At 41.3% G+C, this 133,824-nt stretch overlaps 4 protein-coding genes across 6 annotated transcripts in view; 1 reads left to right on the top strand and 3 right to left on the bottom strand.

Annotated features, from left to right (window-relative positions):
* LOC133618416 (elongation factor 2b) overlaps positions 1 to 2,752 on the top strand; it is a 45,753-nt gene extending 43,001 nt beyond the window's left edge. The window contains exon 14 of the mRNA XM_061978750.2: positions 2,196 to 2,752. Coding sequence (XP_061834734.1) covers positions 2,196 to 2,389 — 194 coding nt within the window. The 3' untranslated portion in view covers positions 2,390 to 2,752. The remainder of the gene's footprint in view (positions 1 to 2,195) is intronic.
* Positions 2,753 to 12,389: 9,637 nt separating this feature from the next.
* Positions 12,390 to 37,170, bottom strand: LOC133618417 (BTB/POZ domain-containing protein 2-like). The gene is made up of 9 exons (XM_061978751.1): positions 36,579 to 37,170; positions 36,403 to 36,522; positions 28,766 to 28,922; positions 20,022 to 20,127; positions 19,750 to 19,947; positions 19,484 to 19,676; positions 19,319 to 19,406; positions 19,100 to 19,246; positions 12,390 to 13,214 (listed from the first exon to the last, which is right to left on the bottom strand). The coding sequence occupies exons 1-9, from the start codon at positions 37,094 to 37,096 to the stop codon at positions 13,053 to 13,055; spliced, it is 1,689 nt and encodes a 562-aa protein (XP_061834735.1). The 5' UTR covers positions 37,097 to 37,170; the 3' UTR covers positions 12,390 to 13,052.
* A 9,463-nt stretch (positions 37,171 to 46,633) lies between these two features.
* LOC133618419 (AP-2 complex subunit mu-A-like) lies at positions 46,634 to 90,756 on the bottom strand. The gene is made up of 13 exons (XM_061978754.1): positions 90,615 to 90,756; positions 84,778 to 84,899; positions 68,259 to 68,524; positions 68,084 to 68,166; positions 66,315 to 66,320; positions 66,051 to 66,186; positions 63,573 to 63,717; positions 63,352 to 63,369; positions 57,510 to 57,629; positions 57,302 to 57,437; positions 54,606 to 54,703; positions 54,384 to 54,495; positions 46,634 to 47,445 (listed from the first exon to the last, which is right to left on the bottom strand). The coding sequence occupies exons 2-13, from the start codon at positions 84,849 to 84,851 to the stop codon at positions 47,311 to 47,313; spliced, it is 1,329 nt and encodes a 442-aa protein (XP_061834738.1). The 5' UTR covers positions 84,852 to 84,899; positions 90,615 to 90,756; the 3' UTR covers positions 46,634 to 47,310.
* Positions 90,757 to 109,570: 18,814 nt separating this feature from the next.
* rgs20 (regulator of G protein signaling 20) overlaps positions 109,571 to 133,824 on the bottom strand; it is a 57,683-nt gene continuing 33,429 nt past the window's right edge. Inside the window, exons 2-5 of one of the 3 annotated variants that reach the window (XM_061978768.2) lie at positions 125,660 to 125,826; positions 119,204 to 119,278; positions 118,908 to 119,142; positions 109,571 to 110,123 (exon numbers count right to left, since the gene is read on the bottom strand). In XM_061978768.2, the coding sequence (XP_061834752.1) occupies positions 109,935 to 110,123; positions 118,908 to 119,142; positions 119,204 to 119,278; positions 125,660 to 125,826 (666 nt within the window). In that variant the 3' untranslated portion in view covers positions 109,571 to 109,934. The remainder of the gene's footprint in view (positions 110,124 to 118,907; positions 119,143 to 119,203; positions 119,279 to 125,659; positions 125,827 to 133,824) is intronic. The other 2 variants (XM_061978767.2, XM_061978769.2) reach the window with 2 other exon arrangements.

Genomic DNA, 133,824 nt, shown 5'->3' with positions numbered 1-133,824 from the left:
TCGTTCATCTAAAAGCGTATTAGAAAGTGTTCAGTAACAAGTGTGTCTGTATCGTTCATCCAAAAGCGTATTAGAAAGTGTTCAGTAACAAGCGTGTCTGCATCGTTCATCTAACAGCGTATTAGAAAGTGTTCAGTAACAAGTGTGTCTGCATCGTTCATCTAAAAGCGTATTAGAAAGTGTTCAGTAACAAGTGTGTCTGTATCGTTCATCTAAAAGCGTATTAGAAAGTGTTCAGTAACAAGTGTGTCTGCATCGTTCATCTAACAGCGTATTAGAAAGTGCTCAGTAACAAGCGTGTCTGCATCGTTCATCTAACAGCGTATTAGAAAGTGCTCAGTAACAAGCGTGTCTGCATCGTTCATCTAACAGCGTATTAGAAAGTGTTCAGTAACAAGTGTGTCTGTATCGTTCATCTAAAAGCGTATTAGAAAGTGTTCAGTAACAAGTGTGTCTGTATCGTTCATCTAAAAGCGTATTAGAAAGTGTTCAGTAACAAGCGTGTCTGCATCGTTCATCTAACAGCGTATTAGAAAGTGCTCAGTAACAAGCGTGTCTGCATCGTTCATCTAAAAGCGTATTAGAAAGTGCTCAGTAACAAGCGTGTCTGCATCGTTCATCTAACAGCGTATTAGAAAGTGCTCAGTAACAAGCGTGTCTGCATCGTTCATCTAACAGCGTATTAGAAAGTGCTCAGTAACAAGCGTGTCTGCATCGTTCATCTAACAGCGTATTAGAAAGTGTTCAGTAACAAGTGTGTCTGTATCGTTCATCTAACAGCGTATTAGAAAGTGTTCAGTAACAAGTGTGTCTGTATCGTTCATCTAAAAGCGTATTAGAAAGTGTTCAGTAACAAGCGTGTCTGCATCGTTCATCTAACAGCGTATTAGAAAGTGCTCAGTAACAAGCGTGTCTGCATCGTTCGTCTAACAGCGTCATGGGATTAATTTCATAAATCATTGTGACCACTGGGTGTCGCCCAAAAAAACTACCGTATTTTCCGCACCATAAGGCGCCCTGGGTTATAAGCCGCGCCTTCAATGAACGGCATATTTCAAAACTTTGTCCACCTATAAGCCGCCCCGTGTTGTAAGCCGCATCTAACTGCGCTAAAGGAATGTCAAAAAAACAGTCGAATAGGTCAGTCAAACTTTAATAATATATTAAAAACCAGCGTGATGTGGGCGCGCATGGAGTCGTATATCAACATGGACGGAGCTGCGTGAAAAAAGCCACCCGGCCTCTTCGCGTAAACTTAAACTTACCTTAACCACTCGCTCATCTTTTCTTCATCCATCCCTTCGAGTTAGCTTTTATGATGACGCCGGCTGGAAAGGTCTCTTTTGGCAAGGTCTTCCTTTTGAATATCACCATGGGTGGAAGTTTCTGGCCATTAGCATGGCAAGCTAGAACCACAGTGAAGGATGACTTCTCATTCCCTGTGGTGCGAATATTCACCGTACGTGCTCCCGTTGTATCCACAGTGCGGTTCACAGGAATATCAAAAGTCAGTGGAACCTCGTCCATGTTGATAATGTTCTCTGGCCGGATCTTTTTTTCGGCTATCTTGTTTTTACAATATGCACGGAAAGTAGCCAGCTTTTCTTGAAAGTCTTTAGGCAGTTGCTGTGAAATAGTAGTCCGTGTGCGGATGGAGAGATTGCGTCTTTTCATGAACCGGAAACCTGTCGCTTAGTAGGAGCCATTTTGTGGTCTTTACAGATGTAAACACACAAAGGAAATGAAACGTAATATCCGCGCGCTTCTTCTTCTTCTACCGGGGCGGGTGGTTGCTTACAGTAGAAGAAGAAGCGCTTCCTGTTCTATGGGGGCGGGTGCTTACCTTGGCGGTTGCTTGCGTAGAAGAAGAAGCACTTCCTCTTCTACGGGGAAAAAAGATGACGGCTGTTTACCGTAGTTGCGAGACCGAAACTTTATGAAAATGAATCTTAATATTAATCCATATATAAAGCGCACCGGGTTATAAGCCGCACTGTCAGCTTTTGAGTAAATTTGTGGTTTTTAGGTGCGCCTTATAGTGCGGAAAATACGGTAGTTCTAATAAAATACCCCTCATTTTTCTATTTTTTTTTCTTGTTTTTGAACACTGACTTTTTGCAGTGTACTCTTGTAAAAAAATGTAAAAGGCTTTTTTTTTTTATGTCATCATTTAGTGATGGACTGTTTTCTTCCAGGGTTCACTGCAGACCTGCGCAGCAACACGGGAGGCCAGGCCTTTCCTCAGTGCGTGTTTGACCACTGGCAAGTCCTCCAGGGGGACCCCAAAGACCCCGCCAGCAAAGCCTTCCAGGTCGTCGCCGACATCAGAAAGCGCAAAGGTCTCAAGGAGGGCATCCCCGCTTTGGACAACTACTTGGACAAATTGTAAATTTTAGGTATGTCCAACTCTTTAGCACTAAATCTTAACCTCGTGGGCACTTTAATAATCTTTGCACAAACGGTTCAATCCAAAGGCATAAAAGCTTCAATGTGTTGTTGGCTTTTTTCGGGGGCGATGATGCTTCCTTTCATTTCACACAGCAGCACACCAAGTGCCTAAGCCAAAGTGCTGGGACTATTTCTTTGATTGTTCATCTTTTATGTCACGACACTGCTGCAATAATAAGAATATATGACCGAGTTATTGCAAGTTTGTTTCATTAAGAAGTCAATAAAAAAAACCTATAAAGTGTCTTTTACTTTGTTTGTGTCTTCTACTGGCAGCACACTGCAAAAACGTATTTCTAAGTAAGATGAAATATGTCAAATAAGGGTGATATTTGCTTATTTTCTGTCTGATAAGATCATTCTTCTCACTAAGCAGATTTTATGTTAGAGTGTTTTACTTGTTTTAAGTGTTTTGGTCCTAAATGATCTCAGTAAGATATTACAGCTTGTTGCTGAGATTTGATGACCTCAGTGTTTCCCACACATTCATTTATTTGTGGCGGCCCGCCACGAAAGAATTACGTCCGCCACAAATGGATTTTTCGGCTTTTGACTCGCTCGACCGCTCATAAAAGCAATGGGACTGTCTGTGAATGTACCTTGTAGTTACAACTCCGGTGCAGTAGGTGGCGGTAGCCTACTATGCATTGAAACTCCGCCAATAGCACTTAATTCACCTGGTGGGCCAGAAGAAGAAGAAGAAGAAGAGGGACGGACGGGATCAAAATACGAGGGTAATATAGGTTATAGGTAGATAGGTTATAGCTGCATCGCTCGCGGCTCGTCATATATTTAACGTTAATCCGCGATTTCACTGAGCGTTTCACTGACGGTGAGCAGCCTGACGCTGCTTCATGCACGTAGTAACAGTCACGTGTTTTCATACCGACGAGCTAACGTGTCCAGGTTATAACCCTGTTGTCAATAAACACACGTGTACTGAAGCTAAATTGTCCACTGTCCACTGCAGCATGTGAACGCAATGAAAAGAATCAAATCTGAGCCAAGCAGCTGTTAAAATGTTGTCCAGGTTAATGTTTTGGCCATTAAAGGCCCTTCATTTCAAGATTTCAACTGTGATCGGGCTTTAAACAGGTGGCTGACCTGTTCAGATGAGTGTAACTGCTACTGGTCAAATAATGTGAAATAGCATTTAATTTGACATGTATGCAATGCCATTTAAATGTAATTATAGATAATAATAATAATTAAAGCTGCAAGCAGCATTGGTCGGGCCCGCGTATTTGGCAGGTGCTAGTCCTAAGTGTCCCAAGACTTTTGTCTAGTGTACCTACCTTGTCTGCATTGTGTGGGCACGTTGGTGCTTCCTGCTTTTAAGCAGCCATCTTAAAAAAAACAGCAGCGCAGCAGCATCAGCGCAGCGGGTCTTTGAAGGGTCATAAAATCAAAACCGGAGCAGGTATTAAAACTCTGTTCTGTTATTTTATACACAAGGGTTTAATCTCTCTCCTGTGTTAGTTTGAAGCCTAAACGACAAACGCGCTCGGAGGAGATAGTTTTTGAAGGAAGGTGACCGGTTTTTACAAAAAATTTGTTTTGAAGGGGGAATAGCAAACTTCCTGTTGATTTTTGCTGGGGGTTGTCAATTTATGAAATGTAGGTCTAAGTGAGACCTACATAGAGGTTTTTGTTTCATGTCTCTCCGACCTTCCCAGTGGGAGTTACAGGCAGTTTTGTCAGTTTTTTCATCCGAGGAGCAGTTTTTTGTGCGTTTCATTAAAAAATTGCGCTAGAGCACAATTTTGAGATTTGGGGTTAGGTTTTTTTTTATTAGATCACAATTTTTGCCAGTCCTGATGTGTGTGTTCAGTTCGGTGAGTTTTGAAGCATGTTAAGGGGGTCAAATTACAGCTCAAAAAGTCAAAAGTGACTGTTTTTAGTACTTTTTTGTCTTGAAGGGGGAATTGCCAACTTCCTGTTGATTTTTGCCCGAGAATATACTACTATGAAATCTAGGTCTAAGTCACACCTACATAAAGGTTTTTGTTTTATGTCTTTCCGACCTTCCTAGTGGGAGTTACAGGCAGTCTAGTTTGTTTTTTTCGTAGGGGGCGCTAGAGCGCAATTTTGAGTTTTGTGGTTCGGTTTTTTTTTAAAAGGCAATTTTCGCAGGTCCTGATGTGTGGGTCAAATATGGTGAGTTTTGAAGCATGTTAAGTGGGTGAAATTACAGTTTAAAGTGGCGGCGGAAGAATAACGAATAATAAAACCTTACAAATTCAATAGGTCCTTATGTCCCATTGCATAAGGACTCCCTTTGGGAGTCCTTATGCAATGGGCCATGCGGGCCCTAATAAATACTGTGTAGTGTTGTAAATAGTCAATGGGAAGGATTTTAGTAAGATATAAGCCATGAGCACTACACAGCCAGAAAAAAACCTAGGCAGGACAAGTAAAAATATTGGGGCAAGTAGATTTGAGAAGTCGGGCAAGTAGAAAAAAAGCTTAACGTTGAACCCTGCATGTGTTGAGCTGCTGGTTAGACGGCACTGTACATAGAGCGCTTCTGCTCGTTAGTAATAAATTCTAATGTTGGATGTTCACTCCTTCACACAGATGAGTATAGAAAAATATTTTCAACGGCCGAAAAGGGCTTGACTTGGAGAGGAGGTAGGCCTACAGTCCGGACCACAGGTGCGACCTGTTCAGCAGCAGCAGGAGGAGGAGGTTGACTAATTGTGGCAGGACACCTCTGCCTCTGTTTCCCTTCATGTTGCTGGTAAATAATATGGTTGTAGTAGTAGGCTAAAGTTAAATTATTTAGTATGCACTAATTAAAGGGGCAGAGCTTTAAGAGACATTTTAGCTTTTATATTTTATAAGATATATTTTTTGTAAGAACCACAATTAATAAATGTATTTCAGTGAATCACTAATTGTTCAAATCTGTATATAAATATGTACATAAAGTGTTGTAATTATATTCCAACTCCGCGTTCTTCTTGGTCATCGCCGCTGCCGCCGCCACCCCCCGCCCACACCACCACAAATAGATGCCTGTCCTGTGGGAAACACTGGACCTATATTGAGTAAAACATGCTTGAAACTAGAATATCAAGTGTTGCAAAGCTGTGTCATCAACACTCACAAATATAAAACTACTTTTTTAAAGTAATCATTTCTGACTTCAAGCATGAAAAAAAAAAATCATGATGCCGAGCGCATATCATGTGAAGATAATGGCACTAGCATTTACTTCATTTAAGAATATTTTTCAACATATTGAGCAAAAAGGTCTTTTTTTCTACCAAGAAAAGTGCACTTTATTAGTGAGAATATACTTATTTTAAGGTATTTTTGGGTTTATTGAGGTTAGCTAATTTGACTTGTTTGAATTTTCTTGTTCTATTGGCAGATAATTTTGCTTAGTTCAAATAAAATACCCCTCATTTTGTTTTTGTTTTTTCCTTAGGCATAGTGCCATTATGTCAAGATAATGTCACTAGCATTTACTTCATTTAAGAATATTTTTCAACATATTGAGCAAAAATGTCTAATTTTTTTCTACCAAGAAAAGTGCACTTGTTATTAGTGAGAATATACTTATTTTAAGCTATTTTTGGGTTCATTAAGGTTAGCTAATTAGGGACCGCAATGTCCCTTTGGGACAGAGGACCCTATTGTATTTCGTCCGTTTTATTATTATTATTCCGCCGCCTCTTTGAGCTGTAATTTGACCCCCTTAACATGCTTCAAAACTCACCATATTTGACACACACATCAGGACTGGCAAAAATTGCCATCTAATAGAAAAAACAAACCCCAAAACTCAAAATTGCACTCTAGCGCCTCCTAGGAAAAAACAGAGAAAACGGCTTGTAACATCCGGTAGGAATGTGGTAGAGACATGAAACAAAAATATCTATGTAGGTCTGACTTAGACCTAGATTTCATACATTGACATCCTTCAGCAAAGATCAACAGGAAGTTGGCAATTCCCCCTTCAAAACACAATTTTAGTAAAAACAGTCACTTTTGCCTCTTTGAGCTGTAATCTGACCACCTTAACATGCTTCAAAACTCACCAAACTGGACACACACATCAGGACTGGCAAAAATTGCGATCTAATAAAAAAAAAATAAATAAAAAAAAAACTCAAAATTGCGCTCTAGAGCCCCCTAGGAAGAAAACACAGACAACTGCTCCTAGGAAGAAAACTCAGACAAAACTGCCTGTAACTTCCAGTAGGAATAGAGACATGAAACACAAACCTATATGTAGGTCTCACTTAGACCTACATTTCATATACTGACCACCCCCAGCAAAAATCAACAGGAAGTTTGCAATTCCCCCTTCAAAACAAAAGTTTTGTAAAAACCGGTCACCTTTTTTCAAACATTATCTCCTCTGAGCGCGTTTGTCGTGTCGGCTTCAAACTAGCACAGGAGAGAGATTGAACCCTTCTGATTAAAAGTTGACCAAAGAGTTTTAATTACTTCTCCGGTTTGGATTTTATGTGCCGTCAAAGTCGGTCCCGTCCATCGCTGCTTGCAGCTTTATTTTTACTTGTTTTGGAAAGCTGAATTTTCTTGTTCTATTGGCAGATAATTTTGCTTAGTTCAAATAAAATACCCCTCATTTTTGTATTTTTTTTCTTGTTTTTGAACAGACTTTTTTGCAGTGTACTCTTGTAAAAAATGTGAAAGGCATTTAAAACTACTTTTTTAAAGTAATAATTTCTTACTTCAAGCATGAAAAAAAAATCATTATGTCAAGATAATGGCTTTACTTCATTTAAGAATATTTTTCAACGTATTGAGCAAAAAGGTCTTTTTTTTTCTACCAAGAAAAGTGCACTTTATTAGTGAGAATATACTTATTTTAAAGGTATTTTTGGGTTCATTGAGGTTAGCTAATTTGACTTGTTTGAATTTTCTTGTTCTATTGGCAGATAATTTTGCTTAGTTCAAATAAAATACCCCTCATTTTGTATTTTTTTTCTCCCTTAGGCATAGTGCCATTATGTCAAGATAATGGCACTAGCATTTACTTCATTTAAGAATATTTTTCAACATATTGAGCAAAAATGTCTAATTTTTTTCTACCAAGAAAAGTGCACTTGTTATTAGTGAGAATATACTTATTTTAAGCTATTTTTGGGTTCATTAAGGTTAGCTAATTAGGGACCGCAATGTCCCTTTGGGACAGAGGACCCTATTGTATTTCGTCCGTTTTATTATTATTATTCCGCCGCCTCTTTGAGCTGTAATTTGACCCCCTTAACATGCTTCAAAACTCACCATATTTGACACACACATCAGGACTGGCAAAAATTGCCATCTAATAAAAAAAAAACAACCCCAAAACTCAAAATTGCGCTCTAGCGCCTCCTAGGAAAAAACAGAGAAAACTGCTTGTAACATCCGGTAGGAATGTGGTAGAGACATGAAACAAAAATATCTATGTAGGTCTGACTTAGACCTAGATTTCATACATTGACATCCTTCAGCAAAGATCAACAGGAAGTTGGCAATTCCCCCTTCAAAACACAATTTTAGTAAAAACAGTCACTTTTGCCTCTTTGAGCTGTAATTTGACCCCCTTAACATGCTTCAAAACTCACCAAACTGGACACACACATCAGGACCGGCAAAAATTGCGATCTAATGATAAAAAAAACAAAAACAAAACTGCGCTCTAGAGCCCCCTAGGAAGAAAACACAGACACAACTGCTCCTAGGAAGAAAACTCAGACAAAACTGCCTGTAACTTCCAGTAGGAATGTCTTAGAGACATGAAACAAAAACATCTATGTAGGTCTCACTTAGACCTACATTTCATATACTGACCACCCCCAGCAAAAATCAACAGGAAGTTTGCAATTCCCCCTTCAAAACAAAAGTTTTGTAAAAACCGGTCACCTTTTTTCAAACATTATCTCCTCTGAGCGCGTTTGTCGTGTCGGCTTCAAACTAGCACAGGAGAGAGATTGAACCCTTCTGATTAAAAGTTGACCAAAGAGTTTTAATTACTTCTCCGGTTTGGATTTTATGTGCCGTCAAAGTCGGTCCCGTCCATCGCTGCTTGCAGCTTTAATTTTACTTGTTTTGGAAAGCTGAATTTTCTTGTTCTATTGGCAGATAATTTTGCTTAGTTCAAATAAAATACCCCTCATTTTTGTATTTTTTTTCTTGTTTTTGAACACTGACTTTTTGCAGTGTACTCTGGTAAAAAAAATGTGAAAGGCATTTAAAACTACTTTTTTAAAGTAATAATTTCTTACTTCAAGCATGAAAAAAAAATCATTAAATCAAGATAATGGATTTACTTCATTTAAGAATATTTTTCAACATATTGAGCAAAAAGTTCCCTTTTTTTCTACCAAGAAAAGTGTTATTAGTGAGAATATACTTATTTTAAAGTATTTTTGGGTTCATTGAAGTTAGCTAATTTTACTTGTTTTGGAAAGCTGAATTTTCCTGTTCTATTGGCAGATAATTTTGCTTAGTTCAAATAAAATACCCCTCATTTTTGTATTTTTTTTCTTGTTTTTGAACACTGATTTTTTGCAGTGTACTCTTATAAAAAAAATGTGAAAGGCATTTAAAACTACTTTTTTAAAGTAATAATTTATTACTTCAAGCATGAAAAAAAAAATCATTATGTCAAGATAATGGCTTTACTTCATTTAAGAATATTTTTCAACGTATTGAGCAAAAAGGTCTCTTTTTTTCTACCAAGAAAAGTGTTATTAGTGAGAATATACTTATTTTAAGCTATTTTTGGGTTCATTGACGTTAGCTAATTTGACTTGTTTTGGAAAGCTGAATTTTCTTGTTCTATTGGCAGATAATTTTGCTTAGTTCAAATAAAATACCCCTCATTTTTGTATTTTTTTCTTATTTTTGAACACTGACTTTTTGCAGTGTACTCTTGTAAAAAATGTGAAAGGCATTTAAAACTACTTTTTTAAAGTAATAATTTCTTACTTCAAGCATGAAAAAAAAAATCATTAAGTCAAGATAATGGCTTTACTTCATTTAAGAATATTTTTCAACGTATTGAGCAAAAAGGTCTCTTTTTTTTCTACCAAGAAAAGTGTTATTAGTGAGAATATACTTATTTTAAAGTATTTTTGGGTTCATTGAGGTTAGCTAATTTGACTTGTTTTGGAAAGCTGAATTTTCTTGTTCTATTGGCAGATAATTTTGCTTAGTTCAAGTAAAATACCCCTCATTTTTGTATTTTTTTTCTTGTTTTTGAACACTGACTTTTTGCAGTGTACTCTTGTAAAAAATGTGAAAGGCATTTAAAACTACTTTTTTAAAGTAATAATTTCTTACTTCAAGCATGAAAAAAAAAATCATTATGTCAAGATAATGGCTTTACTTCATTTAAGAATATTTTTCAACGTATTGAGCAAAAAGTTCTCTTTTTTTTCTACCAAGAAAAGTGTTATTAGTGAGAATATACTTATTTTAAAGTATTTTGGGGTTCATTGAAGTTAGCTAATTTGACTTGTTTTGGAAAGCTGAATTTTCTTGTTCTATTGGCAGATAATTTTGCTTAGTTCAAGTAAAATACCCCTCATTTTTGTATTTTTTTCCCCTTGTTTTTGAACACTGATTTTTTGCAGTGTACTCTGGTAAAAAAAATGTGAAAGGCATTTAAAACTACTTTTTTAAAGTAATAATTTCTTACTTCAAGCATGAAAAAAAAATCATTATGTCAAGATAATGGCTTTACTTCATTTAAGAATATTTTTGAACATATTGAGCAAAAAGTTATCTTTTTTTTCTACCAAGAAAAGTGCACTTGTTATTAGTGAGAATATACTTATTTTAAGCTATTTTTGGGTTCATTGAGGTTAGCTAATTTGACTTGTTTGAATTTTCTTGTTCTATTGGCAGATAATTTTGCTTAGTTCAAATAAAATACCCCTCATTTTTGTATTTTTTTCCTTGTTTTTGAACACTGACTTTTTGCAGTGTACTCTTGTAAAAAATGTGAAAGGCATTTAAAACTACTTTTTTAAAGTAATAATTTCTTACTTCAAGCATGAAAAAAAAAATCATTAAGTCAAGATAATGGATTTACTTCATTTAAGAATATTTTTCAACGTATTGAGCAAAAAGGTCTCTTTTTTTCTACCAAGAAAAGTGTTATTAGTGAGAATATACTTATTTTAAAGTATTTTTGGGTTCATTGAAGTTAGCTAATTTTACTTGTTTTGGAAAGCTAAATTTTCTTGTTCTATTGGCAGATAATTTTGCTTAGTTCAAATAAAATACCCCTCATTTTTGTATTTTTTTTCTTGTTTTTGAACACTGACTTTTTGCAGTGTACTCTTGTAAAAAATGTGAAATGCATTTAAAACTACTTTTTTAAAGTAATAATTTCTTAATTCAAGCATGAAAAAAAAATTATGTCAAGATAATGTCACTAGCATTTTCTTCATTTAAGAATATTTTTCAACATATTGAGCAAAAAGTTCTCTTTTTTTCTACCAAGAAAAGTGCACTTGGTATTAGTGAGAATTTACTTATTTTAAGCTATTTTTGGGTTCATTGACGTTAGCTAATTTTACTTGTTTTGGAAAGCTGAATTTTCTTGTTCTATTGGCAGATAATTTTGCTTAGTTCAAATAAAATACCCCTCATTTTTGTATTTTTTTTCTTGTTTTTGAACACTGATTTTTTTGCAGTGTACTCTTGTAAAAAAATGTGAAAGGCATTTAAAACTACTTTTTTAAAGTAATAATTTCTTACTTCAAGCATGAAAAAAAAATCATTAAGTCAAGATAATGGCTTTACTTCATTTAAGAATATTTTTCAACGTATTGAGCAAAAAGTTCTCTTTTTTTCTACCAAGAAAAGTGCACTTATTAGTGAGAATATACTTATTTTAAGCTATTTTTGGGTTCATTAAGGTTTGCTAATTTTACTTGTTTTGGAAAGCTGAATTTTCTTGTTCTATTGGCAGATAATTTTGCTTAGTTCAAATAAAATACCCCTCATTTTTGTATTTTTTTTCCCTTAGGCATAGTGCCATTATGTCAAGATAATGGCACTAGCATTTACTTCATTTAAGAATATTTTTCAACATATTGAGCAAAAATGTCTCATTTTTTTCTACCAAGAAAAGTGCACTTATTAGTGAGAATATACTTATTTTAAGCTATTTTTGGGTTCATTAAGGTTTGCTAATTTTACTTGTTTTGGAAAGCTGAATTTTCTTGTTCTATTGGCAGATAATTTTGCTTAGTTCAAATAAAATACCCCTCATTTTTGTATTTTTTTTTCTTGTTTTTGAACACTGACTTTTTGCAGTGTACTCTGGTAAAAAAAATGTGAAAGGCATTTAAAACTACTTTTTTAAAGTAATAATTTCTTCATGCATGAAAAAAAAATCATGATGCCGAGCGCATATCTTTATGTCAAGATAATGGCACTAGCATTTACTTCATTTAAAAATATTTTTCAACAAATTGAGCAAAAATGTCTTTTTTCTATCAAGAAAAGTGCACTTGTTATTAGTGAGAATATACTTATTTTAAAGGTATTTTTTGGGTTCATTGAGGTTAGCTAATTTAGTTTATTTTCTATTGGCAGATAATTTTGCTTAGTTCAAATAAAATACCCCTCATTTTTGTATTTTTTTTCTTGTTTTTGAACACTGATTTTTTGCAGTGTACTCTGGTAAAAAAAATGTGAAAGGCATTTAAAACTACTTTTTTAAAGTAATAATTTCTTACTTCAAGCATGAAAAAAAAAATCATTATGTCAAGATAATGGCTTTAATTCATTTAAGAATATTTTTCAACGTATTGAGCAAAAATGTCTCTTTTTTTTTCTACCAAGAAAAGTGTTATTAGTGAGAATATACTTGTTTTAAAGTATTTTTGGGTTCATTGAAGTTAGCTAATTTTACTTGTTTTTTTTCCTTTGTTTTTGAACACTGACTTTTTGCAACTGACACATATTTTCCTCACTCTTTATTCAAGTGTTCAAGTTAGATACATAAATGTCACTTGATATACAAAGCCCGACCCCGCCCCAAAAAACACACTTTTTTTCAGAACAAACTCAACAAATTTCAGTGTTGAGACAGAAATATGAACTCTTGTCACCTAATAATTTATGAGTCAATCTCAACTGACTTGAAACAAAGCGGTGGTTTTATTTTTTGTACTGACGTCTGCTGAATACGGGCTGGAAAATAAATTGCAAAACGGTGACAACAGTCAAGTGAGGGCCCGCATATTTACAGCAAAGCTAAAAGAAAGGTTTAAAATACACGCAAGGCCCGGATAGTGCAAGGTCTTTTGGAGAGGCCACGACCAAGTGAAGACACACCCGCAAACAGTTGGGTGGAAAGATGCCAAGAATCCATGGAGCAGGTGTGTGGAGGTCACAGGTAACCACTGATGTGTTACCTGTTCTACTTTCTTGGATAGTCACAGCATTTTGTGTGAAAGAGAGTAAGTAAGTGACCATCGTGGCTATTCCACTTCCGACGTGGCCGGCAGGAGCACACCGTACACCCAGGACAGTCTTACCTACCTACCTACCTACCCCTGGAGCTGGTTCCAGGCGCTCACCTTTGATGGACGAGGACAAAACGGTCAAAAAGACTGACCGGACTATGTGTAGAAGATGACCTCGGGAATCTGTCCGTCCTCCACTGAAGTGCCGTTGTTGTTGCCCGCCGCGTAGCAGAAGGTGAAGCAGGTCTTGGTGCCCGTTGTGGAGGACTCGTGCGTGACCTTGCGCATGCCCTTGGTGCCATAATGGGAGTCTGGGCCCTGCGGGAGGGATACAGGGAGCCCATAATTACACATCACAGAGTGGATTATGTTGGTAATATTATTCGGAATATAAGGCGCACTAAAAATCCTTTCATTTTCTCAGGAATCAATAGTGCACCTTGTAATTAGAGATGTCCGATAATGGCTTTTTTGCCGATATCCGATATTGTCCAACTCTTAATTACCGATTATGATATCGACCGATACCGATATACAGGTAAAAGCCAGTAAATTAGAATATTTTGAAAAACTTGATTTATTTCAGTAATTGCATTCAAAAGGTGTAACTTGTACATTATATTTATTCATTGCACACAGACTGATGCATTCAAATGTTTATTTCATTTAATTTTGATGATTTGAAGTGGCAACAAATGAAAATCCAAAATTCCGTGTGTCACAAAATTAGAATATTACTTAAGGCTAATACAAAAAAGGGATTTTTAGAAATGTTGGCCAACTGAAAAGTATGAAAATGAAAAATATGAGCATGTACAATACTCAATACTTGGTTGGAGCTCCTTTTGCCTCAATTACTGCGTTAATGCGGCGTGGCATGGAGTCGATGAGTTTCTGGCACTGCTCAGGTGTTATGAGAGCCCAGGTTGCTCTGATAGTGGCCTTCAACTCTTCTGCGTTTTTGGGTCTGGCATTCTGCATCTTCCTTTTCACAATACCCCACAGATTTTCTATGGGGCTAAGGTCAGGGGAGTTGGCGGGCCAATTTAGAACAGAAATACCATGGTCCGTAAACCAGGCACGGGTAGATTTTGCGCTGTGTGCAGGCGCCAAGTCCTGTTGGAACTTGAAATCTCCATCTCCATAGAGCAGGTCAGCAGCAGGAAGCATGAAGTGCTCTAAAACTTGCTGGTAGACGGCTGCGTTGACCCTGGATCTCAGGAAACAGAGTGGACCGACACCAGCAGATGACATGGCACCCCAAACCATCACCCAACCATGCACATTTTGCATTTCCTTTGGAAATCGAGGTCCCAGAGTCTGGAGGAAGACAGGAGAGGCACAGGATCCACGTTGCCTGAAGTCTAGTGTAAAGTTTCCACCATCAGTGATGGTTTGGGGTGCCATGTCATCTGCTGGTGTCGGTCCACTCTGTTTCCTGAGATCCAGGGTCAACGCAGCCGTCTACCAGCAAGTTTTAGAGCACTTCATGCTTCCTGCTGCTGACCTGCTCTATGGAGATGGAGATTTCAAGTTCCAACAGGACTTGGCGCCTGCACACAGCGCAAAAGCTACCCGTGCCTGGTTTACGGACCATGGTATTTCTGTTCTAAATTGGCCCGCCAACTCCCCTGACCTTAGCCCCATAGAAAATCTGTGGGGTATTGTGAAAAGGAAGATGCAGAATGCCAGACCCAAAAACGCAGAAGAGTTGAAGGCCACTATCAGAGCAACCTGGGCTCTCATAACACCTGAGCAGTGCCAGAAACTCATCGACTCCATGCCACGCCGCATTAACGCAGTAATTGAGGCAAAAGGAGCTCCAACCAAGTATTGAGTATTGTACATGCTCATATTTTTCATTTTCATACTTTTCAGTTGGCCAACATTTCTAAAAATCCCTTTTTTGTATTAGCCTTAAGTAATATTCTAATTTTGTGACACACGGAATTTTGGATTTTCATTTGTTGCCACTTCAAATCATCAAAATTAAATGAAATAAACATTTGAATGCATCAGTCTGTGTGCAATGAATAAATATAATGTACACGTTACACCTTTTGAATGCAATTACTGAAATAAATCAAGTTTTTCAAAATATTCTAATTTACTGGCTTTTACCTGTATACAGTGGGGCAAAAAAGTATTTAGTCAGCCACCAATTGTGCAAGTTCTCCCACTTAAAATGATGTCAGAGGTCTGTAATTTTCATCATATGTACACTTCAACTGTGAGAGACAGAATGTGAAAAAATCCAGGAATTCACATTGTAGGATTTTTAAAGAATTTATTTGTAAATTATGGTGGAAAATAAGTATTTGGTCAATAACAAAAATTCAACTCAATACTTTGTAATATAACCTTTGTTGGCAATAACAGAGGTCAAACGATTACTATAGGTCTTTACCAGGTTTGCACACACAGTAGCTGGTATTTTGGCCCATTCCTCCATGCAGATCTTCTCGAGAGCAGTGATGTTTTGGGGCTGTCGCCGAGCATCACGGACTTTCAACTCCCTCCACAGATTTTCTATGGGGTTGAGGTCTGGAGACTGGCTAGGCCACTCCAGGACTTTCAAATGCTTCTTACGGAGCCACTCCTTCGTTGCCCGGGTGGTGTGTTTGGGATCATTGTCATGCTGGAAGACCCAGCCACGTTTCATCTTCAAAGCTCTCACTGATGGAAGGAGGTTTTGGCTCAAAATCTCACGATACATGGCCACATTCATTCTTTCCTTAACACGGATCAGTCGGCCTGTCCCCTTAGCAGAAAAACAGCCCCAAAGCATGATGTTTCCACCCCCATGCTTCACAGTAGGTATGGTGTTCTTGGGATGCATCTCAGTATTCTTCTTCCTCCAAACACGACGAGTTGAGTTTATACCAAAAAGTTCTATTTTGGTTTCATCTGACCACATGACATTCTCCCAATCCTCTGCTGTATCATCCATGTGCTCTCTGGCAAACTTCAGACGGGCCTGGACATTCACTGGCTTAAGCAGGGGACACGTCTGGCACTGCAGGATTTGATTCCCTGTCGGCGTAGTGTGTTACTGATGGTAACCTTTGTTACTTTGGTCCCAGCTCTCTGCAGGTCATTCACCAGGTCCCCCTGTGTGGTTCTGGGATTTTTACTCACCATTCTCATGATCATTTTGACCCCACGGGATGAGATCTTGCGTGGAGCCCCAGATCGAGGGAGATTATCAGTGGTCTTGTATGTCTTCCATTTTCTGATAATTGCTCCCACAGTTGATTTTTTCACACCAAGCTGCTTGCCTATTGTAGATTCACTCTTCACAGTCTGGTGCAGGTCTACAATTATTTTCCTGGTGTCCTTCGACAGCTCTTTGGTCTTGGCCATAGTGGAGTTTGGAGTCTGACTGTTTGAGGCTGTGGACAGGTGTCTTTTATACACATAACCAGTTCAAACAGGTTTATTAATTAATACAGGTAACGAGTGGAGGACAGAAGAGCTTCTTAAAGAAGAAGTTACAGGTCTGTGAGAGCCAGAGATCTTCCTTGTTTGAAGTGACCAAATACTTATTTTCCACCATAATTTACAAATAAATTCTTTAAAATTCCTACAATGTGAATTCCTGGATTTTTTTTTTCACATTCTGTCTCTCACAGTTGAAGTGTACATATGATGAAAATTACAGACCTCTGTCATCATTTTAAGTGGGAGAACTTGCACAATCCGTGGCTGACTAAATACTTTTTTGCCCCTCTGTACAGTCGTGGAATTAACACATTATTATGCCTAATTTTGTTGTGTAACAGCTGAATGAGCAGCACAGTTACAGTATAAATAAATATTTATGAATTAAGTACCGTATTTTTCGGACTATAAGTTGCGACTTATGTGTGAACTTAACACATTAGCGTAAAATATCAAATATTATTGATCTCATTCACGTAAGAGACTAGACGTATAAGATTTCATGGGATTTAGCGATTAGGAGTGACAGATTGTTTGGTAAACGTATAGCATGTTCTATATGTTATAGTTATTTGAATGACTCTTACCATAATATGTTACGTTAACATACCAGTTGCTTATTTATGCCTCATATAACGTACACTTATTCAGCCTGTTGTTCACTATTCTTTCTTTATTTTAAATTGCCTTTCAAATGTCTATTCGAAAATTTAGAGCCATTAAAATGTGTGTACGTTTCGTTATCCGATTAGTCGACTAATCGTTAGGATAATCGCTGACTAATCGACTATCAAAATAATCGTTAGTTGCAGCCCTCAAAAAGGCACCTATCAGGAGACATTATCTGGCGTTTTGTTTCGCAATATTATGCACCTTCTGGTTTCTGCTGATGTGTATTTGGGATCTGCATAAGTCCCGAAAATGTGCGCGGGGCCGCCATTGTAGCCCACGCTGTAGTCAATAAGCTCCTCCTTTTTCTCTATCCTCTTGTTGTGAGGCTTTCATCTTCCGCTGTTGCCATTTGTAATATAAAGTAGCGTAAAGTTCTAACTTATATCTGTCAGACTCGCTATGGGAGCACAAAAAATGACAGGGAGAAGACACTGTCAAAGTGGAGGCGCGTAAATAAGAGCGCCCACAAAACGGCGCATCCTGAAGAGACTGTCAGCAAGCAACTTGAAGATGATGTGTAAAACATCATCTATGCAACATTTTGACCAAAGAACCACCATCACATGTTATGTAGACCACAAGGAAGTCTTTTAAAATGTAGAAAAACTATCAATATATAACTAATTTGGGCAAAATTCTGTAACACCAGTGCTACTCATTTTAGCAGAATTCAGTAGCACCGGTGCGACTCATTTTAGCAGAATTCAGTAGCACCGGTGCTACTCATTTTAGCAGAATTCAGTACAAATTTGAGCAGAATTCAGTAGCACTGGTGCGACTCATTTTAGCAGAATTCAGTATAAATTAGAGCAAAATTCAGTAGCACCGGTGCTACTCATTTCAGCAGAATTCAGTACAAATTTGAGCAGAATTCAGTAGCACAGGTGCTACTCATTTTAGCAGAATTCATTACAAATTTGAGCAGAATTCAGTAGCACCGGTGCTACTCATTTGAGCAGAATTCAGTACAAATTTGAGCAGAATTCAGTACAAATTTGAACAGAATTCAGTAGCACCGGTGCTACTCATTTTAGCAGAATTCAGTACAAATTTGAGCAGAATTCAGTAGCACAGGTGCTACTCATTTTAGCAGAATTCAGTAGCACCGGTGCTACTCATTTCAGCAGAATTCAGTACAAATTTGAGCAGAATTCAGTAGCACCGGTGCTACTCATTTGAGCAGAATTCAGTACAAATTTGAGCAGAATTCAGTAGCACCGGTGCTACTCATTTGAGCAGAATTCAGTACAAATTTGAGCAGAATTCAGTAGCACTGGTGCTACTCATTTGAGCAGAATTCAGTACAAATTTGAACAGAATATAGTAGCTCCGGTGCTACTCATTTGAGCAGAATTCAGTAGCACCGGTGCTACTCATTTGAGCAGAATTCAGTAGCACCGGTGCTACTCATTTGAGCAGAATTCAGTAGCACCGGTGCTACTCATTTGAGCAGAATTCAGTACAAATTTGAACAGAATTCAGTAGCACCGGTGCTACTCATTTTAGCAGAATTCAGAACAAATTTGAGCAGAATTCAGTAGCACCGGTGCTACTCATTTGAGCAGAATTCAGTACAAATTTGAACAGAATTCAGTAGCACCGGTGCTACTCATTTGAGCAGAATTCAGTACAAATTTGAACAGAATTCAGTAGCACCGGTGCTACTCATTTTAGCAGAATTCAGAACAAATTTGAGCAGAATTCAGTAGCACCGGTGCTACTCATTTGAGCAGAATTCAGTACAAATTTGAGCAGAATTCAGTAGCACCGGTGCTACTCATTTGAGCAGAATTCAGTACAAATTTGAACAGAATTCAGTAGCACCGGTGCTACTCATTTTAGCAGAATTCAGTACAAATTTGAACAGAATTCAGTAGCACCGATGCTACTCATTTTAGCAGTATTCAGTATAAATTTGAGCAAAATTCAGTAGCACCGGTTCTACTCATTTGAGCAGAATTCAGTACAAATTTGAGCAGAATTCAGTAGCACCGGTGCTACTCATTTGAGCAGAATTCAGTAGCACCGGTGCTCCAAGTGAAAAAGCCCTGATAAATTGAACACAGCTTAGTAAAAGAGCATGTACAAACCTTGAGTGTGGCACAGGCGGTGTAGTTAACGTTGGGTAGTATCTCTACTGGCTCTTTGAACATGACTCGGAAGGTGTTGGCGGAACCGTCGCAGCTGAAGCCGGTTTCGTTCTGGCCCAGTACCGTGTTACTGTCTGTGTGAATAATCTGCACAAAGAGCAGCACGGCTCACATGAAGACTGCAACAACACAGCGGAGGATGCAAGGTCCGGATGGTACCTGTATGTTGACTTGGTAGTCTGTCGGTCCGTGTATTGAGCCGTACAGACCGAACCCAACCACAAAAATCCTTCTGTTGACTGAGAACCTGAGGATGTGTACGTTAAAGATTTACATGAGAGGTACAGCACACAAGACCATGGTTACCATGTTAAAATGTCGCACCGTATGCGGTCGCTTGTGCCGCTGTAGCCCCAGCGACTCTCCACCTGTCCAAAGCGGGTGATGCTGCACTCCTTGCCACGCAGGCAGCAGCGAGGCCGGTCGATGAAGTCCACCCGCGGCTTGGGGTTGACCGTGAAGTGCAGGAAGAGGCTCACCACCTCTCGGTCAGTCAAAATACTGGACTGGGCTGGCACTGGTGAAGGTAAAACACAGTCTGGGTCTGCATGCTTTTTGGAAAGTGAGGTTTTTTAATGTTTTTTTATTACCTGCCGCAAACTCTTCGATGGTCATGAGAGGGAAGCGGATGAGTGTGAGGGCCTTGCCCAGCACTTTGCGCTTGTTCTCCGGGGTGGGCTGCAGCTGCTGCCTGTGGGCCTCCGCCTCAGCCCAACGCACCGCGGCGCCAAACAAACGCACCTCCCGCACGCCGAGGGTGTCCCTCTCCAACACGGCCATCAGCGTGTCTACAAGGGCGGAGAATAAATATGACATGTGATGCAACATGGCGCCGTTAAAAAGGCACGGCGGGCCGCAGTACCAAGGTCGATGTCGGTGAAGCCTTCGGCGGCGAGAGCGTCTCCGGTGTTCTTATCGATGTTTTCCAGGCAGAGGCTGGCGAGTTGAGGCTCATCGAACAAGCGCGCCTGAAACAGGAAGACACAAGTAAGACGGGACAACATGCATCTGATGATGTCAAGTACAGTGGTGCCCCAACTTAAGAGTGTTTTGAGATAAGAGCTGTCTCTCTGCTAATTGTTAAGCTTTAATGGGGAACTGCACTTTTTGGGTGAATTTTGCCTATGGTTCAAAATTACAGATGTCCGATAATGGCTTTTTTTGCCGATATCCCATATTCCGATATTGTCTAACTCTTAATTACCGATTCCGATATCAAGCGATACCGATATACACAGTCGTGGAATCAACACATTATTACCGTATTTTCCGCACTATAAGGCGCACCTAAAAACCACAAATTTTCTCAAAAGCTGACAGTGCGCCTTATAACCCGGTGCGCTTTATATATGGATTAATATTAAGATTCATTTTCATAAAGTTTAGGTCTCGCAACTACGGTAAACAGCCGCCATCTTTACTATGGCATCGAACAACTATGAAACTGTGGCATGAAACAACTAACATGAACTATGGCATATAACAACATGAAACTGTGGCATGAAACAACTAACATGAACTGTGGCATGAAACAACTAACATGAACTATGGCATAGAACAACATGAAACTGTGGCATGAAACAACTAACATGAACTATGGCATAGAACAACATGAAACTGTGGCATTAAACAATTAACATGAACTATGGCATAGAACAACTATGAAACTGTGGCATGAAACAACTAACATGAACTATGGCATAGAACAACATGAAACTGTGGCATGAAACAACTAACATGAACTATGGCATCGAACAACTATGAAACTGTGGCATGAAACAACTAACATGAACTATGGCATCGAACAACTATGAAACTGTGGCATGAAACAACTAACATGAACTATGGCATAGAACAACATGAAGGGGACGGCGTGGCGCAGTGGAAGAATGGCCGTGCGCGACCCGAGGGTCCCTGGTTCAATCCCCACCTAGTACCAACCTCGTCATGTCCGTTGTGTCCTGAGCAAGACACTTCACCCTTGCTCCTGATGGGTGCTGGTTAGCGCCTTGCATGGCAGCTCCCTCCATCAGTGTGTGAATGTGTGTGTGAATGGGTAAATGTGGAAGTAGTGTCAAAGCGCTTTGAGTACCTTGAAGGTAGAAAAGCGCTATACAAGTACAACCCATGAAACTACGGTAAACAGCCGCCATCTTTTTTCCCCGTAGAAGAGGAAGTGCTTCTTCTTCTACGCAAGCAACCGCCAAGGTAAGCACCCGCCCCCATAGAACAGGAAGCGCTTCTTCTTCTACTGTAAGCAACCACCCGCCCGCGTAGAAGAAGAAGAAGCGCGCGGATATTACCGTACGTTTCATTTCCTTTGTGTGTTTACATCTGTAAAGACCACAAAATGGCTCCTACTAAGCGACAGGGATCCGGTTCATGAAAAGACGCAATCTCTCCATCCGCACACGGATTACTATTTCACAGCAACTGCCTAAAGACTTTCAAGAAAAGCTGGCTACTTTCCGTGCATATTGTAAAAACAAGATATCAACATGGACGAGGTTCCACTGACTTTTGATATTCCTGTGAACCGCACTGTGGATACAACGGGAGCACGTACGGTGAATATTCGCACCACAGGGAATGAGAAGTCATCCTTCACTGTGGTTCTAGCTTGCCATGCTAATGGCCAGAAACTTCCACCCATGGTGATATTCAAAAGGAAGACCTTGCCAAAAGAGACCTTTCCAGCCGGCGTCATCATAAAAGCTAACTCGAAGGGATGGATGAAGAAAAGATGAGCGAGTGGTTAAGGTAAGTTTAAGTTTACGCGAAGAGGCCGGGTGGCTTTTTTCACGCAGCTCCGTCCATGTTGATATACGATTCCATGCGCGCCCACATCACGCTGGTTTTAATATATTATTAAAGTTTGACTGACCTATTTGACTGTTTTTTTGACATTCCTTTAGCGCAGTTAGATGCGGCTTATAACACGGGGCGGCTTATAGGTGGACAAAGTTTTGAAATATGCCGTTCATTGAAGGCGCGGCTTATAACCCAGGGCGCCTTATGGTGCGGAAAATACGGTAATTGTTAAAAGTTTTAATGGGGAACTGCACTTTTTGGGTGAATTTTGCCTATGGTTCAAAATTACAGATGTCCGATAATGGCTTTTTTTGCCGATATCCCATATTCCGATATTGTCCAACTCTTAATTACCGATTCCGATATCAAGCGATACCGATATACACTGTCGTGGAATTAACACATTATTATGCCTACTTTTGTTGTGATGCATTAAACCAGGGGTGCTCATTACGTCGATCGCGATCTACCGGTCGATCTCGGAGGGTGTGTCAGTCGATCACCAGCCAGGCATTAAAAAAAATAGTCCTAAAAATGAGCGATCATAAATCTTCACTATGACGTCACTTTCGTCACTTGATTGACATTCACGGCACCCGAGGGTCTTCTGAGATGACGCTGGCTGCTGCCAGCTCATTAAAATTACCGACCGGAAGGCGAGAAACACTTTATTTCAACAGACTCTGGCGCCATACCTGTCGTCAAAACTCCAAAGACCGACTGCACAGTTGCACAATAAAAGCTCTGCTTCATCCTGCCTGCGCTACCAAAATAAGAGTCTCAGAAAGCTGGCGTGCACAAGCTAGCAAGCTACGGAGTTTGCCGACAATGTATTTCTTGTAAAGTGTATACAAAGGAGTACGGAAGCTGGACAAATAAGATGCCAAAAACCAACCACTTTCATGTGGTATTGGACAGAAAGGAGGACTTTTTTCTCCTCCATTCGAAAATGCGGACGTTATCATCACTACTGTCTGATTCCAATCAATGCAAGTCATCAGAATCAGGTAATACACCAACTTATATTCTTGTCTTCATGAAAGAAAGGAATCTATATGTGTTAAACATGCTTGTATTATCTTTAACCACCTTTAAGTTGTTAACAATATTAACTATATGTGTTAAACATGCTTGTTTTATCTTTAACCACCTTTAAGTTGTTAACAATATTCACTATATGTGTTAAACATGCTTGTTTTATCTTTAACCACCTTTAAGTTGTTAACAATATTAACTATTTGTGTTAAACATGCTTGTATTATTTTTAACCACTTTTAACAATATTAACTATATGTGTTAAACATGCTTGCATTATCTTTAAACACCTTTAACTTGTTAACAATATTAACTATATGTATTAAACATACTTGTATTATCTTTAAACACCTTTAACTTGTTAACAATATTAACTATATGTATTAAACATACTTGTATTATCATTAAACACCTTTAATGTATTAACAATATTAACTATGTGTGTTAAACATGCTTGTATTATCTTTAACCACCTTTAAGTTGTTAACAATATTAACTATTTGTGTTAAACATCCTTGTATTATTTTTAACCACCTTTAACTTGTTAACAATATTAACTATATGTGTTAAACATGCTTGCATTATCTTTAAACACCATTAACTTGTTAACAATATTAACTATATGTATTAAACATACTTGTATTATCATTAAACACCTTTAATTTATTAACAATATTAACTATATGTGTTAAACATGCTTGCATTATCATTAAACACCTTTAACTTGTTAACAAAAACATATATTTCATAAATAAGCAAATATAAATTCTATATATGAATGAGGTAGATCCCCACGACTTGATCAATTGAAAAGTAGCTCGCCTGCAGAAAAAGTGTGAGGACCCCTGCATTAAACAATGTAACAAGGTTTTCCAAAATAAATCAACTCAAGTTATGGAAAAAAAATGCCAACATGGCACTGCCATATTTATTATTGAAGTCACAAAGTGCATTATTTTTTTTTAACATGCCTCAAAACAGCAGCTTGGAATTTGGGGCATGCTCTCCCTGAGAGAGCATGAGGAGGTTGAGGTGGGCGGGGTTGAGGTGGAGGGGTAGGGCGTAGCGGGGGGTGTATATTGTAGCGTCCCGGAAGAGTTGGTGCTGCAAGGGGTTCTGGGTATTTGTTCTGTTGTGTTTATGTTGTGTTACGGCGCGGATGTTCTCCCGAAATGTTTGTCGTTCTTGTTTGGTGTGGGTTCAAAGTGTGGCGCATATTTGTAACAGTGTTGAAGTTGTTTATACGGCCACCCTCAGTGTGACCTGTATGGCTGTTGACCAAGTATGCCTTGCATTCACTTGTGTGTGTGAAAAGCCGTAGATATTATGTGGCAGTGCCTTTAAGGTTTATTGGCGCTCTGTACTTCTCCCTACATCCGTGTACACAGCGGCATTTTAAAAAGTCATACATTTTACTTTTTGAAATCGATACCAATAATGTCAGATATTACAATTCAAAGCATTTATCGACCGATAATATCGGCAGTCCGATCTTATCGGTCATCCCTATTCATAATCATTATAAAACACTTGACAGCGGACAGATATTTTTAGTGCACTCTAAATATGAAATAAATGTGATCAAAAGTCAGCTTACAATGGGAGTCGTTCAATTCTGCCTCTAGAGCCCCCCAAAAAACATCCACACACCCCTATTAAGGTTTTATATGCATGATATAAGTTTATATGTAATGTAGTAACATTTATAATAACATTTAATTGTCAGAATAATTGTTATCACAAAGCTTTGTGTTGAAATGAGTTCCCGGCGAGAAGACAAAAAGCTGTCTTTGAACCTACCAAGAAAAAGGCTTGTAAAACTCCACTGTGTAGGATGGGAAGCAACATGAAGGTGTTCTGTTTCTTTCGTGTATTGTAATCAACAGAAAGATATTGTCTGACCCAAGAACTACAAAGCGGAGAAGAAGCAGGGCCTGACTCCCCTCAAGACGACCTGTTTTACGACCTTTTCTTTTGAACTGTTGTAATCAAAGGCGACGGCTGTTTACGACCCACGTCCCTTAGAAAACAGCTGTTGCCATGTACTCAGGGAAAGTCCAAATAAAAGAGGTGGCGTACAATCTTTCACCAGAGAGTGCTGGAGACTGACTCCCCTCAAGGCGACCTGTTTTACGACCTTTTCTTTTGAACTGTTGTAATCAAAGGCGACAGCTGTTTACGACCCACGTCCCTTAGAAACAGCTGTTGCCATGTACTCAGGGAAAGTCCAAATAAAAGAGGTGGCGTACAATCTTTCACCAGAGAGTGCTGGAGACTGACTCCCCTCAAGGCGACCTGTTTTACGACCTTTTCTTTTGAACTGTTGTAATCAAAGGCGACGGCTGTTTACGACCCACGTCCCTTAGAAAACAGCTGTTGCCATGTAATCAGGGAAAGTCCAAATAAAAGAGGTGGCGTACAATCTTTCGCCAGAGCGTGCTGGAGACTGTCCAAGAGTACAGCCCAGAGGTTTCTCCTCAAATTGAGTCAAATTGAATTCTGTCTCTTTTTAATTCGTTGCTTCTTGTCTTGTTTAATAGATGTCATCAGTGTTTGAACCCGACATTACTATTTACCTATTTTGATCATTTTAAGCATACGAGGCGCATTCATTTAAAAAATGCATCATGACATTTGCTTTTTTTTTTCATCACTGATTATTACTCACTGCAGACTTCATGAGAGCCAACAAACATAATAAACCTCACTTACTGTACAAGGTCTGTCGTCATTAGGGTGCAGACTGTTAGGATATTCATATATTCCAATTTAGATGAAAAATGTCTCATAATTTTCACCAAGAAACGGGGTGGGAAGGACAAGTGTTTTTTGTGTTGTCTTAATGAGTTCCAGCTCCTAAATGGCTGTCAAAGTGTCCCAACTTGTTGGATTATATCCTCAGCCATCTAAAGTTAAAGTACCAAAGATTGTCACACACACACGAGGTGTGGCGAAATTATTCTCTGCATTTGACCCATCACCCTTGATCACCCCCTGGGAGGTGAGGGGAGCAGTGAGCAGCAGCGGTGGCCACGCCCGGGAATACTTTTTGGTGATTTAACCCCCAATTTTAAGCCTTGATGCCGAGTGCCAAGCAGGGAGGTAATGGCTCCCATTTTTATAGTCTTTGGTATGACTCGGCCGGGGGTTTGAACTCACAACCTACCGATCTCAGGGCGGACACTCTAATCACTAGGCCACTGAGTAGGCCTACCGTCTAGGTGAGATATATAAATATAAAGACAATATAACATACATCCATAAACGTGGATGCATATGCAAAAGTGCAATATATTTATCTGTACAGTAATCTATTTATTTATATCTGCACCTTATTGCTCTTTTATCCTACCATGCGCTAATGCAGGGGTGCTCACACTTTTTCTGCAGGCGAGCTACTTTTCAATTGATCAAGTTGTGGGGATCTACCTCATTCATATATATAATTTATATTTACTTATTTATGAAATATATGTTTTTGTTAACAAGTTAAAGGTGTTTAATGATAATGCAAGCATGTTTAACACATATAGTTAATATTGTTAATAAATTAAAGGTGTTTAATGATAATACAAGTATGTTTAATACATATAGTTAATATTGTTAACAAGTTAAAGGTGTTTAAAGATAATGCAAGCATGTTTAACGCATATAATTAATATTGTTATCAAGTTAAAGGTGTTTAATGATAATACAAGCATGTTTAACACATATAGTTAATATTGTTAACAAGTTAAAGGTGTTTAATGATAATGCAAGCATGTTTAACACATATAGTTAATATTGTTAACAAGTTAAAGGTGTTTAAAGATAATACAAGCATGTTTAACACATATAGTTAATATTGTTAATAAGTTAAAGGTGTTTAAAGATAATACAAGCATGTTTAACACATATAGTTAATATTGTTAATAAGTTAAAGGTGTTTAAAGATAATACAAGCATGTTTAACACATATAGTTAATATTGTTAATAAGTTAAAGGTGTTTAAAGATAATACAAGCATGTTTAACACATATAGTTAATATTGTTAATAAGTTAAAGGTGTTTAAAGATAATACAAGCATGTTTAACACATATAGTTAATATTGTTAACAAGTTAAAGGTGTTTAAAGATAATACAAGCATGCTTAACACATATAGTTAATATTGGTAATAAGTTAAAGGTGTTTAAAGATAATACAAGCGTGTTTAACGCATATAGTTAATATTGTTAATAAGTTAAAGGTGTTTAAAGATCATACAAGCATGCTTAACACATAGTTAATATTGGTAATAAGTTAAAGGTGTTTAAAGATAATACAAGCATGTTTAACACATAGTTAATATTGTTAACAACTTAAAGGTGGTTAAAGATAATACAAGCATGTTTAACACATATAGTTAATATTGTTAACAACTTAAAGGTGTTTAAATATAATACAAGCATGTTTAACACATATAGTTAATATTGTTAATAAGTTAAAGGTGTTTAAAGATGATACAAGCATGTTTAACACATATAGTTAATAGTGTTAATAAGTTAAAGGTGTTTAAAGATAATACAAGCATGTTTAACACATATAGTTAATATTGTTAACAAGTTAAAGGTGTTTAAAGATAATACAAGCATGTTTAACACATATAGATTCCTTTCTTTCATGAAGACAAGAATATAAGTTGGTGTATTACCTGATTCTGATGACTTGCATTGATTGGAATCAGACAGTAGTGCTGATAACGTCCGCATTTTTGAATGGAGGAGAAAAAAAGTCCTCCTTTCTGTCCAATACCACATGAAAGTGGTTGGTTTTTGGCATCTTATTTGTCCAGCTTCCGTACTCCTTTGTATACACTTTACAAGAAATACATTGTCGGCAAACTCCGTAGCTTGCTAGCTTGTGCACGCCAGCTTTCTGAGACTCTTGTTTTGTTAGCGCAACTGTGCAACTGTGCAGTCGGTCTTTGCAGTTTTGACGACAGGTACGGCGCCAGAGTCTGTTGAAATAAAGTGTTTCTCGCCTTCCTGTCGGTAATTTTAATGAGCTGGCAGCAGCCAGCGTCATCTCAGAAGACCCTCGGGTGCCGTGAATGTCAATCAAGTGACGAAAGTGACGTCATAGTGAAGATTTATGATCGCTCATTTTTAGGACTATTTTTTTTAATGCCTGGCTGGTAATCGACTGACACACCCTCCGCGATTGACGTAATGAGCACCCCTGCGCTAATGCAACAAGATTTTGTTCTTATCTGTACTGTAAAGTTCAAATTTGAATGACAATAAAAGTAAGTCGAAGATGCATGATTTATGATCTACAATAAACTTAAATGGAGCAGGGAAGCGAGGAAGCAGCAGACCACTTGACAATGTAAACATAGACACACAGGAAGTGATCACGGCGCCGCTATAAATAGTTTGTCTGCGTTAGCACTAATAATAACAATATCACTAATACTTGTTAATATTTAAGTCACCAAATGTAAATGGAGTATTGCTGGCGCTTTTTGAATGCTTATTTATCCAATTTTATGGGCGGAATAGTGGAGTTCACATTGGCTCCGCTGTAGGGGACTTTTTAGAAATTCATAAAAAAGGTTTTTTTATGCTCTATGAAAATATATATATTAATAATAATAATCCTACTTCACGGTCACGTCGGCCCCAATTAACTGTAATTAACAAGAGACGAGTGGAACAGCGAAACAGACTTTCCAGTGACGTTCAACACGACGTGGAATCCCAGTTTGGTGAAGGGAACACGAGACGTGGGATTATCTGACCTGAGTGAGCAGCATGAAGGCGTTGTCTGCCCTCAGGTTCTTCTTGAGGAACTCAACACAGTGTGCCTCCAGGGCTGGCACGGCGTACTTTTTGGCAGTGTACAGCGTGGTCATGACGGTCTCTGGCCCGATCTGAACTTCATCAGAGTACAGAAACCTGCAAAAGGTTAAAAAACAAAAACATAACATTTTAGTGAGGCTGAACTTTAATGTATTTGTAAATATGTATTAGTATCGGGGTGGCGTGTCTCAGATGGTAGAGCGGCCATGAAGAAACTTGAGTTACTGGTATGACTCTAGCTTCCGCACCTACGTCCCACCGAGCTAAAGACTTGTGTATTGTTTTCTCACGCCCTTGGACTTTCCCTTTGGACAAATTCCCGAAATTCCCAGATTTCCCGGGACATTTTTCCCCATTCAAAATGAATTGGCCATTTTTCAAACTTCCACCATTTCCACATTTTTCGATCCGATTCAAACTATTCCACATTCAACATACTCCACTCATCCTGGACATTGAAACTATAATTTTTTCAAGTAAAAAAAAAAATTCCAGGAAGTTCCAGAATTCCATTTTTTGACCCTTTTTTCTGGCGACTACTCCTTCCACAATTTTCAACCCATCTCAACCGTTCCACCGTCCAAGCATTCCTCTTAATCAGGACAAAAAAACAAAGTTGTTTTTCGAACTGGAAAAATTCCCAGTTTTCCCGAAATTCCTTAACACCATTTCTCAATTAAAAATGTTACTACTTCTACATTTATCAACCGATTTGAAAAAAAAAACAACACCAACCATTTCAACTAATTCAGAACATACACATTTTTTTTTTTTGCATTTTCAAAAAAATTCCCTCTTTTCCCGAAATCCCCAAATTGCCATGAATTTCCCATTGAAAAGGATGGGACATTTTTCAAAGTTCCACAACTCTCACTCAAACTGTTCCAACTTCAAAATATTCAGCCTGTTCAAGAATTGTGTGCTCCTTTTCAAAAACTGTAAAAAAAAATAAAAAAAAAATGTCCCGGATTTCCAAGAATTCTCCGTTTTTAGGGACATTTTCACCCACTCCAAATGAATTATCCATTTTTCACAATTCCAACATTTTTCTACCTATTCAAACCATTCCACCTTCAACATATTCCACTCATCCGGGATATTCAAACAAAGTCTTTCCCAATATCCAAACCAAATTCCGGTTTTCCTGGAAATCCAAATGCTTCAACATTCAAAACATTTCGACATCAGGGTTTCCCGCAGCGTTTTGTTGTTAAGGCGGCCGCCTTAACAACAAAGAGCCACCGCCTAAACTAACGTCTTAACAAGATCTCCAGCCACACGTGCGCATTTAAAAAACTATCTCTGTCCCCAAGCAAACGCATACACTGAGTGTCATACGCATGCCAACATACTGGGGGCGCTGTAGCCTAGGACTTAAGACCATTTTAGCCAATCAGAAACATCCAAACCGTCACTTCTGGAGGCGGCATATAGCAAAAATGGCGGGTCACAGCAAGAAAGAATTATCTATGTGGACTGACAGAGAAGTAGAGCTACTTTTAAGCATCGTTTTGGAGTTTAAAGGGGAACATTATCACAATTTCAGAAGGGTTGAAACCATTAAAAATCAGTTCCCAGTGGCTTATTTTATTTTTCGAAGTTTTTTTCAAAATTTTACCCATCATGCAATATCCCTAAAAAAAGCTTCAAAGTGCCTGATTTTAACCATCGTTATATACACTCGTCCATTTTCCTGTGACGTCACATAGTGACGCCGATACAAACAAACATGGCGGCTAGAACAGCAATGTATAGCGACATAAGCTCGGATTCAGACTAGGGATGTCCCGATCTGATATTTGGATCGGATCGGCCGCCGATATTTGCCAAAAAATGCGTATCGGCAAGGCATGGGAAAATGCCGATCCAGATCCAGTTAAAAAAAAACAACTCTGGTCCGTGTTTTCCAACGCACCTATTTAAATAATACATTCCACTTTTCTGCTGCTCCCTAATTTCCGTTCCGCATTTTCCAGCACACCTTCAACACATCCACAGGTATGTGGATTCTCACACAGTTGCTTTTAGCTGCTGGTATTACACGACAGGCTCTTCTCACTCTTTTCTGTGTCTCCCTCTCACAGACAGCAAGTGCACCTTCTTACACACGTCACATACTGTCAAGTCATACGTCACATACTGTCACGTCATACGTCACATACGTATACGTCCTCCCCGAGCAGAGAGGTACCAGCATGGCAAACGTTAGCTGTGATGCTAGCGCAGCCGTGTGACCAACGTTCTCTCTAAGGTGCGCGCTTGTGCAATTGCGCACTGTTTAAACGTCCTCTGCGCATAGCAATTATATGCCACGCACAAAATCAAATAAAAAAATAAGCGCATAACAATTTTCGACACACGGACACGACAGAGAAAACAGTTTTCGTCATCATTGTTCAAATATTGTAACGTCTGTCGAGACGCTTATCTCCGTTCGGTGCCACACGTCCACACCATCAAAATGCCGAGGCAAAAATTTCCAGATCAACACTGTATGAAAAAATTAGTGATTTTTTTAGTTGTGATTACCTTCTCTGCATGAAAGTTTAAAAGTGGCATATATTAATGCAGTATGAAGAAGAATGTTTTAATGTAGACATGCAAGCCTTGAAAGAAAATGTTGAAAATTAAGACTACATTTCCTGCAAATGGGTGCATTTCTACCCTATATTTTAACTAAATTTATTCTCATATCAAACTCTTTTGGCTGTCTTTTTGACACTTACATCCGGCGCCCCCCTCCACACCCTGGATTATAAATAATGTAAATAATTCAATGTGATTATCTTGTGTGATGACTGTATTATGATGATAGTATATATCTGATAGTATATATCTGTATCATGAATCAATTTAAGTGGACCCCGACTTAAACAAGTGGAAAAACTTATTGGGGTGTTACCATTTAGTGGTCAATTGTACGGAATATGTACTTCACTGTGCAACCTACTAATAAAAGTCTCAATCAATCAATCAAAACACATAGAATCATCATACTGCTGTGATTATATGCATCAAGTGTTCATTCAAGGCTAAGGCAAAATATCGAGATATATATCGTGTATCGCAATATGGCCTTAAAATATGGCAATATTAAAAAAAGGCCATATCGCCCAGCCCTAGTTCAATGATGCCATTTCTGTTTGTCATGTATAATTGTGTCTATTTTGTGTTTATCCTTGAATAAACAGGTCAGTTTCTTGTTACCAACCATTGTGTATTATTCAAACTCACCTAATTCAGCTGGCTAGTTATCATCAAGAGTACTAAAACCCTTTTCAACATGATTCTGACAACTAAGTAGGCTAAATAACTTTAAACTTTAATACATGCTCGGATAGGCCATTATCGGTCAGTATCGGTATCGGATCGGAAGTGCAAAAACAATATCGGTACCGGATCGGAAGTGCAAAAACCTGGATCGGGACATCCCTAATTCAGACTCGGATTTCAGCGGCTTAAGCGATTCAACAGATTACGCATGTATTGAAACGGATGGTTGTAGTGTGGAGGCAGGTAGCGAAAACGAAATTGAAGAAGAAACTGAAGCTATTGAGCCATATCGGTTTGAACCGTATGCAAGCGAAACCGAGGAAAACGACACGACAGCCAGCGACACGGGAGAAAGCGAGGACGAATTTGGCGATCCCCTTCTAACCAACGATTGGTATGTGTTTGTTTGGCATTAAAGGAAACTAACAACTATGAACTAGGTTTACAGCATATGAAATACATTTGGCAACAACATGCACTTTGAGAGTGCAGACAGCCCAGTTTTCATCAATTAATATATTCTGTAGACATACCCTCATCCGCTCTCTTTTCCTGGGGGTCTGGCGGCAGATTTCTTTGACTTTATCGTTGGAAATGCATCTGCTTTGAGTGTCGCAGGATATCCACACATTCTTGCCATCTCTGTCGTAGCATAGCTTTCGTCGGTAAAGTGTACGGAACAAACGTCCAATTTCTTGCCACTTTGGCATCTTTGGGCCACTGGTGCAACTTGAATCCGTCCCTGTTCGTGTTGTTACACCCTCCGACAACACACCGACGAGGCATGATGTCTCCAAGGTACGGAAAACAGTCGAAAAAACGGAAAATAACAGAGCTGATTTGACTCGGGTGTTTGAGAAAATGGCGGATTGCTTCCCGATGTGACGTCATCGCTCCGAGAGCGAATAATAGAAAGGCGTTTAATTCGCCAAAATTCACCCATTTAGAGTTCGGAAATCGGTTAAAGAAAAATATGGTCTTTTTTCTGCAACATCAAGGTATATATTGACGCTTACATAGGTCTGGTGATAATGTTCCCCTTTAAGATAATTTAAAATCTGCCACATTTTCTTCGACTTAACTTTCAGATTGTAGCCAAAGGCAAATTTTTTTGGCTTTTTTAATTTTTTTATTTGCCACCCGTAGAAAGCCGGTGTTGTTTCGAAATCTGTTACCCATCGGAATTTGTAACTCCAGGGGGCGATGTTCCCATGGCGTTTGTTTGATGGTTAAACTGCAAGCCCAAAGAGGAGGAGAAGAAGAACGCTTGCGTAAATGGCGTAAACTATCCTTAATGCTGAAACGTCAATTGTCAGAATTTCAGCATTAATAAATTACACATATTCTGGAAATCAATTACTTGCTTTCATTATAGTATGAGTCCATTGTATCGCGTAAATGGCGTAAACTATCCTTAATGCTGAAACGTCAGTTGTCAGAATTTCAGCATTAATAAATGACACATATTCTGGAAATCAATGACTTACTTTCATTATAGTATGAATCCATTGTTATTATTAATGCTGAAATTCTGACAACTGACGTTTCAGCATTAAGGATAGTTTACGCCATTTACGCAAGCGTTCTTCTTCTCCTCCTCCTCTTTGGGCTTGCCGTTTAACCATCAAAAATTTTGGATAAATGTGTTTTGGCGCAACTAAAGCCTTTTTTAGATGAAAATAGCACTTTAAATCCATTTCAGTCTGGATACAAAGCTTTGCACAGTACTGAATCTGCACTTTTAAAGGTTTTTAATGATTTGCTTTTAATATCTGATTCTGGCAGCTCTGCCATTTTAGTGCTTTTAGATCTTACAGCTGCCTTTGACACAGTCCACCACACAATTCTTTTAGATCGCCTGAGAGACTGTGTGGGTGTCAGGGGGACTGCATTAGTGGTTTAGATCCTACCTGTCAGAAAGGTCCTTCTCTGTCAGGCTGGGGGACGCCACTTCTTCTTCTGCTCCGCTTTACTGTGGTGTCCCCCAGGGATCTATTCTAGGCCCCATCCTGTTCGCTCTATATCTCCTCCCTCTTGGAGAGATTTTTAAGAGGCATGGAGTGTCTTATCACTTTTATGCAGACGACTGCCAAATTTATATGCCTATTTCAAAAGGCCACGGCCCCCTGACACCCCTTCTCAACTGTCTATGCCACGTCAAGGCTTGGTTAGCCCAGAATCTTTTAATAATGAATGAGGGAAAAACGGAAATTTTAGTGTTGAGACCATTGCAAAATGATGTGTGTCCCAAAGTCACCAGCCTTGGCGTCACTATAGACAGCGATTTTAAACTTGACAAACAAGTCAATGGCGTTTTAAAATCGTGTTTTTATCATCTTCGTCTTTTAGCAAAGGTAAAACCGTTTTTATCTTTTAACCTTTTTGAACAAGTCGTGCATGCTTTTATTTCAAGTCGCCTGGACTACTGCAATGCACTTTATGCTGGCATTAGCCAAAAAGCGCTCTCCCGGTTGCAGTTAGTCCAGAAAGCGGTAGCACGACTTTTAACAGGGGCCAGGAGACGCCAGCATATAACCCCAATCCTTGAGAGTTTGCACTGGCTCCCTGTTCATTTTAGAATTGATTTTAAAACCTTGCTGTTTGTTTTTAAAGCTTTACATGGACTGGCACCTCAGTATATCTCGGACCTCATCCAAACTTACAATCCTGCGCGCGCTCTGAGGTCCGAGAGCCAGCTCCAGCTCGTGGTGTCCAAGACGAGACTTAAAACCAGGGGAGACAGGGCCTTCTCTGTGGTCGGCCCTAAGCTCTGGAACACTCTGCCCCTCCATGTTCCAACTGCTCCCACAGTGGAGTGTTTTAAGTCTCGTCTTAAGACCCACTTTTATTCTTTGGCTTTTAACACTACGTGAGTTGTGTGGTCCTCTGTTGTCCTCTGTGTTTTTAAAATGTTGCTTTCTATTTACTGTTTTAATTGGTTTTACTCTTTGAAATTGTTTTTAATCATATTTATTTTATATTGTTTTTAATTGTGTTTAATATTGTTGTGCAGCACTTTGGAAACATTTTGTTGTTTAAATGTGCTATATAAATAAAGTGATTGGCAACACTAAATTGGCCCTAGTGTGTGAATGTGAGTGTGAATGTTGTCTGTCTATCTGTGTTGGCCCTGCGATGAGGTGGCGACTTGTCCAGGGTGTACCCGCCTTCCGCCCGATTGTAGCTGAGATAGGCTCCAGCGCCCCCCGCGACCCCAAAGGGAATAAGCGGTAGAAAATGGATGGATGGATGGATGGATGCAGGGCCGGCCCGTGGCATAGGCCGTATAGGCAAATGCTAAGGGCGCCGTCCATCAGGGGGCGCCAAGCCAGTGCCACAAATGTTGGAGAAAAAAAAAAAGGAAAAAAAAGTTGTTACTATTATTTCTAAATACAAAAAAATAATCTCACGTTAATTAAAATGCAAAGTAAAGCCTATTTAATAGAAATATTATTTGTTACAACATTACGCCCCCCCCTCCTCCCCCCGCACGGTGCGCCTCCTCCCTTCCCGTATCATGACTCTTTTTGGACGTCACCACATCAAAAAATCAACACAAGATGTCAAAACGGCCAAAACTGTCAGGTGCCCAGGGAAGAAAAAAGAGAAAAGAAGAGGAGGAGAAACGAGAAAAGACAGAGGTAGCAGGTAGGTAACGTTAGCCTACATGAAATTATTTGTCTGTTACAGAATGTGATAGTAACCTGGCTTTTTAGCATTAAGCTAATGTTACATGATTCGGCAATTGCTAATCAATAGCTAGATCTGTTTTAACGTCGGGTTAATATTGTGGAGGGGGCTAAATTGTTATGGAAAATAATAATGTAACGTTAGGTAATTACAGTACTCCCACCTTACATTCCTCAGGGACATTTGTATTAGCTCTTTTAAGCAGGTGTTTTTTGTTTACATTATTGCCTTCTGGTTAGCTAATGTTTGCCCTGCAGGTAATAGTCACTTTTCCACCCCTTTATATATTAGGTATAGTTGTAAGTAAAAAAAAAAAAAAGGTCAAAGACAAAGCTATTCGGGTTCTTGTGAGTATATACACTTCACTGCCGATGTGGGGGGGCGCCACCTAAAATCTTGCCTAGGGCGCCAGATTGGTTAGGGCCGGGCCTGGATGGATGGATGGATTGGATCAAACAAACGTCATGGGAACATCGCCCCCTGGAGTTACAAATTCCGATGGGTAACAGATTTCGGTACAACACCGGTCCGTGAAAGTAATGCATACATTAAAGCGGTCCCTGGTGGGAAAAAAGGTTGGTATGAGAAAGACATCACGCACACAGTTTCTTACTTGAGCAAAGCCAAAAAGGCAGCTGCTTCCACGTCAGGGAGCTCGATTTCCGTCGACGTCGTCGCCATCCCGCCGTTAAACATGGCGTCAAACACAGCACTTCCCACCGCCAGGACGAACCTACAAAAAAGCAGTTATGAGTGTCGCAGACATGATTATTACATCCGCCATCTCACCTGTGTGCAGGTATCCTCTGAACGCCCATGCCTTTGCCCACCAAGAAGTGCACGTCGCTGAGCACTTCGTTGTTGAAGAGGAAAGCGAACCTCTCCTTCACGGTGCTCTTCGTCGCCTGCCAGTTGTACACCGGCTCCCGGTACACCAGCACGGACGCAGCCGCCGGTGTAGCGGCGGGGGCCGCGGGAGCGTTCGACGGCGCGATAGTCGCCATGTTGGAGGCCGGGGTGGACATGCCTCCTGAGGCCGCGGCACCTGCCCCCGCGGGCGGCTGCGAGGAGCCCTGAGAGGGCGGCGGAGCTCCAGTGCTCGAAGCGCCGTTAGCCTCCGCGCCGCCGGGCCCCAGCTGGGGGTTCTGGCGCCGGGTAGCTCCCTGCGCCCCTCCGGCCGAGCCACCCGCTCCGCCGTTGGATGCCGGCATGGAGAAAACGCTGTTGCTGGGTTGGCTGTTTCCCAGCGGGCCCGGACAGGCGAAGTTGAGGCAAGGAGGCCTGCCAGTGTTTTCTCCGGCCGCCATCTTACATGGAGCTTAGGCGTCAACACAACACAACACACTTCTTCGCCTCCTCGCTTTTTTTGAGTAGTATTTACAACAAAAAGCCACAACAACGCCCCCTACCGTACGACATCCGAAGTCTCCTTTCAAGATGGCTGCTGCACACGTTATTTTATTTTTTATTTTTTTTAAAATAATAATAATAGTAATATTATTTCAAACCCAGGGGAATCCTTTTTGGTCCGTTCATTTATTTCCAAGTCTGAAACGCAAATAAAATTAAGAAAATAGGGCCGTTTTTCGATTTTTATAATTTATGGCGGATTTTAAAGCAAACAAAAAAGGGGTTGATTTTCATAAAAATATTGCCATACAATTGTATTTTGTGCTGTTTTCCTTTTATGGATTTTATTTTTTTAAGATAAACACGCAAATCGAAAAAATGTTTTTATTATTTTGTATTTTTATTTTATTTTTTCACTGGAACAGACCTAATTCATACTTGCCAACCCTCCCGAATTTTCCGGGAGACTCTCCCGAAAACCTCCCGGGACAAATATTCTCCCCGAAAATCTCCCGATTTTCAGCCGGAGCTGGAAGCCACGCCCCCTCCAGCTCCATGCGGACCTGAGTGAGGACAGCCTTTTTTCACTACAGGGTGACAAGAACTAAATCATCCAGACTAGAGATAAATTGTATTATTATGTTTATTTTACCTAAAAATAAATATATTTATTAATTAAAAAAAACAAAAACTAAATACATTTTTACTATATTTTGCTAAAAACATCAAAATTAATTGTATTTTTATTTGTATTTTTTTTGTGACTCCTTATTACATCCAGCCATAGAATTATACATTAAAATAAACATATTTAAAATAATTGATTTTAAATTATCATAATAATTCATTTAAAATGACCATATTTAATTATGAAAATAATTGCTTGTTTATCAACAACTTTAGCATTTTATTCATTACATTTTGAAACTCTCAGAAGCCAAGCAATGTTATATTCCTTAATATTTATTTATGCAAGTTTGAAGTATCAATTATCTAAACCAGAGGTGGGACCAAGTCATTGTTTTGCAAGTCACAAGTAAGTCTCAAGTCTTTGCCCTCAAGTCCGAGTCAAGTCCCGAGTCAAGACAGGCAAGCCCCGAGTCAAGTCCAAAGTCAAGACTGGAAAGTCTCAAGTCAAGTCCTAAGTCCTGCATTTTGAGTCCTTTCAAGTCCTTTTTACCACAGACTAATATATTAACACAGATTGTGTATGCTTTTCAAACGCTGTATTTATTTATTAAAACAAGTGCATTTTAAATTGCAGGAAAGAAAATTGTGCTGACATTGCACTTTATAATAGCACTATTAACCAGTCATTTTAAACATTAACTCATTCCTTTACAGAACAAACACATTGAAAAATAAAGTGCAAATGTGCTTATTTGTACAAAAGTGTTAACATTGAAAAAACATGACATATACGTGAACATAACAAAAAAGTTGTACTTTTTATATGTCAGGGCCCTATGCTGCATTGCATTTGCAAAAGACCAAATTAGCCAAGAGTCTGTCAGTCATTTGTGCACGATGGGGGCGTAGTATGATGCCACCGTGGCTGAAAACTCGCTCCACTGGAGCACTGGAGGCAGGCACTGCCAAGACTCTCATGGCCACTCGGAACAGTGAAGGAAGAGTCTTCATGTTCAATGCCCAGAACAAAAGGGGGGAGAGAGTTGTTTTGGGTTGGTGCACTACTTGTAAGTGTATCTTGTGTTTTTTATGTTGATTTAATTAAAAAAAGAAAGAAAAAAAAAATATTTCTTGTGCGGCCCGATACCAATCGATCCACGGACCAGTACCGGGCCGCGGCCCGGTGGTTGGGGACCACTGAGGTAAACAACCAACAGTATGTCAGAAAGCTAGCTAAAACGGTACACATATTCATAATATAGTATACATTTTAACTGACCTTTATTTTACTATTTTTGTCTTTTTTTAGGTGGCTAAAATACGCGGTGCTGCTGACCGCCGTCTAACGTTACGTGTGATATATTGACTAACGTAACCCTGCTTGAAAAAAATCACTGAACAAAAAGTATGAATAAGGTAGTGAACTGCAACAGATTCCCGTGTTTGCAATAACGTTATAACGTTAGCAGTGAGTTTACAGCCTCACTGATTTAACTACACAGCAAATAAAAGTCACGTTACTTAGCCAATAAACGTTATCTTACATTCAAAACTTACCGTTCTTTGTGCAACTTCAAATGCCGGACGAAGTTGGAAGTTGTTGCCTCTCCATCAGTAATTTTCGAACCGCATGTGTTGCATACTGCAAACCGTTTTGTGTTGACCACCTCGTAATTTTTATACCCAAACGAAATTATTTTAGGTATCATTTTTTGTTCACTGGCGTGTGGTTTGGACATGTCTTCTTCCTGCAATTTGATTGGATGAATGCTGTGTGATGAAAACAAAGTAGATCTAATTTGATTGGCTGTTGTACTGAGAGCACACCAGCTGACACACGCAACGCTGATAGACAAGTACACAATGAAAAATACGGAGCGCTCCCGAATAACTTTTTCATCTTTGGGTTTTGGGGAAAGTAGCAAGTCATGTCAAGTCATGTCAATTCAAAAGGCTCAAGTCCAAGTGAAGTCACAAGTCATTGATGTTAAAGTCTAAGTCGAGTTGCAAGTCTTTTTACATTTTGTCAAGTCGAGTCTAAAGTCATCAAATTCATGACTCGAGTCTGACTCGAGTCCAAGTCATGTGACTCGAGTCCACACCTCTGGTAATATTATTTCAAACCCAGGGGAATCCTTTTTGGTCCGTTCATTTATTTCCAAGTCTGAAACGCAAATAAAATTAAGAAAATAGGGCCGTTTTTCGATTTTTATAATTTATGGCAGATTTTAAAGCAAACAAAAAAAGGGGTTGATTTTCATAAAAATATTGCCATAAAATTGTATTTTGTGCTGTTTTCCTTTTATGGATTTTATTTTTTAAGATAAACACACAAATCGAAAAAATGTTTTTATTATTTTGTATTTGTATTTTATTTTTTCACTGGAACAGACCTAATTCATACTTGCCAACCCTCCCGAATTTTCCGGGAGACTCTCCCGAAAACCTCCCGGGACAAATATTCTCCCCGAAAATCTCCCGATTTTCAGCCGGAGCTGGAAGCCACGCCCCCTCCAGCTCCATGCGGACAGCCTTTTTTCACGACGGGAGGACAACAGGGTGACAAGAACTAAATCATCCAGACGAGAGATAAATTGTATTATTATGTTTATTTTACCTAAAAATAAATATATTTATTAATTAAAAAAAAAAAAAAAAACTAAATAAATGTTTACTATATTTTGCTAAAAACATCAAAATTAATTGTATTTTTATTTGTATTTTTTTTGTGACTCCTTATTACATCCAGCCATAGAATTATACATTAAAATAAACATATTTAAAATAATTGATTTTAAATTATCATAATAATTAATTTAAAATGACCATATTTAATTATGAAAATAATTGCTTGTTTATCAACAACTTTAGCATTTTATTCATTACATTTTGAAACTCTCAGAAGCCAAGCAATGTTATATTCCTTAATATTTATTTATGCAAGTTTGAAGTATCAATTATCTAAACACAGTTTTGTTGGCATATTTTCAGGATATATATATATATATATATATATATGTATATATATATATATATATATGTATGAAATACTTGACTTGGTGAATTCTAGCTGTCAATATACTCCTCCCCTCTTAACCACGCCCCCAACCACGCCCCGCCCCACCCCCGACCACGCCCCCACCCCCACCTCCCGAAATCGGAGGTCTCAAGGTTGGCAAGTATGTTTTAAAGCAAACAAAAAAGGGTTGATTTTCATAAAAATATTGCCATAAAATTGTATTTTGTGCTGTTTTCCTTTTATGGATTTTATTTTTTTAAGATAAACACACAAATCGAATATATGTTTATTAAAAAATGTTTTTATTATTTTGTATTTTTATTTTATTTTTTCACTGGAACATACCTAATTCATACTTGCCAACCCTCCCGAATTTTCCGGGATACTCTCCCGAAAACCTCCCGGGACAAATATTCTCCCCGAAAATCTCCCGATTTTCAGCCGGAGCTGGAAGCCACGCCCCCTCCAGCTCCATGCGGACCTGAGTGAGGACAGCCTTTTTTCAGGGTGACAAGAACTAAATCATCCAGACTAGAGATAAATTGTATTATTATGTTTATTTTACCTAAAAATAAATATATTTATTAATTTAAAAAAAATTAAAAAAAATTTTTTTTTACTATATTTTGCTAAAAAGATCAAAATTAATTGTATTTTTATTTGTATTTTTTTGTGACTCCTTATTACATCCAGCCATAGAATTATACATTAAAATAAACATATTTAAAATAATTGATTTTAAATGATCATAATAACTCATTTAAAATGACCATATTTAATTATTAAAATAATTGCTTGTTTATCAACAACTTTAGCATTTTATTCATTACATTTTGAAACTCTCAGAAGCCAAGTTATGTTATATTCCTTAATATTTATTTATGCAAGTTTGAAGTATCAATTATCTAAACACAGTTTTGTTGGCATATTTTCAGGATATATATATATATATATATATATATATATATATATATATATATATATATATGTATGAAATACTTGACTTGGTGAATTCTAGCTGTCAATATACTCCTCCCCTCTTAACCACGCCCCTAACCACGCCCCCACCCCCACCTCCCGAAATCGGAGGTCTCAAGGTTGGCAAGTATGTTTTAAAGCAAACAAAAAAGGGGTTGATTTTCATAAAAATATTGCCATAAAATTGTATTTTGTGCTGTTTTCCTTTTATGGATTTTATTTTTTTAAGATAAACACACAAATCGAATATATGTTTATTAAAAAATGTTTTTATTATTTTGTATTTGTATTTTATTTTTTCACTGGAACATACCTAATTCATACTTGCCAACCCTCCCGAATGTTCCGGCAGACTCTCCCGAAAACCTCCCGGGACAAATATTCTCCCCGAAAATCTCCCGATTTTCAGCCGGAGCTGGAAGCCACGCCCCCTCCAGCTCCATGCGGACCTGAGTGAGGACAGCCTTTTTTCACGATGACGGGAGGACAACAGGGTGACAAGAACTAAATCATCCAGACTAGAGATAAATTGTATTATTATGTTTATTTTACCTAAAAATAAATATATTTATTAATAAACATTTTAAAAAACTAAATACATTTTTACTATATTTTGCTAAAAACATCAAAATTAATTGTATTTTTATTTGTATTTTTTTGTGACTCCTTATTACATCCAGCCATAGAATTATACATTAAAATAAACATATTTAAAATAATTGATTTTAAATGATCATAATAATTCATTTAAAATGACCATATTTAATTATTAAAATAATTGCTTGTTTATCAACAACTTTAGCATTTTATTCATTACATTTTGAAACTCTCAGAAGCCAAGCAATGTTATATTCCTTAATATTTATTCATGCAAGTTTGAAGTATCAATTATCTAAACACAGTTTTGTTGGCATATTTTCAGGATATATATATATATATATATATATATATATATATATATATATATATATATATATATATATATATATATATATGAAATACTTGGTGAATTCTAGCTGTCAATATACTCCTCCCCTCTTAACCACGCCCCCAACCACGTCCCGCCCCACCCCCACCTCCCGAAATCGGAGGTCTCAAGGTTGGCAAGTATGTTTTAAAGCAAACAAAAAAGGGTTGATTTTCATAAAAATATTGCCATAAAATTGTATTTTGTGCTGTTTTCCTTTAATGGATTTTATTTTTTAAGATAAACACAGAAATCGAATATATGTTTATTAAAAAAAAATGTATTTATTTTTATTTTATTTTTTCACTGGAACATACCTAATGTATTATTTTGTCTACAAGGAACACCACACAATAAGGTTATGAATTCTTCTAGATGGAATTATGGAATGTTTGGGCTACTTTTCATGAGAATTGTGCATTTATGTTCATCCAAAATGCAAAAATACGTGGTTATCTGTGTGATGATAAATTAAACCGGAAGCAGTATTTCAGCTTTTAGAATTGTTTTAGCATAAAGATTCATTCAATTTCCGATTCTTAAACGCAAATTAAAAAACTAAATGTGAGCCGTTTTTCGATGTTTATTAAATATGGCAGATTTTAAAGCAAACGAATTAAAATATTGCCATAAAATTGGATTATGTGCTGTTTTCCTTTTATGGATTTTTATTTTTCCAGATAAACACAAAAAATCGAATATATTTTCATCCAAAATGCAAAAATGTGTGATGACAAATTGAACCGGAAGCAGTATTTTAGTTTTTCCTTTGCTTTTAGCATTGATTGATTGGAACTTGTATTAGTAGATTGCACAGTACAGTACATATTCCGTACAATTGACCATTAAATGGTAACACCCCAATAAGTTTATCAACTTGTTTAAGTCGGGGTCCACGTTAATCAATTCAGTCACTTTTTTTAGTAGTATTTCCAACAAAAAAACAACAACGACCTCCGAAGTCTCCTTTCAAGATGGCTGCTCCACACGTTTTATTATTGGCCCCACTATGGACTGGACTCTCACAATATTATGTCAGACCCACTCGACATTCATTGCATTCGGTCTCCCCTAGAGAGGGGGGGTTACCCACATATGCGGTCCTCTCCAAGGTTTCTCATAGTCATTCACATCGACGTCCCACTGGGGTGAGTTTTTCCTTGCCCTTATGTGGGCTTTGTACCGAGGATGTCGTTGTGGCTTGTGCAGCCCTTTGAGACACTCGTGATTTAGGGCTATATAAATAAACATTGATTGATTGATTGACTTTTTTTTTTTTTTTTTAATAATAATAATAGTCATTTTATTTCAAACCCAGGGGAATCCTCATCGGTCCGTGTACCTTCCGTTCATTTTATTTCCAAGTCTGAAACGGAAATAAAATGAAATAAGAAAATAGGGCCATTTTCCAATTTTTATTAAATATGGCAGATTTTAAAGCAAACAAAAAAAGGTTGATTTTCAATAAAATATTGCGATAAAATTGGATTTTGTGCTGATTTCCTTTCATGGATTTTTATTTTTCCAGATAAACAAAAAAATCGAATATATTTTCATCCAAAATGCAAAAATGTGTGATGACAAATTGAACCGGAAGCAGTATTTTAGTTTTTCCTTTGCTTTTAGCATTGATTGATTGGAACTTGTATTAGTAGATTGCACAGTACAGTACATATTCCGTACAATTGACCACTAAATGGTAACACCCCAATAAGTTTATTAACTTGTTTAAGTCAGGGTCCACGTTAATCAATTCAGTCACTTTTTTAGTAGTATTTCCAACAAAAAGCCACAACATCGCCCCCTACCGTACGACCTCCGAAGTCTCCTTTCAAGATGGCTGCTTTTTTTGTTTTGTTTTTATCATAATAATAATAGTAATTTTATTTCGGTTGGTATAGCTCGGTTGGTAGAGTGGCCGTGCCAGCAACTTGAGGGTTTCAGGTTCGATCCCCTCTTCCGCCATCCTAGTCACTGCCGTTGTGTCCTTGGGCAAGACACTTTACCCACCTGCTCCCAGTGCCACCCACACTGCTTTAAATGTCACTTAGATATTGGGTTTCACTATGTAAAAGCACTTTAAGTCACTAGAGAAAAGCGCTATATAAATATACTGCATACTTGCCAACCCTCCCGGATTTTCCGGGAGACTCCCGAAATTCAGCGCCTCTCCCGAAAACCTCCCGGGACAAATTTCCCCCCCGAAAATCTCCCGAAATTCAGGCGGAGCTGGAAGCCACGCCCCCTCCAGCTCCATGCGACACCTGAGTGACGTCAGGTGCGCAACACCACGTAAATCGTTGGCCAACCAAAAAGTAACCCCAGTACGCTATAGCCAACATTCACCAGGAGATGGCAACAGACAAACATAGATCACTCTATTACATTATTCCCCTTTTAGAAATGTATAGAAGTTACTCAAAATAAATAAACAACCCAACCAAAAAAATGCAGCAGCTCAATTAAAAAACTGTACTCAAGCCACATTCTTTTTCTTTTTTTTTTAGTGCTGAACTCTTAACCCTCATTTGTAAAAAAAATAACATGCTTATTATACAAACAGCATTTGTACACCTTTAACACAGATTTGTATACTGTCTTCAGAGATTCAGTTTTTTTGGTGGTACTCGAAACCTTTCTGGGTACCTGCGAAAGGGTGTTCAGCATGGTTAGAAAAATAGTGACAGAATAGAACAAGGATGGACAATTCAACCCTTAACTCAACAATGAGTAGATGAGTGTTATGTGTGTGTGTATGTGTAAATAAATGAACACTGAAATTCAAGTATTTCTTTTATTTATATATATATATAATAAAATAAATATATATACAGCTAGAATTCACTGAAAGTCAAGTATTTCTATATATATATATATATATATGAAATACTTGACTTGGTGAATTCTAGCTGTAAATATACTCCTCCCCTCTTAGCCCAGGAGGTTGCCAGGAGAACGCTACATTTCGGACTGCATTGTGCCGAGTGTGAAACTTGGTGGAGGAGGAATTATGGTGTGGGGTTGTTTTTCCAAAAGTTGGGCTTGGGCTCTTTAGTTCCAGTGAAAGGAACTTTGAATGCTTTTTTGACAATTCCATGCTCCCAACTTTGTGGGAACAGTTAGGAGCGAGCCCCTTCCTCTTCCAACATGACTGTGCACCAGTGCACAAAGCGAGGTCCATAAAGACATGGATGACAAGAGTCTGGTGTGGATGAACTTGACTGGCCTGCACAGAGTCCTGACCTGAACCCGTTAGAACACCTTTGGGATGAATTAGAACGGAAACTGGGAGCCAGGCACATCAGTGTGTGACCTCACCAACGTGCTTTTGGAAGAATGGTAGAAAATCCCAATAAACACACTCCGCAACCTTGTGGACAGCCTTATCCCAGAAGAGTTGAAGCTGTAATAGCTGCAAAAGGTCATATTGAACCCTATGGGTTGGCACTTTTAAGTTTTGGCAATGTAACAGTTACTTTACATGCAGTCGGCCCCTGGCCACCAAGTCAAAAAGTGTCCCAAGTGACCTTTTACTCAATTTCTGGTGTTGCCAGACCCCCCAATGAGGGTGGAAAGGTTGCCCCATCTCACGGAGCATCAAAGTGAGATTAAACCTACCTGATATAAATGATTTCACAAAGGCCCTGTAAAAAGCCAGAAATTGACCCTCTACTTTGATTCGGTTTATGGTATTTGCCAGAACCATGAAAAGAAGGGATGAGGTTGCTCGCCTTTCCAGAGAATAAAAGTGAAAATTTTTGTGAGCACCCTGTCAAAAGCCAAAAATCGCCCCAATGGAAAAGTGGTCTTTTATTCAATAGTCAGTTGTTGACGGGTGTGACAAGGTTGCCACATTGGTATGTAACAAAAACAGAAAAATAAATCCAGATTTGGAGCCAATTTGGATACATGGTGATATTTTATTGGACAGAACGGTCACCAGGGCTACAAATATGGAGAAGGTAAACACCGGGGGGGCGTGGCCTCTAAACGACACTGCGGGGGGACAGGAAGGCAAGGTTCGGATTTTCCAACACGCCTTTCTTTCGTGTCACACTCAACACTGGAAGAACGACCTTGGTCTTAGTGCTTCTGATATGTTTAGGACGAGTCCTTTCAAAATAAAAGCCGAGCTCATTATTAAGTCTGTCTGGAATGTCCTGTGTCACACAAAAGCAGCAGGCTAAAAGTGATTTATCCCCTTAAGTTGGGCTCATCAGTCAACAACAATTTGGACTACTCATACACAAGAAGGAGAACAAGATCCATGTGAAACCACAACAGCTACACGTCATCTTACTGGACTTTGAAGTTGTGCCGACTAATAAAAGTTGAAGAATAACACTGAATGAACACAAACTGCTGGCCATGTACTCATCACTACCAGATAGTTACCACACAACGGCTCACATCTCGCTTACATCTGTGCATTATGTCGTGTTTTTATTCAACCATGTAAAGTCAGCCTCCAACACCTAGTCAGGAGAGGGGGAAGGTGGATAAGATGTAAGAATAAATGTGAGGAGAGGTAAAGAGGGAGGGAAACTCAGAAGAAGGAGCAGACGATGCGTGCCACTTCAGCAGCGCGTTTCGTAGATGCCCGAGCGGCCGATGTAGCGCACCCATTTGATGACGTCGTGGTCGCTGTAGTTGAGCTTGGACTCAAACACCTTCAAGTAGCGCACTTTGAGGCCAGACGGGGCAAACGGGACCTGCAGAGGCAGGGAGAGGGTCAGGGCGAGTCAGGACACGCAGGAAGAAAACAGGCTGCCAGAGGACAACAATGACAAAGTCTTCGATAACAACTAGGGCTGTCAAACGCGAACGCCATAATAACACGTTAACTATAACATCCTTTAACTGCAATTTAAAAAAAAAGTTTTTAACACGCATGTGTCCTGACTCCTTTTTGACTATCGCCCATTCTGTCGCGTGCGGAAATGTAATTATTTGATAATAATAGTGTTTTGGCCCAGTTATTATTTTCTAATAATAGTGTTTTGGCCCAGTTATTATTTGCTAATAATAGTGTTTTGGCCCAGTTATTATTTTCTAATAATAGTGTTTTGGCCCAGTTATTATTTGCTAATAATAGTGTTTTGGCCCAGTTATTATTTGCTAATAATAGTGTTTTGGCCCAGTTATTATTTTCTAATAATAGTGTTTTGGCCCAGTTATTATTTGCTAATAATAGTGTTTTGGCCCAGTTATTATTTGCTAATAATAGTGTTTTGGCCCAGTTATTATTTTCTAATAATAGTGTTTTGGCCCAGTTATTATTTTCTAATAATAGTGTTTTGGCCCAGTTATTATTTGCTAATAATAGTGTTTTGGCCCAGTTATTATTTTCTAATAATAGTGTTTTGGCCCAGTTATTATTTGCTAATAATAGTGTTTTGGCCCAGTTATTATTTGCTAATAATAGTGTTTTGGCCCAGTTATTATTTTCTAATAATAGTGTTTTGGCCCAGTTATTATTTTCTAATAATAGTGTTTTGGCCCAGTTATTATTTTCTAATAATAGTGTTTTGGCCCAGTTATTATTTGCTAATAATAGTGTTTTGGCCCAGTTATTATTTTCTAATAATAGTGTTTTGGCCCAGTTATTATTTGCTAATAATAGTGTTTTGGCCCAGTTATTATTTTCTAATAATAGTGTTTTGGCCCAGTTATTATTTTCTAATAATAGTGTTTTGGCCCAGTTATTATTTGCTAATAATAGTGTTTTGGCCCAGTTATTATTTTCTAATAATAGTGTTTTGGCCCAGTTATTATTTTCTAATAATAGTGTTTTGGCCCAGTTATTATTTGCTAATAATAGTGTTTTGGCCCAGTTATTATTTTCTAATAATAGTGTTTTGGCCCAGTTATTATTTTCTAATAATAGTGTTTTGGCCCAGTTATTATTTGATATTAATAGTGTTTTGGCCCAGTTATTATTTGATATTAACAGTGTTTTGGCCCAGTTATTATTTGATATTAATAGTGTTTTGGCCCAGTTATTATTTTCTAATAATAGTGTTTTGGTCCAGTTATTATTTTCTAATAATAGTGTTTTGGCCCAGTTATTATTTTCTAAAAATAGTGTTTTGGTCCAGTTATTATTTTCTAATAATAGTGTTTTGGCCCAGTTATTATTTTCTAATAATAGTGTTTTGGCCCAGTTATTATTTTCTAATAATAGTGTTTTGGCCCAGTTATTATTTTCTAATAATAGTGTTTTGGCCCAGTTATTATTTTCTAATAATAGTGTTTTGGCCCAGTTATTATTTTCTAATAATAGTGTTTTGGCCCAGTTATTATTTTCTAATAATAGTGTTTTGGCCCAGTTATTATTTTCTAATAATAGTGTTTTGGCCCAGTTATTATTTTCTAACAATAGTGTTTTGGCCCAGTTATTATTTTCTAACAATAGTGTTTTGGCCCAGTTATTATTCGATAATAATAGTGTTTTGGTCCAGTTATTATTTTCTAATAATAGTGTTTTGGCCCAGTTATTATTTTCTAATAATAGTGTTTTGGCCCAGTTATTATTTTCTAATAATAGTGTTTTGGTCCAGTTATTATTTTCTAATAATAGTGTTTTGGCCCAGTTATTATTTGCTAAAAATAGTGTTTTGGCCCAGTTATTATTTTCTAATAATAGTGTTTTGGCCCAGTTATTATTTTCTAATAATAGTGTTTTGGCCCAGTTATTATCCATCCATCCATCCATTTTCTACCGCTTATAGTGTTTTGGCCCAGTTAATATATTCTAATAATAGTGTTTTGGCCCAGTTATTATTTTCTAATAATAGTGCTTTGGCCCAGTTATTATTTTCTAATAAGTGTTTTGGCCCAGTTATTTTCTAATAATAGTGTTTTGGCCCAGTTATTATTTTCTTATAATAGCGTTTTGGCCAAGTTATTATTTTCTAATAGTGTTTTGGCCCAGTTATTATTTTCTAATAATAGTGTTTTGGCCCAGTTATTATTTTCTTATAATAGCGTTTTGGCCAAGTTATTATTTTCTAATAGTGTTTTGGCCCAGTTATTATTTTCTAATAATAGTGTTTTGGCCCAGTTATTATTTTCTAATAATAGTGTTTTGGCCCAGTTATTATTTGCTAATAATAGTGTTTTGGCCCAGTTATTATTTGCTAATAATAGTGTTTTGGCCCAGTTATTATTTTCTAATAATAGTGTTTCGGCCCAGTTTTTATTTTCTAATAATAGTGTTTTGGCCCAGTTATTATTTTATAATAATAGTGTTTTGGCCCAGTTATTATTTTCTAATAATAGTGTTTTGGCCCAGTAATTATTTTCTAATAATAGTGTTTTGGCCCAGTTATTATTTTCTAATAATAGTGTTTTGGTCCAGTTATTATTTTCTAATAATAGTGTTTTGGCCCAGTTATTATTTTCTAATAATAGTGTTTTGGCCCAGTTATTATTTTCTAATAATAGTGTTTTGGCCCAGTTATTATTTTCTAATAATAGTGTTTTGGCCCAGTTATTATTTTCTAATAATAGTGTTTTGGCCCAGTTATTATTTTCTAATAATAGTGTTTTGGCCCAGTTATTATTTGATAATAATAGTGTTTTGGCTCAGTTATTATTTTCTAATAATAGTGTTTTGGCCCAGTTATTATTTTCTAATAGTGTTTTGGCTCAGTTATTATTTTCTAATAATAGTGTTTTGGCCCAGTTATTATTTTCTAATAATAGTATTTTGGCCCAGTTATTATTTTCTAATAATAGTGTTTTGGCTCAGTTATTATTTTCTAATAATAGTGTTTTGGCCCAATTATTTTCTAATAATAGTGTTTTGGCTCAGTTATTATTTTCTAATAATAGTGTTTTGGCTCAGTTATTATTTTCTAATAATAGTGTTTTGGCCCAGTTATTATTTGATAATAATAGTGTTTTGGCTCAGTTATTATTTGCTAATAATAGTGTTTTGGCCCAGTTATTATTTGATAATAATAGTGTTTTGGCCCAGTTATTATGTTCTAATAATTGTGTTTTGGCCCAGTTATTATTTTCTAATACAATTGTTTTGGCCCAGTTATTATTTGATAATAATAGTGTTTTGGCCCAGTTATTATTTTCTAATAATAGTGTTTTGGCCCAGTTGTTATTTTCTTATAATAGTGTTTTGGCAAAGTTATTATTTTCTAATAGTGTTTTGGCCCAGTTATTAATTTCTAATAATAGTGTTTTGGCCCAGTTATTATTTTCTAATAGTGTTTTGGCCCAGTTATTATTTGCTAATAATAGTGTTTTGGCCCAGTTATTATTTGATAATAATAGTGTTTTGGCCCAGTTATTATGTTCTAATAATAGTGTTTTGGCCCAGTTATTATTTTCTAATACAATTGTTTTGGCCCAGTTATTATTTTCTAATACAATTGTTTTGGCCCAGTTATTATTTGCTAATAATAGTGTTTTGGCCCAGTTATTATTTTCTAATAATAGTGTTTTGGCCCAGTTATTATTTTCTAATAATAGTGTTTTGGCCCAGTTATTATTTGATAATAATAGTGTTTTGGCCCAGTTATTATTTTCTTATAATAGTGTTTTGGCCCAGTTATTATTTTCTAATAATAGTGTTTTGGCTCAGTTATTATTTTCTAATAATAGTGTTTTGGCCCAGTTATTATTTTCTAATAATAGTGTTTTGGCCCAGTTATTATTTGATATTAATAGTGTTTTGGCCCAGTTATTATTTTCTAATAGTGTTTTGGTCCAGTTATTTTCTAATAGTGTTTTGGTCCAGTTATTATTTTCTAATAGTGTTTTGGTCCAGTCATGTGTTTACAAAGTTTTGCTCAATAAAGTGATCCTCCTTAAAGCGTCTCGACAGACGTTACAATAATTGAACAGTGACGACGTAAACGGTTTTCTCTGTCGTGGCCGTCAGTTGTATTGGAAATTGTTATGCGCTTATTTTTTCATTTGATCTTGTGTGTGGCATAGATTTGCCGTGCGCCGAGGACGCTTGAGCAGTGTGCAATTGCACAGGCGCGCACCATAGCGGGAACGTTGGTAATGGCGTCAGTTACTGTTGAGCCCATCTCTCAAAATAGCGGGCAGAAATGCGCAAAGAAAGGGGGACGTTATGATATCTCAGATTTTATCTTCAATCGCCATCAGACGACATCATTGGAGTGAATATTCTAGACAACTAGTTTTTTAATATTAAGTAAACAAACAAAGGCTCCTAATTAGTCTGCTGACATATGCAGTAACATATTGTGTCATTTATACACCTATTACCGTATTTTCCGCACTATAAGGCGCACCTAAAAACCACAAATTTTCTCAAAGGCTGACAGTGCGCCTTATAACCCGGTGCGCTTTATATATGGATAAATATTAAGATTCATTTTCATAAAGTTTAGGTCTCGCAACTACGGTAAACAGCCGCCATCTTTTTTCCCCGTAGAAGAAGCGCGCGGTGCATGCTGGGATATGTGACGTTTCATTTCCATTTGTGTGTTTATGTAAAGACCCCAAAATGGCTCCTATTAAGTGTGTTGTCTGTCTAATTATAAATAATGCAGACGAGGCGTGTTAACTGAGTTCTCAACGTTTTCTCACAGCGTGCTCATAACCACATTCTAACTGCCAGCATACAACAACGCTTCTCAGGGCTACCGCGCATGCTCGTAACTATCGTTGCATGCTGGGTAGTGTAGTTGTTATATTTGCTAGCTCATAACAACACATTGAGAGACACGCTTACGCGCTTAATTCAATACTCGCCGTCATTCCGGGTGGATTGACAAAAGACCTCCAGCCGCTAGATATTGGTGTCAACAGGGCATTTGAAGCTAGACTGCTAACTACGTGGGAACAATGGATGACAGAAGGCGAACACACCTTCACTAAGACGAGGAGGCAGCGCCAGACGACGCCAACATCTGCCAGTGGATCGTAAATTTGCCCAACTTTTCACTTCGGACACCGAAGACGAAGGATTTACGAATGAAGAATAACTTCAGAAAGTGAGCGCTATGTTTATTTTGTGTGTTGTGACATTAACGTTCGAGCAACATTATGTTGCTATTGCTCTGCACTATTTTGAATTTTACTATGTTTGTGATTGCACATTTGCGTACATTTTGGGAGTGAACAGAGTTGTTAGAACGCTGGTTTTTAATATATTATTAAAGTTTGACTGACCTATCTGACTGTTTTTTTGACATTCCCTTTAGCGCAGCGTAGGCGCGGCTTATAGTCCGGGGCGGCTTATTGGTGGACAAAGTTATGAAATATGTAATTCATTGAAGGTGCGGCTAATAATCCGGTGCGCCTTATAGTGCGGAAAATACGGTATTTTGTACACATTATGAGGGACAAACTGTAAAAAATGGTTATTAATCTAATTGTTCATTTACTGTTAATATCTGGTCATTTCTATATACACTTCTGTTAAAATGTAATAATCACTTATTCTTCTCTTCTTTGATACTTTACATTGGTTTTGGATGATACCACACATTTAGGTATCGATCCGATACCAAGTAGTTACAGGATCATACATTGGTCATATTCAAAGTCCTCATGTGTCCAGGGACATATTTCCCGAGTTTATAAACATAATATGAATTTTTTTTAAAAGAAAAAAGATTTTGTGACGATAAAAAATATCGACGTAATCATAGTAGTATCGACTAGATTCGCTATTGTACTTGGTATCATTACAGTGGATATCAGGTGTAGATCCACCCATGGCATTTGTTTACATTCAGAAGCGCTAGCTTGCTGTTAGCAGTTAGCTATTGTATCCTACGGTGTGTAGTGAAGCATGTTTAGCTATTCCTCGTCCTCCAGTGATAATGATACTTGTAAGAAACTTACTTTATTTGTCGCCATGGAGGCCAGGATTAGTGATTTAGAAGTAGCTAAAACACTGCCGACTGCGGATGGACGGTAGCTGCTAGCTAGCTAGCCATGTCTTAAAGCAGCTCTTCACCTTTATCTTTACTTTTTACACCAAAACGAGTCCATTCTCCCTTTTCTGTGTACACGCTGTGTCTGCTTGTAAGTACTCTGTGTGTGTGCGCTGCCGAACATGCTCCTCTGCTCGTAAAACCAGCAATGTCACCACGTGACGACGCACCGTCATGCCCATTAAAAAATAAATAAATAAATACCGTATTTTTCGGAGTATAAGTCGCACCTGCCGAAAATGCATAATAAGGAAGGAAAAAAACATATAAGTCGCACTGGAGCCCGGCCAAACTATGAAAAAAACTGCGACTTATAGTCCGAAAAATACAGTATCGGGAACTGGTACTTTTCTAAAGAGAATAGTACCTTTTTTAATTCATTAGTACCGTGATACTATACTAGTACCGGTGTACCGTACAACCCTAATTCCTACAAAATTTAGTAAGACACCTACACATTGCAGGGTTTTTTTTCCTCATCGTTTGCCCTTTTTGTGTTGAGCTGTTTAAAAAAAAAAACCATTCAATTAAAACTAACTTATTGTACAATAATTAAAACATTATCTGTTAAGGGTTACACTTTTTAATGACGGGAAAGTATATTTATATGCGATTAATTACGATTAATCTTGAGTTAACTATGAACAAACTGCAATTCATCACAATTAAATATCTAAATCGCTTGCCAGCCCGAACAACAACACAATGCTGACCTCAAAGTTCATGGAGATGGGAGGTCTGGCCCATTTCTTCTTGTCGTTGGTGGGCAGCAGCTCAATCTCAGCGCTGATCTGAGACTCCTTCATTCCGGCCATGCGTTTGATCCTGCACACAAGAGCAACAACTCCACTTACTAGCGTTAACGCGGCGTAGGAGTGAAGATCCAGCAGTCTTAAGAAAGCACAGCAGACTTCCAACACAATCGTGTGACTCACTTCCATACGATGGCGTTCTCGCTGGCCTTGTACTTGGCTTTTCCCTTCATGCAGATCACCTGCACGCCGCTGGTGTTGAGGGGCGTGGGGATGCGGACCTAGAGGAGCGTATGATGAACAAAACGTGAAGAGGAAGGAGACTTACACGCACTAAACAACAACGTATGAACAATCTAATGCAAGAGTTGTATTAAAGACACTTTAGACAAGTAGAAATGCATAGACCACCACAATGTATACCATCTTTCAGTCCATGAGGATTGTTTACTGACGCAGTAGAATAGTACATCTATTGACAATTACCATGGTTACATAAAAACACAACATCTATTTCAGGGGTGTCAAACCCGTTTACATTGAGGGCCACATGGCAGTTAAGGTTGCCCTCAGAGGGCCGCTTTTAACAAGAAGTAATATATGAATATACATGTACCGTATTTTCCGCACTATTAGCCGCACCTAAAAACCACAAATTTACTCAAAAGCTGACAGTGCGGCTTTTAACCCGGTGCGCTTTATATATGGATTAATATTACGATTCATTTTCATAAAGTTTCGATCTCGCAACTTCGGTAAACAGCCGCCATCTTTTTTCCCGGTAGAACAGGAAGCGCTTCTTCTTCTACGCAAGCAACCGCCAAGGTAAGCACCCGCCCCCATAGAACAGGAAGCGCTTCTTCTTCTACTGTAAGCAACCACCCGCCCGCGTAGAAGAAGAAAAAGAGCGCGGATATACCGTACGTTTCATTTCCTTTGTGTGTTTACATCCGTAAAGACCACAAAATGGCTCCTACTAAGCGTCAGGGATCCGGTTCATGAAAAGACGCAATCTCTCCATCCGCACACGGATTACTATTTCACAGCAACTGATATTCCTGTGAACCGCACTGTGGATACAACGGGAGCACGTACGGTGAATATTCGCACCACAGGGAATGAGAAGTCATCCTTCACTGTGGTTCTAGCTTGCCATGCTAATGGCCAGAAACTTCCACCCATGGTGATATTCAAAAGGAAGACCTTGCCAAAAGAGACCTTTCCAGCCGGCGTCATCATAAAAGCTAACTCGAAGGGATGGATGAAGAAAAGATGAGCGAGTGGTTAAGGTAAGTTTAAGTTTACGCGAAGAGGCCGGGTGGCTTTTTTCACGCAGCTCTGTCCATGTTGATATACGTATGTTTGTGATTGCACATTTGCGTACATTTTGGGAGTGAACAGAGTTGTTAGAACGCTGGTTTTTAATATATTATTAAAGTTTGACTGACCTATCTGACTGTTTTTTTGACATTCCTTTAGCGCAGTTAGATGCGGCTTACAACACGGGGCGGCTTATAGGTGGACAAAGTTTTGAAATATGCCGTTCATTGAAGGCGCGGCTTTTAACCCAGGGCGCTTTATGGTGCGGAAAATACGGTATATATCTATGATACATTAACAATATATTTCTTTACATAGCTGCAAAAAAATATTTATATCTTACTTTAAAAACTGGCAGCTCAGTCACCAGAATTTTACGGTAAAAGACATGTTTTGTTTTTTACAGCATATAAAAAAAAATTAATAAATGGAATGGAATGGAGAAACAATACCACTGTTTTTAGCAGTAAAATTCAAGCAACAGTGTTGCCAGTTTGTTTTTTACCTTAAAATCTTCTTGGTTTAATTTTTTTTTTGTTTGTTGTTAAATGTTTTAGTGTCTTACTGTATATGGGAAAAAAACAGGACCAAAGTTGATTTTACGGTAAAAATCTCAGTCGGCGGGATTTAACCGTAAACCCTATTGTCAATTTTACAGTCTACAATTTGATTGATGATTTGTTTTGAAATCTTAAATCAAGCAGATATTTAAGTACAGTATTTATCTTTATCTTAACAAAAAATTAGGGATGTCCGATAATATCGGCAGTCCGATATCGGCCGATAAATGCTTTAAAATGTAATATCGGAAATTATCGGTATCGGTTTTTGAAAAAGTAAAATGTATGACTTTTTAAAACGCCGCTGTGTACACGGACGTAGGGAGAAATACAGAGCGCCAATAAACTACCTTTGCGTGCCGGACAAGTCACATAATATCTACGGCTTTTGACACACTCACAAGTGAATGCAAGGCATACTTGGTCAACAGCCATACAGGTCACACTGAGGGTGACCGTATAAACAACTTTAACACTGTCACAAATATGCGCAACACTGTGAACCCACACCAAACAAGAATGACAAACACATTTCGGGAGAACATCCGCACCGTAACACAACAGAACAAATACCCAGAACCCCTTGCAGCACTAACTCTTCCGGGATGATACAATATACACCTCCCGCTACCACCAAGGTATCAGGACTATCTCAGGGAGAGCATGTCCCAAATTCCAAGCTGCTGTTGAGGCATGTTAAAAAAAATAATGCACTTTGTGACTTCAATAATAAATATGGCAGTGCCGTGTTGGCATTTTTTTCCATAACTTGAGTTGATTTATTTTGGAAAACCTTGTTACATTGTTTAATGCATCCAGCGGGGCATCACAACAAAATTAGGCATAATAATGTGTTAATTCCACCACTGTATATATCGGTATCGGTTGATATCGGAATCGGTAATTAAGAGTTGGACAATATCAGAATATCAGCAAAAAAGCCATTATCGGACATCTCTAGTCCTAATGTTGTGGCCAGTGAGCGTATGTCATTCTCACCTCGATCTTCTGAGCCAGCAGCGATGGTTTGAAGTTGGACTTGATGACCACCTTCACCTCAAGTTTAGTGCGTCCAACTTCGCGGACCAGAGGGATGACGCGGAACGGCAGGATGATGTCCTTAGTGGTGCGGTACCTGCGGGCGAGAGAGGAGAGGTCTCGTGACGCACGTTCATCTCGCCCGTCTCGTCGTCACACTCGCGCTGACCTCATGAGCTCGTACTCTCCGTCGGGGGGGATGAAGCTGATGCTGCGCTCCGAGTCGAACTTGCTGAGACGCACACACTGGTGGAAGGTGCAGTCGTCGATGGCGATGGACTGCTTCCCACTGCGAGACATGACAGCAATCAGTGCAAAGACTTCCAAATAGCAGCCAGCAGAACGACGATGCTCTAGTGCTACAAGATACAAGCACGACTCAGTCCCTCCAAGATTGTTGTCACTTTATTTGATTTTTTTAATAACATTACATCTCCTAGTGATTTTTTGAATTTGTAATCAAGTGTTTTTTGCACCACAGAAAGTACAGAACTTAAACAGATCCAACAAAATATGCTTGATTTTCATCTTAAATGAAACGTTTTTGTTGTCTATATGCTTATCATGTATTGCATATGGATTTTTTGTGCTTCAGGTTGGTGCTTCATTTTGGTACTTTATTAGTATCATATTATATACTGTATAGAGCAGACCTGGGCAAATTAAGGCCCGGGGGACGCATGCGGCCCGTTAAGCCTTTTAATCTGGCTCGTCGGATGACTGAGATTTTGTCTACATCATGCTCTTAGACAATCGATAAAAACTATACAGTGTTTATGTCATGTAATCATAATACATTATGCAATTTAAAAGCATATAAACCTTTCTCGTTACTGTAGAATTCTTTACCATTGTACTGTAATTCGAAGGTAACTAAGTTAGTTGTTCTTGAAATTTTTTTAAATTATATAAATTGACTCCCATCTACGTGAACAAATGTTGAACTTAAATAAGTATGGAATATCTTCAAGTTCATTTTTTTCCAGTGGGAAAGTCTACTTTGGGTTGTCTTTTTTGTTGCGATCATGTAACCACGGCATTCTCGCTCGTTTGCCTGTGTTGATGGGCTCATATTGCCCACTCTGGTTCAAACTGAAAGATTCCTACATTGGCTATATCATATCATATTTTTTCTCCTCTTAATTGTTGTTACTTTGCATGCCTTTGCTCATGTGCCACTGACGGCAGAGAAAAATGGGGAAATTTATCACACTAATCAAAACCTCAATGTCGATTCAATGTTGAATAATTGTGCAGCATAAATGTGTGTTTAGTGTATTTAATAAATAGCTTAAAGGGGAACATTATCACCAGACCTATGTAAGTGTCAATATATACCTTGATGTTGCAGAAAAAAGACCATCTTTTTTTTTTAACCGATTTCCGAACTCTAAATGGGTAAATTTTGGCGAATTAAACGCCTTTCTGTTATTCGCTCTCGGAGTGATGACGTCACATCGGGAAGCAATCCTCCATTTTCTCAAACACCGAGTCAAATCAGCTCTGTTATTTTCCGTTTTTTCGACTGTTTTCCGTACCTTGGAGACATCATGCCTCGTCGGTGTGTTGTCGGAGGGTGTAACAACACGAACAGGGACGGATTCAAGTTGCACCAGTGGCCCAAAGATGCGAAAGTGGCAAGAAATTGTTCCGCACACTTTACCGACGAAAGCTATGCTGCGACAGAGATGGCAAGAATGTGTGGATATCCTGCGACACTCAAAGCAGATGCATTTCCAACCATAAAGTCAAAGAAATCTGCCGCCAGACCCCCATTGAATCTGCCGGAGTGTGTGAGCAATTCAGGGACAAAGGACCTCGGTAGCACGGCAAGCAATGGCGGCAGTTTGTTCCCGCAGACGAGCGAGCTAAACCCCCTGCATGTCTTGGCTCACACCGTCCCTTATGCCACCGAAGATGATCAAGAGAAGAATATCGACCCTAGCTTCCCTGGCCTGCTGACATGAGGGTATGTCTACAGAATATATTAATTGATGAAAAATGGGCTGTCTGCGCTCTCAAAGTGCATGTTGTTGCCAAATGTATTTCATATGCTGTAAACCTAGTTCATAGTTGTTAGTTTCCTTTAATGCCAAACAAACATACCAATCGTTGGTTAGAAGGCGATCGCCGAATTCGTCCTCGCTTTCTCCCGTGTCGCTGGCTGTCGTGTCGTTTTCGTCGGTTTCGCTTGCATACGGTTCAAACCGATATGGCTCAATAGCTTCAGTTTCTTCTTCAATTTCGTTTTCGCTACCTGCCTCCACACTACAACCATCCGTTTCAATACATGCGTAATCTGTTGAATCGCTTAAGCCGCTGAAATCCGAGTCTGAATCCGAGCTAATGTCGCTATAGCTTGCTGTTCTTTCCGCCATGTTTGTTTGAGTTGGCTTCACTATGTGACGTCACAGGAAAATGGACGGGTGTATATAACGATGGTTAAAATCAGGCACTTTGAAGCTTTTTTTTAGGGATATTGCGTGATGGGTAAAATTTTGAAAAAACTTCGAAAAATAAAATAAGCCACTGGGAACTGATTTTTAATGGTTTTAACCCTTCTGAAATTGTGATAATGTTCCCCTTTAACCAACAGTGTACGCCATCTGCTGGCATGTTTACTGTTTACACATGTGACCAATTCACACAAAGTCTGGAAAAAATGGGTTTCAATAAAAAATTTTCACTAAATGCATTCGTTCTTTCAATTTTGACAGAAAAAAATGCATTATCTGATCTGAATAATATTATCTGATCATGCCAATTATATTATTATATACTGTATTGCAAAACTATTTTTGTGAGATAAAAAAACAGTGTTAAATATCTGCTTGTCACCTTTATTTATGATTTTAAAGCTATATGTATACATAAAAAAAATCTAATTAAATGCATATGCATTTTGGTAATCATGATTGATCACAGGTTATTACCCGCATGCATAATATAAATTAATTTTAAAAACGCGGCCCTCTGACAGCAGCCGTTACTGCGATGTGGCCCTCAACGAAAATGAGTTTGACACTCCTGCCTTATTGTCATTCCGTGCACATTCCCGTTTTGAAGGTTGAAAGTAAAATTTTGTTGATGTTCCAACTAACCCTAACCCTGCACTTTTGGTGAGAACATTAAGAGCGGTCAATAGCAATGATGTTTGTTGGTAAGTAAAAGAGTGCTCAGTAAGAGGTTCCGCAGCCTCCGAAGCAGAACCTCCAGGTTCTGTAACAGCTTCTTCCCTCAAGCCGTAAGACTCTTGAACGCATCATCGACCTACTCAGTGGCCTAGTGGTTAGAGTGTCCGCCCTGAGATCGGTAAGTTGTGAGTTCAAAACCCGGCCGAGTCATACCAAAGACTATAAAAAAAATGGGAGCCATTACCTCCCTGCTTGGCACTCAGCATCAAGGGTTGGAATTGGGGGTTAAATCACCAAAAATGATTCCCGGGCGCAGCCACCGCTGCTGCCCACTGCTCCCCTCACCTCCCAGGGGGTGATCAAGGGTGATGGGTCAAATGCAGAGAATAATTCCGCCGCACCTAATGTGTGTGTGACAATCATTGGTACTTTAACTTTAACCATAATTAAATTACCCCTCAACTCCCCCCAAATGGATTAACTCGCTGGAATAAAAAAGACAATATAACATACATCCATAAACGTGGACGCATGTGAAAAAGTGCAATATATTTATCTGTACAGTAATCTATTTATTTATATATATTTATTTCTATATATATATATATATATATATACAGTCAAGAAAATAAGTATTTGAACACCCTGCTATTTTGCAAGTTCTCCCACTTAGAAATCATGGAGGGGTCTGAAATTTTCACGGTAGGTGCATGTCCACTGTATGAGAGATAACCTAAAAAGAAAAATCCAGAAATCACAATCTATGATTTTTTAACAATTTATTCGTGTGATACAGCTGAAAATAAGTATTTGAACACCTGTCTATCAGCTAGAATTCTGACCCTCAAAGACCTGTTAGTCCGCCTTTAAAAGTCCTCCTCCACTCCACGGTATTATCCTGAATCAGATACACCTGTGTGAGGTCGTTAGCTGCATAAATACACCTGTCCACCCCATACAATCAGTAAGACCCAAACATTCAGCATGGCTAAGAGCAAAGAGCTGTCAAAAGACACCAGAGACAAAATTGTACAACTCCACAAGGATGGAAAGGGCTACAGAGATATTGCCAAGCAGCTTGGTGAAAAAAGGTCCACTGTTGGAGAAATCATTAGAAAATGGAAGAAGCTAAACATGACGGTCAATCTCAATCGGAGTGGAGCCCCATGCAAGATATCGCCTCGTGGGGTCTCAATGATGCTAATAAAGGTGAGGAATCAGCCCAGGACTACACGGCAGGACTTGGTCAATGACCTGAAAAGAGCTGGGACCACTGTTTCCATGGTCACTGTTGGTAATACACTAAGACGTCATGCTTTGAAATCATGCATGGCACGGAAGGTTCCCCTGCTTAAACCAGCACATGTTAAGTTAAGTTAAGTTTGCCAATGACCATTTGGATGATCCAGAGGAGTCATGGGAGAAAGTTTTGTGGACAGATGAGACCAAAATTTACCTTTTTGGTCATAATTCCACTGTGCGTGTTTGGAGGAAGAAGAATGATGCGTAGCATCCCAAGAACACCATCCCTACTGTGAAGCATGGGGGTGGTAGCATCATGCTTTGGGGGTGTTTTTCTGCTCTTGGGACAGGACGACTGTACTGTATTAAGGAGAGAATGACTGCAGCCATGTATTGTGAGATTTTGGCCAAAAACCTCCTTCCCTCAGTCAGATCATTGAAGATGAGTCATGGCTGGATCTTCCAACATGACAATGACCCAAAGCACACAGCCAGGAAAACCAAGAAGTGGCTTTGTAAGAACCATATCAAGGTTCTGGAGTGGTCTAGCCAGTCTCCAGACCTAAATCCAATTGAAAATCTTTGGAGGGAGCTGAAAGTCTGTGTTACTCAGCGACAGCCCAGAAACCTGACTGATCTAGAAAAGATCTGTGTGGAGGAGTGGGCCAAAATCCCTCCTGTAGTCTGTGCAAACCTGGTGAAGAACTACAGGAAACGTTTGACCTCTGTAATTGCAAACAAAGGCTACTCTACCAAATATTAATGTTGGTGTTCAAATACTTATTTTCAGCTGTATCACACAAATAAATTGTTAAAAAATCATAGATTGAGATTTCTGGATTTTTCTTTTTAGATTATCTCTCATACAGTAGACATGCACCTACCATGAAAATTTCAGACCCCTCCATGATTTCTAAGTGGGAGAACTTGCAAAATAGCAGGGTGTTCAAATACTTATTTTCTTTACTGTATATATTTATTTATTTATATATGCACCTTTTTGCTTTTTTATCCTGCACCACCATGAGCTTATGTAACGAAATTTCGTTCTTATCTGTGCTGTAAAGTTCAAATTTGAATGACAATAAAAAGGAAGTCCAAGTCTAATGAATGATGAAAATTAACAAGTGAATGAATGAATCTTTGTCAATGTAAACAAGGAAGTGAACACATGGGGCGATGCAGGGAGACATTTGATTGGTTTGACAGTTGTGCTGCGTTTGAGTGCTGCTGGGACAAATCGGATTGGCCAAAAAGTGTAGGGAAATTGCAGGTATTGGACTAAATTGGAAGGTCACGCATAATTCGCTGGGATTGGTTAAAATTGCGCAAATTGACGTTGCAAAATCCTGGAGGGACAGACTACACTAGCGACAATGAAGTCAACACACACTGAAACAGCTGGCTCTAAGACAGAAAATAATGGCAATAGATTAATGATGTTGAAATCAGTCCCTGTTAGGGTTGTGTGAAGGGTTAAGAGGTCAAGCAGGAAGGTGAAAACCAAAAGAGGAAACAACCACAAGGGTGCAGAAAAGTTGACTTGCGTCAGTGCATGAGATGTACGTATGAGATGTACACTTTGTGTGTGTGTGTGTGTGTGTGTCAGGGTGAGGACACTTGTCAGTACAGTACCTTCCTCCCCCTAAATCACTGAGGTACAGCACATAGAAAAGAAAGACAGGGACAGAGAGGAGAGATGCAACCAAAAAAAAAGGAAAAGGGGAAAAAAAAAAAAATCAAAACAAATAGTACATTTTGTGTCTTGTTAAGTGACAACAAGACGACACACAGACATACAGGGTGCTTCTTTCTCATCCACCGAGGCCGAATGTGACCTCCTGCGGTGCGCTCACCTCTTCCCGGCATCGTCGGACGCGCCTCCCTTGCCTTGCTTGTCGATGACGATCTTGTCGTTCATGCCGAATTTGCACTCGGGCATCCCGCTAAGGTAACTCTTCATCACGACTCGGCCTGACACGTGGGCGCTGAGGACCTGACCTGAAAGAGCACATCAGATACTTACGGACTTCCAGTGTGAATACACACTGACGGGCCACAACATTAGGTACGCCACGTATATAGTGGCAATCTAGGGTGAACCCTGAGATGGCCTGTGAAACATAATTTGCGCAACATTTTTACTAAACAATCACCATTATATGTTATGTAGACCAGAGGTCCAAAACCACCGGTGACGCATTTGCATACTTGCCAACCTTGAGAGCTCCGATTTCGGGAGGTGGGGGGGTGGAGGGTGTGGTCGGGGTGGGTTGGGGCGTGGTTGGAGGCGTGGTTAAGAGGGGGGGGGGGGAGTATATTGACAGCTAGAATTCACCAAGTCAAGTATTTTATATATATATATATATATATATATATATATATATATATATATATATATATATATATATATATATATATACACACATACATATATACATACAGGTAAAAGCCAGTAAATTAGAATATTTTGAAAAACTTGATTTATTTCAGTAATTGCATTCAAAAGGTGTAACTTGTACATTATATTTATTCATTGCACACAGACTGATGCATTCAAATGTTTATTTCATTTAATTTTGATGATTTGAAGTGGCAACAAATGAAAATCCAAAATTCCGTGTGTCACAAAATTAGAATATTGTGTAAGGCTAATACAAAAAAGGGATTTTTAGAAATGTTGGCCAACTGAAAAGTATGAAAATGAAAAATATGAGCATGTACAATACTCAATACTTGGTTGGAGCTCCTTTTGCCTCAATTACTGCGTTAATGCGGCGTGGCATGGAGTCGATGAGTTTCTGGCACTGCTCAGGTGTTATGAGAGCCCAGGTTGCTCTGATAGTGGCCTTCAACTCTTCTGCGTTTTTGGGTCTGGCATTCTGCATCTTCCTTTTCACAATACCCCACAGATTTTCTATGGGGCTAAGGTCAGGGGAGTTGGCGGGCCAATTTAGAACAGAAATACCATGGTCCGTAAACCAGGCACGGGTAGATTTTGCGCTGTGTGCAGGCGCCAAGTCCTGTTGGAACTTGAAATCTCCATCTCCATAGAGCAGGTCAGCAGCAGGAAGCATGAAGTGCTCTAAAACTTGCTGGTAGACGGCTGCGTTGACCCTGGATCTCAGGAAACAGAGTGGACCGACACCAGCAGATGACATGGCACCCCAAACCATCACTGATGGTGGAAACTTTACACTAGACTTCAGGCAACGTGGATCCTGTGCCTCTCCTGTCTTCCTCCAGACTCTGGGACCTCGATTTCCAAAGGAAATGCAAAATTTGCATGGTTGGGTGATGGTTTGGGGTGCCATGTCATCTGCTGGTGTCGGGGGCCGGGACCGAGGCCCCTTCCCCCGGCGAGGCGTCCCTTCTCCGCTCCGTAAAAGTGTCCATCTCTCTTTTTTTTTTTTCTTCTGTTGTGGCATATGCAGCAGGTGCCTGCTCGTTTTTCGTATGTGGGTAACAACATTTAACTATGTATATATATTTCCCAATTGGTTTAACTGCCACCCGCCTGAATCTATTTAAAATCTAATTTTTTTTTTAATTTCAACCGCCCGACCCGACCCGCGGATAAAATCTAATTTTTTTTAATTTCATCCGCCCGATCCGCGGATAATCCGCGGACTCCGCGGTTGTGCCCGCAAACCGCGCATCTCTAATATCCCGAAAATATGCAAACAAAACTGTGTTTGGATAATTGATACTTCAAACTTGCATAAATAAATCTTAAGGAATATAACATAACTTGGCTTCTGAGAGCTTCAAAATGTAATGAATAAAATGCTAAAGTTGTTGATAAACAAGCAATTATTTTAATAATTAAATATGGTCATATTAAATGAATTATTATGATAATATAAAATTAATTATTTCTAATATGTTGGATGTAATAAGGAGTCAGAAAAAATACAAAAAAAATATAATTAATTTAGATGTTTTTAGCAAAATATAGTAAAAATTTTTTTTTTTTTTTTTTTTTTTTAATTAATAAATATATTTATTTTTAGGTAAGATAAACATAATATTACAATTTGTCTCTAGTCTGGATGATTTAGTTCTTGTCACCTTGTTGTCCTCCCGTCGTGAAAAAAGGCTGTCCTCACTCAGGTCCGCATGGAGCTGGAGGGGGCGTGGCCTCCAGCTCCGGCTGAAAATCGGGAGATTTTCGGGAGAATATTTGTCCCGGGAGATTTTCGGGAGAGGCGCTGAATTTCGGGAGTCTCCCGGAAAATTCGGGAGGGTTGGCAAGTATGTATTTTACTATCACTCCACTCCAAACATTTGGTTTGGTCAAAATAGGGCAATATGTTGATTACTATCAAACAGACCTTGCGGTGACATGAGCAGGTTGACGCTCTCCAGCACATCCAGGAAGAGTTCATTGCGACGATATTTGATGCCCTCGCGACGCCAGCCGATCTGCCCAGTCACCTGGCTGGTGATCTGAGACTGCTCCTCTTTTGTCTAAAGACAACATTAGAAACCTCATTAAGGCAGAAGCGCCAGACAACTCTGAAAGGCACGCTGGAAAAGAGAGCAGATGGCCGTGCGCTGCAGCTGGCAAGGAGGGGAAAAAAGAATGTTTTTATTACCTGGTGCTGAAGCAGGAAATAGTAACCCAGTCCAGATGTAGGAAGGAATGCATGTGGAAGAAAATGACACATGACATAATAAAAAATGCAGTCTTACAAAGTTAACAAACATATTTGAAATTAAAGCTGCAAGCAGCTTTGAATGGGCCCTCGTGCACCTCAGGGTTCCCACGAGCTGGCGAATGACGCATGCCGTCACGCCATTCCTGAAAATTAGGAAGACTGGAGCATGTGATGGGAGGTTACCTCTGTTTTAGTTTTCTAGCAAAAAGGGGGCAATCCCAATTTCATGATCAGTTCCTGACCTTAAAGTCCTTACAACAGTCTGGAAGGAGATCGGATCATTTAAAGTCAAGTAATGACACTGATAGTTGATGACGGGAAAAAACAAACTGCTCCTCGCCAAGCTCCGCCCACTACGAGTGGGTATAAATATGTACCGTATTTTCCGCACTATTAGCCGCACCTAAAAACCACAAATTTACTCAAAAGCTGACAGTGCGGCTTATAACCCGGTGCGCTTTATATATGGATTAATATTAAGATTCATTTTCATAAAGTTTCGGTCTCGCAACTACGGTAAACAGCCACCATCTTTTTTCCCCGTAGAAGAGGAAGTGCTTCTTCTTCTACGCAAGCAACCGCCAAGGTAAGCACCCGCCCCCATAGAACAGGAAGCGCTTCTTCTTCTACTGTAAGCAACCACCCGCCCCCGTAGAAGAAGAAAAAGCGCGCGGATATTACGTTTCATTTCCTTTGTGTGTTTACATCTGTAAAGACCACAAAATGGCTCCTACTAAGCGACAGGTTTCCGGTTCATGAAAAGACGCAATCTCTCCATCCGCACACGGACTACTATTTCACAGCAACTGCCTAAAGACTTTCAAGAAAAGCTGGCTACTTTCCGTGCATATTGTAAAAACAAGATAGCTGAAAAAAAGATCCGGCCAGAGAACATTATCAACACGGACGAGGTTCCACTGACTTTTGATATTCCTGTGAACCGCACTGTGGATACAACGGGAGCACGTACGGTGAATATTCGCACCACAGGGAATGAGAAGTCATCCTTCACTGTGGTTCTAGCTTGCCATGCTAATGGCCAGAAACTTCCACCCATGGTGATATTCAAAAGGAAGACCTTGCCAAAAGAGACCTTTCCAGCCGGCGTCATCATAAAAGCTAACTCGAAGGGATGGATGGATGAAGAAAAGATGAGCGAGTGGTTAAGGTAAGTTTATGCGAAGAGGCCGGGTGGCTTTTTTCACGCAGCTCCGTCCATGTTGATATACGACTCCATGCGCGCCCACATCACCCTGGTTTTTAATATATTATTAAAGTTTGACTGACCTATCTGACTGTTTTTTTGACATTCCTTTAGCGCAGTTAGATGCGGCTTATAACACGGGGCGGCTTATAGGTGGACAAAGTTTTGAAATATGCCGTTCATTGAAGGCGCGGCTTATAACCCAGGGCGGCTTATGGTGCGGAAAATACGGTACTGGCACATCTAGAACTTTCAAGTGGCATCATCATCATTTGAACCAATTATGATTAAGGTACATAATACATCATACATAATGTTCCCCTTTAAGGTTTATTGGCGCTCTGTACTTCTCCCCACGTCCGTGTACACAGTGGCGTTTTAAAAAGTCATAAATTTTACTTTTTGAAACAGATACCGATAATTTTCAAACAGATACAGACAATTTCCGTTATTACATTTTAAAGCATTTATCGGACATCTCTTTAAAAAAAAAAAAACTGACCTGTCCCTTAATGCCTTGCTGAGTGATGAAGGTCTTCAGTGCTCCAGTTTCTGAGTTCTGGGGGTATCCAAAGTCCAGAATCTCTGAACAAACACAAAATGAAACTTCCAATAAGAGATGAGCTGGGTGAGAGGACAAAGTAGGACAATATGCATCTGATTCGGGGACTTCTTACCGTCGAGCAGCTCGTAGATGAGCACAAAGTTGTTCTTGATGTTCTCCTCGCTGATCTTGCCAAAGTAGGCCGTCATGACGTCGCACATCTTGTAGAGGAACTCGAACACCATGGCGGCGTTGACGTTCTGCTTGGTGACGGCCGCCAACCAGATGTTGGAGCGCTTCACGTGGAAGAAGCTGGTGCGGGCGATGTTGGTCACCGGAGAGCGCACCTGCTGCCGCGCGTGGATCACGTTCACGCGGAACGCGTCCACCGCATTGCGTCTGGATTGGCAAGGAAGCAAGACGGGAGAGGAACTTGACTGGAAGTTCTTGCAGAGAAAATATGTAGAGCTGTGTGATGCTCACAGAGAAAAAAGGCATAAATAAACATTCCAAGTGACATCTTTAGAGAAAAAGTTGAACCAATTGAATTCACATCCATTTTACAGCCCTTCTTGTCAACTAACATAATAGTTTGTCTTGAGACAAACCTTGTAAAAGTACATAAATAGCACATGTTTGCACTACCAAGAGCCTAAATAAGTCAATGCAAATTTAGTCGCGATCCTACAAATGAGGTTCTGCTTTACAGGGGAACTGCACTTTTTTTTGTTTGCCTATCATTCACAATCCCAATATAAAGACAAGAAAACACACTATGTTTTTCTTTTTTTAGGAAGTCTAACATGTACTATACGGCAGTGGCTAACAATAAAGGTAATACATTGTGTAACCCATATTTAAAATACCCATTGAAAAGGCGCATACAGTGCAAATACTTTTATTGTGGAGGGTTACTTCCTGCCGCTCACTTCCTTTTTAAGGAAGTGCTGCTCACTTCACAACCCCCTCCCGTCTGCTGTGGCTGCGGTGCTGTGAGACGCGCTTGAGAAGAAACTTGCAAAATCTTCTCATTCTCACACTTTCCAAACTTCTTAATTAGGTGAGTCTTTTGCAATGCCATAATCAATAGAATTCCAAACTCACAATCATGTGTCATGTCGCCAATATTATTTTAGCATTTGTTTTAGCATAGGCGCTAACCGCTGCCATTCTTCCATAGAGCCGGCATGTTCGATTATCGGGGCGTGCATGGTATGTTGTTTTGCCTCGATTACTCAGGTAATTATGTTTTATTTTCTTTTTGATCATCCAGCTGATTTATAGGCAACAGTTTAGTTTAGCAAAGTGGCAAAGGGCTTTAAACTGCTAATATGCTTTTGCCACTTTGTGGATGCGAATCAGATGGAACGCAGGTGCGTGTATTTAGGTTGTTGCGCAACACTTTAATTTAACTTTGCTTGATTGTTTATCAATTTTGAATGTTTGGATAAGTACTTGAATAAGAATTATGATACATTGAGTTTCTAATGAGTCATTATTATGAAACTATGTTATATAAGTGCACTTGTAAATTAATTTGTAATTTAATTTGTAATTGAACTTGTAATTGAATATGTAATTGATCTATGATTGAGTTTTATCAATTTAGATAAGAAATCATGATCTGTATTAGAAATGTATTATGAATGTTCATTTTAATGAGTTAATGACTCATGATTGTATATTAATCAACATGGTTAATTATGTCATATCAATTGGTTTATTAGTACAACAAATTAGTCATTCGGGACAATTGAATGCTTACATTATGCTTTCAAGTACATATATAATGTACTTTGCTAGTGAAGAGGTAACTAGGTTACTCACTTTGTTTTTTTTGGACTTTTAGGTCAGGTTTTTTTTACGGGAAGGAATACCCGTTGACCCAAACAACCTGAGCTTCCTATCCACCTTCAAACTCAACTCAACAAATGGCGAGCTAAACACCTACGCGGTAGGACAAGCATTTGTTTCTCCTCCGCCGCGAACCTTTTTGGATTACTTTTGTTTTTGAACTGAACTTTTGGACTGACGCGAAAGCATTTGCGTACCTTTTGAACTGATCTGTGAACTGGTTCCGAGAAGGCAGAAGGACTGCATCTTGTATTTTTGTTTTGGGCATTATTTTTTATTTTTTTCTATTGTGTCATCTGTGTCATTTATATTCGTGTGTTAATACATTTAATGCAGTCGAAACCAAGATAACTAGTTGTCGTCATCTTTCATACCTCAGGCTCCTAGACGAACCATCTTCTGTTACACGGTTTATACTTTTAACCCGCCTAGCCCATGTAAGCGTTACAATTGCGCTCATAAAGCCCTATAAAAACATCCAAAAACAACCGACAATACTCCATATACATGTGGTGACCTGCACATGAAGTATTACGTTATTGTTATTATAAGCCCTAATGCAGAAGAACTACTTTTAGTGACGCCGTGATCAAAGAGAGCAAGTTAGCTTGTGCAGCTAATAATATATTAAGTTGTTGAGCTGCTGCATCGCCTCAGAGTTGTCAAATGTTTGTGCTGGATGAGAATTCATGCCTCACACTTGTATAGTACTTGTTTTTTGTTTTACTTGCGTGAGGATTATCATCCATTCTTCATTTAAACGGGAAGATATGAATATCCCATCAGCCGGCATCTCAGCAAGTGATTGTTTTGTATTTCTTGTTTCGCTGGATCCGCTAAGCACTTGGCTTCTGAAACTTGGAGCTCATCCTCCTTATATTCAGGCTCAAAAATATAAGGTTCTGGATCATCATTTGTTCCAAAATAGTAGTTTTTGGCTGTCATGAGTAGTTAGTAGTTAAGAGCGAACGTTGTAAAGTTTCTGTGAAAATAATATGCTTGAAATGACCAAATCATGTAAATATTACATGTTATTATAAATGTGCCGGTTACAACATTACACTTACAGCGTGTATACAAAAGAGTGCTTTATATACGGAATAAGGGCTGGGCGGTGTACCGGTATTACAGTTAATACTAGTATATTTTAAAAAGTTATATATATTTTAGACGATACCGCCATACCTGTATCTTTTTATGGGCATTCCCTTTAGCGCAACCCCGTCCGTCCCTTGCTTGTTTATGTAGGCTTCTCTGACACACAACACAATAACTTTTTCCAAATAATTTGGCGGCTACGGTGCCGACTTCTCGACTCCCGAGCGATGCAATGCTTTGGTCACAGACTGCATTTGGCTATCAATGAGTGACTACAGATTTATTTACTACTCACACATCAATTTACTTGAGAACCTATAACATAGCTGCCAACTTTTGAAATCAGAAAAACCTAGTAACCAGGGTCCAGGGGCCGCAGGCCCCGGTAGGTCCAGGACAAAGTCCTGGTGGGGGGTTCAGGCCGACGCAAAATGATTATTAGCATTCAGACAGGTTAAAATGTTGCTAAAACCATCACTTTTCTATCAGTCACAGTGACTTTTCAAAACAAAAATATTACAGCAAAAATCATATGGGTTGATTGACATGTTTATTCTGTAAGCTAACTTCAATAGTTTGAAATTATTTTGACAGTTAATGCCAGTTATCCTGTCAACCTTTCACAAGACTTCAATTTGTTAATTGAAAGTATAAACAGTATAAACACTTTTTACAGTAAACAAATGGTAAAACAGTACTAAACAATTCAATTAAAAAAAAAAATTGGTGTCATTATTAACTTTCTGTCCAAGCTTGTATAATCTACTGCCTTGTTCAATTGTAAAAAATATTCTGTGCCTAAAATTCACATTTCTATCACAATTATCATACTGTAAACAGCCAGTGCGATTGGAAGTCCATGCTCAATTATTGCCTCCGTAAATAAAACTTCGGCATTTATCACATCCAAAGAATCTGTTTGGGCGACGAAAAACGTTGAAAGTTTTCCACTTGTATCGCTAGCAACGGCATTAGACTTGTGTTTTTTTGTCCCAACGTGGTCTTTTACATCGCTAATTCCTCCGTGTCCGATCGAAAAATCTTGTCTGCACAAGGTGCAATTCGCGTAGTTTTCACCCTTTTTGGAACGGATAATTATTCCCGGATAGGCTTTTGAATATTCTTCACGGAATGACTGCAGTTTTCTTTTCGGTTTAAGACTCGTTTGCGATTTTTCTCCGGCTGATTCCATGATCGTTCGCTCGTTTGGAAACAATGGCAACTGGTGCCTCGTGCTTGGCAGCGGTGCTATAAATAGCCTCGCGCATGGCATTCGGAATGGCTCGATAGGAAGTTATGGGAAGCAGTGTCGATTGTCATTGTTGTTACGCGATTTCGTGAATAAAACTTTAAAAAAAAATTTTTTTTTTAATGAATGAAAAACCGTATTTTTTATCACTGCAACCGTAACCCGGAATAGGTTGATGAAAACCGTACTAATTACAGGAAAACCGGAGTAGTTGGCAGGTATGCTATAACTCTCCTTATAGCGACTGTATCACTAATCTCATCTGTTTATATTGTGCAGTCCTGTTAGCGACTTAGTACAGCAGCTGGCGATAGCGCCTCTATGCCGGTGTGTCAAATGTTCGGCTTGAAAGTGACTCTCCCCGTAGCACGTGCGGACTAGCCTGGTACGGCGGCTGGGTGGCTGAAGAGTAGTTTCAAACTAAAACAGCAAGTGGAAGCTCCATGTATCCCCGCGCACAAGCGTGAGATTATAAACCCAACGTTAATGAACAAAATTGACCAAAACTGCTTCGACATAGTAACCACTAACTATTGACTTTATAAAAAAGAATAAGCAACATGTTACTACTTAAAACAAAAAGGTTGTGCTGGTTATCTAGCCATAAAACACTTAGCACGTTTTGTTTAAGATATCGTATATCGCCATTCGGCATGAAAATACTGGGATATCAGGTTTGATTCATTCTGCCCAGCTGTAGGCGGAATACAGCGAATCCAACTACCTCCATTGTTAGCTACATTGTTACCAACTACCTCCATTGTTAGCTACATTGTTACCAACTACCTCCATTGTTAGCTACATTGTTACCAACTACCTCCATTGCTAGCTACATTGTTGCCAACTACCTCCATTGTTAGCTACATTGTTACCAACTACCTCCATTGTTAGCTACAATGTTACCAACTACCTCCATTGTTAGCTACATTGTTGCCAACGACCTCCATTGTTAGAAACATTGTTACCAACGATCTCGATTGTTAGAAACATTGTTACCAACGACCTCCATTGTTACCAACGACCTTCATTGTTAGAAACATTGTTACCAATGACCTCCATTGTTAGCTACATTGTTACCAACGATCTCCATTGTTAGAAACATTGTTACCATCGACCTCCATTGTTACCAACGACCTCCATTGTTAGCTACATTGTTACCAACGACCTCCATTGTTAGCTACATTGTTACCAACGACCTTCATTGTTAGCTACATTGTTACCAACGACCTCCATTGTTAGCTACATTGTTACCAACGACCTCCATTGTTAGCTACATTGTTGCCAACGACCTCCATTGTTAGCTACATTGTTACCAACGACCTCCATTGTTAGCTACATTGTTACCAACGATCTCCATTGTTAGAAACATTGTTACCATCGACCTCCATTGTTACCAACGACCTCCATTGTTAGCTACATTGTTGCCAACTACCTCCATTGTTAGAAACATTGTTAGAAACATTGTTACCAACGACCTCCATTGTTAGAACCATTGTTACCAACGACCTCCATTGTTAGAAACATTGTTACCAAAGACCTCCATTGTTAGAAACATTGTTACCAACAACCTCCATTGTTAGCTACATTGTTACCAACGGCCTCCATTGTTAGCTACATTGTTACCAACGACCTCCATTGCTAGAAACATTGTTACCAACGACCTCCATTGCTAGAAACATTGTTACCAACGACCTCCATTGCTAGAAACATTGTTACCAACGACCTCCATTGTTAAAAACATTGTTACCAACGACCTCCATTGTTACAAACATTGTTACCAACGACCTCCATTGTTAGAAACATTGTTACCAACGACCTCCATTGTTAGAAACATTGTTACCAACGACCTCCATTGTTAGAAATATTACCAACGACCTCCATTGTTAGAAATATTACCAACTACCTCCATTGTTAGAAATATTACCAACGACCTCCATTGTTAGAAATATTACCAACGACCTCCATTGTTAGAAACATTGTTATCAACGACCTCCATTGTTAGAAACATTGTTACCAACGACCTCCATTGTTAGCTACATTGTTACCAACGACCTCCATTGTTAGAAACATTGTTACCAACGGCCTCCATTGTTAGAAACATTGTTACCAACGGCCTCCATTGCTAGAAACATTGTTACCAACGACCTCCATTGTTAGAAACATTGTTACCAACGGCCTCCATTGTTAGAAACATTGTTACCAACGACCTCCATTGTTAGAAACATTGTTACCAACGGCCTCCATTGCTAGAAACATTGTTACCAACGATCTCCATTGCTAGAAACATTGTTACCAACTACCTCCATTGTTACCAACGACCTCCATTGTTAGAAACATTGTTACCAACGACCTCCATTGTTAGAAATATTGTTACCAACGACCTCCATTGTTAGAAATATTACCAACGACCTCCATTGTTAGAAATATTACCAACGACCTCCATTGTTAGAAACATTGTTACCAACGACCTCCATTGTTAGCTACTTTTGAGAGCTTTTTTTTTTATGAGTTAGAATGCATAAAGAAGGAAAAACATGTGTTCTTGTCCACATCCAGACTGTGAATGACAGTTAAAATTCCACAGAAAGTGCAGTTCCCCATCAACAAGCATCTTATCCCATGCGCAAACTCCATGCGAACGTCTTTGCTCGTACCCAACAATAACCAAATGACTGGCTGGCTTTCGTACATGACTCTTGTGTGATGGGTGTGTTTCATGGCAGGTGACTCATGCTGGGAGAAATTAATGGGCATGCAGTTTAGAATAGAAGGAGCTATTTAAAACGGGGAGGGAGAGGTCATGCGTGTCAGGTATGCGCTTCGCTTACCTATTCCTACATGGGCCGTTACGGAGAGATCAAGGGAAATGGTGATAAGAGAGGAAAAGAGGATGAAGAGCAGCAAAAATGCACAAGAGACATTTTCGTGCATGGCGTACACACAGACACGTGGTGTTGATCATGATATCATCAGGAGACAATTTGCCCTAATAATGGCTCTTTACGGCAAGACAAAATGAGGATGAGTTGAAGTAAACATGGGTGTATTGGGTAGTCGGTGTACTTTCAAAGCTGTGTGGGTAAACCAGAAAGAAGATCAGGACGAGAAGATTCTATTAGGCACAAACCTGCGCTAACACAGATTTGACATTTTTCTATTGAACTTGGTGTTTAAAGAAGAAAATGTTGCTTGAGTCACACAAAGGATCAGTGTTGGGTTAGTTACTGAAAACCAGTAAATAGTTACTTTATTTCAAAAGTAACTCAGTTACTTACACCAAAAAGTAATGCGTTACTGTGAAAAGTAACTATTTAGTTATTTATATATATCCATCCATCCATCCATCCATCTTCTTCCGCTTATCCGAGGTCGGGTCGCGGGGGCAGCAGCTTAAGCAGGGAAGCCCAGACTTCCCTCTCCCCAGCGACTTCGTCCAGCTCCTCCCGGGGGATCCCGAGGCGTTCCCAGGCCAGCCGGGAGACATAGTCTTCCCAGCGTGTCCTGGGTCTTCCCCGTGGCCTCCTACCGGTCGGATGTGCCCGAAACACCTTCCTAGGGAGGCGTTCGGGTGGCATCCTGACCAGATGCCCGAACCACCTCATCTGGCTCCTCTCGATGTGGAGGAGCAGCGGCTTTACTTTGAGCTCCCCCCGAATGACAGAGCTTCTCACCCTATCTCTAAGGGAGAGCCCCGCCACTCGGCGGAGGAAACTCATTTCGGCCGCTTGTACCCGTGATCTTGTCCTTTCAGTCATGACCCAAAGCTCATGACCATAGGTGAGGATGGGAACGTAGATCGACCGGTAAATCGAGAGCTTTGCCTTCCGGCTCAGCTCCTTCTTCACCACAACGGATCGATACAGCGTCCGCATTACTGAAGACGCCGCACCGATCCGCCTGTCGATCTCACGATCCACTCTTCCCCCACTCGTGAACAAGACTCCGAGGTACTTGAACTCCTCCACTTGGGGCAAGATCTCCTCCCCAACCCGGAGATGGCACTCCACCCTTTTCAGGGAGAGAACCATGGACTCGGACTTGGAGGTGCTGATTCCCATCCCAGTCGCTTCACACTCGGCTGCGAACCGATCCAGTGAGAGCTGAAGATCTTGGCCGGAGGAAGCCATCAGGACCACATCATCTGCAAATAGCAGTGACCTAATCCTGCAGCCACCAAACCAGATCCCCTCAACGCCCTGACTGCGCCTAGAAATTCTGTCCATAAAGGTTATGAACAGAATCGGTGACTAAGGGCAGCCTTGGCGGAGTCCAACCCTCACTGGAAACGTGTCCGACTTACTGCCGGCAATGCGGACCAAGCTCTGACACTGATTATACAGGGAGCGAACTGCCACAATAAGACAGTCCGTTAACCCATACTCTCTGAGCACTCCCCACAGGACTTCCCGGGGTACACGGTCGAATGCCTTCTCCAAGTCCACAAAGCACATGTAGACTGGTTGGGCAAACTCCCATGCACCCTCAAGGACCCTGCCGAGAGTATAGAGCTGGTCCACAGTTTATATATATATATATATATATATATATATATATATATATATATATATATATATATATATATATATATATATATATATATATATATATATATTTTTTTTTTTTATTTTTTTTTTTAAGGCCCCCTTTAATGCCCTTTTAGCCTTCATTTCAGTACTGTTATTGCAGTGGAGAATAATACAATGTGTTGATCAACTTGACATGCATTTGCATCACTGAACTCTGCTAAGCAATGTGCTCTACATACAACACACAAAGACAAATATATGTTTCAAAGGGCCAATTTGTTTCAGGCCAGAACAAATTTTACAGGGCATGAATGAGAAGATGCACCAGCAGAAGAGCTGACTTCTCCCTACAAAGTATTGAAGATTGACGTATTATTTTGAAAGTACCATATTTTGATTTATTTTATCCTAATTTCTTTCTTTCCTGCAAAAACTGAGAAGTAAATGGTGATTCCTTCACAGTACTCTTTATTTTTGAAAACCTGTTTTTTTTGGGTTTTATGAGCTGGAAGCCTAAATTATGTACAAATAAACGACTAAATACTTGAAATCGTTTAAGTTATGGGCCCTGAATCTATAATCTATGGAAAAGTTTTGAATGGAATTATGGAAATAAATACACTTTTCCATGGTATTCTGATATTTTGGAAAGGGTCTGTATATTACATCGTAACAACAACTTCACTGCACATTGTTAGTTGCTTCTCTGGGACTGTTTTCTGTGTATATGCATGTGCTTCTTCATGGTGTGTACGTGTAAAAGTCAGACTCATTTATCAGGGTGACAAGCAGTTTTTATTTAATATCAAATTAATAACTGTGGAAAAAAAAAATGTTCCCCAAATATACTCTGTTAAGCTACGAAAAGTAACATAAGCAAGCCGGTGAAGTTGTAGTTTGAACAAGTTGCAGACAGCCCCTTCTTTTAATGTGGCTTTTGAACTTGTACGACAACATGATCAGGCAACCTCTGACATGTCTGATTTAGAAGAGTAAACAAAGTGGACCAGCTATCAAGAGTGACGACAGGAGACACGCACCATTGCCCACTGACAGAAACATTCTGCTTGCTCAGATTTGTGTTATTTACTGACTGAATTGAGCATCTTGCATAATTACGTTTCTTTGTGTATACTTTTTCAGGAAACTGCACGAGCGCACCATCAAGGTTATGTTTATGTTTTTTAAATAATGGAAGACTGCAAGTGTTAGCACCAAATACTAAAGGCCTACTGAAAGCCACTACTACCGACCACGCAGTCTGTTGGTTTATATATCAATGATGAAATCTTAACATTGCAACACATGCCAATACGGCCGGGTTAGCTTACTAAAGTGCAATTTTAAATTTTGCGCGAAATATCCTGCTGAAACCGTCTCGGTATGATGACGCCTGCGCGTGACGTCACGGATTGTAGAGGACATTTTGGGACAGCATGGTGGCCAGCTATTAAGTCGTCTGTTTTCATCGCAAAATTCCACAGTATTCTGGACATCTGTGTTGGTGAATCTTTTGCAATTTGTTCAATGAACAACGGAGACAGCAAAGAAGAAAGCTGTAGGTGGGAAGCGGTGTATTGCGACCGACTGCAGCAACACAAACACAGTTTCATTGTTTACATTCCCGAAAGATGACAGTCAAGCTTTACCATTGGCCTGTGGAGAACTTGGACAACAGAGACTCTTACCAGGAGGACGTTGAGTTGGATGCGCAGACGCGGTACCGTGAGTACGCTGTGCGGCTTCCAAACATTTGATCCCTAGCCCGTACGTGCGTGCCGCTATGTGCATGTCACGTACGTAACTTTGGGGAAATATATGTGCTGTATGAACTTTGGGGAGGTGAACGGTACTTTGGGCTGTGGGATTGAGTGTGTTGTGCAGGTGTTTGAGTTGTATTGGCGGGAGGGGGGAGGTTTTTGTTATGCGGGATTAATTTGTGGCATATTAAATATAAGCCTGGTTGTGTTGTGGCTAATAGAGTATGTATATGTCTTGTGTTTATTTACTGTTTTAGTCATTCCCAGCTGAATATCAGGTCCCACCCGCCTCTCACAGCATCTTCCCTATCTGAATCGCTCCCACTGCCCTCTAGTCCTTCACTCTCACTTTCCTCATCCACGAATCTTTCATCTTCGCTCAAATTAATGGGGAAATCGTCGCTTTCTCGGTCCGAATCGCTCTCGCTGCTGGTGGCCATGATTGTAAGCAATGTGCGGATGTGAGGAGCTCCACAACCTGTGACGTCACGCTACTCGTCTGCTACTTCCGGTACAGGCAAGGCTTTTTTTATCAGCGACCAAAAGTTGCAAACTTTATCGTTGATGTTCTCTACTAAATCCTTTCAGCAAAAATATCGCGAAATGATCAAGTATGACACATAGTATGGACCTGCTATCCCCGTTTAAATAAGAAAATCCCATTTCAGTAGGCCTCTAAATACCTACTGGTAGAACTGCACGATTTGGGGCAAAAATAAACTCAATTTTTTATTAAAAACTACAAACGACAACAGAGGTGTGGGAGCTGTTGACGTCATGTAATTTTTAATTAAATGGGCTAATTAAAAAAAATATTTGGAGTCCTAATTCCCTATTAGTATCAATATTTCATCGTTTTTTCCAAAATATTATGCTTTTTTTGCAAATGTTTTCCTTTTTTATGTTTATTTTGTTTCTACAATGTTCTACCGGTCCATAAAAACGCCAAATTAAATAAATGGCCCTTGGGCCACACTTTGAGCCGCACTGGTTTACATATTTCACTAGGAGGGCATAGTGTTACCAAATGATCGACGAGTGTGTCTAAGCCGCATGAAGAAAAATCTATTCCCACGTGGGCCGGACCGCTAAATTCGTGGCACAATAACTTAAAAATAAAGACAACTTCAGATTCTTTTCTTTGTCTTACTTTGGCCAAAAATAGAACAAGCACATTCTGAAAATGTACGGTACACGCTCAAAAAATAATCCTCTTGGCAAAACACTTAGAAACTCTGAGGAAAAAAATTGGTGCAGTTGAACACCATGAAGACCACAATGAACTTAGACCATGTCTAAGTGTTTATACAACGCCATTTAACTTTAAGCACTTCCTGTTTAGCATTGTCATGTTGGAAGTTCATTAAAAACGTTTGGAAAAGCAAACAATTGTTTACTCAAACCGCTGCATTGGTGAAATCTGCATACGGCCACAACACATTCATTTATAATCATTTAAATATTACAATGATAATTAAACATGGTGTCAGTTATCAAAATGACACCATAGCCGAAATTTAGGGTAAAATACTTACAAACATAAAATCTACTATGTTCACATTGGTTAAGTATGAAGTAAAATATACCAAACAACAAATGTAGAAACACACATTTTTACAATGGAGTTCAGGGTGCGCATCGTGCATCCAACCAATTGCGAGCCCTGCATGGAACACTAACTACAAAGATGATAGTCATGTTGACTGTAGTCTTAGCATCTTACCGTTTTGTTATTTCATCCATTGAGTGGATAATTTACAATGAGAGAAGGTATTGTGCGTCGATACTGCCGCCATCTGATGCCAGCCACAACAGGAGCAGCTGATTGCTAGCACCTGCGCTGATTAAAGTATCGGCAGCCAACCCAGAGGGCGCTTAAAGTCAGCTGACACGTCATCTTTAAACACGGTCATGTGTGACGTAGGTTACACTTGAATTGCTATTGCGACATCCAGTGGACACATTTAGAACAGCAGTTTTTCATTTAAAAAAATGCAGCTCATTTTTATATTTGTTGTTTTATGTTTGACACCCCTGCTCTAAGCTGTGTCTTCAACTTCTTAGCACTTACTAAATGTACAAACCCCGTTTCCATATGAGTTGGGAAATTGTGTTAATGTAAATGTAAACGGAATACAATGATTTGCAAATCCTTTTCAACCCATATTCAGTTGAATGCACTACACAGACAAGATATTTGATGTTCAAACTCATAAACTTTATTTTATTTTTTTTGCAAATAATAATTAACTTAGAATTTCATGGCTGCAACACGTGACAAAGTAGTTGGGAAAAGGCATGTTCACCACTGTGATACATCACCTTTTCTTTTAACAACACTCAATAAACGATTGGGAACTGAGGAAACTAATTGTTGAAGCTTTAAAAGTGGAATTCTTTCCCATTCTTGTTTTATGTAGAGCTTCAGTCGTTCAACAGTCCGGGGTCTCCGCTGTCGTATTTTACGCTTCATAATGCGCCACACATTTTCAATGGGAGACAGGTCTGGACTGCAGGCGGGCCAGGAAAGTACCCACACTCTGATTTTACAAAGCCACGCTGTTGTAACACGTGCTGAATGTGGCTCGGCATTGTCTTGCTGAAATAAGCAGGGGCGTCCATGAAAAGGACAGCACTTAGATGGCAGCATATGTTGTTCCAAAACTTGTATGTACCTTTCAGCATTAATGGTGCCTTCACAGATGTGTAAGTTACCCATGCCTTGGGCACTAATGCACCCCCATGCCATCACACATGCTGGCTTTTGAACTTTGCGTCGATAACAGTCTGGATGGTTCGCTTCCCCTTTGGTCCGGATGACACGATGTCGAATATTTCCAAAAACAATTTGAAATGGGACGGCGTGGCGCAGTGGGAGAGTGGCCGTGCGCGACCCGAGCGTCCCTGGTTCAAAAATCCCCACCTAGTACCAACCTCGTCATGTCCGTTGTGTCCTGAGCAAGACACTTCACCCTTGCTCCTGATGGGTGCTGGTTAGCGCCTTGCATGGCAGCTCCCTCCATCAGTGTGTGAATGTGTGTGTGAATGGGTAAATGTGGAAGTAGTGTCAAAGCGCTTTGAGTACCTTGAAGGTAGAAAAGCGCTATACAAGTACAACCCATTTATCATTTATAACTATCAGAGACAGAAACTCTTCATTTAACATAATGCCCTTTTTTGCTGCTTCAACACAGCTCAATCAACACAGAAAAAGGTAAAGTGAAATAACAGACAGGGCTTTGCTGTCCGTAACGCACGCACGCACGCAACTTGTCCATGTTAGCTGCTACATGCTAACTAGTTGCACTGTGTGATGCTAGCGTCAGTGCACAGAGAGTCAAAGACACTGAGGACAAGATCATTCACCCCCTTCTGTTCATTCCGCTATGGTACAAACGCACATAGCCGCTAAAAGCGACGAAAAGCGCGAATGCTCTTGAAGCATGCATGACTAAGACATTGTCAGTAAGTTAACGGTCTTCCTTTTTACCACCTGTGCTACCATAATGCCATTTAGGATCAAACCTAAACACACTACCACTTATAGCATGTACCATATTTTCTGAAAATAAGACGGCCCTTGTTTAAAAAACATTTTTGAAAAATATTTCTAAGATAAAATCAATGATCCTTTTAAATCATGTTTACAATATCAGTAAAATCATATTTGTATCAATTATATCTCTCAGCTGCTTCACTGAGCACGATTATCTCAATAATAACACTCTGTTTGCCATCCTGCCCGACCTTTGACACACTTTTTTCCAGCAGCTCTCTGTTGCAGAGTTGCATCCCCCAAGGTCACTGGTGTGTGTGCGTGTGTGTGTGTGTGTGTGTGTGTGTGTGTGTGTGTGTGTGCTTGACAACGTTAATTTTTTGCAGGAAAAAAACCCTATATAAAAAAAAATCGCGCAGAAACACCAATACTCCAGTTACATCTCGTGACCTGAATATTAACCAAGTATTAGCAATATTGTTATTTTAAGTGCTTACGTGAGGGATTTTTTTTTTGGCGGTGCCTTGATCACAGAGTGCCAACTATCTTATGCTGCTATATTGACATACTAAGCCAGTGAGCTGCTGCATCGCCTCTGAGTTAGTAAAAGTTAAAGGGGAACTGCACTTTTTTGGAATTTTGCCTATCGTTCAATCATTATGAGAGACAAGTACAACTACGGAAAGAGATAAGCGAGCTTCTATGTCAACACGAAAGGCATTTGAGTTATGATAGAACACCAATTTGTACCGAGTGAAAAACATTAATCATGTTACAATATCTGTAAAGTATTATTTCATGTTGTGTTTGAACACAGTGTATGTACTGTAGTGTACGGTGATGTGCTGCATGTATCATGATCAATATTATAGTGACTCACTCCATTGACAATTGTCTGTTTCCAGTTGATTTGGATAGGCAATCCATTAATTCGGCATAGCTTAACTCAAAAGTTCCAGATTTGCAGCGTGACCGTGTCGCACTCTCTCGGCTTCCGTCTGCTCCAACGTTTCAGCCTCTTCTTCGTGCTCGCTTCTATAAGCAGCGGTTCATCCTCAGTATATTCAGCTTCAAAACGATAAGGTTATGAATGCTCATTTGTCCAAAAATAGTCGTCTTTGTTGTCTGTTACCAAGTCTGCCATGATTAGAAAACACACTCGCGTTTGATTCCAGGAGTAGGAACACATTTGTTGCGGGAAGTAGAAAGTCTGCTGCTATGGAAACGGAAATGTGGCGAAGAATTAGTTCTTGCTGTGCATACAATTACCAAAATACGGTTAATATTGTACATATTACATATTGTTATAAAGGTGTCTGTTACTACATTATATATATATATACTTGCAGTGTGTATATTGTACATATTACATATTGTTATGAAGGTGTCTGTTACTACATTATATATATATATATATATATATATATATATACTTGCAGTGTGTATATTGTACATATTACATATTGTTATGAAGGTGTCTGTTACTACATATTATATATACTTCCAGTGTGTATATTGTACATATTACATATTGTTATGAAGGTGTCTGTTACTACATTATATATATATATATATATATATACTTGCAGTGTGTATATTGTATATATTACATATGGTTATGAAGGTGTCTGTTACTACATTAGATATATATATACATACACTTGTAGTGTGTATATTGTACATATTGTTATGAAGGTGTCTGTTACCACACACACACACACACACACACACACACATAAATATACATATATACTTGCTGTGTGTATATTGAACATATTACATGTTATGAAGGTGTCTTTTACTATATTATATACATACTTGCAGTGTGTATATTATACTTGCAGTGAGTATATTGTACATATTACATATGGTTATGAAGGTATCTGTTACTACATTATATACACACTTGCAGTGTGTGTATATTGTACATATTGTTATGAAGGTGTCTGTTACCACACACACACACACACACACACACAAAAATAAATATATATATATATATATATATATATATACTTGCTGTGTGTTTATTGAACATATTACATGTTATGAAAGTGTCTTTTACTACATTATATACATATTTGCAGTGTGTATATTGTACATATTACTACATTATATATATATACTTGCAGTGTGTATATTGTACATATTACATATTGTTATGAAGGTGTCTGTTACTACATTATATATATACTTGCAGTGTGTATATTGTACATATTACATATTGTTATGAAGGTGTCTGTTACTACATTATATATATACTTGCAGTGTGTATATTGTACATATTACATATTGTTATGAAGGTGTCTGTTACTACATTATATATATATATACTGGCAGTGTGTATATAAAACGTGGATGGAGGGTTTTGAAGGCTACAACGGTCCTAAATCCTAACCAAAAAAAGGACAAGTGTGTTCTTGTCTCTCACAATGATTGTGAACAATAGGCAAAAATTAAAAAAAATAAGTGCAGTTCCCCATTAAGTGGGCCCCATGCCCCTCTGTAGTGGAAAAGTTGGGCCCCGAAGTAATAAAGGTTAAGAACCTCTGGCATAGAGCATGTTCTAAAGGGGGTATAAAACAAAAACACCTCCCCTTCCTTTATTTGGAGCATTGGTCAACCAAGCTGCAATGGAGGTGTCCCCCAAAAAAGCTAAAAAAACCTACCCTATATCATCTCGGTAGACCCTGGAGATGAGGACCTCCCCTTTGTGGTTGTAGATGAACAATCCTCCAATCATCGTGGCTGCTTCTCAGACCCCACAGGCCATGATGAAACCAAACTCCGCCTGAGAGGACACACAACAGACATTTGAGGGAGGAAGGAAATGAAAGAAGGGGGATGGAAAACGGGGTGATGAGGAAGAAGTGAAAGTGTGGAGTTAGCGGCCATCAAGACAGGGAGACGTTTGTCCTTTACATCCGCTATCTCTGGCTCCTACACACCATTTCATGGCCACTTGACTCGACCCTGCAGCTGCACACTGGGGTGACACGTGTGGTGCACGCAAATCCAAACATTGCGTGGAGGTTATACATTATTTCTGCCTTTCTTGCCTCAGTTCACTCCTTGTTTACGCCCACTGGAAGATTAACACCGGATTACCAGTGTGGAGCTCCATGACACCAACGAGATAGTGGCACGAGTGGCTACCATTACCGTATTTTCCGCACTATTAGCCGCACCTAAAAACCACAAATTTACTCAAAAGCTGACAGTGCGGCTTTTAACCCGGTGCGCTTTATATATGGATAAATATTAAGATTAATTTTCATAAAGTTTCGATCTCGCAACTTCGGTAAACAGCCGCCATCTTTTTTCCCGGTAGAACAGGAAGCGCTTCTTCTTCTACGCAAGCAACCGCCAAGGTAAGCACCCGCCCCCATAGAACAGGAAGCGCTTCTTCTTCTACTGTAAGCAACCACCCGCCCGCGTAGAAGAAGAAAAAGCGCGCGGATATCACCGTACGTTTCATTTCCTTTGTGTGTTTACATCTGTAAAGACCACAAAATGGCTCCTACTAAGCGTCAGGGATCCGGTTCATTAAAGACGCAATCTCTCCATCCGCACACGGACTACTATTTCACAGCAACTGATATTCCTGTGAACCGCACTGTGGATACAACGGGAGCACGTACGGTGAATATTCGCACCACAGGGAATGAGAAGTCATCCTTCACTGTGGTTCTAGCTTGCCATGCTAATGGCCAGAAACTTCCACCCATGGTGATATTCAAAAGGAAGACCTTGCCAAAAGAGACCTTTCCAGCCGGCGTCATCATAAAAGCTAACTCGAAGGGATGGATGAAGAAAAGATGAGCGAGTGGTTAAGGTAAGTTTAAGTTTACGCGAAGAGGCCGGGTGGCTTTTTTCACGCAGCTCTGTCCATGTTGATATACGATTCCATGTGCGCCCACATCACGCTGGTTTTAATATATTATTAAAGTTTGACTGACCTATCTGACTGTTTTTTTGACATTCCTTTAGCGCAGTTAGATGCGGCTTACAACACGGGGCGGCTTATAGGTGGACAAAGTTTTGAAATATGCCGTTCATTGAAGGCACGGCTTATAACCCAGGGCGCCTTATGGTGCGGAAAATACGGTACTGATCGACAGACGTTACAATATTTGAACAATGATGACGAAAACTGTTTTCTCTGTCGTGTCCGTGTGTCGAAAATTGTTATGCGCTTATTTTTTTATTTGATTTTGTGCGTGGCATATAATTGCTATGCGCACAGGCGCGCACCTTAGAGGGAACGTTGGTCACACGGCTGCGCTAGCATCACAGCTAACGTTAGCCATGCTGCTACCTCTCTGCTCTGGGAGGACGTATACGTATGTGACGTATGACGTGACAGTATGTGACGTATGACATGACAGTATGTGACGTATGACGTGACAGTATGTGACGTATGACGTGACAGTATGTGACGTATGACGTGACAGTATGTGACGTATGACGTGACAGTATGTGACGTATGACGTGACAGTATGTGACGTATGACGTGACAGTATGTGACGTATGACGTGACAGTATGTGACGTTTGTAAGAAGGTGCGCTTGCTGTCTGTGAGAGGGAGACACAGAAGAGTGAGAAGAGCCTGTCGTGTAATGCCAGCAGCTAAAAGCAACTGCGTGAGAATTCACAGACCTGTGGATGTGTTGAAGGTGTGCTGGAAAATGCAGAACGGAAATTTGGGAGCAGCAGAAAAGTAGAATGTATTATTTAAATCGGTACGTTGGAAAACACGGACCGGAGTTTTTTTTAAAACTGGATCGGCATTTTCCCATGCCTTGCCGATACGCATTTGTTGGCAAATATCGGCGGCCGATCCGATCCATATATCGGATCGGGACACCCCGAGGACATACACTATTTGATTTCCTATTATGCAGCTCATTTTTATTTGACACTTATTGAAATATCTTGTGTGACATCATGCACAAAAGTGAACTTTATTTGTTTTTAACTATTGTAGTGGCGTTCTGTACAAAAAGTGCACTTTAATTTAGTGTTGTTTTGATGTCATCTTAGTGACATCATCATAGCTTGTTTTAAAATGTCTCTGACAATCTTGCACATTCTGTTTTGAAATGACGTGAATGTTTGTGCCACTGCTTAATAACTGTTTAATAAATACACTTTTAGTTGTGATTTCCCTCTCTGGATGAAAGTTTAAAAGTAGCATATATTAATGCAGTATGAAGAAGAATGTTTTAATGTAGACACATAGAATCATCATACTGCTGTGATTATATGCATCAAGTGTTCATTCAAGGCTAAGGCAAAATATGGAGATATATATGGTGTATTGTGACATGGCCTAAAAATATTGAGATATTAATAAAAGGCCATATCGCCCAGCCCAGGGTTCGGCAACCCGCGGCTCTTTGATCACTCTGATGCGGCTCAGCTGCATAATTGTCGACCCCCCCGATTTTCCCGGGAGACATCCGAACTTCAGTGCCTCTCGCAGATAACTCCCGGCGGGATTAATATTCTACGATTTTCACCCTTACAATAATAATAAGGGCGTGCCATGATGATACAGCATTTAGCGCCCTCTACAATCTGTATTAATAGCGTGCCAACTCAGCCTCATGTTTTATGCATCTTCTACTTGCACACGTAAGTTACAGCAAGGCATACTTGTTCAACAGCCACACAGGTTACACTGACGGTGGCCATATAAAACAACTTTAACACTCTTACTAATAATGCGCCACACTTTGAACCAAAACCAAACAAGAATGACAAACACATTTCGGGAGAACATCTGCATCTTAACACATCAGAACAAATACCCAGAATCCCATGCAGCCCTGACTCTTCCGGGCTACATTATACACCCCTGCTACCACCAAACCCCGCCCCCGCCCCAACCCTGCTCCCTCACACATCAACCCCCTCCCAATCCGTGCGTCGGTTGAGGTGGGCGGGGTTTGGTAGCGGGGGTGTATAATGTAGCCCGGAAGAGTTAGGGCTGCATGGGATTCTGGGTATTTGTTCTGTTGTGTTTATGTTGTGTTAAGGTGCGGATGTTCTCCCGAAATGTGTTTGTCATTCTTGTTTGGTGTGGGTTCACAGTGTGGCGCATTATTAGTACCGTATTTTCCGCACTATAAGGCGCACCTAAAAACCACAAATTTTCTCAAAAGCTGACAGTGCGCCTTATAACCCGGTGCGCTTTATATATGGATAAATATTAAGATTCATTTTCATAAAGTTTCGGTCTCGCAACTTCGGTAAACAGCCGCCATCTTTTTTCCCGGTAGAACAGGAAGCGCTTCTTCTTCTACGCAAGCAACCGCCAAGGTAAGCACCCGCCCCCATAGAACAGGAAGCGCTTCTTCTTCTACTGTAAGCAATCACCCGCCCGCGTAGAAGAAGAAAAAGCGCGCGGATATCACCGTACGTTTCATTTCCTGTTTACATCTGTAAAGACCACAAAATGGCTCCTACTAAGCGACAAGGATCCGGTTCATGAAAAGACGCAATCTCTCCATCCGCACACGGATTACTATTTCACAGCAACTGATATTCCTGTGAACCGCACTGTGGATACAACGGGAGCACGTACGGTGAATATTCGCACCACAGGGAATGAGAAGTCATCCTTCACTGTGGTTCTAGCTTGCCATGCTAATGGCCAGAAACTTCCACCCATGGTGATATTCAAAAGGAAGACCTTGCCAAAAGAGACCTTTCCAGCCAGCGTCATCATAAAAGCTAACTCGAAGGGATGGATGAAGAAAAGATGAGCGAGTGGTTAAGGTAAGTTTAAGTTTACGCGAAGAGGCCGGGTGGCTTTTTTCACGCAGCTCTGTCCATGTTGATATACGTATGTTTGTGATTGCACATTTGCGTACATTTTGGGAGTGAACAGAGTTGTTAGAACGCTGGTTTTTAATATATTATTAAAGTTTGACTGACCTATCTGACTGTTTTTTTGACATTCCTTTAGCGCAGTTAGATGCGGCTTACAACACGGGGCGGCTTATAGGTGGACAAAGTTTTGAAATATGCCGTTCATTGAAGGCGCGGCTTATAACCCAGGGCGCCTTATGGTGCGGAAAATACGGTAAAAGTGTTAAATTTTTTTATACCGTCAGTGTAACCTGTGTGGTTGTTGACCAAGTATGCCTTGCTGTCACTTACGTGGGCAAGCAGAAGCTTCATACATCGTGTAGCCAAGGCAGTACGCTGGTTGTAGTGGGCGCCAAATGCTGAACCATCACAACAGTTTGAGTGAATAATTGTCCTGAAATTCGTAGTCTGTCGGAAAAATCGGGAGAGTTGATAAGTATGACACTGTCAAGCGCCATTCATATAGAATTCGCGGGCTGCACCAACAATCAATTTCCATATTAAGGTGTGGGCCGCGTGTCTGAGACCCTTGGTTTATACATAGCACAAAGGAAAAAAAAAAACTTTGTATGCAGTGTTATTTCATTTTAAATTTCAAAAGATTTTGTGGCTCCCATTGTTTTCTTTAGTTTGTGAAACTGGTCAAAATGGCTCTTTGACTGGTAAAGGTTGCCGACCCCTGGCCCAGCCCTAAATTGACTGTAGTATTCTTTCCTACATGTATACTAATTACCTTGTTGTTGTTTTTTATTTCTTAAATGTATTATTAGACTAACCATAGTCGATTATTTCAAACGACAAACATGACGGCATCTGCAGATTCTGTCACGTTCACATGTAGTAGGAGCTTGCATCATCAGTCGTGATTGAAGCTTCTGGAAAGCCCAAAGTTGAAGGACGTGACGAGTAAAAACACGCGACGGTTAAACCAAACACCGACACGGCGTCAAAAAAGGAAGCGGGAAATCTCCACGTCGTGACCGACACACAAGCCGTGGAATTGTCACGAGCCTACTTGAACGCGTCTCCCATCAGACCAAGTCAAGATGTCTGCTGGTTCGGGCCCGGTTTTTTTTTTCTTTTCTTAGCGTTCATAAATGTTGCACATTTGTCCTCATTTTCCAACGCGGCTACATTCACTATATTTGACGGGAAAAGGCTCCATAAACAACAGCAGGCCTGACCTTCAACTAACTGATGGATGAGACTAGCCCGGGAATGAGATGTGGCGTTAGCTGGCTAATTTCCGCCGCCAAGCTCGCCATGTTGTACAGCTGCTACATTTCCGGTACCGATTAAATAAAAGCCGTCAGAAGCGCAACCGTCGTGTCACGCTTAAAACACTACACATGTACATGCAGCATTATAAAATGTCAACACAAGACTGAATCCACCAATGTTCATATTATACAAATATTTATACGTTCGACGTTGTGAACTTTTAATTTGAAAGGGAAAAACCTCCGCAGTTCCGTTATCACGCTATGTTAACGCTAGCTTGTCGCCAGCTAGCGGCAGCTAACATTAGCACGAACGTTTTAGCCCGGGTATAAACAACCCGTGTGCGGCGTAGGTGGCGTCATTTCTCCCCCTCGGACGTCTTGGCCATTTTTGACGGTGTTGAACTTACCCCACGTTCCACCAGCAGTCCCCCGCTCGGCCTCCGCTGTGGCTTGTAGGAGAGTAGGCGTACGTCCCCTCCGGTGCTCGCGGCCGCTCGTCGGGGCTTCTTCTTCCTGCTCGTGCCCGCTGATATGTCAGCTGACCTGACTGACGTGCGCGCGCACGGGGGGGGGGGGGGGGGGGGGCAGGAAAAGGCGCGGTTGCAACGGCGAGTAAACCACACCCAGGCCTGGGATACGATAAGCTGCAATATTTATTTATTTTTTAATTAAATTATGCCTTTTAGGACAATTACAGTGGTGGTCAAAAGTGTACATACACTTGTAAAGAACATCATGTCATGGCTGTCTTGAGTTTACAATCATTTCTACAACTCTTATTTTTTTTGTGATGTAGTGATTGGAGCACATACTTGTTGCTCACAAAACACATTCATGAAGTTTGCTTCTTTTATGAATTTATTATGGCTCTACTCAGGGCCGGCCCGTGGCATAGGCCGTATAGGCAAATGCTAAGGGCGCCGTCCATCAGGGGGCGCCACGCCAGTGCCACAAATGTTGGAGGAAAAAAAAAATAAAAAATGTTGGTACTATTATTTCTAAATACAAAAAATAATCCCACGTTAATTAAAATGCAAAGTAAAGCCTATTTAATAGAAATATTATTTGTTACAACATTACGCCCCCCCCTCCCCCTCCTCCCCCCGCACGGTGCGCCCCCTCCCTTCCCGTATCATGACTCTTTTTGGACGTCACCACATCAAAAAAATCAACACAAGATGTCAAAACGGCCAAAACTGTCAGGTGCCCAGGGAAGAAAAAAGAGAAAAGAAGAGGAGGAGAAACGAGAAAAGACAGAGGTAGCAGGTAGGTAACGTTAGCCTACATGAAATTATTTGTCTGTTACAGAATGTGATAGTAACCTGGCTTTTTAGCATTAAGCTAATGTTACATGATTCGGCAATTGCTAATCAATAAATAGCTAGTTCTGTTTTAACGTCGGGTTAATATTGTGGAGGGGGCTAAATTGTTATGGAAAATAATAATGTAACGTTAGGTAATTACAGTACTCCGTACATTCCTCTGGGACATTTGTATTAGATATTTTAAGCAGGTGTTTTTTGTTTACATTGTTATTGCCTTCTGGTTAGCTAATGTTTGCCCTGCAGGTAATAGTCACTTTTCCACCCCTTTATATATTAGGTATAATTGTAAGTAAAAAAAAAAAAAGGTCAAAGACAAAGCTATTCGGTTTCTTGTGAGTATATGCACTTCACTGCCGATGTGGGGGGGGGGGGGGGGGGGGGGGGGGGGGGGCACCTAAAATCTTGCCTAGGGCGCCAGATTGGTTAGGGCCGGGCCTGCTTCAATGGCATGTGGGCCTGCTTTTGTAAGCAGTAACGCTACCTTCCTTGCATCCGGCTTATCCTGCAGTGCCATAGCCGCCATGTACAGCTGGAACTGCTGCTTGAAGGTGCGCCAATTGCTGTCGACATTTCCACTTAGCTTCAGCTTTTCAGGTGGCTTCAAATCCATGTCGCTTTTCACAATACACCACTTCAATTTTCGTTCACTCCTGGTACCATCCATCCATCCATCCATTTTCTACCGCTTATTCCCTTTGGGGTCGCGGGGGGCGGTGGAGCCTATCTCAGCTACAATCGGGCGGAAGGCGGGGTACACCCTGGACAAGTCGCCACCTCATCGCAGGGCCAACACAGATAGACAGACAACATTCACACACTAGGGCCAATTTAGTGTTGGTACCATGTTATGTTATTGTTTTAAATAACACATCGTTGGATGACTTGCAGAACTGTCTTTTAATCACGATCACATATTACAAACGCGACTACAACACTCGTGCGTACAAGGTGTGTACCTCTCTGAAGAGTCCTACCTGACACATCCTATATATTGGTTCCTAGTCATTTGTAGACTCTTACTACCACCATGTGGTCAAACACTATCATTACAACTATTATGTTAGATCCACTATGGACTGGACTCTCACACTATCATGTTAGATCCACTATAGACTGGACTATTCACTATTATGTTAGATCCACTATGGACTGGACTCTCACTATTGTGTTGGATCCACTATGGACTGGACTCTCACACTATTATGTTAGATCCACTATGGACTGGACTCTCACACTATTATGTTAGATCCACTATGGACTGGACTCTCACTATTATGTTAGATCCACTATGGACTGGACTCTCACTATTATGTTAGATCCACTATGGACTGGACTCTCACACTATTATGTTAGATCCACTATGGACTGGACTCTCACACTATTATGTTAGATCCACTATGGACTGGACTCTCACTATTATGTTAGATCCACTATGGACTGGACTATTCACTATTATGTTAGATCCACTATGGACTGGACTCTCACTATTATGTTAGATCCACTATGGACTGGACTCACACTATTATGTTAGATCCACTATGGACTGGACTCTCACACTATTATGTTAGATTCACTATGGACTGGACTCTCACTATTATGTTAGATCCACTATGGACTGGACTCTCACTATTATGTTAGATCCACTATGGACTGGACTCTCACTATTATGTTAGATCCACTATGGACTGGACTATTCACTATTATGTTAGATCCACTATGGACTGGACTCTCACTATTATGTTAGATCCACTATGGACTGGACTATTCACTATTATGTTAGATCCACTATGGACTGGACTCTCACTATTATGTTAGATCCACTATGGACTGGACTCTCACACTATTATGTTAGATCCACTATGGAATGGACTCTCACACTATTATGTTAGATCCACTATGGACTGGACTCTCACACTATCATGTTAGATCCACTATGGACTGGACTATTCACTATTATGTTAGATCCACTATGGACTGGACTCTCACTATTATGTTAGATCCACTATGGACTGGACTATTCACTATTATGTTAGATCCACTATGGACTGGACTCTCACTATTATGTTAGATCCACTATGGACTGGACTATTCACTATTATGTTAGATCCACTATGGACTGGACTCTCACTATTATGTTGGATCCACTATGGACTGGACTCTCACACTATTATGTTAGATCCACTATGGACTGGACTCTCACACTATTATGCTAGATCCACTATGGACTGGACTCTCACACTATTATGTTAGATCCACTATGGACTGGACTCTCACACTATTATGTTAGATCCACTATGGACTGGACTCTCACACTATTATGCTAGATCCACTATGGACTGGACTCTCACACTATTATGTTAGATCCACTATAGACTGGACTATTCACTATTATGTTAGATCCACTATGGACTGGACTATTCACTATTATGTTAGATCCACTATGGACTGGACTCTCACACTATTATGTTAGATCCACTATGGACTGGACTATTCACTATTATGTTAGATCCACTATGGACTGGACTCTCACACTATTATGTTAGATCCACTATGGACTGGACTCTCACTATTATGTTAGATCCACTATGGACTGGACTCTCTCACTATTATGTTAGATCCACTATGGACTGGACTCTCACACTATTAACTAAATCTACTCCACGTCCATTGCATCGGTCGCCCAGGGGGTCCCCACATCTGTGGTACCCTTCAAGGTTTCTCGTTGTTCCCATTGGGTTAATATTTTTCTTTGCCCTGATGTGGGATCTGAGCCGAGGATGTTGTTGTGGCTTGTGCAGCCCTTTGAGACACTTGTGATTTAGGGCTATATAAGTATCCTTTGATTGATACGAGTACCGTATTTTTCGGACTATAAGGAGCACTTAAAATCCTTTAATTTTCTCCTAATGCGCCTAATGTACGGAATAATTTTGGTTGCGCTTACCGACCTCGGAGCTATTTTATTTGGTACATGGTGTAATGATGGCAATATGACTCAAGTAAACAACACCAACATTTTATATGTTCCATTGAAAATATAGAACATTACACACGGCGCTCAAAAATCCATCACAATGTTTTAGTAGGACTTTGGTAAGCTATGAAGCCACACCACTTGATGGATTGTACTGTGCTTCAACATAGGAGTATTATTATGGTGTGTGTATAAGGTAAGACATATTATCTGGCGTTTTGTTTCACAATATTATGCAAAAGCAACTTTTCTTACCTTCTGGTACCTGCTGATCTGTACTTGGGATCTGCATAAATCCTGAAAAATTGCGCACATCTGCCTTTGTAGTCCGTGCTGACACCGTAGTGGATAATCTTCTTCTTTGTCTCTATCTTCTTGTTATGTGACATTCGTCCTCCACTGTTGCCATTTCTAATATAAAGTAGTGTAAAGTTCTTACTTTTATCTGTCAGTAAACTCACCATGAAAGCACTAAAACATACCGGTGTAGTGAGTTGACATTATTCACCCAAGGAACTTTAGTTATTAGAGAGTTCCGGTCGGACGTTTTTTTCACGGGACACATTTCGGGCGTTGTTGTTGTTGTTTCCGGATGAGGAGATGCTGTTCCGTTATTGATTGAAGTAAAGTGTGAATGTCATTAAAAACAGTTAGCGCCATCTTTTGACACTTCTTTCACTCCCGTCCTTGCACGCTATACCGCTACGACAAAGATGACGGTCGCATCCTGAAGAGACTGTCAGAAAGATGATGTGTAAAACATCATCTATGCAACATTTTGAGCAAAGAACCACCATTACATGTTATGTAGACCACAAGGAATGCGCCCTATAATCCGGTGCACCTTTTGTATGAAAAAAGACCTGACTAGACCCGCTCATCGGCAGTGCGCCCTATGGTCCAGAAAATACGGTATTCTGAGTTACGAGCTTGGTGGTGGAGCGCCACTTGCTGGTAGGTTGGTGAGAGTGCGGAAATATGACCACATCACACCAATTCTCAAATCCCTTCACTGGCTTCCTGTTCCACTCAGGATTGAATACAAAATCTCACTACTAACCCACCAGTGCCTCCATGGAAATGCCCCCCCCCCTCTACCTCAAAGAACTGCTCACCCCCCAAATCCTCCACACGACACCTCCGCTCCGGACAGGCTAACCTCCTCCAACCTCCGAGGACAAAGCTACGAACAATGGGAGACCGGGGTTTCTGCTCCGCTGCTCACAGTCTGTGGAACGCTCTCCCTGACCACCTGAGGGCACCACAGACTGTGGATGCTTTTAAAAAAGGCTTAAAAGTTGTACTAAGTTGGTACAAAATGCGGCTGCTAGACTTTTGACAAGAACAAGAAAGCTTGATCATATTACGCCTATACTGGCTCACCTGCACTGGCTTCCTGTGCACTTAAGATGTGACTTTAAGGTTTTTACTACTTACGTATAAAATACTACACGGTCTAGCTCCGTCCTATCTTGTCGATTGCATTGTACCATATGTCCCGGCAAGAAATCTGCGTTCAAAGAACTCCGGCTTATTAGTGATTCCCAGAGCCCAAAAAAAGTCTGCGGGCTGTAGAGCGTTTTCTATTGGGGCTCCAGTACTATGGAATGCCCTCCCGGTAACAATTAGAGATGCTACCTCAGTAGAAGCATTTAAGTCCCATCTTAAAACTCATTTGTATACTCTAGCCTTTAAATAGACCCCCCTTTAGACCAGTTGATCTGCTGTTTCTTTTCTTTTCTCCTCTGCTCCCCTTTTCCTTGTGGAGGGGGGGGGGGCACAGGTCCGGTGGCCATGGATGAAGTGCTGGCTGTCCAGAGTCGGGACCCGGGGTGGACCGCTCGCCTGTGCATCGGCTGGGAACATCTCTGCGCTGCTGACCCCGTCTCCGCTCGGGATGGTGTCCTGCTGGCCCCACTATGGACTGGACTCTTACTATTATGTTGGATCCACTATGGACTGGACTCTCACAATATTATGTCAGACCCACTCGACATCCATTGCTTTCGGTCTCCCCTAGAGGGGGGGGGGGGGGTTACCCACATATGCGGTCCTCTCCAAGGTTTCTCATAGTCATTCACATCGACGTCCCACTGGAGTGAGTTTTTCCTTGCCCTTATGTGGGCTTTGTACCGAGGATGTCGTTGTGGCTTGTGCAGCCCTTTGAGACACTTGTGATTTAGGGCTATATAAATAAACATTGATTGATTGATTGATTGATTAAAAGCCCTTCTTTTTAAAAAAAACTTTTTTTAGATATATGCATACTATTTATAGCTATTTGGCTGTTCTAGTTTTTATTTTTATTTATTTATTTATTATCTTTATTTATTACTTTTTTTTTTTAATACACTGTAGCACTTTGAGATTGTTTACTCAATATAAAGTGCTTTATACAAATAAAATCTATTATTATTATTATTATTAGGTTGAGGTAGCAGTGTACTAGAGATGCGCGGTTTGCGGGCACAACCGCGGAGTCCGCGGATCGGGCGGATGAAGTTAAAAAAAAATTAGATTTTATCCGCGGGTCGGGTCAGGCGGTTGAAATAAAAAAAAATTAGATTTTAAATAGATTCAGGCGGGTGGCAGTTAAACCAATTCGGAAATATATATACATAGTTAAATGTTGTTACCCACATACGAAAAACGAGCAGGCACCTGCAGCATATGCCACAACAGAAGAAAAAAAAGAAAAAGAGATGGACAATTTAACGGAGCGGAGAAGGCCCCCCGACGCCTCGCCGGGGTCCGGGACCGAGGCCCCTTCCCCCGAGAGGGCCCCACCGGGAGCCGTAGCTGAGGCGATCCGCGAGAAGGGCCCGACGCACGTCCAGGGTCACCACCGCGCCCACCGCACCGACACCCCGCCTCGTCCGCCTTCGCCGCGGCCGGCGTCACGCGCAGCAGATAAGCAGCTTACATGCCCGCCACCCCCGTGGCCGGGGGCTCGTAACAGGGGTCACTCCGCGCGCTCCGCCCGCGCAGCTTACCTGCCCGCCACCCCTGTTGCCGGGGGCTCGTAACAGGGGTCACTCCGCGCGCAGTGCGCTCACGAAAGGGGTGGGGCTCACCCTGGTTGATATAGACAGCAGGACGGTGGCCATGGAAGTCGGAACCCGCTAAGGAGTGTGTAACAACCCACCTGCCGAATCAACTAGCCCTGAAAATGGATGGCGCTGGAGCGTCGGGCCCATACCCGGCCGTCGCCGGCAGCGAGACGCGCTTGGAGGTGCGCTCAGCGCGGCTCCCATATGATTGCGCACTGGTGTGCGTCTGGGTCGTGACAGCGTGGCACGCGAATGTCTGTGCTGCATTGGATCAGTCTCCTTTCTTTAACAGGCAAAAGCTTCATAACCTCACTAATGCCTTGCATCGTCTATATTAGATATACAGGTAAAAGCCAGTAAATTAGAATATTTTGAAAAACTTGATTTATTTCAGTAATTGCATTCAAAAGGTGTAACTTGTACATTATATGTATTCATTGCACACAGACTGATGCATTCAAATGTTTATTTCATTTAATTTTGATGATTTGAAATGGCAACAAATGAAAATCCAAAATTCCGTGTGTCACAAAATTAGAATATTACTTAAGGCTAATACAAAAAAGGGATTTTTAGAAATGTTGGCCAACTGAAAAGTATGAAAATGAAAAATGTGAGCATGTACAATACTCAATACTTGGTTGGAGCTCCTTTTGCCTCAATTACTGCGTTAATGCGGCGTGGCATGGAGTCGATGAGTTTCTGGCACTGCTCAGGTGTTATGAGAGCCCAGGTTGCTCTGATAGTGGCCTTCAACTCTTCTGCGTTTTTGGGTCTGGCATTCTGCATCTTCCTTTTCACAATACCCCACAGATTTTCTATGGGGCTAAGGTCAGGGGAGTTGGCGGGCCAATTTAGAACAGAAATACCATGGTCCGTAAACCAGGCACGGGTAGATTTTGCGCTGTGTGCAGGCGCCAAGTCCTGTTGGAACTTGAAATCTCCATCTCCATAGAGCAGGTCAGCAGCAGGAAGCATGAAGTGCTCTAAAACTTGCTGGTAGACTGCTGCGTTGACCCTGGATCTCAGGAAACAGAGTGGACCGACACCAGCAGATGACATGGCACCCCAAACCATCACCCAACCATGCAAATTTTGCATTTCCTTTGGAAATCGAGGTCCCAGAGTCTGGAGGAAGACAGGAGAGGCACAGGATCCACGTTGCCTGAGGTCTAGTGTAAAGTTTCCACCATCAGTAGTGGTTTGGGGTGCCATGTCATCTGCTGGTGTCGGTCCACTCTGTTTCCTGAGATCCAGGGTCAACGCAGCCGTCTACCTGCAAGTTTTAGAGCACTTCATGCTTCCTGCTGCTGACCTGCTCTATGGAGATGGAGATTTCAAGTTCCAACAGGACTTGGCGCCTGCACACAGCGCAAAATCTACCCGTGCCTGGTTTACGGACCATGGTATTTCTGTTCTAAATTGGCCCGCCAACTCCCCTGACCTTAGCCCCATAGAAAATCTGTGGGGTATTGTGAAAAGGAAGATGCAGAATGCCAGACCCAAAAACGCAGAAGAGTTGAAGGCCACTATCAGAGCAACCTGGGCTCTCATAACACCTGAGCAGTGCCAGAAACTCATCGACTCCATGCCACGCCGCATTAACGCAGTAATTGAGGCAAAAGGAGCTCCAACCAAGTATTGAGTATTGTACATGCTCATATTTTTCATTTTCATACTTTTCAGTTGGCCAACATTTCTAAAAATCCCTTTTTTGTATTAGCCTTAAGTAATATTCTAATTTTGTGACACACGGAATTTTGGAATTTCATTTGTTGCCACTTCAAATCATCAAAATTAAATGAAATAAACATTTGAATGCATCAGTCTGTGTGCAATGAATAAATATAATGTACAAGTTACACCTTTTGAATGCAATTACTGAAATAAATCAAGTTTTTCAAAATATTCTAATTTACTGGCTTTTACCTGTATAACAAGGGGCGGGTGCGGGCGGATGGCGGGCGGGTGCGGTTCTGATCAAATGTTACATCGGGTGGATGGCGGATGGTTGACGACTTTCTGATGCGGTTGCGGATGAAATAATTGCCTATCCGCGCATCTCTACACTGTAGCACTTTGAGATTGTTTACTCAATATAAAGTGCTTTATACAAATAAAATCTATTATTATTATTATTGTTGTTAGGTTGAGGTAGCAGTGTACACATAAGAACTGGATGAAGTGCACAGTATGGATATTTGGAGACGCTGTAGGCGGGGACAAACAAACACAGCTAATTAGCATTAAGGCTACAGACACACAAAACGGTAACAGAATACATTTAGTTAAAAAGTCCAGAGTGGTTAAAATTATTGTGCTTTTTATTTTATCTCAATCAAAATGCCCACATGTCATCTTTTTCTTATTAGAGAGTAGCAGGAAAAACCTAAACAATAATATACTTGTAAACATTCACATTATTTGTCTGCTTAGTTTTTTTCAATAAATGTCTTTTCTCAGTAAACGTGGCGGCAAAATAACGTTTCGTATTGTAAACAGAAGAGGAAAGTATATATTTATAGGCGTCACGCCAAACCCAAAGTTGGCTTAGATCGCGTTTGAGGCGGATCGACCAGCCGCCTCCGGCCGTAAATCCGTAGCGGTCCCCCCCCCCCCCCCCCCCGACATGCTGCTTGGTAGCTCTTCTAAAGTGGACCCGCGTGGTCAAATACTCCGACCCGGACGCCATTCGGCCAATGAGAGCTGGCTGTCGTGTTCCGGCCAAAAGCACCTTTTAATGGCGAGAGCTTGAACCTTGAGAGAGATGTCGTCCGACACAGGATGTCAAGGCACTTCCCCGTGTGGGGGATCTTGTCTTTGAGTGACACGGTCGTGAGGCCAGCAAAAGTCCCGAAACAATCCCAAGCAAACCACAAGAACACATAAAGTATAAAGGATCCAACCCTTGGCAACTCCAATTGTAGTCAATGGAAACACTCCGGCCTGCAAATATGCCAGCTTTGGTGTGGCCGCTGTCGGAGGCAGATATTTACATATATCCGAATTTAAGTTGTACTTCTTCCATTTCTTCTCTTGATGCTCTGTCAGCAAGTATACCTTGAGTTCTTTGGAATGTGTTGTGACTAGCATTTAGTTATGGCTAGGGAGGGGGCAGAAAAGAGAGGTTTTTGTCGTTGGGAAGGGAGACCATTTTGGAGAGGCGCGATAGAATGTTCTATGGTTAGACTGGTCTCAATCAAAAATGTATATTGGCAAAGCTTTGAGAATATACAAGAAAATACCTATTCTGTCTCTGGCGGTTTTTTCAACTCAGCTTTAAGTGTCGGAAAGAACTTGGGAGCGAATTGTGACTTGAATTCCCTAGGAGGAACAACACCGCTAACCCTTGACTGTCCCTTTAAAAACTCTTCTTTTAGAAAGTCTGGTCAAATATGTTTGACATTTAGGGAGGATGTTTGCTGGTTCATGTCAGGCAGAGAGTATCCGGGGCGGTACTTAGCCTGCTAGCCGTCTTAGCTTAGCGTAAGATGGAAAGTAGCAACGAGGTAAGGTCGAGTTTAGCACAGAGGTGTCAAAGTCATTTTAGACGAGAACGATCTACTCCCAAGTGGGCCGGACTGGTAAAATCACGGCACGATAACTTATTAAAGATAAAGACAATTTCAGTTTGTTTAAAAATAGAACAAGCACATTCTGAAAATGTACAAATCACAATTTTTTTTTGAAGTTAATAGTATTCTATCTTTATTTGTCCTTATTTATACTTTCTGAATAAATGATGTGATAATGTTCATCAGTCAACTCATCGATAAAAAAACTTTATTAAAATCAAATTACCGTATTTTCCGCACTATAAGGCGCACCTAAAAACCACAAATTCTCTCAAAAGCTGACAGTGCGCCTTATAACACGGTGCGCTTTATATATGGATAAATATTAAGATTCATTTTCATAAAGTTTCGGTCTCGCAACTTCGGTAAACAGCCGCCATCTTTTTTCCCCGGTAGAACGGGAAGCGCTTCTTCTTCTACGCAAGCAACCGCCAAGGTAAGCACCCGCCCCCATAGAACAGGAAGCGCTTCTTCTTCTACTGTAAGCAACCACCCGCCCGCGTAGAAGAAGAAAAAGCGCGCGGATATCACCGTACGTTTCATTTCCTTTGTGTGTTTACATCTGTAAAGACCACAAAATGGCTCCTACTAAGCGACAGGGATCCGGTTCATGAAAAGACGCAATCTCTCCATCCGCACACGGATTACTATTTCACAGCAACTGATATTCCTGTGAACCGCACTGTGGATACAACGGGAGCACGTACGGTGAATATTCGCACCACAGGGAACGAGAAGTCATCCTTCACTGTGGTTCTAGCTTGCCATGCTAATGGCCAGAAACTTCCACCCATGGTGATATTCAAAAGGAAGACCTTGCCAAAAGAGACCTTTCCAGCCGGCGTCATCATAAAAAGCTAACTCGAAGGGATGGATGGATGAAGAAAAGATGAGCGAGTGGTTAAGGTAAGTTTAAGTTTACGCGAAGAGGCCGGGTGGCTTTTTTCACGCAGCTCCGTCCATGTTGATATACGACTCCATGCGCGCCCACATCACGCTGGTTTTAATATATTATTAAAGTTTGACTGACCTATCTGACTGTTTTTTTGACATTCCTTTAGCGCAGTTAGATGCGGCTTACAACACGGGGCGGCTTATAGGTGGACAAAGTTTTGAAATATGCCGTTCATTGAAGGCGCGGCTTTTAACCCAGGGCGCCTTATGGTGCGGAAAATACGGTACAGACACAACGGCAGTGACTAGGATGGCGGAAGCGGGGATCGAACCTGCAAACCCTCAGGTTGACGGCACGGCCACTCTACCAACCGATAGGAATGTCTGATGCTGGATGTTAAAAATTAAATGAAAAAAAAAAGAGAAATCGCCATGTAATATCTCTAATGCTAATCTGTAGCATGTCTACAGCAAATCCCATATTAAATAAATAAATGATAAATGGGTTGTACTTGTATAGCGCTTTTCTACCTTCAAGGTACTCAAAGCGCTTTGACACTACTTCCACATTTACCCATTCACACACACATTCACACACTGATGGAGGGAGCTGCCATGCAAGGCGCTAACCAGCACCCATCAGGAGCAAGGGTGAAGTGTCTTGCTCAGGACACAACGGACATGACGAGGTTGGTACTAGGTGGGGATTGAACCAGGGACCCTCGGGTCGCGCACGGCCACTCTTCCACTGCGCCACGCCGTCCCATATTAATTAGCATTGAGCTAGCACATTTTGAAAAGTGTACGTTTGGTAAGCGTTTTCTATCAGGCATACTTGCAGCTCTAAATCGATACAAAATTTGGCGAGTACTCATTAAAGTACCAAATGATGTACCCATCCCTACTTGCAACAGACCATTTCCAGTTCCCTCTCCATTATTGGCCAGTCTTCTGTCCATTTTACTCTATTTTTGTAGTTTAATGCACTATACAGTATGTCCTATTGGGAAACATTGATTTGGAAAGAGAACACCTCGGCTTGGGAGGTTCTGCCTCTGTTTGATTCTTTGCCTCTTGTCTTGTTTAATAGACGTCATCAGTGTTTGAACCTGACATCTTCTTGGTCCTTCGAGCCGGATTCCAAACACGTCTGATGATTCCAGCAAGGGTGAGTAAAATGAGAAGACCATGGCACTCGCATCTCCCATCGAGGAGCTGCTTTTCCTGCACCCAGGCTGGAATCTGAAGACCGACAGAAAACCGAGGACAAGAGGAAGGAATGCAGAGTGCAGTGAGTCCAAATTGAATTCTGCCTCTGTTTGATTCTTTGCCTCTTGTCTTGTTTAATAGACGTCATCAGTGTTTGAACCTGACAGATGTACTAACATCATGTGGTTTATTTCGTACTAGTGATGGGTTGATGAAGCGTTTCGACACATTGCAAAACTGTATTGATACTGTGTCGATACTGTGTCACTAAATACTGACATCTGCTGGACATTAAAGATCCCTACAGGCAACCTATGGACCGACTCAACTGACACTGATTTGATGCCCTAGTACAGGGGTCACCAACCTTTTTGAAACCAAAAACTACTTCTTGGGTACTGATTAATGCGAAGAGCTACCAGTTTGATACACACTTAAATAAATAAATATATTGTCATTTGTAAGTTACACGTAAGTGTGATTCAAACAAGAATAGCTAAATAAATGTATATATATAAAAAAAATTGGTATTTCTGTCTGTCATTTTTTTTCCCTTTTACGGAAGGTTTTTTGTAGAGAATAAATGATGAAAAAAACACTTAATTGAACGGTTTAAAAGAGGAGAAAACACGAAAAAAAATAAATAAATTTTGAAACATAGTTTATCTTCAATTTCGACTCTTTAAAATTCAAAATTCAACCGACAAAAAGAAGAGAAAAACTAGCTAATATGAATCTTTTTGAAAAAAATTAAAAAAAGAATTTATGGAGCATCATTAGTAATTTTTCCTGTTTAAGATACATTTTAGAATTTTGATGACATGTTTTAAATCGGTTAAAATCCAATCTGCACTATATTTCTAACAAAGACAAATCAGTATTTCTTCCAGATTTTCCAGAAGAAAAATTTTAAAAGAAATTCAAAATACTTTGAAATAAGATTTACATTTGATTCTACAGATTTTCTAGATTTGCCAGAATAATTTTTTTGAATTTTAATCATAGTAAGTTTAAAGAAATATTTCACAAATATTCTTCGTCGAAAAAACAGAAGCTAAAATATTTATTATTCTTTACAATAAATTTTTTTTTTTTTTACTTGAACATTGATTTAAATTGTCAGGAAAGAAGAGGAAGACATTTAAAATGTAAAAAGGTATATTTGTTTCAAAATCCTAAAATCATTTTTAAGGTTGTATTTTATTCTCTAAAATTGTATTTCTAAAAGTAATAAGAAGCAAAGTAAAAAAATAAATGAATTTATTTAAACAAGTGAAGACCCATCCATCCATCCATTTTCTACCGCTTATTCCAAGTGAAGACCAAGTCTTTAATATATTTTCTTGGATTTTCAAATTCTATTTGAGTTTTGTCTCTTTTAGAATTTAAAAATGTGGAGCAAAGCGAGACCAGCTTGCTAGTAAATAAATAACATTTAAAAAATAGAGGCAGCTCACTGGTAAGTGCTGCTCTTTGAGCTATTTTTAGAACAGGCCAGCGGGCGACTGATCTGGTCCTTACGGGCTACCTGGTGACCGCGGGCACCGCGTTGGTGACCCCTGCCCTAGTATATACAATAATATAAACCGAGTCATTGCATTTCATTTAGGATTATTTCATATCTTCATTTAAATAAAAATATTTTTTAAATCTTTTTTAGATACAGTCAATAAATAATGTGAACATGCATCATAACATGGAAATCTAAGAGAACGTGTTGTGGATGATTGTGGACTGGGAATTTTTTTAATTTTATTTTTTTACACATTTTTATTAAAAAAAAAAAGAAGTTTTTCCGACGTATTACATTTTAGACGATTTCTCTTCTTAGTTATTATTTCTCCGGTTGTAGAAAAGAGCCGCTCACAGGGCACAGAGGAGGCGTCAGTGCGACACAGTTGGCGTATCGGTCACGTGACCAAAACAGCTCATGATCGGTCACGTGACTTTCTAAAAGCGGTACGCGCACCGACACAGGGTTTCGCTCTATGAGCTCGACGCATGCGCCGATGCATCGGTGTTGCCGGACCCATCACTATTTCGTACATATGTAGCATCATCTATAAATATACAAAGAATTGCTATTGCGACATCCAGTGGACACATTTAGAACAGCAGTTTCTTTCATTCAAAAATTTCAGGTTCATTTTGATACTTTGCAAACCTCTTCCCGGGCATGATCCGGCCTCTCGGGCCGTACGTTTGACACCCCTGGTTTAGTATATAGTTAGTTTATACATACAAATATACAGGTAAAAGCCAGTAAATTAGAATATTTTGAAAAACTTGATTTATTTCAGTAATTGCATTCAAAAGGTGTAACTTGTACATTATATTTATTCATTGCACACAGACTGATGCATTCAAATGTTTATTTCATTTAATTTTGATGATTTGAAGTGGCAACAAATGAAAATCCAAAATTCCGTGTGTCACAAAATTAGAATATTACTTAAGGCTAATACAAAAAAGGGATTTTTAGAAATGTTGGCCAACTGAAAAGTATGAAAATGAAAAATATGAGCATGTACAATACTCAATACTTGGTTGGAGCTCCTTTTGCCTCAATTACTGCGTTAATGCGGCGTGGCATGGAGTCGATGAGTTTCTGGCACTGCTCAGGTGTTATGAGAGCCCAGGTTGCTCTGATAGTGGCCTTCAACTCTTCTGCGTTTTTGGGTCTGGCATTCTGCATCTTCCTTTTCACAATACCCCACAGATTTTCTATGGGGCTAAGGTCAGGGGAGTTGGCGGGCCAATTTAGAACAGAAATACCATGGTCCGTAGACCAGGCACGGGTAGATTTTGCGCTGTGTGCAGGCGCCAAGTCCTGTTGGAACTTGAAATCTCCATCTCCATAGAGCAGGTCAGCAGCAGGAAGCATGAAGTGCTCTAAAACTTGCTGGTAGACGGCTGCGTTGACCCTGGATCTCAGGAAACAGAGTGGACCGACACCAGCAGATGACATGGCACCCCAAACCATTACTGATGGTGGAAACTTTACACTAGACCTCAGGCAACGTGGATCCTGTGCCTCTCCTGTCTTCCTCCAGACTCTGGGACCTCGATTTCCAAAGGAAATGCAAAATTTGCATGGTTGGGTGATGGTTTGGGGTGCCATGTCATCTGCTGGTGTCGGTCCACTCTGTTTCCTGAGATCCAGGGTCAACGCAGCCGTCTACCAGCAAGTTTTAGAGCACTTCCTGCTTCCTGCTGCTGACCTGCTCTATGGAGATGGAGATTTCAAGTTCCAACAGGACTTGGCGCCTGCACACAGCGCAAAATCTACCCGTGCCTGGTTTACGGACCATGGTATTTCTGTTCTAAATTGGCCCGCCAACTCCCCTGACCTTAGCCCCATAGAAAATCTGTGGGGTATTGTGAAAAGGAAGATGCAGAATGCCAGACCCAAAAACGCAGAAGAGTTGAAGGCCACTATCAGAGCAACCTGGGCTCTCATAACACCTGAGCAGTGCCAGAAACTCATCGACTCCATGCCACGCCGCATTAACGCAGTAATTGAGGCAAAAGGAGCTCCAACCAAGTATTGAGTATTGTACATGCTCATATTTTTCATTTTCATACTTTTCAGTTGGCCAACATTTCTAAAAATCCCTTTTTTGTATTAGCCTTAAGTAATATTCTAATTTTGTGACACACGGAATTTTGTATTTTCATTTGTTGCCACTTCAAATCATCAAAATTAAATGAAATAAACATTTGAATGCATCAGTCTGTGTGCAATGAATAAATATAATGTACAAGTTACACCTTTTGAATGCAATTACTGAAATAAATCAAGTTTTTCAAAATATTCTAATTTACTGGCTTTTACCTGTATATGACAACATGTATATGTTAAATCTTTCATAGAGTTATTGACCATAAGCCACAATTCTTTTGGCAACTAGCTTGGCAATGAACTCCCAGTAGAAAACATCGATGATTAGTAATATCATTTATAAATAAGGGTTGGATGAACAGAATAATGTAATGTATAATAATGTAAAATGAATGAGTTATTTATTATATATATGTAAACAAGTGAGTTTCGAGATTTAATTCAAAATAATATATCCTCCTGAGAACCTTTTTGTGTTTGCTCGATTTTTTTTTTCGTTTTTTTGTCAGAGTTACACATTTTGGAAAGAAGAAAAATAGCCCTGTTGTGCAAAACAAAAAATGTCCACTGCAGAGGACGCTGGCTCCGAAGAGGATTATCGTACAAATATACATTTTCTCACATCGCACAAAAAACCACGCTTGTGAAGTCCTTCTACCGAACTGGAGTTGCCAAGTCACACGCACCGGAAAGTGAGGTTGTGTTTCAAAATAATGCTTCAAATAAAAACTACAGTCCAAGGGTACCTCCGCACACACACACACACACACACACACACACACACACACACACACAAAGCTGCCTGCAAGTCAAGCTAGCGTATAGCCTTTGCCTTGAGCTTTGATTTTCATACGCAGTTAAATAGAACCAGGTGTCCCACGTAAAATTACTACTCATTTGTACTATTTACAAACTCCTATATACATATATATTATATATGTCTATAATATATATGTATATTATGTATATGTATGTGTATATATTATATATGTAAGTATATATATATATATATTTATATGTATGTGTGTGTGTTTATATGTATATGTATATATATGTTTATGGTTATATATGTATATGTATATATATATATATATATACAGTGGGGCAAAAAAGTATTTAGTCAGCCACCAATTGTGCAAGTTCTCCCACTTAAAATGATGACAGAGGTCTGTAATTGTCATCATAGGTACACTTCAACTGTGAGAGACAGAATGTGGAAAAAAAAAATCCAGGAATTCACATTGTAGGATTTTTAAAGAATTTATTTGTAAATTATGGTGGAAAATAAGTATTTGGTCAATAACAAAAATTCAACTCAATACTTTGTAATATAACCTTTGTTGTCAATAACAGAGGTCAAACGATTACTATAGGTCTTTACCAGGTTTGCACACACAGTAGCTGGTATTTTGGCCCATTCCTCCATGCAGATCTTCTCGAGAGCAGTGATGTTTTGGGGCTGTCGCCGAGCAACACGGACTTTCAACTCCCTCCACAGATTTTCTATGGAGTTGAGGTCTGGAGACTGGCTAGGCCACTCCAGGACTTTCAAATGCTTCTTACGGAGCCACTCCTTCGTTGCCCGGACGGTGTGTTTGAGATCATTGTCGTGCTGGAAGACCCAGCCACGTTTCATCTTCAAAGCTCTCACTGATGGAAGGAGGTTTTGGCTCAAAATCTCACGATACATGGCCCCATTCATTCTTTCCTTAACACGGATCAGTCGGCCTGTCCCCTTAGCAGAAAAACAGCCCCAAAGCATGATGTTTCCACCCCCATGCTTCACAGTAGGTATGGTGTTCTTGGGATGCAACTCAGTATTCTTCTTCCTCCAAACACGACAAGTTGAGTTTATACCAAAAAGTTCTATTTTGGTTTCATCTGACCACATGACATTCTCCCAATCCTCTGCTGTATCATCCATGTGCTCTCTGGCAAACTTCAGACGGGCCTGGACATGCACTGGCTTAAGCAGGGGGACACGTCTGGCACTGCAGGATTTGATTCCCTGTCGGCGTAGTGTGTTACTGATGGTAACCTTTGTTACTTTGGTCCCAGCTCTCTGCAGGTCATTCACCAGGTCCCCCCGTGTGGTTCTGGGATTTTTGCTCACCGTTCTCATGATCATTTTGACCCCACGGGATGAGATCTTGCGTGGAGCTCCAGATCAAGGGAGATTATCAGTGGTCTTGTATGTCTTCCATTTTCTGATAATTGCTCCCAGAGTTGATTTTTTCACACCAAGCTGCTTGCCTATTGTAGATTCACTCTTCACAGTCTGGTGCAGGTCTACAATTATTTTCCTGGTGTCCTTCGACAGCTCTTTGGTCTTGGCCATAGTGGAGTTTGGAGTCTGACTGTTTGAGGCTGTGGACAGGTGTCTTTTATACAGATAACCAGTTCAAACAGGTGCCATTAAGACAGGTAACGAGTGGAGGACAGAAGAGCTTCTTAAAGAAGAAGTTACAGGTCTGTGAGAGCCAGAGATCTTCCTTGTTTGAAGTGACCAAATACTTATTTTCCACCATAACTTACAAATAAATTCTTTAAAAATCCTACAATGTGAATTCCTGGATTTTTTTTTTCCACATTCTGTCTCTCACAGTTGAAGTGTACCTATGATGAAAATTACAGACCTCTGTCATCATTTTAAGTGGGAGAACTTGCACAATCGGTGGCTGACTAAATACTTTTTTGCCCCACTGTATATATATATATATATATATATATATATATATATATATATACATCATAAAGTAGACATTATATAACCACGCCCCTTAACAAAAATGATGTACAAAAAAACATACAAAAAACCCCCCCCTGAAATAAAATATAATATTTCTATCAAAAGAAACAAGAACAAACCAAAGTATTTTTGGAGTATTTTGCTATGTAGTACGTGTAGCAGTACTTGTGATGTGGAGCCCTCGCAAGATGCTGAGACCTGAGTGTCGGCGGTCAGGTGCGGATCACGATAGCTAAGATTCCCGGGGTTGGTGCAATCCCGCACTGGACACACAAAAAAAGAAACTAGGAAGCAAAAAAAAAAAAAAAGAGGAGTTGAGGACGTGGGTCTTAAGACTCGGGGGACTGCTCGGACAGAGCGTTGATCAGGTTTTTGTAGGCGGCAGAGTTCATGTAGCGGGGGTACGAGTCTCTTTGCATGAGGGTGTAGATCTGCAGCTGGGCGTCGTCGAAGGTGTGCGAGGTGGGCTCCTGTATGCTCCGGTTGATGGACTCGCGCACGCGGGAGTCCAGGCTCACCTGGGCAAGGGAGAGGGCACACGTCCAGTTACTCAACACATACAGTATGACATCACATCATCACAACAAATACAGAGGTGGGTAGTAACGCGCTACATTTACTCCGTTACATCTACTTGAGTAACTTTTGGGATAAATTGTACTTCTAAGAGTAGTTTTAATGCAACATACTTTTACTTTTACTTGAGTATATTTATAGAGAATAAACGCTACTTTTACTCCGCTACTTTTATCTATATTCAGCTCGCTACTCGCTACTAATTTTTATCGATCTGTTAATGCACGCTTTGTTTGTTTTGGTTTGTCAGACAGACCTCCATAGTGCCTGCGTTTCAACAAATACAGTCACTGGTGACGTTCACTCCGTTCCACCAATCAGATGCAGTCACTGGTGACGTTGGACCAATCAAACAGAGCCAGGTGGTCACATGACCTGACTTAAACAAGTTGAAAAACGTATTCGGGTGTTACCATTTAGTGGTCAATTGTACGGAATATGTACTGTACTGTGCAATCTACTAATAAAAGTTTCAATCAATCAATCAAAAGTGTGACGGAAAAAAGACCATTTTTTATTTCAACCGTACATCCCGTCAAAAGCCTAAAGACTGACTGCACAGTTCCTGTCTTCACAATAAAAGTGCCGATCCATCGCGCCTGCGCTTTCAAAATAAGAGTCTCCGAAAGCCAGCGCAAACAAGCTAGCAAGCTACGGAGTTTGCCGCCAATGTATTTCTTGTAAAGTGTATAAAAACGAATATGGAAGCTGGATAAATAAGATGCCAAAAACCAACCACTTTCATGTGGTTTTAGACAGAAAGGAGGAACTTTTTTTCTCCTCCATTTGAAAACGTGGACGTTATCAGCACTACTGTCTGATTACAATCAATGCAAGTCATCAGAATCAGGTAATACACCAACTTATATTCTTGTCTTCATGAAAGAAAGGAATCTATATGTGTTAAACATGCATGTATATTCATTAAAACACCTTTAACATGTAAACAAAAACGGCAAAATAAATAAATATAAATTATATACTGTATATATATATGTGTATATATATATATATATATATATATATATATATATATATAAATATATATATGTATATGTATATATATATATAAATGTGTATATATATATATATGTGTGTGTGTGTATATATATATGTGTGTGTATGTGTATATATATATATATATATATATATATATATATATATATATATATATATATATATATATATATATATATATGTCTTAATAAGGTTATCCAAAAAATAGTGCTCGATACCGTAGTAGAGCGCAATATATGTATGTGTGGGAAAAAAAATCACAAGACTATTTCATCTCTACAGGCCTGTTTCATGAGGGGGGTTTCCTCAATCATCAGGAGATTTTAATGGGAGCATTCACATACCATGGTTTATATAGGGCACAGAGTGGGTGGGTACAGGCTGGCCTAGGGGCGTGGTGATTGGCTCATGTGTTACCTAGGAGGTGTTTCCGTCTGTGGCGGCATGCTGTTACAATTTCGCTGCGCTTGTTGAGGGATGACAGGTCTGGACGGTGAATAATAAACAGTTTCTCTTTCAAGCATAGGTTGCATCTTTTATTACCACTATTGTAAGGTGTGCTGGATGCAAGAATTTTCCATGTTATTGAAAATTCAACATTATTGTCTTTGAGGTCCCAAATGTGTTTGCTGAGTTCTGTGGTATTCCGCAGGTTTTGGTTCCTGAAAGAAGCCTTGTGATTGTTCCATCTGGTTTTGAACTCTCCTTCAGTTAATCCTACATATGTGTCGGATGTGTTAATGTCCTTGCGTGTTACCTTAGATTGGTAGACAACTGATGTTTGTAAGCACCCCCCGTTGAGAGGGCAATCAGGTTTCTTTCGACAGTTGCAACCTTTGTTGGTTTTGGACTCCAAAACCAACAAAGGTTGCAACTGTCGAAAGAAACCTTTGTTGGTTTTGGACTGTGGGTTTTGGATATGTGTGTGTATGTTACTCATCAGTTACTCAGTACTTGAGTAGTTTTTTCACAACATACTTTTTACTTTTACTCAAGTAAATATTTGGGTGACTACTCCTTACTTTTACTTGAGTAATACATCTCTAAAGTAACAGTACTCTTACTTGAGTACAATTTCTGGCTACTCTACCCACCTCTGAACAGATATGAAGTAACCTTACTAGCTAGACGATATCTCATCTGATCTGATGAAATTGATACAAAACCATACCGAGATATGATACAATAGTCAAAGCATGGTGGCATTTTTATATTATTTTAGACATTAGTATTCAAATTTCAGTCTTTTCTTGTAACGTTATGTCCAATATTTTTGCTGTTGTTTTATTTCTACAATATGATAAAAGTCCAATAAATCTTCAACTGCCGGCTACACTTTGGACACCAGTGCAATAGTTGCATTCGACCCGTGGAAACGATAAGATGCAATCTATACGTTCATATGAGTACGATACAACACCGTGAATTAGGCTAGAATATGTGGTGGATTGAGAAACAGCTTGGACACATCTTCGGTAAAGAAACGAGGTTCATTGGGTGTTTCGGGTCTTTGATCTCTATACACACTCGCCCATACTACACACTCGCCCATACTTGCCAACCTTGAGACCTCCGATTTCGAGAGGTGGGGGGAGGGGGTGGGGGTGGGCGTGGTCGGGGTGGGACGGGGGCGTGGCTAAAAGGGGAGGAGTATATTTACAGCGAGAATTCACCAAGTCAAGTATTTCATATATATATATATATATATATATATATATATATATATATATATATATATATATATATATATATATATATATATAAGAAATACTTGACGTTCAGTGAATTCTAGCTATATATATATATATATATATATATATATATATATAGCTCTGTCATCCGGGGGGAGCTCAAAGTAAAGCCGCTGCTCCTCCACATCGAGAGGAGCCAGATGAGGTGGTTCGAGCATCTGGTCAGGATGCCACCCGAACGCCTCCCTAGGGCACGTCCAACCGGTAGGAGGCCACGGGGAAGACCCAGGACACGTTGGGAAGACTATGTCTCCCGGCTGGCCTGGGAACGCCTCGGGATCCCCCGGGAGGAGCTGGACGAAGTGGCTGGGGAGAGGGAAGACTGGGCTTCCCTTCTTAGGCTGCTGCCCCCGCGACCCGACCTCGGATAAGCGGAAGAAGATGGATGGATGGATGGATATATATATATATATTTTTTATTTTTTATTTTTTATTATTTTTTATTATATATATATATATATTTTCTTATTTTTTATTTTATATATATATATATATATATATATATATATATATATATATATATATATATATATATATATATATATATATATATATATATATATATATATATATATATATAAAATAAATACTTGAATTTCAGTGTTCATTTATTTACACATATACACACACATAACACTCATCTACTCATTGTTGAGTTAAGGGTTGAATTGTCCATCCTTGTTCTATTCTCTGTCACTATTTTTCTAACCATGCTGAACACCCTCTCTGATGATGCATTGCTGTGTGGCACGCACAAAAGTGCTTTCATCAAATGCACTAGATGGCAGTATTGTCCTGTTTAAGAGTGTCACAACATTGCTGTTTACGGCAGACAAACTGCTTTACATATACAAAAAAGTGACTGCTGTTGTTGTGTGTTGTTGCCGCGCTGGGAGGACGTTAATGAAACTGCCTAACAATAAACCCACATAAGAACTCGCCCTCCATCATTCTACAGTTATAACGTCATTGGGCAGGTATGCTGTTAATATTGTGGGTTAGCGGACTCAGGTCCTCATGGAGCTGAGTCCGCCTGAATTTCGGGAGAAAATTTGTCCTGGGAGGTTTTCGGGAGAGGCGCTGAATTTCGGGAGTCTCCCGGAAAATCCGAGAGGGTTGGCAAGTATGCCCTCGCCTGGGCAACCCAACCGGGGCTGATCAGGCTTGTGTCCAAGCAGCGTACTACTCCATCCGTCTCCCCTCTTTATCCACAACCACCTCGAGCCTTTCTCAGCAGCCTCGCTGATGTTTCTGCTGGCTCTTCTCTCCGGCAACCCTCTAATTCCAAGAAGTCTGAATGCTGGATGCACAGATTGCCCTAGAAAGCCCCTGCAGCCCACTTCTATAGGCTCACAGCGGGCCCTCCAACCACTCTCTCTGCATGCCTCGACCAGCTCAAGGTATTTGGCCTTCTTTCGCTCGTGGGGCTCCTCCATCCAGTCTTCCCAGGGGACTGTAAGTTCCAGCAGCACAACATGCTTAGTTGAGTCAGAAGTTAAGACAAGGTCTAAACTGAATTATACCGTGTACCGTTTTCTTATATGATTGTGAACTGGCATGTGTTTGTATTTGGTCACAGAATCCTTTAGAGGATTATTCTAATAAGGGCAAAAGTGCACATGTTCGTCACAAACCTTCCAGAGAGTGGTGGACTCTTGTCCCCAGGAATCCTACAGGTTTGGATTTTAGGAGGAAGTGTTAAGACATTAGCAACATCTGGTAGGAAGCCCCCACAAGTAAGAGTAGAGGATAGGGGTCGGAGGTCACCCGACTCAAACCCACCACAGGAAATAGGCTGACTGGCCAAGCAACATACTGGGTGTTTTCCAAACTGGCCGGCCCCAGGGCTAGAACAACAAAGAGTAACTGTGTAAAAGGTATTTAAGGACAGTGGTCCGAGAAGACAGCAGAAGACTGATCAGGCTCATACTCTTTCTTCCTGGAGCTGCAGTTCCAGTCTGAGGCTCGCTGAAACAAATAAAGCTTTTTGTTCGACGATTCCTCCTTGGCGTCCACTCGGCTCATCACCCATCGCGCGACCAACAAATATACAACAATTGCAAAGTAGATATGTTTGTAAGATGTGATAGAACTATAATAGACTTAGGCGACTCAAAATTTGCCAGTCGCTTTGAACGTAAAAAGCTGGGTTTCGTACTTGTCTGATGTGCTTCCTGTTTTGCCACTAAAGCACACACACAGTTCCTGAATGCAATACCGTGAATGATTTAATGCAGCAGCAAAATCTACCAAAAAACTACTTGCTAAGTTCGTCAAATAGACAGCAGGTAGTTGAAGTGTCCGAAGCGTTCAACAGCGTCCAATACTGCTCAACAGAGCGTTCAGTAAGATCCAAAGTCTCCCATAAAGTATCTGTAAAGTGTGCAATACAGTGTCAACAAACAATATGTTTGCCCAGCTCAACTTTCGCCACGCCAAATGCAGGTAAAAACGCATTTGGAGTTTATGCCTGCCTCTTATGTCACGGGAATACACACCCACAAACACACCACATGACCTTATAACACATTTCTGGATGCTACATAGACCATAGACTGATGGATACGATACGAGGAATACAATAGATGTGGACGATGGATTAGCACATCCATCCATCCATCCATCTTCTTCCGCTTATCCGAGGTCGGGTCGCGGGGGCAGCAGCCTAAGCAGGGAAGCCCAGACTTCCCTCTCCCCAGCCACTTCGTCCAGCTCCTCCCGGGGGATCCTGAGGCGTTCCCAGGCCAGCCGGGAGACATAGTCTTCCCAACGTGTCCTGGGTCTTCCTCGTGGCCTCCTACCGGTCGGACATGCCCTAAACACCTCCTTAGGGAGGCGCTCGGGTGGCATCCTGACCAGATGCCCGAACCACCTCATCTGGCTCCTCTCGATGTGGAGGAGCAGCGGCTTTACTTTAAGCTTCCCCCGGATGACAGAGCTTCTCACCCTATCTCTAAGGGAGAGCCCCGCCACCCGGCGGAGGAAACTCATTTCGGCCGCTTGTACCCATGATCTTGTCCTTTCGGTCATAACCCAAAGCTCATGACCATAGGTGAGGATGGGAACGTAGATCGACCGGTAAATTGAGAGCTTTGCCTTCCGGCTCAGCTCCTTCTTCACCACAACGGATCGATACAGCGTCCGCATTACTGAAGACGCCGCACCGATCCGCCTGTCGATCTCACGATCCACTCTTCCCTCACTCGTGAACAAGACTCCGAGGTACTTGAACTCCTCCACTTGGGGCAAGATCTCCTCCCCAACCCGGAGATGGCACTCCACCCTTTTCCGGGCGAGAACCATGGACTCGGACTTGGAGGTGCTGATTCTCATCCCAGTCGCTTCACACTCAGCTGCGAACCGATCCAGTGAGAGCTGAAGATCCTGGCCAGATGAAGCCATCAGGACCAAATCATCTGCAAAAAGCAGAGACCTAATCCTGCAGCCACCAAACCGGATCCCCTCAACGCCCTGACTGCGCCTAGAAATTCTGTCCATAAAAGTTATGAACAGAATCGGTGACAAAGGGCAGCCTTGGCGGAGTCCAACCCTCACCGGAAACGTGTCCGACTTACTGCCGGCAATGCGAACCAAGCTCTGACACTGATCATACAGGGAGCGGACCGCCACAATCAGACAGTCCGAAACCCCATACTCTCTGAGCACTCTCCACAGGACTTCCCGAGGGACACGGTCGAATGCCTTCTCCAAGTCCACAAAGCACATGTAGACTGGTTGGGCAAACTCCCATGCACCCTCAAGGACCCTGCCGAGAGTATAGAGCTGGTCCACAGTTCCACGACCAGGACGAAAACCACACTGTTCCTCCTGAATCCGAGGTTCGACTATCCGGCGTAGCCTCCTCTCCAGTACACCTGAATAGACCTTACCGGGAAGGCTGAGGAGTGTGATCCCACGATAGTTAGAACACACCCTCCGGTTCCCCTTTTTAAAGAGAGGAACCACCACCCCGGTCTGCCAATCCAGAGGTACTGCCCCCGATGTCCACGCGATGCTGGACATACCCCATTTCTGGATTAGCACAGTCCTTCTCAAATAGTGGGGCGATGCGTTCCCGGTGTGGGGGCGCATATGACCCTCGGGGAACAGGCTTTTTTTTGACGTACCAGAATATGATGAAGCATATGTAGCACTTGGCTTCACTGTAACCACGGTGCGAGTCGAGGAAAGGCCGGTGTGTTGTTTCCTTTGATAAGCTTACAATGTTATGCAGAGGTAGTTATAACTATTTTATAGACATATTATACTCTTTATAGTCACGGTTGAGAGTGGGGGGGGGGTGTTCTTCTTCCTAGGGAAGCTTAACAGAAAATATTTGAGAAGCCCTGCATTCTTCTTCTTTTCGTGTCTTTGAAGCATGTGGTTGTATGACAGTTTCCCATTTCTTTACATGAGAGATGCGATAGCTAGAGCATCAACGGAATAAGACTCCATGAAGATTAGATCCACCAATGTAAAGAACGATAGAGTCTGATAGATGAGTTATATTGGTAAAATACTGTTACGGCGCACGCGCAGTCTACTTCTCCCTCCTCTGCGGGAGCACTTGGAGGAGCCGTTGACAGCGCGCTTGGGCACCAGTCCCCAGGCTAGCCTCTGAGCTAGCACCAGCTCCCAGGCTGGCCCCCACGTCTCCACCAGCTCCCAGGCTGGCTCCCACGTCTCCACCAGCTCCCAGGCTGGCCCCCACGTCTCCACCAGCTCCCAGGCTGGCCCCCACGTCTCCACCAGCTCCCAGGCTGGCCTCGACCTCTGCCCCTCGGCCGGCTCCGCCGACTCCAGCACCTCTGCCGGCTCCGCCGACTCCAGCACCTCGGCCTGCTCCGCCGACTTCAGCACCTCGGCCAGCTCCTCAGCTGCCCTCCTTGTCTCCGGCTTTGACGTCCGCTGCTTCCACGCCTTTGACGTCCGCTGCTTCCACGCCTTTGTAGTCCGCTGCTTCCACGCCGATGACGTCTGCCGCTTCCACGGCGCCGATGACGTCTGCCGCTTCCACGGCGCCGATGACGTCTGCCGCTTCCACGCCGCCGATGACGTCTTCCTCCACGCCTGCCTCGCCGATGACGTCTTCCTCCACGCCACCGCCGACGTCTGCCGCTTCCACGCCGCCGCCGACGTCATATCCTCGTTTCCGGCGAGACGCACCATGGCGCCAATCACGTCCGCCTTCCCGACGGCCAAGATGGTGGCCGTCCCTTGGTCGCCCGCCTCGCCGGCTTCAGCGGCGTTCTTCTCGCCGCCGCCATCAGACTCGTCCTCGGTGGATTCGGGGACACTGGGGCCGGCGACCCACCACCAGTTCTCCCCTCCACCCTCCCTTGTTTCGTGAGTATGTTGGACATCTGGAATCTGTCCATAGGGGGGGGGATACTGTTACGGCGCACGCGCAGTCTACTTCTCCCTCCTCTGCGGGAGCACTTGGAGGAGCCGTTGACAGCGCGCTCGGACACGCCCCTGCTCGCGCTGAGCGCAGCACGCCCACGCAGCGACAAGCCTGCACACCTGGGACTAATGAGGGCGAGATGTATAAAAGACCAGTGGACCCAAGGATCGGCGCGGGAACTTAGTTACCTCTTTGTGTACCGTAAGCCTTATGCGCTCTTACTGTGTTGTTTTTCCCTCCGTGATTCTGACGTCCATGTTGCTCTTCCGCAGTGCCTTCCCGAGTCTTCCCTCCTCGAGATCTCCCGTTGTTTCCCCGGTGTTTTGGACTGCCTTCTCCGTTTCCCGACTCCTCACTCGCCCCTGGACTCTGAAGTCTCTCTCTGCCCCACGGACCCCTCGCTGATCTTGGACCCCTTTTGCCTTGCCCTCTTTGGACTTTGGATTTATTATATATAATAAATTATTGTATATACTGCCCCCTGGTGTCTGTTTGCCGTCACCTCCCCTCAGTAAACACAACAAATACATTAGAATGGATGGATGACGCAATACCTCTTTCGGGGAGAGGATGGAGATGTAGTCCTCGTAGATGACCCGGGCCTTCTCCTCAATAGCGCTTTTGTTGCCCTCCTTGCCAAACTCCTGGCACGCCAGCCAGAAGAGCATGTTCTCCTCGCTGAACTCGGTGCGCAGGAACTGGCGAAAGGAGTTCCTCCCAGCAGGGCAGCACATCAGCTTGTCGAAGGACTGGGCCCACGAGTGCACCTCCTCCAGCGTGGGCTTGGGGCTGCGGAGCGACAATGTTTATAGCCCCGGGTGCTGCAGCCGTAGATGTAAGATGCACTTACCAGTCTTCACAGTCTACTGTCCCTTCTTTGACGTCGTAGGATGTCTTTCGGTTCCTGTCGTCTCTGTCCTCGTTCCTGTAAGGATAATGTAAGTAGACAAATATTTCACATTCTGCCTAGCAACATGGGACGAATGGTAGATCTGTATTTATGATGCCATAACCAAGCACAGTTTCCCTGTCCTTTTTGTACTGATTGGCTATTGCAACTGTCTATCAACTGTATGTGCCTTGTTCGCCTACACTGCACAGACCGCTACGTCGTTGATGGCCTCAACGGCAACAAGCTAGCTGAATTCTGATTGGATAAAAGCTCTAATGTAAAAACAGCAACACTGCAAATTGTTTTATTTGCTTTTGTTTCGTAGGTTAACATGTTTGATACATTGAGTTAATGTTGCTGATCAATTTGAATTTGTTATTATTAATTGGACTCCGCCAAGGCTGCCCTTTGTCACTGATTCTGTTCATAACCTTTATGGACAGAATTTCTAGGCGCAGTCAAGGCGTTGAGGGGATCTGGTTTGGTGGCTGCAGGATTAGGTCTCTGCTATTTGCAGATGATGTGGTCCTGATGGCTTCATCTGGCCAAGATCTTCAGCTCTCGCTGGATCGGTTCGCAGCCGAGTGTGAAGCGACTGGGATGGGAATCAGCACCTCCAAGTCCGAGTCCATGGTTCTCTCCCGGAAAAGGGTGGAGTGCCATCTCCGGGTTGGGGAGGAGATCTTGCCCCAAGTGGAGGAGTTCAAGTACCTCGGAGTCTTGTTCACGAGTGGGGGAAGAGTGGATCGTGAGATCGACAGGCGGATCGGTGCGGCGTCTTCAGTAATGCGGACGCTGTATCGATCCGTTGTGGTGAAGAAGGAGCTGAGCCGGAAGGCAAAGCTCTCGATTTACCGGTCGATCTACGTTCCCATCCTCACCTATGGTCATGAGCTTTGGGTCATGACCGAAAGGACAAGATCACGGGTACAAGCGGCCGAAATGAGTTTCCTCCGCCGGGTGGCGGGGCTCTCCCTTAGAGATAGGGTGAGAAGCTCTGTCATCCGGGGGGAGCTCAAAGTAAAGCCACTGCTCCTCCACATCGAGAGGAGCCAGATGAGGTGGTTCGGGCATCTGGTCAGGATGCCACCCGAACGCCTCCCTAGGAAGGTGTTTCGGGCACGTCCGACCGGTAGGAGGCCACGGGGAAGACCCAGGACACGCTGGGAAGACTATCTCTCCCGGCTGGCCTGGGAACGCCTCGGGATCCCCCGGGAGGAGCTGGACGAAGTGGCTGGGGAGAGGGAAGTCTGGGCTTCCCTTCTTAAGCTGCTGCCCCCGCGACCCGACCTCGGATAAGCGGAAGAAGATGGATGGATGGATGGATTATTAATTGAAATTATTTAATTAACATTTTTCACTATCAGATGGTTCAAGTTATTCGAAAAAAGTTTACAGTTTAAATAAGTTTGGGTTGTTTTTTTTTTAATGCAAATTGATGCACTTAAATTATTTTTTGTTACAGACTAAACAAGAGGGTAAAGTTATTGTTTGTTGTAAGTTGATCTACAAACCCCGTTTCCATATGAGTTGGGAAATTATGTTAGATGTAAATATAAACGGAATATTTGCAAATCCTTTTCAACCCATATTCAGTTGAATATGCTACAAAGACAACATATTTGATGTTCAAACTGATAAACATTTTTTTTCTTTTTTGCAAATAATCATTAACTTTAGAATTTGATGCCAGCAACACGTGACAAAGAAGTTGGGAAAGGTGGCAATAAATACTGATAAAGTTGAGGAATGCTCATCAAACACTTATTTGGAACATCCCACAGGTGTGCAGGCTAATTGGGAAAAGGTGGGTGCCATGATTGGGTATACAAACAGCTTCCCCTACGGTCCATAATATCATCAAAAGGTTCAGAGAATCTGGAGAAATCACTCCACGTAAGCGGCATGGCCGGAAACCAACATTGAATGACCGTGACCTTCCATCCCTCAGACGGCACTGTATCAAAAACCGACATCAATCTCTAAAGGATATCACCACATGGGCTCAGGAACACTTCAGAAAACCACTGTCACTAAATACAGTTGGTCGCTACTGTCACGTTCAAACACTGAGGACATCTATTAAACAAGACAAAAGGCAAGGAATCAAACAGAGACGGAATTCAATTTGGACTCAATATTGAGGAGAGACATGGCCACTGCACTCTCTGTACAGTCCAACGCTCTGACGAAGAAGGTTTTCGTCTCCTCATTTATTCAGATGTTCAATGTTCACGCACCAACACATGTCACAGCAGGAATGGGAAGTATGTAAAACAGTCATTGTTTTCGGTCTCATTGAAGTCCAAGAAGAGGATTTCTCGGGCTTGGGCTCTTCCTGGATCCAGCTGGGGCAGGTGTTGGAGGACAATGGATAACCCCTCCCGTCTCCTGACCACAGGGACTTCAAGAGGGCAGCGGGTCGTAAATAGCGTTGACCTCGGTTACCAAATAGTTGGAAGAGAGTTTGTGAAATACTTCAGAGAGAGTTCGTTTAACACTTCAAAGAGAGTTCCTCTGGAAGTTGAGCAGATCCTGCCATCTGTCCGTGTTGAAATCACAGTGGCGTTTCACGAGCCTTCTTCATCTTGTTAGGCCTCGAAAGACAGCATTCATAATACAACGTTTCTTTTGTGACAACTTACAAACAATTATTCCAACAGCTACATCTGTAAGTGCAAGTTAAAGCTCTACTATGCAAAGTGAAAGCCATTTATCAACAACACCCAGAAACGCCGCCGGCTTCTCTGGGCCCGAGATCATCTAAAATGGACTCATGCAAAGTGGAAAAGTGTTCTGTGGTCTGACAAGTCCACATTTCAAATTGTTTTTGGAAATATTTGACATCGTGTCATCCGGACCAAAGGGGAAGCGAACCATCCAGACTGTTATCGACGCAAAGTTCAAAAGCCAGCATGTGTGATGGTATGGGGGTGCATTAGTGCCCAAGGCATGGGTAACTTACACATCTGTGAAGGCACCATTAATGCTGAAAGGTACATACAGGTTTTGGAACAACATATGCTGCCATCTAAGCGCCGTCTTTTTCATGGACGCCCCTGCTTATTTCAGCAAGACAATGCCAAGCCACATTCAGGATGTGTTAAAACAGCATGGCTTCGTAAAAAAAAGAGTGCGGGTACTTTCCTGGCCCACCTGCAGTCCAGACCTGTCTCCCATCGAAAATGTGTGGCGCATTATGAAGCGTGAAATACGACAGCAGAGAACTGACATCACATGGACAAAGATAAGACCTTCTGGAGGAAAGTTCTGTGGTCAGATGAAACAAAAATGGAGCTGTTTGGCCACAATACCCAGCAATATGTTTGGAGGAGAAAAGGTGAGGCCTTTAATCCCAGGAACACCATTCCTACCGTCAAGCATGGTGGTGGTAGTATTATGCTCTGGGCCTGTTTTGCTGCCAATGGAACTGCTGCTTTACAGAGAGTAAATGGGACAATGAAAAAGGAGGATTAGCTCCAAATTCTTCAGGACAAGCTAAAATCATCAGCCTGGAGGTTGGGTCTTGGGCGCAGTTGGGTGTTCCAACAGGACAATGACCCCAAAAACACCTCAAAAGTGGTAAAGGAATGGCTAAATCAGGCTAGAATGAAGGTTTTAAAATGGCCTTTCCAAAGTCCTGACTTAAACGTGTGGACAATGCTGAAGAAACAAGTCCATGTCAGAAAAGCAACACATTTAGCTAAACTGCAGCAATTTAGTGGTCAAGTGGTCAAGCAGAAGCTTATTGATGGCTCCCTAAAGCGTCTTTTTGCAGGTAAACTTGCCAAGGGACATGTAAGCAAATATGAACATTGCTGTATGTATACTTTTGACCCTCACATTTTCAGTAGAGCCATAATAAATTCATAAAAGAAGCAAACTTCATGAATGTTTTTTGTGAGCAACAAGTATGTGCTCCAATCACTACATCACAAACAAATAAGAGTTGTAGAAATGATTGGAAACTCAAGACAGCCACGACATGATGTTCTTTACAAGTGTACGTACTAGAGATGCGCGGTTTGCGGACACAACCGCGGAGTCCGCGGATTATCCGCGGTTCGGGCGGTTGAAATAAAAAAAAATTAGATTTTATCCGCGGGTCGGGTCGGGCGGTTGAAATAAAAAAAAAATTAGATTTTAAATAGATTCAGGCGGGTGGCAGTTAAACCAATTCGGAAATATATATACATTAGAGATGCGCGGATAGGCAATTATTTCATCCGCAACCGCATCAGAAAGTCGTCAACCATCCGCAATCCACCCGATCTAACATTTGATCAGAACCACATCCGCCCGTTGTTATATATCTAATATAGACGATGCAAGGCATTAGTGAGGTTATAAAGCTTTTGCCTGTTAAAGAAAGGAGACTGATCCAATGCAGCACAGACATTCGCGTGCCACGCTGTCACGACCCAGACGCACACCAGTGCGCAATCATATGGGAGCCGCGCTGAGCGCACCTCCAAGCGCGTCTCGCTGCAGGCGACGGCCGGGTATATGGGCCCGACGCTCCAGCGCCATCCATTTTCAGGGCTAGTTGATTCGGCAGGTGGGTTGTTACACACTCCTTAGCAGGTTCCGACTTCCATGGCCACCGCCCTGCTGTCTATATCAACCAGGGTGAGCCCCACCCCTTTCGTGAGCACACTGCGCGCGGAGTGACCCCTGTTACGCGCCCCCGGCAACAGGGGTGGCGGGCAGGTAAGCTGCGCGGGCGGAGCGCGCGGAGTGACCCCTGTTACGAGCCCCCGGCCACGGGGGTGGCGGGCAGGTAAGCTGCTTACCTGCTGCGCGTTACGCCGGCCGCGGCGAAGGCGGACGAGGCGGGGTGTCGGTGCGGTGGGCGCGGTGGTGACCCTGGACGTGCGTCGGGCCCTTCTCGCGGATCGCCTCAGCTACGGCTCCCGGTGGGGCCCTCTCGGGGGTAGGGGCCTCGGTCCCGGACCCCGGCGAGGCGTCACTTCTCCGCTTCGTAAAAGTGTCCATCTCTTTTCTTTTTTTTTCTTCTGTTGTGGCATATGCTGCAGGTGCCTGCTCGTTTTTCGTATGTGGGTAACAACATTTAACTATGTATATATATTTACCAATTGGTTTAACTGCCACCCGCCTGAATCTATTTAAAATCTAATTTTTTTTTAACCACCCGACCCGACCCGACCCGCGGATAAAATCTAATTTTTTTAAATTTCACCCGCCCGATCCGCGGATAATCCGCGGACTCCGCGGTTGTGCCCGCAAACCGCGCATCTCTAATATACATAGTTAAATGTTGTTACCCACATACGAAAAACGAGCAGGCACCTGCAGCATATGCCACAACAGAAGAAGAAAAAAAAAAGAGATGGACACTTTTACGGAGCGGAGAAGGGACGCCTCGCCTGGGTCTGGGACCAAGGCCCCTTCCCCCGAGAGGGCCCCACCGGGAGCCGTAGCTGAGGCGATCCGCGAGAAGGGCCCGACGCACGTCCAGGGTCACCACCGCGCCCACCGCACCGACACCCCGCCTCGTCCGCCTTCGCCGCGGCCTGTGTCACGCGCAGCAGGTAAGCAGCTTACCTGCCCGCCACCCCCGTGGCCGGGGGCTCGTAACAGGGGTCACTCCGCGCGCTCCGCCCGCGCAGCTTACCTGCCCGCCACCCCCGTTGCCTGGGGCTCGTAACAGGGGTCACTCCGCGCGCTCCGCCCGCGCAGCTTACCTGCCCGCCACCCCCGTTGCCTGGGGCTCGTAACAGGGGTCACTCCGCGCGCAGCGCCCTCACGAAAGGGGTGGGGCAAGCAGAACTGGCGCTGCGGGATGAACCGAACGCCGGGTTAAGGCGCCCGATGCCGACGCTCATCAGACCCCAGAAAAGGTGTTGGTTGATATAGACAGCAGGACGGTGGCCATGGAAGTCGGAACCCGCTAAGGAGTGTGTAACAACCCACCTGCCGAATCAACTAGCCCTGAAAATGGATGGCGCTGGAGCGTCTGGCCCATACCCGGCCGTCGCCGGCAGCGAGACGCGCTTGGAGGGGCGCTCAGCGCGGCTCCCATATGATTGCGCACTGGTGTGCGTCTGGGTCGTGACAGCGTGGCACGCGAATGTCTGTGCTGCATTGGATCAGTCTCCTTTCTTTTAACAGGCAAAAGCTTTATAACCTCACTAATGCCTTGCATTGTCTATATTAGATATATAACAACGGGCGGGTGCGGTGTTGATTAAATGTTAATTCGGGTGGATGCGGATGGTTGACGACTTTTGTCATGCGGTTGCGGATGAAATAATTGCCTATCCGCGCATCTCTAGTACGTACACTTTTGACCACAAGTGTACATCCATTTTATAAACAAATGACTCTATTTATAGTCGCTCCCCCGACGACTTGTGGTTGTGGAACATGTGGAAGTAAGAATGCGTGTGGTACCAGGAGCAGCTACAGCAGCAGCACCAGCAGAAGCAGCAAGCGTTGGACACCCGCGGGTTGGCCTGGTCCGCCTGGCCCTGCTGGGTTGCTGCGGTTCCTCCCGCAGCCGACTCCTGCTGCACCGACATCTGCCTCTTTCGCATCTCCATCGGCTCTGATCCCATGGGCTGCCAGGGCACATGGAACACACAAACACACTTTATAGTACGCTGAATGATGGCCTGATCCGTGTGTGCACCAGCGTGTGCGGGTGTGCAGGAAACACGTTTTGTCAGTGCCAGTGATTGAAGGAGAGCGAAGCGGTAGAGATGTACAAAAGCCCCAAAAGCAGTGAAGTTGTCACATTGTGTAAATGGTCAATAAAAAGAGAATACAACAAATCCTTTTCAACTTATATTCAATTGACTGCAAAGACAAGATATTTAACGTTCAAACTGGAAAGCTTTGTTCTTTTTTTGCAAATATTTGGAATTTTATGCCTGCAACATGTTACAGAAAAGCTGGCACAAGTGGCAAAAAAGAGTGAGAAAGTTGAGGAATGCTCATCAAAGACTTATTTGGAACATCCCACAGGTGTGCAGGCTAATTGGGAACAGGTGGGTGCCATGATTGGGTATAAAAGCAGCTTCCATGAAACAAGGATGGGGCGAGGGTCACCACTTTGTCAACAAATGCCTGAGCAAATAGTTTAAGAACAACATTTCTCAACCAGCTATTGCAAGGAATTTAAGGATTTCACCATCTACGGTCCGTAATATCATCAAAGGGTTCAGAGAATCTGGAGAAATCACTGCACGTAAGCAGCTAAGCCCGTGACCTTCCATCCCTCAGGCTGTACTGCATCAACAAGCGACATCAGTGTGTAAAGGACATCACCACATGGGCTCAGGAACACTTCAGAAACCCACTGTCAGTAACTACAGTTGGTCGCTACATCTGTAAGTGCAAGTTAAAACTCTCCTATGCAAGGCGAAAAAACCGTTTATCAACAACACCCAGAAACGCCAGTGCTTTGAGTTACCTTGAAGGTACAAACCCCGTTTCCATATGAGTTGGGAAATTGTGTTAGATGTAAATATAAACGGAATACAATGATTTGCAAATCATTTTCAACCCATATTCAGTTGAATATGCTACAAAGACAACATATTTGATGTTCAAACTCATAAACTTTATTTTTTTTTTGCAAATAACCATTAACCTTAGAATTTGATGCCAGCAACACGTGACAAAGAAGTTGTGAAAGGTGGCAATAAATACTGATAAAGTTGAGGAATGCTCATCAAAGACTTATTTGGAACATCCCACAGGTGTGCAGGCTAATTGGGAACAGGTGGGTGCCATGATTGGGTATAAAAGTAGATTCCATGAAATGCTCAGTCATTCACAAACAAGGATGGGGCGAAGGGTCACCACTTGGTCAACAAATGCGTGAGCAAATTGTTGAACAGTTTAAGAAAAACCTTTCTCAACCAGCTATTGCAAGGAATTTAAGGATTTCACCATCTACGGTCCGTAATATCATCAAAAGGTTCAGAGAATCTGGAGAAATCACTGCACGTAAGCAGCAAGCCAGAATATCAACATTGAATGTCCGTGACCTTCGATCCCTCAGGCTGTACTGCATCAAAAAGCAACATCAGTGTGTAAAGGATATCACCACATGGGCTCAGGAACAGAAACCCACTGTCAGTAACTACAGTTGGTCGCTACATCTGTAAGTGCAAGTTAAAACCCTACTACTACTGGGGCGGCATGGCGTAGTGGGTAGAGCAACCGTGCCAGAAACCTGAGGGTTGCAGGTTCGCTCCCCGCCTCTTACCATCCAAAAATCGCTGCCGTTGTGTCCTTGGGCGGGACACTTCACCCTTTGCCCCCGGTGCCACTCACACCGGTGAATTGAATGATGAATGATAGGCGGTGGTCGGAGGGGCCGTTGGCGCAAATTGCAGCCACGCTTCCGTCAGTCTACCCCAGGGCAGCTGTGGCTATGAAAGTAGCTTACCACCACCAGGTGTGAATGATTGATGGGTTCTACATGTAAAAGCGACTTTGGGTACTTAGAAAAGCGCTATATAAATCCCAGTTATTATTATTATTATTACTATGCAAAGCCAAAGCCATTTATCAACAACACCCAGAAACGCCGCCGGCTTCGCTGGGCCCGAGCTCATCGAAGATGGACTGATGCAAAGTGGAAAAGTGTTCTGTGGTCTGACGAGTCCACATTTCAAATTGTTTTTGGAAACTGTGGACGTCGTGTCCTCCGGACCAAAGCGGAAAAGAACCATTAAAACTGTTCTAGACGCAAAGTTGAAAAGCCAGCATGTGTGATGGTATGGGGGTGTATTAGTGCCCAAGACATGGGTAACTTACACATCTGTGAAGGCGCCATTAATGCTGAAAGGTACATACAGGTTTTGGAGCAACATATGTTGCCATCCAAGCAACGTTACCATGGACGCCCCTGCTTATTTCAGCAAGACAATGCCAAGCCACGTGTTACAACAGCGTGGCTTCATAGAAAAAGAGTGCGGGTACTTGACTGGCCTGCATGTAGTCCAGACCTGTCTACAAATTGAAAATGTGTGGCGCATTATGAAGCCTAAAATAGCACAACGGACTGTTGAACAAAAATGTGTCTCCTCAGTACTCAAACCTTTACTGAGTGTTGTTAAAAGGAAAGGCCATGTAACACACTGGTAAAAATGCCCCTGTGACAACTTTTTTTGCAATGTGTTGCTGCCATTAAATTCTAAGTTCATGATTATTTGCAAAAAAAAAAAATTAAGTTTCTCAGTGTGAACAAGAAATATCTTGTCTTTGCAGTCTATTCAATTGAATATAAGTTGAAAAAGATTTCCAAATAATTGTATTCTCTTTTTATTTACGAATTACACAACGTGCCAACTTTGCTGGTTTTGGGTTTTGTATTAATTCAGCATATATTTGTGCTTTATTGCAAATGTATTGAATCATTTTCACAATGGGTGCCCTTTTTTTTTCTGACTCTGCCCTGTCCCAAAAAATGTCTGGTCAAGTTAGGGCGATAATAACAAGTTAGCAAAAAATGTACGTGCATAAGTCCGCTGTGACCCTCGGTCCTCCTGTGGTGTTCCAAATCAAATCAAATCAACTTTATTTATAAAGCACATTTAAAATGTACCACAGGGGGTCGCCAAAGTGCTGTACAATGGGCAGGCTAAAAGATAACACAACGAGCAAACACAACAAAACACAAACATAGCACGATAAAAAATAAATAACTAAAATAAATAGAACATAAAAACATAAAAACAGGTGTATTATGGGGCACCTCAAAGCCATGGAATAAAAGTATGTTTTTAAGGGAGATTTAAAAACAGAGAGGATGCCTGTCTAACACTCGGAGGTAGGTCGTTCCAGAGCTTGGGAGCAGCAGCGGCGAAAGCTCTGTCACCTCTAAGCTTCAGCCTTGTGTCAGGGACCGTCAGTAGCAGCTGATCGGCTGGATGTTGCGCAATACGTGGAAAGAAATATGGGTCAGAAATGGACAAAGAAAAAGTGCATTGGGTGGCAAGTTCAGCGTCAAGTCCCTGGCAGGTCGCTCTCCCGACCGAAGTTATTTTCTTATGTTGTCGCTGTGAGCTGAGTCATCACTGCAGCAAACACCAGCTGCTGCTGGAGTTGCGTTCAGAGGGGTGGAGCGTCACGTTTAGCACATCAATAACGCACAATATGTTTTGTTAACATCAGGCTTTGATTGCCAAAGATGTTCGGTAATCCATCCATCCATCCATCTTCTTCCGCTTATCCGAGGTCGGGTCGCGGGGGCAGCAGCCTAAGCAGGGAAGCCCAGACTTCCCTCTCCCCAGCCACTTCGTCCAGCTCTTCCTGTGGGACCCCGAGGTGTTCCCAGGCCAGCCGGGAGATATAGTCTTCCCAACGTGTCCTGGGTCTTCCCCACGACCTCCTACCGGTCGGACGTGCCCTAAACACCTCCCTAGGGAGGCGTTCGGGTGGCATCCTGACCAGATGCCCGAACCACCTCATCTGGCTCCTCTCGATGTGGAGGAGCAGCGGCTTTACTTTGAGCTCCCCCCGAATGACAGAGCTTCTCACCCTATCTCTAAGGGAGAGCCCCGCCACCCGGCGGAGGAAACTCATTTGGGCCGCTTGTACCCGTGATCTTGTCCTTTCGGTCATAACCCAAAGCTCATGACCATAGGTGAGGATGGGAACGTAGATCGACCGGTAAATTGAGAGCTTTGCCTTCCGGCTCAGCTCCTTCTTCACCACAACGGATCGATACAGCGTCCGCATTACTGAAGATGCCGCACCGATCCGCCTGTCGATCTCACGATCCACTCTTCCCTCACTCGTGAACAAGACTCCGAGGTAGTTGAACTCCTCCACTTGGGGCAAGATCTCCTCCCCAACCCGGAGATGGCACTCCACCCTTTTCCGGTCGAGAACCATGGACTCGGACTTGGAGGTGCTGATTCTCATCCCAGTCGTTTCACACTCGGCTGCGAACCGATCCAGTGAGAGCTGAAGATCCTGGCCAGATGAAGCCATCAGGACCACATCATCTGCAAAAAGCAGAGACCTAATCCTGCAGCCACCAAACCAGATCCCCTCAACGCCTTGACTGCGCCTAGAAATTCTGTCCATAAAAGTTATGAACAGAATGGGTGACAAAGGGCAGCCTTGGCGGAGTCCAACCCTCACTGGAAACGTGTCCGACTTACTGCCGGCAATGCGGACCAAGCTCTGACACTGATTATACAGGGAGCGAACTGCCACAATAAGACAGTCCGTAACCCCATACTCTCTGAGCACTCCCCACAGGACTTCCCGGAGTACACGGTCGAATGCCTTCTCCAAGTCCACAAAACACATGTAGACTGGTTGGGCAAACTCCCATGCACCCTCAAGGACCCTGCCGAGAGTATAGAGCTGGTCCACAGTTCCACGACCAGGACGAAAACCACACTGTTCCTCCTGAATTCGAGGTTCGACTATCCGGCGTAGCCTCCTCTCCAGTACACCTGAATAGACCTTACCGGGAAGGCTGAGGAGTGTGATCCCACGATAGTTGGAACACACCCTCCGGTTCCCCTTCTTAAAGAGAGGAACCACCACCCCGGTCTGCCAATCCAGAGGTACCGCCCCCGATGTCCACGCGATGTTGCAGAGTCTTGTCAACCAAGACAGCCCCACAACATCCAGAGCCTTAAGGAACTCCGGGCGGATCTCATCCACCCCCGGGGCCTTGCCACCGAGGAGCTTTTTAACTACCTCGGCAACCTCAGCCCCAGAAATAGGAGAGCCCACCACAGATTCCCCAGGCCCTGCTTCCTCATAGGAAGACGTGCTGGTAGGATTGAGGAGGTCTTTGAAGTATTCCCTCCACTGATCCACAACATCCGCAGTCGAGGTCAGCAGAGCACCATCCCCACCATACACGGTGTTGACACTGCACTGCTTCCCCTTCCTGAGGCAGCGGATGGTGGTCCAGAATTGCTTCGAAGCCGTCCGGAAGTCTTTTTCCATGGCCTCCCCGAACTCCTCCCATGTTCGGTAATGTGATTTGGATATTTCTAATTTAAAATGTATACACTTATTAAAGAGAATTAACTTCTATCTGTGATAAATAAGGAGTTAACTATGGACAAAATGTGATTAGATATTATAACCTTCTTAAACCATCTCCGTTCTGGGTTCTGGGAAACAAATGCAATTGCTTACCACCATATTTGCAAGCGGCACATCCCCATGTTGCAGAACAGGGCATGCTTACACGGCAAACACTCTTCAATTAAAAGAGATGTATAATGTGAGTGCCTTTTGACCAACCATTGAGGAGATAGCTTGAAACCGGATTGTCCATACTCTAGAGATGTGCGGATAGGCAATTATTTCATCCACAACCGCATCAGAAAGTCGTCAACCATCCGCCATCCACCCGATGTAACATTTGATCAGAACCGCACCCGCCCGTTGTTATATATCTAATATAGACGATGCAAGGCATTAGTGAGGTTATAAAGCTTTTGCCTGTTAAAGAAAGGAGACTGATCCAATGCAGCACAGACATTCGCGTGCCACGCTGTCACGACCCAGACGCACACCAGTGCGCAATCATATGGGAGCCGCGCTGAGCGCACCTCCAAGCGCGTCTCGCTGCCGGCGACGGCCGGGTATGGGCCCGACGCTCCAGCGCCATCCATTTTCAGGGCTAGTTGATTCGGCAGGTGGGTTGTTACACACTCCTTAGCGGGTTCCGACGTCCATGGCCACCGTCCTGCTGTCTATATCAACCAGGGTGAGCCCCACCCCTTTTTCGTGAGCGCACTGCGCGCGGAGTGACCCATGTTACGCGCCCCCGGCAACAGGGGTGGCGGGCAGGTAAGCTGCGCGGGCGGAGCGCGCGGAGTGACCCCTGTTACGAGCCCCCGGCCACGGGGGTGGCGGGCAGGTAAGCTGCTTACCTGCTGCGCGTGACGCCGGCCGCGGCGAAGGCGGACGAGGCGGGGGTGTCGGTGCGGTGGGCGCGGTGGTGACCCTGGACGTGCGTCGGGCCCTTCTCGCGGATCGCCTCAGCTACGGCTCCCGGTGGGGCCCTCTCGGGGGAAGGGGCCTCGGTCCCGGACCCCGGCGAGGCGTCGGGGGCCTTCTCCGCTCCGTAAAAGTGTCCATCTCTTTTTTTTTTTTTCTTCTGTTGTGGCATATGCAGCAGGTGCCTGCTCGTTTTTCGTATGTGGGTAACAACATTTAACTATGTATATATATTTCCGAATTGGTTTAACTGCCACCCGCCTGAATCTATTTAAAATCTAATTTTTTTTTATTTCAACCGCCTGACCCGACCCGACCCGACCCGACCCGCGGATAAAATCTAATTTTTTAAAATTTCATCTGCCCGATCCGCGGATAATCCGCGGACTCCGCGGTTGTGCCCGCAAACCGCGCATCTCTATTGTGGATACTTAGGGTTTCTGGTCGTGTGTACAAATCCTTAGTAATCTGCAAACTGTTCCATCTCATGTCCTGAGAACTGAGGCCCTTTATCAGAGTGAAAATGGAGGGGAACACCATAACGTGAGAACATTTACTTTAGATGGACTATAACATCTGTGGACTTTGTTGGGCTGAGTTGTGCACATATCTGGAAAAACAGTCCACCACTAAAAAAAAATGGTTTGCTCTCTCAAGGTGAACAGATCTGCTCCAAACTATTGCTCGGGCCCATCTGGAAGTTTGGTTGGCAGCAGTGGTTCTCTTGAATGAACCCTTTCTTTGTTGCATTCTATTTTGTTAAGCACTAGCCCTTTTATTTGGTAGCTCAGTCCAGGTCTGACTTGCACGCTCTCTGTACTTAGCCCCTCATGTATCGTGTCCAGAACATCATTCCTCATGTTCGCAGGAATCAATAACCTTGTGCCTTGTTAGAGCAGACCGTTGTGCACACTCAGGTGTGCCCACTCTTGCCAGAAGTGTTTGACTGCGACCTGTAACTGATGTCTGTCTGTCAAGACTGTACTTCATGACCTGGGTACAGAAATGGTCAGCACACAGCTGCTCTTGGAGCTCGGTTAGATACATATCACTTGTAGGAAGACTGTCCATCACAGAGTCAATGATATTGGTAAATGCCGTCAAGTCGATGTCTGCTCTTGTCATGCTGTTTTTAAGCGGGTCACAGGAGAGTGCGTCAGCAGTTGTGAGGCTCTTTCCAGGTGTATATGTAATTGTGTAAGAGTACCTGATTAAGGGCATCCTGAATCTTTGTATTCTAGGTTGCAGCGCATCCAGTCCCTGCCGATCCAGTAGGCACACAAGCGGCTTGTGGTCGATTTCTACCGTATTTTCCGCACTATAAGGCGCACCTAAAAACCACAAATTTTCTCAAAAGCTAACAGTGCGCCTTATAACCCGGTGCGCTTTATTACGATTAATTTTCATAAAGTTTCGATCTCGCAACTTCGGTAAACAGCCGCCATCTTTTTTCCCGGTAGAAAAGGAAGCGCTTCTTCTTCTACGCAAGCAACCGCCAAGGAAAGCACCCGCCCCCATAGAACAGGAAGCGCTTTAAGCAACCACCCGCCCCCGGAAGAAGAAGAAAAAACGCGTGGATATCACCGTACGTTTCATTTCCTGTTTACATCTGTAAAGACCACAAA

This window comes from Nerophis lumbriciformis, linkage group LG19 (assembly GCF_033978685.3).
Source record: "Nerophis lumbriciformis linkage group LG19, RoL_Nlum_v2.1, whole genome shotgun sequence".
Taxonomy (NCBI): domain Eukaryota; kingdom Metazoa; phylum Chordata; class Actinopteri; order Syngnathiformes; family Syngnathidae; genus Nerophis; species Nerophis lumbriciformis.
Note: the sequence above shows the minus strand (reverse complement) of the source record. Positions and strands in the feature narration are given on the sequence as shown.

Coding starts and splice junctions, on each gene's coding strand:
- LOC133618417 (XM_061978751.1), bottom strand. CDS start 37,096: ATGGCGGCCGGAGAAAACACTGGCAGGCCTCCTTGCCTCAACTTCGCC. Junction 28,923..36,402: donor GCCTTTTTGGCTTTGCTCAA/GTAAGAAACTGT, acceptor AACCTTTTGCAG/GTTTCTGTACTCTGATGAAG. Junction 19,407..19,483: donor GGCACAAGCGACCGCATACG/GTGCGACATTTT, acceptor ACACATCCTCAG/GTTCTCAGTCAACAGAAGGA.
- LOC133618419 (XM_061978754.1), bottom strand. CDS start 84,851: ATGATTGGAGGATTGTTCATCTACAACCACAAAGGGGAGGTCCTCATC. Junction 68,167..68,258: donor CATCTACGAGCTGCTCGACG/GTAAGAAGTCCC, acceptor GTGTTTGTTCAG/AGATTCTGGACTTTGGATAC. Junction 47,446..54,383: donor CCATCTCCATGAACTTTGAG/GTCAGCATTGTG, acceptor CTGCCTCTGCAG/GTCCCGTTTGCCCCGTCTGG.